The sequence below is a fragment of the Camelus dromedarius genome, chromosome 32 (assembly GCF_036321535.1).
Source record: "Camelus dromedarius isolate mCamDro1 chromosome 32, mCamDro1.pat, whole genome shotgun sequence".
NCBI lineage: Eukaryota > Metazoa > Chordata > Mammalia > Artiodactyla > Camelidae > Camelus > Camelus dromedarius.
This window is the reverse complement of record NC_087467.1, coordinates 1,241,634-1,385,812: the sequence shown is the minus strand read 5'-3', so window position 1 is coordinate 1,385,812 and position 144,179 is coordinate 1,241,634. Positions and strand designations below refer to the sequence as shown.

The 144,179-nt window shown below is 36.6% G+C and overlaps 1 non-coding gene and 1 pseudogene across 1 annotated transcript; both read left to right on the top strand.

Moving 5' to 3' along the window:
* Positions 1-65,883: 65,883 nt before the first annotated feature.
* Positions 65,884-131,232, top strand: LOC105085255 (MKI67 FHA domain-interacting nucleolar phosphoprotein-like; annotated as a pseudogene).
* Positions 85,011-85,083, top strand: TRNAV-AAC (transfer RNA valine (anticodon AAC)). The gene has a single exon. It is a non-coding gene; the product is annotated as a tRNA-Val (tRNA).
* Positions 131,233-144,179: the final 12,947 nt, after the last annotated feature.

Sequence of the window (144,179 nt, the reverse complement as noted above, 5' to 3'; positions counted from 1 at the left end):
AAAAGAAATGAGTTACCAAACCATGAAATGACACAGAACAACCTTAGATACTTATTACTAAGTGAAAGAATCCAATATGAAAAAGCGACATACTGCATGGCTCCAACCATATACCATTCTAGAAAAGGCAAAACTATAGAGACGAGCAATATGATGAGTTTTTGCAAGGGGCTAGAGGGGAGAGAAGAATGAGCAGAATATAGACAATTTTTAGGCCAGTGAAACTATTTTGTATGATACTGCAGTAGAAAATACATGTTATTGTACGTTGCTCAAAACCCATAGATTGTGCAACCTCAAGAGTAAACCTAATGGAAACCATGAACTTTGGGTAGGTTCACTGATTGTGACAAATGAACCTCACTGGTGGAGAATGTTGATAATGGAGGCGGCTGTGCCTGGTGTTGGGCCAAGGGATATATGGAAGCTCTCTGTATTATGGGCAATTTTACTGTGAAGCTAAAACTTGTTTAAAAAAAAAGCCATTAAAAACAACAACAATAACAAAAAAATCCTATCCAGAGATGAAGACCCAGATCAGTGTTACTTCCTTCCAGAGTTCATGCTCACATTCTCTGATCTACACCCTGAGTTTCCACTTCTGAACACGGTAGCAATTCTCGTCTGGAACACTAATTCAGACCTTAGAATATATTCTATACTGCATTGTTAAAAACTCTTTTATATTGTGTAGACCATATTTTCCCAGCTCAAGTGTACACTTTGTCTGTAAAATCTAGCCCAGGGCTGGACTTGCTATGATTAAGAAATTCTCATGAATTAATGTATTTTAATACTACCTTAATTACAGCCCTTTGAATTATACAGATTCTTAAGCTATTAAAAATAAATCTTTGTTCTTAGAATATCCGACTGCTTCAAAGGAAATAAGCCTGCTTAAGAAGCTGAGATCTGCATTCCTAAAGGGTTTTTGTTCATATTAAATCTTATCTGCCATTGTGTTGCCTGAAACTTAAATGTTCAGAATCTGGAGTTGCTTTGAATCTAAACAAAATACAACATATGAAAATGCAGCTTGAGAAAATACTGAAGCCATTTGGGAAATAAATTGACTAGAATTATGTCTATAAAATATGCATTAGTGACAAAATGCTTATGAGAAAACTAACAATATTTACTTTTTGTCAAGATAAAAATGGCTAAATAAAATGACCTGCAATACCGTTGTCTTATAAAAAGATCATCTAACTCATTCTACTTTTCCTAAGAATAAGTCTGCATGCAAAATTTACAAAGTCGAGTTAGCAGATCTCTAGATGGTCTATTCTTAGATCTAAATTAGGTTTTTTGAAGTTTAGGAACTAACACTGATAATTTCTGCTTATCTACCTCAACCATCATCAGGTTTTGAAGTTAAAAAAAAAACATTACTATAGCATGATGAGCTTTATTGAAATTCTATTATGTGTACATAGTCAGTGAACCTTAAAATCCAAAGCTCAGGCCATTTGGAGACATCAGATCTACACCAGGCTCTTTAAAAGCTGACTCTCTAATTGCAGGAGCTTAAAAATATAAAGTTAATTATATTAAGAAATGAAATGCATTAGAAATGAAACATCACCTTTGAAATATGTATGTTCCTGCTAGTATGAAATTTCTAAGTATCTGTAACAAAGATGGAAGAGGAGAAAGAAAGGGAGTCAAAGATAAAAAGATCCACTGACTTCCTTCCATCATGGGCTGGCATAACTCTCTTTCATCTTACCTCTCTCTAGTCTTTTATTTTTTCTCAGTCAAAACTCCTATTTATAAAAGTGCCTTCAGCTCATCAGATTAAAACAAGTGACACTGAAATAGAAATGAGCCATGGGATTAATCTCTTCACAAATATCTTTGCATCTAAACGATAAAATTTTAGAAACAGTACTTTATCAATTGAGAGATTGTGTGCTCTATTCAGGACAACAAGCTCTTTGTCTATGTCAGATTCTGAAAGAATCCAGTGGAAACAGCACAGCTTAGATGAGCCCTTGCACCTGTGTAACATTCCTATCACATTCCTGTGTATCTTGCGGTGTCAACGACTCATGAAAATGGGGAGAGAAAGGGACGCTGGCATCGTCAAAGCACTGAGTGCTTTGTAAGGTAGCTGGCAAAACAGAAATATTGTCCATCAAATGGCATCGATGCCACACACTATGTATTTCTTGGAGGCCAAATTCTAGCAGAAATCAATAGAAAACCAAAAGGATTTCAATTTCCAGTGATGACAAACTTATCTAAAAGACAAGCAGGATACAGTGGTCTTGAAAGAATCTCATTGCTTCCTGAAGGAGTAAGTTAAGAACAATATGGCTCTTAGCAGAACCCCATTTAAACTGAACTCATTTAAAAATACTGATAAAATAATAGTTTAATCAGTATATGGTCTGGGTTATGATAATTAATGAAATACATCTTGTATATTTCTGATACTGGTAAATAATAGACTTTGAAATCAACTCTAAAGAGGAAATAAAATGATCAACATAGTAGAGTCAAAATTAAGGCAATTTACAGTTTACATAAATTACATTGTGCTATGTGGAAGAAATGAAACTGAGACATGGTAAGACAGTCACACTTTTTGGAAAGTGGTAGTTTTCTGTACATAGATATACTTTTGAAAAGTTTGTAGAAACCAGTTTGTATGAAAAAAAGTTCAGGCACTAATCATAATTGCTTTATGAATAGAGAAGCAATTTTAGCAAGGGATTAAATGACTTCTGGCTTTGCCACTCCAGGTAGCTAGCATGATAACAAATGTAGGTGTTTATACAGTCTTTCCTTGGGTTATGAATATCCTAGTTTGAGAAGGGAAACCTCCAAGTAAAGAGAGGAAGGGAGAGAGAATTTTCTTCTTATCCTCAATGAGGAAATCTACAGATAGTTTTTTGAAGAATTAAGCTTTATGTTCACAGCAGCACTATTTACAATAGCCAAGACATGTAACAACCTAAATATCCATCAACAAATGACTGGATAAGAAGTTGTGATATATTTATACAATGGAATACTATTCAGCCATAAAAAAGACTAAAATAATGCCATTTGCAGCAGCATGGATGCATCTGGAGACTGTTGTTCTAAGTGACTAAAGTCAAAAAGAGGAAAAAAAATTCCATATGACATCACTTATATGTGGAATCTAAAGAAAAAAAAGACAAACTTATTTACAGGACAAAAACAGAATCACAGACATAAAAAAAAAGCAAACTTTGTTTACCAGGGGGGAAGGCTGTGGGAAAGGATAAATTGAGAGTTTGCAATTTTTAGATACTAATATATAGAAAATATTTAAACAAGAAGTTCATAGTGCATAGTACAGGGAACTATATTAAATATCTTGTAATAACTTATGGTGGAAAAGAACATGAAAATAAATATATGTATGTTCATGTATGACTGAAGCATTATGCTGTACACCAGAAATTGCCACAACATTGTAAATTGACTATACTTCAATAAAATATATATTTTTTTTAAAAAAAGAAAAGAAAAGATATGGTGAAAACTCCTTGATGTCCCTGAAATTACTATTCTGATCCTTAAATCCATTAATTTGCATTGTTTTTTATATTTTAAATAAATGGAATCTTATGACAGTATTCATATGTTTCTGACTTACTTTAGTCAATATCATATGTGTGAGCTCCCTCTATGGTTTTACATGTCTATTCATTATTATTATTATAATAAAATATGTCTTTGTATGAATGTACCACAATTTATTTCTCTATTCTGTAGTTAACGGACACTTAGATTGTTTCCAGTTGGGGTTAATGCTGAACTGAATGTTCTTTCTTTTATTGTTTAAAGCACTTATGCAATATTCAGTTGGGTTGATATTTAAGTGCATAATCGTAGGTCATAAGGCATGCATGTGTTCAACTCCAGTAGATTTTGCCAAACTGTTTTCCAGAGCAGTTATTTAAATTTATACCACTACCAGGAGTGTATGAGAGTTCTGATTGTTCCAGATCCTCACCAGCTTCTTTATTTTCTAACGTTCTGTTCTACATGTAATGATATTTTCCTTGTAGTTTTGCTTGCATTTTCATGGATACTAATGAGAATGATTCTCTTTCCAAATGTAGAGTGGTAATTCCATTTCCTCTCTCGTGAAGAAGTATTTAAGTCTGTTGCCCTGTCTTCCATTGGGTTGTCTAGTTCTTAAAACGTGCTGAAGATCTTTAACAGTCTGGATATGGACTATTTGTCAGAAGTGTGTTGCAAATATTTTCCACACTCAATGGTTTGCCTTCTCATTCCATTAATATCAATAGGAATTGTTCATATTGATGTGTTATAGTTTACCGATCTTTTATGGTTAGTACTTTCTATGAACTTTTAAAAGAAACTATCATTAAAGTTGTCTCCATTGTTTTCTTCCAGATGAAAGAAAATTCTTACCTTTCACATTTATATCTGCGATCCTACTGGATTTCCTGTAGTAGGGATCAAATTTTTTTATCCATATGAATGTCAGTTTGAGCCAGCTCCATTTGTGAAAGAGACCTTGTTTTCTTCAGTGTTCTCCAGCGTCACCTTGTGATAAAGCAAGTGCCCGTGTATATGTTAGTCCAGTTATGTGCTGTTATCTCTTATTATGTCTGTTACCTATCTTTGCATTGATAATGCAATGTCTCAGTTACAGTAGCTTTGTAATAAGACTTGATATCTGGTAGTAAAAGACCTTAAATTGACTTTTCTTATTTAGAATGGTCCTCTCCATTCTTGCTCTGCATTTCCGTAAACATTTCAAAGTTTATTTATCCATTTGCATGTATATAGACACATCTGTATTTAGCTGGATGGCAATGAATATATAGATAAACTTGAGGAAAATTGATAACTTTATATTATGAAGTATTTTAGTCAATAAACATTGTAAATATTTAATATTTTCCATAATAATTTAGGGCTTTTTCTAAGTAAACTTTGTTGTACATCATTCATTATTTCTTTATATTTTCCTACCAGTTTTAATATTTTATTTCTAATTTTTTAAATATATTGAACTTGTTATTCTTTGCTACACAATAAATCATTTTAAAATATTGTCTTAAAACAATAGTCACTTTACTAAAATTTATCAGAGTTCTGGGGGTTGCCTGGGCTCATCTAAGCAATTTTTGCTCAGTATCTTTCATATGGTAATGATCAAATGGCATCTGGGGATAGAGGCATCTCTAAGACTTCCTTAGTAACGTGTCTGGTACTTGATGCTGGCTGTTGACTAGGATCTCAGTTGTTGACTATTTTCCAGATAGTCTGTGTATGTCCTGTTCATATGGGCTGGGCTCACTCATGGAGCTTGAGCCCCAAGAGCAAGCACCCCAAAAGGATCAAGTAGAAGCTGCATCACTTCGTCCGTAGTTACAGGTTTGTCCAGATTCAAGGGGGAACATAAACTTCATCTCTCAATGGGCAGATTGTCAACATCACATGATAAAGAGTGGGCTGGATGGGCGATCTTGTTGCATCCATCTTGGAAAATACAGTCTGCCACAACTTCACTAAATTTACTCATTGATTGTTCTCAGTTTATCCTAAGTATATAGCTATGCCATCCATAAATAATGACAGTTTTATTATCTATTCAGCATTTATAATATCTTTTTACTTGATTTATTGCTATTATGTTCAGTACAATGTTGAACAGAATTGTCAATCTCAACTTGAAAGATAAATTAAATCGGGCCTCCTTGTTTCATTCCTGATTTCAGGCAGACAACTCTCAACATTTCTTCATCAAGTATGCATTCTGTAATTTTTTCCAGAAACACTTTTATAAAATTATGAAAGAATTTTTTTCTAGTCATTGTTTGCACAGAGTTTTTATCATGAAAGAATGTTGAATTCTACAAGTGCCTTTGCTTTTTCTATTGAGAGCATCACATGAGCCTTCTTCATTTTAAGAATTGCAGTGATTTTTTCACTTGTGAATTCTACCATGTATTCCTGGAATAAATCCAAGTCTTGATGTATTATCACTTATATATTATTGGATTATGCTTGCTGATATTTTATTTAGGATTTTTTGCATCTATGCTAATAAGTGAGATTGAACTCTTTTTTGTTATATTCTGGTCAACTGTTGTTTGCAAAGCTATAATGGTCTCAAAAAAAGTTGGAAACTCTACCTTTGAAATAACTTGTGTGAAATCAATGTTATTTCCTCTTAAAAGTTTTGGAATAACTTAACTGGTGAAGCATTCTGGGCCCTGGTATCTGTTGGGGGAAGGTTTCAATTAATGAATTCAACATATTTAAGAGTTATAGGAATGTATGGTTTTTCTATATATTCTTATAATTCATTGGATATATTTTATTTTTCTAGTATTTTTTCTACTTTGTAAAATTAGCAAATTTATTGGCATAAAATTGTTAAAAATAAATAGCCTCTAATGGTCTTTTTAATGTCTATAGAAACTGAAGTAATGTCCTTCTAAAATCCCTGATAAAGTTCATTTGTGCTTCTCTTTTTATTAAACACTCTTGACAAGTACTTATAAATTTTATTAGTCTTTCCAAAGCACCAACTTTTCACTTTGTAATTTTACTAAGAGTGAATTCCATTAATTCATTTTTAATTGTCAAACGTACCAGAAAATTCTGGAATAAACACAGGTCTTTCTATGTTATTATTTACTGCTTTTTATTTTAATTACATATTTATTCTTTCTAATTTGTTGGTGTTTTATTTGCTAGCCTGTTTTTAAAAGCTGAGAATGGATGCTTAGCTCATTGATTTTCATTCATTCTTCTTTTAATTTGTGCATTTAAGGTTATAACTGTGTCTCCAAGGAAAACTAGCATAGTTATTTCCTAAATTTCTATGTTATATTTTGTTATTATTAAGTTCAAAATATTTTCTAATTTTAATTGTGATTTCTTCTTTGACTCGTGTGGCTTTCAGGAGTATAGTTCTTAATTTCTGAGCATATGGTGAGTTGCAAGTTACCATTTTGTTATTGAATTTCTACTATTTTTAATGAATATACTTCGTATAATTTTAGTTCCTTGAAATTTGTAGAATGCTGATTTTTAACACGCCATATGGTCAGTTTTTCTAAATATACCATGTGTATTTGATAAGAATATGTACTTTGGGTGGCATTTCATGTATGTCCAGATTTGCAGTTACTTTATTTCAACAATTTAAGGAAAACATTTTATTTCTTCTGGTGCCCATTGTTTGTATTAGAAAATCAGATTTCCATCTAATTGTTATTATGCCGTATCTCCTACAGAACACCTCCTTACCCTTCATGCTTCAGTTTTTCTCTTCTGCAGTTTTCAACAAATTCAATCTGATCTATATGACGCTTTTCTCTTTCTCTCTCACCTTCTCTCCCTCTGCGTATGTTACTTGTATCTATAGTGATTTTTGAGATAATTTTTTTTTTAAAAATCAGATTTGCAAAATTCTTACTGATTATCTCTTCAAATATTACTTTTGTCTCATGCTCTCCTTTCCTTTTGGGATTTCACTTAAACCTATGTTAATATTTTTTCACCTTATCCTATATTTCATTTATACTTTTTTCTTCATTTTCTGTAATTTTATCTCCCTGTACATCGTTCTAGATATTTTCTTCTCAATTCTTTTTTTGTTTGTTTGTTTATTATTTCTCAGTTCCTTTATATCTAATCTGATTTAAACCCATCTTCCAAGTTCTTAATTTCAACTGTATTTTTTAAATGTTAGTAATTCTGCTTTTTAAATTTCATATTATTGAATAAAAATTTTAATCTATTTCCTTGAAAATGCTAAACACAGTTATTTAAAAACCTGTGATGGATATCTTTTTTGTATCCATTTAAAGTCTCTCCTCTCTTTTTTATTACCCTTGATTTTTCAGTCACTGTGACTTATCAGATTTAACTCTGGCAGAAGACTAAAAGGACTAACAATGCCATATTGACTTAATTCAGCCAGGAACTTTATCTGCCTTTATCTGTTTCTCTAGTTCTACTAGTTTGTTTCAGTAGGAGAGTTGTTCAAAATTACCTGATGGACTATCAGAAGGGGACTCACCCTCAAGTTTTAATGACACGTTCTTTCTCTGACCGGGAGACTCTTTGCTAAAGTAGTTGAAGCCCTGTATGTACATCTAGCTGTTCCACATTGATCATAAATTAATTTAAATGCCGATGCGTGTGACTACATTTTAAATATATTTTTCAAAAGATCTGTGAGCTACCTGGGCCAGGGCCTGGGCCTGAAAGCTTGCTATTGTTGGTAAGAGCCAGGGATATACACATCTTGTCTTATATTAGAACTTGGGGAGGCAGGAGCCACCTTAGTGCATGGTGGATGAGTGTGTGGAGGAATGCTTGGCCAGTCACATACAGGTGAGATCGCGGTGGTAGTAAATCCTTTCCAGTCTGTGTCAAGCACCCTTAGTAGGTTTCTGCTTTGAGCCTTATGTTTATTTTTCTCCAAATCCATATTTCAGAATGTTTTATCCATTGTATTCAACCCTTCTGATAGTCTTCAGAGTAAATTCCATTGCCCAATCCCATCTAAATGTAGCCCTTTTCCACCTCCCTCATGTCAACTTATTTCATCACTTCCTATGCCTTGAATTTAAAACACCAACTCTGAGGCAGATGGCGGAAATAACAAGGAAAGGGCTGGGCAGGAAGCTTGCATAGTCCAAATCTTGGATGTAGTATGTAAACAAATTGGGAATCACTGGGAAAGCTGCATTGTTTTCATTAATGATTCTCTTAATACAAGAAACAAAGCCATTTTCATAATAATCAGAAAAATCTGGGACGAGCAAGCTACGATTTGAAATGTAGTGTTCTATACACAGTAATTAATGATGTATATCATCTGTTTCCAAACAATCAGTAATATTGCAAAAATGAACTTGCAATTAAAATTACCATAAGGAGCATCAGGGGAGAGGCTGCAGAAAGCAATCATATCAGAAGCATTACCGGAGTGTTTTAAGTACATATCATTCAACTATTTAAATTAAGATTTACCCTTCTTTTCTTCTAAAATGTATTTTAATTAGAAAAGATCAAGGAATAAAAGCACTTTTCATATAATCAAAGGAAATATTTCTTATAAAGAAATCCATACAAATCAATATTAGGGAGCACAAACTTTCATTTCAAGAGAGAGGCAAAGCTTAAGATGAAAATGCTTTTGGAGAAAGAGATGTATAAGCAGCTGTATATAGTTAAATTTGCCTCAGTTACTTTTATTTAATAAAAGGAAAAAAACTGCTTACAAATATGCTTTTCTTTTTTTTTCTCTGCAGCCTTTTCTATGCACTAGAGCAAGCCTCTAACCTACTCTCTGATTTCTTGAATCATTTTTGTTATCAGCCTAGATTCTGGCTTCTCAGAAGCATAAATAATCAATATCATAAATATGGTTTTTGTTCATTTACAAAACATGTGCACTTAAAAATAATAGGTATTATTATGTCATTTATTGTTAAAATGTAAATAAATTTAAATACACTATTTGGGATACACATACACACATATACTCATATATACAAGTATATGTATCTATATAGATAAATACTATGCATGCATGTATCTTGTTCTGGTTGCACACAATGTTATGATTTTGCTATCTGTATTGATAAATGATTGATATATGTATATATAACTAATTCACTAATTTCAAGGGCTGTATTAATAATATTCCAATCAATTAATACACTGAAATTCATACTAACCTATTATAAAATGTTTCCTCCAGTTTTTTCACATTACCAGCAGCATTGCCATGAACATTTCTGTGCACATCTCTTCAAACACATGTGCAAAAACTCCTTCGCAGGATGAAGTGAAATTGAGCTGAGCGAAGGCGTTCAAATATTCAGTTTTATCGGGTATTGACAAATTGCTTTCCCAAATAACTGTATCAATTTTAACGTCTTCTAGAATATATAAAAATCATCTTTCTACATCTTAATTATTGTATTTTAAGTGTTTGCTAGTCTAGTGTGACACTGTACAGCATTCTTTTGTTTTGATTTCCATTCTGTTATCAATTAAGTGGAACACTTTTTCATGGACCTTTGTTGTCCCTCTTTATTGTCTTTTTTATATACTTTGCTTACATTTTTATTGTTACTTATTTTTGTATATTAATTAGTAGGAGTTTCTTATATATCCTGACTAATTTTTTGTTTCTTCTATGTCATACATGTATATACCATTCAGTCACTTTTTTTTAAGTTTATCTCTTATCTAAGTTTCCTTGGTATGTTGTTTTTTGTGATTTGTCTAAAAATGTCTTCCTTAGCAAGATAAACTGGTGTTGCTGGTCAAATCAATTACATTAATTTCATATTGGTTTCTTTATTACATCAAATTCTGAAAGAATTATATCTGAAAGTTATAACTCTAAGATTGAAGGTTTGTCCAATTATAATTTTGTTAGTTTGTGTTGCATACAAAATGATTTTGTTAAGAGCACGTGAGTATATTTCTAGATTGGTGCATTTTCTGATATTTTGATCCTTATCTTTTTTACTGCTTTATACATCAAATTCTATTACTTTACCTTTTTTATTTTAGTTATATTCTCCAATCCTTTTTCTCCCCTGTCATTTTGTTTGTTTATTTATTTATTTATTTAAAATACACATAATTATTTTATTTCATTTATTTTTGGGTGGAGTGGTAAATTAGGTTTATTTATTTATTTATTTATTTTTATAGGAGGTACTGGGGATTGAACCCAGGACCCCATGCATGCTAAGCACATGCTCTGCTGCTTGAGCTATACCCACCTCCCTGTCATTTTGTTTAAATTGTCCTTGTAAAAAGCATAAGAAGGATTTTTGTTTTAACTTGAAATGCAATATTAGAGACTTTTAAAGGCAATGCTAATCTAGTTGCATGTTTTGTAATTACTGATACATTGACTTGCTTAGTGTTTCCTATTTATGATTTCCTATTTTCTTTGTTTCTCTCTTAAAACATTTCTGTCTTTAACAATTCTTTGTTCCTTTTTTATCCCTCTTATTGCTCAGAAGTTAAAGTTTAGATTTCTATTATTTTACTCTCTATTTTCCCACATATTCATCTTTTTTTTCCCCTAAGTAAAGACAGTGATTAGGTGTTTTTGTTCTCTTGGCAAACAAGGCAATTTCATACTCCAATAGCCCTCCAATTTTTACCATTTCATCTTCCAACTAATTGTTATTTAGAATTCCACTCTACATTTCAAAAATTTGAAATAGTTGATATAATGATGTATACATACATTACCAAGTACATGATAATAAAATGCATATTTATAAGCTCTGCACCCAACTTAAGCATCAAAACGGTCTCGTAACATTGAAGCTCCCAATGGCCTCTCTGTAATTGCACCTCCCTATTGTCTTCTTCTGAATTTATAATACTTTGCTTTATTTAGACTCCTGCTACATGTTTATGTACTGATCATTATCACAGTGCACTCATACGCATTTTGTAAGTAAGAAAACATAAAGGCCCATAGTTCTTAAGAGTCCCTTTACATTCTTAAAATTATTGAAGACCCTCAAAGAGCTTCTTTTTATCTAATTAAATATGTTGATATTTACTATATTAAAAATTAAACTGCAATTTTGAAATTTACAAATAGTAGCTACTATATATACAATAGGTAAACAATAAGTTTATACTGTATAGCACAGAGAACTATATTCAATATCTTATAGTAACTTATAATGAAAAAAATCTAAAAATGAAAACAAAAAAAGCAAAAAAATTTAAAACAGAACTTTTAAATTTATTAATGGTACTTATGTCATTTAAATAAATAATAGTAAACCGATTACACATTAATATCAATAACATTTATTTTCAAACAGTCTATAATTTTCCCTAAGTTAGCAATAGGGTAACATTGTTTTATAATGTTTGCAAATCTCTTTAATATCTGATCTAAAAAAAGGCAGCTGGATTCCTTTATGGTTTCTTTATCCAATCTGCGGTGAACATATCTTGGTTAAACATATGCAAAAAATCCAAGTTCAGAAAAAGAAAGAGATTGTCATAGCTCTTCCAGATATTTGTACACATTCTTCTTTGACAATACAGAAAAATTCAGCAAGGAATATTTCCTTAAAAATTAGTTGCCATTTGGAATCTAAAGCCATGTCAATGAATTTCATACTCTCCTACCTTAAAATTTACTGGTTAACCTTGACTTTGAATGGGCATTTTATCAAAACATGCATAGCTTTCTAACATCATGCATTGGTCTTTTGGAAAATATTGATTTATCAAGTTATATAGCTTTTCCAAATGGTAACACATTTGATTATACAAAACATCAGATTCATTAATTTTACTATTAATTTCACTTAAAAATTATTCCAGAGTTGGGAAGTTGTTAAGACCATGGTAAAGGATGCAAGTTTTCCAAAACTTTAATTTTTGCTTGGAAGCTCAAATTTTATGATTGGCCGCAAATATTGTCAGTTTATCTATTTGACATGGAAGATTCCCTTCCTTAATTCTTAAGATCATGTTTGCCAGATATTCAAGTCTGAATAACTGTGGTTTATTTGTTAATCAGCCTTTCAAGCAAAAATAGTGTTCCATAAAAATATGAATACTGCAGCTCATAACTCCAACAACTGTATAAGTGCTTTAACTCAGCCATTGTACACTGGCAGCAGAGCTACGTTATGCAAATTTTCTATTTCATTACACAGACTGTTAGAAAGTTGTGAACTCAAGGGTCAATATTTAAGTAAAGCAATAGCCATTCTTTACACTGTAAACATGTGGCAGCAAAGGACTCAATGTACAAGTTTGATTTGGTACCACTGCTTTGATGCATGCTAAACCATGAGTCATTTTACCCAGTATTGTTTTTTTGCAACACTGGTACAAATGCCAGTGAAAAAGCCAAAATCTTAACTTTTTTTATTAATGTATAGTCAGTTTACAATGTTGTGTCAATTTCTGGTGTGCAGCACAATTTTTCAGTCCTACATGAATATACATATATTCATTCTCATACTCTTTTTCACTGTGAGGTACTACAAGGTATTGAATATATTTCCCTGTGCTCTACAGTATAAATTTGTTTATCTATTTTATATTTACCAGTCAGTATCTGCAAATCTCGAACTCCCAGTTTATCCCTTCCCACCCTCTCACCTCTGGCAACCACAAGTCTGTATTCTATGTCTGAGAATCTGTTCCTGTTTTATGTATAAGTACATTTGTCTTTTTTTATTTTAGATTCCACATATGACTGATGTCATATGGTATTTTTCTTTCTGTTTCTGGCTTACTTCACTTAGAGACATTCTCCAGAGACATCCATCTTGCTGCAAATGGCATTATGTTGTCATTTTTATGGCTGAGTAATATTCCATTGTAAAAATATGGAATAACTTCTTTATCCAGTCATCTGTGGGTGGACATTTAGGTTGTGTCCATGTCTTGGCTATTGTAAATAGTGCTGCTATGAACATTGGGGTGCAGATATTTTTCACTTAGCATTCCCTCTGCCTATATGCCCAGAAGTGGGATTGCTGGGTCATATGGTAAGTCTGTTTTTAGTCTTTTGAGGAATCTCCATACTGTTTTCCACAATGGCTGGACCAAACTGCATTCCCACCAAAAATGTAGGATGGTTCTCTTTTCTCCACACCCTCTCCAGCATTTAGAAAAAGCCAAAACTCATTAATAGAATGAAAATAGTTTTGACCTCATGGATCCACCAAAGAAGTCTTGGGAATGCCCAGACTTCTATGTTTCACACTTTGAGAATTACTGTTAAAGATAACCCTTCTTTACTTACTTTCTGATCCCATCTTTTGCTATCTTCTCCGAGATATAATTTCATAAATTTTTCCATTTCACCAGCATCTACAAATTTTCTTTCCTCGCCAGCCTTCTGAAACAGCCTACAAAGTTGAATCTCTATTATCCCATGTCTTGTTATTGACATACTATCAATACTGATTTTTAAAAAAAGAAAGAATTGCTCTATAGTATATTTATCCCTTTAGGGGAGCTGATTATAGAAATCTGAAACAGACAAGTGATAATATTGTGCTTAGATGTAGCCAATACAATCAAAAGCAACTCTTTCACTAAAAGATATTCACAGGTGTGCTCTCTGGCTTCTTTCCTACTGAAAGTTATGGTACAATGAAGTCATGCCATGTTAACCTGGCACATCCTAACCTGATAATTTTCATCTGGGGATTAGCTTAATTTCAATAGCTCCTTGGACGTACCACTCTCATGGCATGGATTACTAACCTGATTTCCCATTTGGACTATCTTGACTTCAAAGGTAGATTTTTTGAAAAACCTCACATACATCATTTTAATTTTAAAACTCATTAAGTGACTATACTGTCACATATGAGGTATTGTAATGATATCTTCCACCTATGAGGAGCAGAAATTTCTCCCAAATTATACAGCATTAAATTTTCTAGAATGAAAAGCACCTCATTAAAACTAAATTGTCCTAAATTGCTTAATCATACACTTAATTTAGACAAATTAAGACATATAATGCATACTCTATAAGTATTAATTGATTATTAACTATTTCTTGGATTTAGTTAATAATTAAGTTAATTAGTTTCTGGTTCTCTTTTTATTAATTTCATTAATTGTTTTGAAGTTATATATTTTTTTAATTATTAGGCTAACTTGCTCAATTTAATAATGTATAAGATTGGATATGTAGTGTAATGCTGTGGAAATACATTTACAAAATATTTTAAAAATTAAACCGTATTGTTAGATAGTGCAAATATTTGAATGACATAAAGAAAGTAATCTAGAGGTGTTACGGAATATCTTAAATATTTCTTGAATGCTGTTATTTGAATTAAAGTTAGTAATCATTTGGAAAAATACATTTTTCCTGATGTGTTCAACTATACAAATGTTGTAGGTCATGTTTTCTTAGCTAGTTTACAACCAACTAATCTGAATAATTAATAAGAGTAGAAAATTTGCCTTGAAATTCTGCCTTTATGAAGGAGAAGAGATGCTGCAGAGATAGGCTTTTGCTTTGAAAATCATAATATCCTAATTCCAGGGCATGTTCAAACACTTTCAGATTTTAAGCAGCATTTCCAGATGGAAATGAATGTCTCCAAACCTGAGCTCTTAGTTCCTTCGACCATGAGTTAGATTAAAGGTGATGATTGTAGGATTCATGAATAAGGTATCAATATGAACTGAGTCTTGAGGTCTTAAATGTTAGGGAATCTTTTATAAATAGGCAGTACAAGAAAAGTGTTTTAGGTACAGAATGAATGAGAAAATGTTGAGAAAACATAAAGACATCAGAGATACAGAGACATCCATGGGCACCACGGACAACAAACAAGGCTTTGCTGTCTACCCAGGGAATGCCAGCTCTCTTTGTCTCTCCCTCTGGCCTGAAACTCTCTCTCACCCACTGAACCAAATCTCATATTTTTGTGTGTGTGTATATGTATGTAGTCAGTTTACAATGTTGTGTCAATTTCTGCTGTACAGTATAGTGCTTCAGTCATCCATGAACATACATACATTCATTTTCATATTGTTTTTCATTAGAAGTTACTACAAGATATTGACAGTAGTTCTCTGTGCTATACAGTATGAACTTGTTGTTTATTTTATATATATTAGTTAGTATCTGCAAATCTCAAACTCCCAATTTATCCCTTCCCGCCTGCTTCCCTCTCCCAGTAACCATAAGTTGTTTTTTCTCTTTGTGAGTCTGTTTCTGTTTTGTAAATAAGTTCGTCTTTTTTTTTTTTTTAAGATTCCACATATAAGTGATATCATTTTGTATTTTTGTTTCTCTTTCTGGTTTACTTACAATGATGATCTCCAGGTGCATCCATGTTGCTGCAAATGGCATTATTTTGTTATTTTTTATGGCTGAGTAGTATTCTATTGTATAAATATACCACAACTTCTTTATCCAGTCATCTGCCAATAGACATTTAGATTGTTTCCATGTCTTGGCTATTGTAAGTAGTGCTGCTATGAACATTGAGGTCCATGTACTTCTCTGAATTAGAGTTCCTTCTGGATATATGCCCAGGAGTGGGTTTGCTGGATCACATGGTATTTTTAGTTTTCTGAGGAGTCTCCATACTGTTTTCCATAATGGTTGCACCAAACTATATTTCCACAAACAGTGTTAGAGGGTTCCCTTTTCTCCACACCCTCTCCAGCTTTTATTGTCTGTGGACTTTTGAATGATGGCCATTCTGGTGGTGTGAGGTAATACCTCATTGTAGTTTTGATTTGCATTTCTCTGATAATTAATGATATTGAACATTTTTTCATGTGCTTATTGGCCACTTGTATGTCTTCATTGGAGAATTGCTTGTTTAGGTCTTCTGCCCATTTTGGGGTTGGGTTGTTTGGTTTTTTCTTATTAAGTTGTATGAGCTGTTTATATATTTTAGAAATTAAGCCCTTGTCATTCTCATCTTTTGCAAATATTTTCTCATTCTGTATGTTGTCTTTTTGTTTTGCTTATGGTTTCCTTTGCTGCACTTTGCTTTTCTGTTTGCCAGGAGCTCTGCTTCTGTCCCTGCTGACCCCCTGGCACGAGAGGGGATGTCCCAGGGTGAGGGCACCTTTCATCCTTTGCCGCTGCCTTTCCACAGGACCGGTCTTCCACCTATTTTCTTTTTCTTTCTTTTTTTTTTCTCTTACTGCATTTTGTGAGGATCCTCCTGTATTTCAAAGTGAGAGGCACTCTGCCAGAGTTCAGTGGGTGTTCTGTGCGATTCCGTGGGTTTAATTCTCGGTGTATTTGTGGGAGAGTGCGAGCTGTGCATCTCTACTCCGCCACCTTGGCATGTCCAAGGTGTCTTTACCTTGATTAGAAAATTCAAGGAGTTTCCAAGGTGCTAGATTTTATTTCTTGATCTATGGGGTGGTTACACAGACATGATGTTTTTGGTAATTAATTAAACCATAAACTTATTATTGGCATATTTTTCTACATGTATGCAAGTATTTAACTAAATAAAAATGTTATGCCAACCTAAGACAGCCTAAAAGGGGGTTTCCAAGAGTTCTAATAAAGGTTCTTCTAAATAATTTCTTGAGTGTATGGCGGGGAACAACACTATCTGCTTTGGCTGTGTGATTGCTCAGCTACTACTTTCCCCTACCCTCTCTTCCTGCTCAAAAGGTGGAATTTATAAAATAATATAAAACTAGTACTTTTCTAGGAGAAGTCAGGCTTCATGGGAACACACTGATGTGGGCATCAGAAGGCCTAGTGAAGTTTGCTCTGTTTTGCACTTGAATGTTTGACTTTGGGTCCTTTCTACTCAAATTGTACTCTTTAAAGTGAGTTTGTTGGAGTAACTCTAGTTAAAATCCCTTCCAAATCCAGCTCTCAGGTTTGCTTTCTGCATTCTGACAGTAAGATACAAAGATTTCAGCACCTCCTGAACCTCAATTTGAAATCAACCAATCAGTGCTTGTATAATACCTCATGTGTGCTGAAGACTCTGATAAACTCAATGAGGAATTGAAGAGACTTAAAATCTAAAGACATTCACTTTGAAGGACATACAGCATAATTTAGAAAAATAAATATAGTCAGAAAAAAGAGCAATTACAGAATCAAGGTGGAGTGTATGATATATCCTGAATTAAATCATAAAAAGGAACTTTCTATCTGGAATTATTTTGGTTAAGGCATGGTTGAGAAACTTTGCTTTCTTTACCATGGTAGAGAAAAAGCTGGGCCTTGGGGAGTAGAGAAAATTGGTGAGACTGAAAAGGCAAATATATTGTCTTAGATGTCCAGCATGAGCAAAGACAGGAAATAAAATAGGAATATGCATGGGAAAAGTTTTCTCCAGGGCTCAGCAATGCTACCTTCTAGACATACATTAAGGATTAAGAATGTTTAGTGGACGTAAACTCATTGATTGGAACCTTCATTCTGCTAGAGACTGACTACTGGATTTTGTAATTTGGAAACAGGATAGCCTTAAAATAAGAGGTCCAATCTCTCAAAAATGATGCCAGCAGAGAAAGCCCAACCATTCCAGGACCCACTTCACAACTAGGGCACTGGCAGGCAGAGCAGTCCACACACAGAGCCAGCATCACCCCACCTTGTTCTCCTCCTTCCCTTCAATCAAGGAGACCTGGAACCAGCAATTTCTGCCCTTTCTTCACATGGAGGTAGTGCAGAGACACCCATGGCCTAGGAAAGCTCCTTCCAGCCCTGCAGATAACACTATCAGGCATTGAACATGTGCTCCAACAGTGCTAACGGAATGAAACAGACCAGAGTATCATTTCAAGGAGTGTAAAAACAAAACTGTTATCGAGTCTAAAGTCCACGAATGTAGCTCAGAACTCACATATTAGGCCCAAACATGGCAACCATCTGCTAAAAAGAAGAATTAATTAGGATCAAGGGTCTCCTATCATAATGACTAAAATGTCCAGGATATACAATAAAAAGTATTCATCATGCTGAAAACTGGAAAAATCATGAGCTGAATAAGAAAATAAAATCATTTGATTCCAATACTAATATAAATCAGATGCCAGAATCATCTGATATGGGTTTTAGGACAGTTATCATAAAATGTTTCTACAATCATTACAAATTCTGATGAAACATATTTTTTTATCTTAATAAAGAAATAGAAGTATAAAGAGAACCAAATAGAAATTATACAACTGAAAAACATAGCAATCAAAAAAAAACATAAACAAACAAACAATTCTCACTGGATGGCCTCAATGGTAGAGTGAAGGTAAGAGAACTGGTTAACTCAAAGACACATTCAAAAGAATTAACTCAGTCTGAACTACAAATAGAAAATAGACTGAAAGAAAAAATAAACCTTCCTGGGGATCTGTGGGATACTGGCAAATATCTAACATTCTAATTATCAGAGTCCTGATGGAGAAGAGAAATGGAGTGGAATTTAAAAAGTAACAAAATAAAGGCTGAAAACTTCCCAAATTTGGGGAATCACATAAACCTACAGTTTCAAGGAGCTAGTTAAGATCCAAATAGAATAAACTCAGGTCTACAGTAATTGCATCATAATTAAATTCTTAAAAATAAATAGAAACAACACATTTTTTAAATAACCATAGTGAAGTGATAAATCATCTGTAAGTGAAAAGTATTAATTGACAGAGAATTTAGCATATAAATCCATGAAAGTCAGCAGGAAGTGGCAGAAGCATTTTTAAGTACTGAGAGAAAAGAACTGTCAAATCCACATCCTGTATCTGGTGAAATTATCCTTCAGTGGTGGAGAAGAAATGAAGACACTCTCATATGAAGGGAAACTAAGAGAATGTGTTGCTAGCAGATCTACCTTTAAAGAATGGTTAAAAGAAACTCTAGGAACAGAAATAAAATGATAACAGAAGAATGCGATCTTTAGAAGCAAAGAAATTGAGAATGAGTTAAAATAGCAGTAAACGTAATAAATACATAAACATAATAAATACATATAATTATTTGTAGGCATTTTGATGATGGCCATTCTAACCAATGTGATGTTATGGTAATTTGCATTTCTCAGTTAGTGATGTTGAACATATTTTCATGTGACTGTTGGCCATCTGTATGTCTTCTTTGGAAGAATGCCTATTTAGGGTTTCTGTCTATTTTTTGATTGGGTTGTTTGTCTTCATCTTGATACTGAGTTGTACCAGGTCTCTGCATATTTTGGATGTTAACCCCTTGTCAGTCACATCATTTGTATATGTTTTCTCCCATTCTCTACGTGGTCTTTTTATTTTGTTACTGGTTTCCTTTGCTGTGCAAAAGCTTTTCAACTTGTTGATTTGATTAGATCCAGTTGTTTATTTTTGCTTTTATTTCCTTTGCCTTGGGAGACTGATCCAAGAAAATATTTGCTCCTATTTGTTAGATAATATTTTGCTTGTGTTCTCTTCTAGTAGTTTTATGTCATCATGTCTGACATTTAGGCTTTTGAACCAGTTTGAGTTTATTTTTGTATATAGTGTAAGGGCTTGTTCTAATTTCATTCTTTTTTCATGCAGCTGTCTGGCTTTTCCAACATCACTGGTTGGAGGGACTGTATTTTCTCCATTGTATATTCTTGCCTCCTATTTGAAAACATGGAGAAACTTATTATAGCATGCATACCTAAAGGGGAGACACTAAAATTGCCAAACCAATTTTAAAAAAGAATAAAAAATGAAATTCTTGACATTAAAACTTACTATATAGATGTAGCAAACAAATCAGTTTTGTACTGGCAAGAGAAGGATACAAGGTTCAATGGAACAGAATAGAGAACCGAGACATATATCCATGCAAATATAACCAATTAATTTTTAACAAAGGTACACAATCATTTTAATAGAGAGAGAATAACTTTTTCCAGTAAATGATGCTAGTACCTCCATCATTAAAAAAGAGAACACTTTACACAAAAATTAATTCAAAATGGATGAGTCACTTAAATGTAAAGCATAAAACATTATTTTTTTCTGGAAGAGAACATAGCAGAAAATCTTTACAACCTCGGAATAAGCAATGTTCTTCATTTTGATACCAAATTCATGATCCATAAGAGGAAAAATCTGTAAACTGAACCTCATCAAATTAAACAATGTTGCTCTATGAAAGATCCTATTAAAGGAAATAAAAGGCAAATTATAGACTGGGGGAAGATATTTGCAAATCGCATATATGACAAAGGGCTTGAATCTAGAAAATACAAGAACTCTCAAAACTCAATAGTAAAATAACAATCATCCATCTATAAAATAATCATAGGATGTACACAGATATTTCACTGAAGAGGTTATAGAGTTGGCCAATAAATGCATGAGAAGACTTTCAATATCATTAGTCATTGGAGAAATGCAAATTAAAACCATAATGAGAAACACACCTAACAGAATGTGTTAAATAAAAATTTGTGATAACATCTAATGTTGACAGGGATGAGAATGTGAATGAGTACAGGCTGTCTGGATAATAATTGGAGCATTTCCTTTCAAAACTAAAAATGGACTTCTCATAAGATCCAGCAATTTCACTCTTGGGCATCTTTTTCAATGAATTATAGACTCGAGCTCACATAGAAACTGGTATGTGAATGTTCACAGCAGCTTTATTTATAATAACTGAAAACTGGAAATTGCCTATATGTCTTTAAAAGGTGAACGGATAAGCAAACTTCAGTACCATCCAAACGGAATACTATTCAGGAATAAAAAGAAGCACATTACTGATGAATATAAAAAGTTAGATTTGCCTCGGGATATAATGTTGAACGAAGAAAGCCAATCTCAAAAGGATACATACTAGATGATTTCATGTATGTAACAATCAAAAAATAAAATAATTGTAAGGATGGAGAATGGACTACAGACTGGTGGTTGCTTGGGGTTAGGGACTGGGGTAAGAAGGGGATGGATGTGGCTATAAGGGGCAACATGAGGGAGTCTTAGGGCAATGGTACAGTTGAGTATCTTGACTGTGGTGTTGTATGCAATATGTAATAGAATTTGCCTATAATTATACACACACACATGAATACGTGTGTAACTGGTGAAGTTTAATAAGCTCTATGCGTTGAACCAAAATCAATTTTTTTGTTTTTTGATATTATTCCATGGTTGTGTAATTTATTAATACTGGAGACATTAAGAGAAGGGTGCATGGGGCTTTCTACACATTAGTTTGCAACCTCACGTGTCTTTATAATTATTTCATATTATGAAATATGACTGTTTAAAAAGAAGATGGATTATGTAACTTTCTAAACATGCAGCTGAATGAGTTTCCAATGTGTAAATACCAAGTCTTCCTCTTTCGGAGTATTTGTAATTCAATCTATAAATATCGTTCTTTTGGACTTACGGGATTGCCCTACCCTCTAAGATACTTATACCTATACGTATAACTGTGTGTGCCTGTGCACACACACACAGGTTGATTGGGTATAGCCAGGAGCCTGATTGAGAACTGAGGAAAATTCTCACAAATGTCAAAGTTTGGGCAGACCAGGATACCTAGGAAAGGATGTGGAGAGCTGAAATTTTAGATAGAATAATAGAATTTTTAAAAATTTTACTCAGTATTTATTTCTTCTGTGGCAGCTCTTCTAATGATTGGTTTGAAAAATCAAATGAACAACTTTGTACTCTTGGATTTCATTCCAAGGAACTAGTGTGATTTCCCCATAAAGCTTTTCTTTCCTCTTTTCCTTAAAAAGAAACAAGCTTATTTCTTTAAGCTTTCATAGACTTGTCAGTTTTACAGATGTAGCCAACTGAGGTGGGAAGCCCCGTGAAAGAGACCGGCAGTACCCCTAGGCAGGGGCACTACCCTCCTGCCAGCACCATCCTGTCCCCTGGCCCCAGGGCATTATTTCACTTTTTGCCTCTGAAAAGGCTTCTAGGAAAGTGGAACTTACCCCTAAGATTCTATTTGTTCCCTGAGCTCACTCCTGATTGGTCCATTTCTACAAAGCTCGTTCCTAATTAATCAACTTTTGTTACATCTTATTTGCATATGATGTTGCAAAATCTAGACTGGTAGCCTATAAAAGCCTGTGTAAACCTACAGACGGGGTCCAGAGCTTGAAGTGTTAACTCCTCTGGGCCTGCTGGTGTAATAAACCTGAGTTCTCCAACCCTGTGAGTGCTGCTTGGTCTCTCGCCCGGATCCAGGTTGCTGTCACAACTGAGCTGTAACACACTTTGCTGCAACACAATGATCCATGAAAACCACACAATTCAGTGTAACACCATTTAAATAAGGAAGGGAAGCAAGCAGTTACGATGTCAGTTCAAACTGAGAAGATATAACCTTTGCTACAATGAAACATGAAACTGGCAAATAAAAAGCCATTTAGTGGTGGGTGGACACTGTGTACTGTGCAATTTAGATTTTTGTAACACATTGTGTAGACCACTGGATATAATCTACTTATGGTGTTTTATCACTGTTGTTTTTATATAAGCATTAATTTTTATTTAAAAATTTTTTTTATTTTAAACATATGCCTGCACATGTGGGGATGTGTGTGTGTGTGTTTTTTCTTTTAGGTCTCAAATATTTTGATCAACACCTTTGAGATGCTCGCAGGGTCTATGCTTTCTTATGGGGCCTAATGGATAAAGTTACCCTTTATGCCCCTTCATCTATGTTCTAGCCCAGCGCCCAGTGATGCCCGGCCGTTAGCCTGAATCTGACCACACATAGCGTTTGTTAAAATGGATTGTTGTGCCTGCCCCCAGATTTTCTGATTTATTAGGACTATGTGTGGGGCCTGAGAATTTTTTTTTAACAAAGTTTCTGGGTGATATTGATTCTTCTAGTTTGGGAACCACACTTGAGAACTGTAGGTCTCATCTACAATGAGTTTGTTAGTACAGGGAAAATTTAACTTAGCTTTTCTGGAATGATCAGTTTTTTTAACATCTATCTCCAGATTACTCAGTTCTACTTAATGAATGAACTCATGCCAGAAAGCAATCGTTTCTACAGAACTCTGTTTTTCTGAATTCAGTTACTTTAAAATTGCAAGTTTATGTTTCACAGCTGAAAATTAGAAAAGTAATTTCAAGACTGATTTTGCAAAATGCGTGTATTGATGTTCTATATACTGTGGTCATTAGAAAGCTCCCTGGCTCTTCCCCCCAGGATTTAATTATGCTTCCTTTCCATGCAATTCTTACACTTTTGGTTTGTTAGTTTTCTAACTTGTGAAATAGTGGATTAGAATATAATAATAACCAAAGACTATTGCAACCATCTGGGTGAGGTATGAGGATGGCAATGCCTAACGTTTATTGAGTTCCTACTTGGTGCCAAGCACTGCCTATGCTAGATCATCTACTGACATCTCATCTGCCCCACCTGATAACCTATGAGAGAGGCATCATTATCCCCATTCTACAGAAGCATACACTGAGACACGTCTTTGGAGTGCATGACAGTCATTAGGGATCAACACTCTTGAAAGTAAGAAGGAAGCAGATTAGGAAGAGGGAAATGTTGAACCAGAATGCAAGCCTGACAGAGTTTTTGGCAAACCAGCAAGGGGATCTGGAGCAAGATTTGCTTTGTATTGTCCCACAATGGATTTCAATGGCTGGACATGTATGCCCACACCACACTGAAAATGGGTTTCCTCCAGGAAGGGTATGACCTCAAGTGTCACTGAGGTTGATCCTGAAGCATTTGATGGCCAAAAGCTGTTTACCAATTGTTATCTCCCACCTTTGTGCTAGGCAGGAAGTCCTTCTTTGAAGGAGAACTTGGGTGTCCATCTTGTGTCTGCCACTGATTATTTTCAAAGCCAAAATAATGGTCTCAGTAAAGATTCAAACTCAAGCATCATTTGTATGATATACGTTGTTTCTTTCTAAAATACATTTGCTAAATATATTTCTTAACCAAATCTTAGTGAGGAAGAAAAGTTAAGCAAAGATAAAACACCAGTTGCTTGCACATGTCAGGCTTCTGTAATCTTGCAATCTTGCTTGCTGTACCAGCCAGTAACAGCCATTGAGAAACTTACTGCACTTACCCCAGGAGGTCCCAAATACCCGGAAACCTAATGTATAAAAGACAATCAGACCCTGAGCCCAGGGCTCAGCCTTTGGAGGTGACTCTGTTGAGCCAGCACTGGTGTGGAATAAACCAGTTTTTTTTTTGATCCTCAGAGTGCCTGCCATCTGTCTCTTCCCACAGGCTGAATTCTCCCACTACGTTCAGAGTCCATAAAGGACGCCCAACTGTATTGTGTGATAATGCAATGATGACCTCAGGTGCCCCTGAAGGATGTAGTAGAGCTGGTCCCTACATGAAAGGTCTCCAGACCTCCCTGTAACGTTGTCACCTGTCAGCCTGTCAGTGTGCTGCATGAGTCTGGAATCTGTGAATGTTGAGCTGTTGCTTTCACTGGTTACCGTCATTCCTCATCCCTAACTCATCTAAGTCTCCTGACTCATCCTCCTGTTTTCATTCTTGCCCTACCCACATTCCTAGCCAGGAACTGAAAAATGTATTCATGGCACAAATCTGCTCAAATGTTTTTAATAATTTCTCTTCACATGCATGTCTGTATGGATGTATTTATGGATGTGTATGTAGTTTTATTCACAGCACTATTTTTGCAGTGTGCAGCCAGTCCACACCCACACTCAGATTGTTCACTATATGCCTCCTCCACTATGATTTCCGAATCTTACAGAGTTTTTACCTGTGATGTTTACTCCTAGACAACCAGATTCTAAAAGAGTAGCTCTCAACCATTGAACGGTTATTAAATATTTGGTAAATATGTAAATTGAATGAAAAGACAATGGTAGCCAAAAAAATAAAATAAAATAAAAATAAAAGTCAGAAAAATGATTTCTGTTCAAATTCCAGTAACAAAACCTAATAGTTTGGATAAATTACAAAAAAACTCTAAGATTTCTTTTGTTCATTTTCCGTCTTAATTGAAGTTAATACATATGATTTTTTGATCTTACAAAGGTGCAAAAGCTATATGCATTCAGTAGAAACCTTACTTTGAATTTTAACCTTTTTCTGGGCTAATTGTACACAGCACAATACTCTTCCATGGTGCGGGGCAGCCAGCAGTGACCTGCAGCTCCCAGTCAGTTATATGGGTAAACACAACCGTTCTGTGCCCATAAAAACTTCTGTTTTTCACTTTCAGTACAGCATTTAATAAATTGCAGGAGATATTCAATACTTTATTATCAAATAGGCTTTATTAGATGGTTTTGCCCAGCTCTTGGCTAATGTAAATGGTTTGAGCACATTTCAGGTACGCTCGGCTAGGCTATAATGTTTGATAGGTTATGTGTATTGAACACATTTTCAACTTAACCATATTTTCCACCTTTAATCGGTGGTTTATCCGGTCATAATACCAATATAAGTGGAGGAATATCTGTACATATTTACAGTTTGTGTTTGGCAAAGTGTTTCTTTAAGACAGACTCTGCTTATGAAATTATTCTGAGGATACGTGCTGTGTGTGCAAGCTGGTCTTCTCAACTCCCTCTGAACACTCCATTGTTTGTGCACACCCACAGCTCCATGATTCAGTTCCTACTCTGCAGGTCATACTTGCTGGCCCTTCCTAAAACAACTGTAACCATTCACCTAATCCTTCTTACTTGGGCAGGATGCTTCCACACCCAGCATCTTCCTTTCTAAAAAATAGTGCCCATGTAGATCTTCCCCAGTGTCCAATAAGGATGGCACTTATGCACGATGCCACATTTTTCAACATTTAGTTTTGTTGTTTAATATGTTTTCCTGCCTACTTTATATGCATAGCTCCTTTCTGAAGAGAAAGGAAGACTCTTAAGGACAAATACTAGATGACTCATTTCTTTACTATGGCCCAAAGCGACCATCACTCTGGAAAGATAAGTAGATGCTTCATGTAACTCTAAACAGAAGTTATTTTTCTTAAACAACAAGTTCATACTGTACAGCACAGGGAACTATATTCAATATATTGTAGTAACTTATAGTGAAAAAAGAATATGAAAACAAATATATGTATATTCATATATGACTGAAGCATTGTGCTGTACGCCAGGGACTGACACGATGCTGTAAACTTCAGTAAAATATATAGATGAAAAACAAAATAAAATAAAAGTTAAAAAAAAGTATTTGTCTTAACACAGCAGTCCCTGAGTCCCACAGACTTCAATATACCCTTCTCAGTAAAAGAATGGAGCTATTTTTATCAGCTATCTCACTGATGAATAAACAAAGAGTATTTCATGGTTCCAAGGCAACATTCAGGCTGTGGAAAGCAGAGTTTCAAGGTCTCAAGCTGAGTGAAGCTACAATTAGACCATCCGCACTGAAGGATTTATTATGGTGCCTCTTCAAGACAAAACAGTGTGTGGTCTCTGATTCACGTAAAACTCTTCTAATCCAGCCCCCAAATCTCTGGAACTCATCTCATTCATAGCACCATTTTTACTCTGCACAATTGGTTAGGTTTTCCCAAAAGCAAAACACAGAAATTATCTCCTTTCACATCCTAGTGTGACAGCAGGAGGCATGTTACACTGGGGCAAGGACCAAAGCTCGGAAACTTAATGCCTGGGAGTTTCAAGAAGGCTTTAGAGTGGTCTGGATGGACTCTGGACAAAATTCGTCCACTGATTGGAAAACAGTGCTATTCACGAGTTTTGAAATTCATTTCCTTATTCTAATTTTTCCTCACACTATTCTGCCCAATTTCAGGTCCTGGAGCTCCTCACTCCACATCCAAAGAGTTATCATTCTGATTTTTCCTGCCAATAAAATGCAATTTCTTATGTTCCATTCTCTAAGGAGTGTGTTAAGATCCTGAAGTTGATACAAAAAATCTAATATATAAAAAATAATAATGTTTGGTGGAGCCATTGTGGAAAATAGTATGGAGATTCCTCAAAAGGCTAAAAATAGACCTACCATATGACCCATCAATCCCACTCCTGGGCATATATCCAGAGGGAACTCTAATTCAAAAAGACACCTGCACCCCAATGTTCATAGCAGCACTATTTACAGTAGCCAAGACATGGAAACAACCTACATGTCCATTGACAGATGACTGGATAAAGAAGTTGTGGTATATTTATACAATGGAATACTATTCAGCCATAAAAATGACAACATAATGCCATTTGCATCAACATGGATGTCCGTGGAGAATGTCATTCTAAGTGAAGTAAGCCAGAAAGAGAAAGAAAAGTATCATATGATGTCGCTCATATGTGGAACAAAAAAAAAGACAACTGAACTTAAATATAAAGCAGAAACAGACTCACAGACATAGAATACAAACTTGCAGTTTCAGGGTGGAGGTGGGTGGGAAGGGACAGACTGGGAGTTCAAGATTTGTAGAAGCTGACAGTTATATACAGAATAGATAGACACGTTTATACTGTACAGCACAGGGAAATATAGTCAAGATCTTGTAGTAGCTCACAGTGAAAAAGAATATGAAAATGAATATATGTATATTCATGTATGACTGAAAAATTGTTCTGTACACCAGAAATTGATACCACATTGTAAATTGACTGTAACTCAGTGAAAAAAAAACATAATTAAAAATAGTAATAATAATGGTTTGCACAACAATAGTCTAACACAGTGAGATCTCAAATCAGAACATGGGATATTGTCTCTCAAGTCGAACTGGTTGTATGACCTTGAGCGAGGTGCTGAATATATTAAAGCTTCAGTGGATTTCTAGGTGAATAGGTAACATAAAGCAGCCTATTCATGGACTTGTGGTAAGGAATAAATATACTTATGTGTGTTAAGTACCTGGCACAAAGCCGTGCAAATACTAAATGTAACACCAGCATCATCAGTGTCAAAATGAATATTGTTCCCAGATAAAATACTTGACTTTAAACAGAACCTTTCAATATCAATATTTTAGGTCAAAGAGGTGAATAATGATAAAAAAAACATCCAGCACTAAAATTTGTTTATATTTCTTGGAAAAGAACTTGGGGTTCACCAAAATGCTTTAAGAATGCAGGCACCTACTCCACCAAACCCGATAAGGAACAAGTTTCATCAGCAACACTCTTTCCTCTCTGCCTCTTTAAAGGCAAACAGGAGGGTGAAAAGTTGTTTCAGCAAGAATTCTACTTCTCTGCCTCCCAGCCCTAAACAAAAGCCCCAGAATGATTTCATTCAGGCTCCTTGAGTTTATTACTCTAGGAATATTCACAGAATTACTTTAAGATATAGATGACTCAGATGTCAGCTTCTTGGGTTTTGTTTTAGATAAAGAAACAGTGACCTAACTTTTAAATACTGATATAACAGAAGGAGTAGATGTAATCTGGATTTTAGTCCTAATTTTGACACTAACAACAATAGCTTTAAGTCAATTTCTATCAATGTATTCACTTCTCAAGTATATTTATTTCACAAATATCTTCATTCTTCAAATACTTGCCTTTAAACTCCTCAGACAGTTACAGGATTAAAATAAAGTGTGAATTAAAAGGATTTGGAAAAGGAAAAACCACACTACAATTACTGGAATAATTATTTCCATCACCAACGCCACAGACAGAAGCCAGATTTGCATATCAACACTTCATTATTGGAGAGGTTGGTAATGAGAATTTTTAAAAAGATTGTAAATTGAGTTTTCATGTTTTTTGCACTTGCTCTGACTATCTTGTTTACTTGCTTTTATCTAAAAGGCAGTGTTTGTCAAATCTAAATTACTCAGTGTAATGTCTTTTTTTGGTATTTGTTTCAGTGACATTTGTAATGTTGGAATTCATGATCACTGCTAATGTGAAATTATCCAGGCAGAGACAGGGGTCCTGTTTGCATCCCTTTGTGAGAAGCAGAGGACCACCTTTGAGCCTAAGAAAGTGGACGCAGGGCCAGGATGGTGAGAGGAAAGCAAATGCCAGTCAGCTCAGAACCATGGAGAACGATCATTCTAGAGAGAATCTGATTAACTTTGCCTGAACAAGTTTCCCTAATGTTCTCAAATTCACACGCCTTCTCAGAGTCACTTATAACTCTCTTGATTGGCATCCAAATAAATGTTTATATTTTCTAGGAATTCTGAGAAGTACAACAAAGGGGGTCCTGTGATCACTGATGGTCACACCCATCTCAGATGCTCTCTTGTGCTACTTTCCAGAGGTCCTAGAAAAAGATAAAGTATCTCCATGTTTCAGAGGAGTATCTGAAGGGTTCACCACTAGAACTAAACCTCTCATCTTCCTTTCTATCAAATATCTGAGAATAGACTCATATTTAGCTGGTGAGGGGATCTGGAATTCCTAATCCATAATAATGCAACCATATCAAACGAAACATTGTTTTGGAGAAAGGAAACTAACAAAGCAAGGCAGCAGCACATGTGCAAAGGAGACAAACAGAACAACTCCTGCAATGTAGTCAGCTGCCCCTTAGGATGCTTTTATCTCAAGTATCTCAAGTGAAACACACAAAAATGCATTGCACTAAATCGTAAGAATATGTTTCTGTGTTAAGCGTAAATGTATATGAGATCATTTCACTTTAAGAAAACTTAAGTTGCATTAGATACAAAAATCAAAATATATAAAACACTTAAAATAGGAGACAACTGTTTGTTTTAGGGATGATTCTTAACTTAGCAAAAAGTTTTATTAGCAGGCTGCTTTGGGCAGTCTAAAATATATTCCATTAGCTGGAATAACAAATTATTAAAATCCAGTTCAAATATAAGGTCAATGCACACGAAGATACAGCATCTCAAGTTATAAGCTACTTGACTTAGAGGATTTGATTTAGAAAAATTTGATTTATATGCAACTTCTCAGTAATGCAACTTTGTACAAAGTGAGTAATGACAACGGGATTTCAAGATGATTTGCCTGGTCCCTGAATTAAGTTTTTGTCTTCTAGTCTCTCCAGGAGGATGAAGGACAACTGAAATATCATTACCTTGCAGAGACAGTGTGGAGACAAGGTCATCATAGTTTGCCCATCAGTCCCTGAGAGTGTCTTACCAGATGAGAGTAAATGACCAACATAAAATCTGGTAACGGACCACAGTTTAAACCAGGCATGCTTTCTGCATGATCAATGTTGTTTATTTGGAGAAATTGTGAGACTGAGGATTGCGGTAATACAGCAGGGGCAGCTTGAAGCAGATTGATGGCATATAGGAGTCATCTCCTACTCTACTTGAAAAACAGTGGTTTTTTTCTGATTCTGGAAAGTGGGAAGGGCCCTGCTTTGACTATTCATTGCTGCATGAAAAGTGGTTTAAACTATTCCATTCTATTTGTCCACGACTATGCAGGACATCAATCCAGACAAAGCTCAGCTGGGAGAGTGCTCTGTTCCCTGTGGCTTGGCTAGGATATCTCATGAGGCTGCAGTCAGGTGGCAGCTGCTGCTGGAACATCCTAAGTGGCTTTGCCCACGTGTGCGGTACCTTGGTGGGGACAGCTGTGAGTTCAGGTGTTTCTTCGTCCACTTGTTTCTCTTTGATTGTTATCTTGGTCTTCTTTAGATGGCAGGGGGACCCCAAGAGCAAGTGTTTCAAGCGGCAAAGACAGAATCTGCATAACTCTAGACAAATTAGGAGAATAAGTATTTGGGGTAAAATTTTTTTAGAAGTGTATTTTTTCAGAAGTAAATGCTTTTGCATATAGAAGATCAATATGAGTTCTAAGTATACCAGTATGAAATCTGAATGTTTTAAACTGCTCAGAGTGTTGCTTTTTAATCATAGAAGATTTTATTTAAGAGCTCTTGGGGGAGGGAGGGTACAGCTCAGTGGTAGAGTGTGTGCCTAACATGTACGAGGTCCTGGGTTCAATCCCCAGCAACACCATTAAAAATGAATAAATAAACTGAATTACCTCCCCCCTCAAAAAATAAACCCAAAATTAAAAATAGTAAAAAGAAAAAAAGAGAGAGAGAGAGAGATCCTGGGGGATATATGTTAAGTAGCAAATTTACTAACGAAGTCTTGGTGATTGTATATTGATCATATACTTCTAAGAGTTTCCTAATTGAGAACTTAATTTTAGAAACAGGAATCTAAACTTGTGTCTTCCAAATGTTAAAACCTAGAGGAACTAACTAAATGGTTTTCCCCTCAAAACTATGAAAGCAAACTAGAGTTTAACTTTGTCATTGGAGCAGAGGATAATCCCAGAGCCAGAGATCATGTTTGGGCATTCTTAGATTTGTCTCCATGAGGGCATTAACAGAGGGCTCTTGATTGCTGAGTCATGGCTCCATTTCTACCTTCTGTTGACTCCCCCATCCCCTCTTTGCAGAGAAGGACAGAATTACCCTCCACCATGTACTGAGGTCCCAAACTGGGATGCACCACTGTATCAGCTTTTCATGTTGCATCCCACCTGAACTACAATTTCCTGGCAATGGAAGCTTCAATATTTGGTACAAACTGTGATCTGCAACATTTCTTTTGCTCTGAAATAATCTGTTTTAATTCACTGTTATTCTGAGTCTGTTGTTAAAATCACAAAGACACATGCAATGGGAATATAAAATAGACTAGCTGTGAAGCAAGCCATGTTAAACAGTAAAATAATGCTTCACAAATTATGTATGCCTAGGAAGTCATACTGATATAGCAAAGAAAATAGACATTTTTACTTTTGAGAAACAGTGCTAACCACATTCAAAGACACTGTACCAATAACCCTCTCTCCAACGTTATACAGAAGTGACTGTTTCCTTTCATTCTTACCAACACCACTTATCTTCAACGTTTTCTACCTTTTATAGATTTTAGGGTAAGAATAATATCTTGTTTCTTTAATCTGTATTTACTTATGAGCAATAGTGAGCATTTCCGATGTTAATTGATTATTTACAAATTATCTTCTAGATATGGATTCAATTTTGTTGTAAGAAACAAAAGAGGTTTTGATTTTTGATTGATTGATTTATTTTAAAATTTGGACTGGAGAAATTTCTTTATATGTGACCATATGGAACAAAAACAACAACAACAACAACAAAAAACCAATAAATTTGACTACTTTAACAGTATCTACCCCATAGAGAAAAGACTAAAAATAAATTTTAAGCCCAGGGGAAGATAGACAAAGCACATAAAGGTAAAAGTCACATAGAACAGTCCTGGATGAATGAATGAGTGATTATCTAGCAGTGTTGGTTAACAGGCTCAAAGTCACACATGTGTCACACGAAGAATACATACACCAGACCTCACGTCTGACCTAAATTGTAATCTCCAGGTATGAAGTTCTAGTGTTATAATATTTTAAAGAGTCTGTTGGTTGATTTTGCTTTGCATCTGTACGTGTAACTAAAAAAAGTTGTATTTATGTTCAAAAGTCATCTTTAGAATCTAAAAGCACAGAATCTGGGAGGCACAGTGTGCAGCTCCCTCCTAGGTCTGTTACTCACTTACAGTGTGTCTTCTAACAAATCATCTAACCCTTCAGCACCTCAATTTCCTCTCTGTCAAAGAGGCATTAGGGCACACACTTAACCTGTCTTACAGAGCTGTAGAAAGGATCAAATGAGTGAACGGAAGGGAAAATGCTTTGATAAATTTGTAAAATATAATGCACATTAAGCTTATTATTATCTCTGGTGCAAATCCTGCAGAATAAAATTTGTCACTGGATGGACAGGCATGAACTTTTCTTTAAGCTATAATAAATATGTGTGGAATTATTTCTCAAATATGCTTAATCAGAAAATTACTGAGTTTTTCCCAAATAGGAGAATCTTGCCACCAATAAAACAGATATAATTAAGTTATTCTAATGAAAGCAAAGGACACTTCCTCTTAGCTGACCTTTATCCATGCCAATTCATTATAGCATATATATATGTGTGTGTTTTACTTAAAGACAAAATAGATAAACAAGTTTATACTGTATAGCACAGGGAAATATATTCAATATCTTGTAGTAGCTTACAGTGAAAAGAAAATGAAAATGAATATGTGTATGTTCATGTATGACTGAAGAATTGTGCTGTACACCAGAAATTGATGCAACATCGTAAGCTGACTATACCACAATTGGGGAAAAAAAAAAAAGATGCACTGAAGGATGGTAGAGCCCAGAGAATTGAGCAGAAGATCTACAGCTCTGTATCAACTTAATAATAAATGATACTGAAATTGCTTTTTAAGGAAAAATGCCATGTTCAACATGTTGCTTCCATCTTAATTCACCCATGAATTAAAGATGTTTTGTGTTCTGTGTATCCTGAATGTTAATATCTTCTTCATTTGTTCTGTGTATCCTGAATGTTAATATCTGCCATAAATGAAAGTTGTTGTTTAATTATTCAGGTATATTGCTAGATTATATTTGTTTTCTGTATGTAGCAAAATATGTATGAAATAGACCCAGTGTAACATGCTACAAACATAGGCATTTCTAATATCTCCCAAGCTATTATAAGTACAATGATGCAGCTTTGTCAGTTCCCTTTGACAGGTTTTCTTGTAATAAAATAGTGTAAAAAATCTCTTAATTCTCAAAATGAAGAAATAGTTTTGATTAATCTCATATCCCAGTTTCTTGATGATCAGAGTAAGGATTTTGAGCAGGTATTCAAAAACTTAGGGAGCAAACCAGCTCTCCATTGCATTCAGCTAGTGGTATTGCCTTGCAGGGACGCCCAAACACTGCAGCCAGACCACTGCTTCCTAGGACAACACACACATAACGTTGTCTATACGTTGTCAGCTAGTCTAAAGTGGAAGAGAATCTCTAGAAACACTTAACCCTGATTTTTAGCATGTTTCCTAGAGCCAGTTTCAAGGTAAAGGCAGTTTGTGCTGAAAAAACAGGTTGGAGCGAGTGCCTCCGCTTATGTATATAGGTAGGCCTGTCTCCCTAACACAGAAACTCTGTGTTCCCAACAAGGTAGGTGAAGGACAGCTTCCACACACATTCCGATCCAACCATAATCATATCTCTGCACCAAATTTATCCTCTAAGTGTTGCCAGTAGGTGTAGTTGGTGTCCACATTCTTGTCCCATCCTAGAGAGAATTAAGAGTTAAGACGCAGAGGTTAAGAAAGTAAAGTGGGGATTTATTTAGGGATGGATGGTACACTCTCAAAGGGAGAGCGGGCCAACTCAGGTGAGCAGCTGCCCTGAGTGTCTTTGGCAAGTTGGTTACACAAGTGTAAAAATGAATGGGTGGAATATTCACTGGGGAGAGAAGGGTCTGGGGTCATATTCCCTGATTTTCATCCCAACTCTACATTCCTGAAGTGAGGAGGGATTTTTGGTCTTATTTGGTTTGAATCAGAAATGTCATAATGAGAAAAAGAAAGAAAGAAAGAAGGAAATGTCTTGATTCAGAGCATGATGGGTACTTCTAATCTGGCTGGCTAATTTCATTGAAATGAGGGCATAATGAGCAAAAGGTTACATTCAGACACTGGAGATTCCTGCCTTTTCCCACCTTTCTTTGTTGGCCTCCAGGTTGCTCATCACCCCAAAATGTGTGACTACTTATCAGCCCAGAGGTTCCTGCTTTTCCTTCCCTGCCCAGGGACCCCTGGTGTTCACATGAAGCATGGTTTCCTGTATTTGGCTGGTGCCCTTCCTTTTAGCCCAGTTCCTGCCACTTTGTCTGCATCCGCCTTTCTCTGCTCATCTCTAGCTGTCTGCCTGCTCTAACCCTAGTAAAAATAGCTGGCAAGAGCACATATGAGGAAAACTCCAAAGAGAGGATACCTGGGCAGTAAAAGTCAAAATCTAGAAATACTAAACGGTGTGGCCAACTTCCTAGAGCTACCAATTAGGAAATCAAAGAGACGTCATGCCTCACTGCCTTTCCAAGAAAGGCAAAATTAAACAAAATGTGGCTCCAGTTTTTATACCTCTGAAGCCTGGAAAACAATGGAATTAAGAACAGAAAGAAGTTAACTAAGAAAGTAAATAAATTAAGGGCCATTGTGTCTCATATATATTTGCCCTAAAAGGAACGATCCATAGGTAACCGGAAATATGGTTTATGTAACAGAATAAAATCTGAAGGGAGCAGGTGTGAAAGCCACAATCAGGGGCAAGTCTTTTGGACTGACCAATGGGGACAGGAATTAGGGTGTAAAGTTGACTAGTCTGGATCAGTTTTGGGGGACAGGATTGTTTTGTCACTTTTTTTTTTTCTCTAGATCTGGAGATCTATACCACTGGGGGTATATTTATCTATTTTAAAGATTTCACAAAAATGGTTCTTGACAAACTGTCTTCTAGTTATGTTCCCAAAGATGCTCAGGACTTAATAGTTCTCAGATTTTGGCACTTAAAACTCTTTCTATTTTAATTCGTGTGCTTTGCTTTCATTCCGTCACTGGTTCTAAACTACCTAAAATAAGGACTGTTCAGTATAATATTCTCAAGCCCCAGTGATGGTGACTCATTCAGAGCCCAACAGAAAATTATGTTATCATTTGGTTGATTACTTACTATAAGCTAATTATTTTAAAATAATGTATCGATTCTCTGGATGCTATACACGTTAAGGAGAGTGAAGTTTGAAGGCTGGAGGATGGAGACAAAAGGAAAAGGAAATCGAATCTCTAAACTTAATGATTAAAGCTTTTAGTTATTTGCTCATCCCCGCACAAGTGAGGCCAGGCCTAGCTTACTGTGTATGTAGTCACATATTCCACTGAAATCTGGATCAATTAGGGAGCAATCTAATGTTCTTGACCATTAGTCATTTGTTTTATTCTAAGAAGGAATAAGAGAATGAATCTTATTTTCTTTGGATGCCTCAAATGTCTTTCCCAGAGAAGCCCATTTGCCTTTTCCCCCATCTGTTTGCCTTCAAATGACACAACTGTCTGTAGGACTGCAAATCCACTGAAGACATTGCTATCAGAGCTGGTTTACTGTTTATCCTGGAGGGTCACTCGTACTGGGAGCTACTTTCCTGCTGATAAAACCTACAGGAATGCATCTTAGAAGAAGGTAGCTTAACTGTGTTATGAAAGAATTTCATCTACTGCATTTTAGTCATTCCCAATGATAATGAAAGGATAATTCCAACAAAAATACAGTGAATTTTCTTTTTTTATTGAGTTATAGTCAGTTTACAATGTTGTGTCAATTTCTGGTGTGCAGCACAATGCTTCAGTCACACATGGATATACATATACTCATTTTCATATTCTTTTTCACCGTGAGCTACTACAAGATATTGAAGATATTTCCCTGTGCTATAAGTATGAACTTGCCTATCTATTTTACATATACCAGTCAGTATCTGCAAATCTCAAACTCCCAGTTTATCCCTTCCCACCTCCCTCCCCCCGGCAACCACAAGTCTGTATTCTATGTCTGTGAATCTGTTTCTGTTTTATATGTAAATTCATTTGTCTTTTTCTTAGATTCCACATATGAGTGATATATGATATTTATCAAAGAAATGCAAATCAAAACTATAGTGAGATATCACCTCACACCAGTCAGAATGGCCGTCATTCAAAAGCCCACAAATGACAAATGCTGGAGAGGCTGTGGAGAAAAGGGAACCCTCCTACACTGCTGGTGGGAATGCAGTTTGGTGCAGCCACTGTGGAAAACTGTATGGAGATTTCTCAAAAGACTAAAAATAGACTTACCATATGACCCAGGAATCCCACTCCTGGGCATATATACAGAGGGAACTCTAATTTGAAAACATACATCCACTCCAATGTTCACAGCAGCACTATTTACAACAGCCAAGACATGGAAACAACCTAAATGTCCATCAACAGATGACTGGATAAAGAAGTTGTGGTATAAAAATACAGTGAATTTTAGAAGTCCACATACCAAAATTGTATGTGCTAATTGATTTAGAGCACATGATAGGATCTTACTACAAATAAAGAAAAATGATATACGATATATAAAATACTCTTTGAAGTTCTCACTATCACACAGAGTAATTCTTATTTTTATTGGCTAAATAGAAAAAATAAACTACTATTTGGCTCCTCCCCAAGTAAAAATCAAATCATCTTGTTTTGTAATACTTAGAATAATTTGTCTTCAGAAAAATCCTAAAATTTTAGAGATATATTGAGAAGCTAGCATTCTCTTACCATACAAAGGAGGTAAATAATACTTACAGAATATAAGTACTTGTCATTCATAATTTCAGAATTATGATGACAAAGATTCTTTCCTTGACTAAATTCTACTCAGGCTCCCCTGAACCTTTCAGATTGGTCTCAGTTTTTGGACATCTGTGTTTGTCTCTTCACTGTCCAGTTTTATCAAGAATCTTGCTACACTGGTTAATTAGAACCCCCTGCCCCATTCTCCTATCTCATCATCCTTAGCATCCAAGGTTTCTCCAACTCCGGCACCCCCCCGGGTGATGTCTGCTCATCCTGGCCTGCCTTTGGTAAGAATCCTGTTAGGTAGGTATAGCCAGAATCCTCCTTTCCTCTATAGATTTACTCAGTTAGTTTCCATCCATCAATCCCCACCCTGCTCGTTGGCTAAGGATTCCTACTTGTCCATGCTATACTCAAAACTGAGCCTGGTTCTACACTGAGACCTCTTTTCCCCTATTACAATAATCCTGAATAAATGTGTTTTTATCACTATTTCCAGCTCTGGTTTTCCTTTAGCAACAACCAGACAGAGATTAGAGGGTTCCTGATGCTTGTAAAATTCTGGTATAATTTATATGCTTTACATGCTCCAATTTAGATACCGCTTCCTATGTGGCTGCTCTAATCTCAGTCTTTCTCTTTTCCAATATATCAATCATTTATTTCCCTGTCCAACTATCTTCTTTAACCACTACATTCATTATACTGCTTTTCTGCCTCCAAGGTTCAGTGGTTACCCATTTGCTTTTACATCAAATCTGTCTGATTTTAAGACCCTATATAATCTGATATAAACTGCATATCTAAATTTTTGTCCAGCTAATCCTGAATATGCACTCTATAGTAAGGTTTCTTTTTCTCATGGTTTGACCATATAAATTGTTTCCTCTCACCACTGTGTCCCACACTTGAATTTTTTATACCTAATGGAGAATTTTGTTATAATCAGCTGCAAACCTTTTACTCTGCAGATAAGAAAATCAGGGTCCAGAAAAATTGTGATGACCTCATTTTTTCACAGGGAATTAAAATACAGCCAAGAAGTAAAATTCAGTCTTCCAATCTTTTGCATTGTGTGGGAAGCTACCCTTCTCCTTCAGTGGACTGAATTATATATACTCTTTATAGTCAACTCCATTATTTCCCTTTTTACATTTTTTTGCAGATTTATGGAAATATAAATGACATATAGAATTGTATAATTTTAAGGTGTACAGCATAATTTGACATAATATATAATGAAATGATTATCACAAGTTTAATAAATATCCATCATCTCATATAGAAACAAAATTAAGAAATAGAAAATAAAATGTTTCTTGTGATGAGAACTCTTAGGATTTACTCTCAGCAACTTCCAAAAACAACATACACCATTATGAATTATATTTACCATGCTGTACATTACATCGCTAGTACTAACTTATTTTATAACTGGAAGTTTGTTCTTTTTGACCGCCTTCATCCAATTCCTTTTCCCCCAGTCCTCACTTCTTGTAAACACAAATCTGATCTGTTTTTCTATGAGTTTGTTTGTTCTGTTTTCAAAATTGACCAACAAAATATGTTAGTTCCTGTTACACAAACTAGTTATTCAACATTTCCATGCATTTCAAAATGATCATCATAGTAAGTCTAGTTAAGATATGCACCATACAAAGATATTACACAGTTACTGACTGTGTAATATTCTCCACACTATATAGTTCATATCTGTGACTCATTTATTTTGCAACTGGAAGTCTGCACCTCTTACTCTCCCTCACCTATTTGTTTCCTCTCCCTCATCTCCCTCCCTTCTGGTGACCACCTATTAATTCTCTGTGCCTAAAACTCTATCTCTGTTTTGTTATGCTTGCTCATTTATTTTGTTTTTTAGACTCCACATGTAAGTGAAGTCATACAGCATAAGTCTTTCAGATGTATTTCACTTAACATAATGCTCTCTACATCCATCCATGTTGTTGCAAATGAAATTTGCAAATGGCAAATTTCATTCTTTTTTATTGCTGAGTAATATTCCATTGTGAAAAATATATATATATATTTATGTATATATATATGTATGTATATGTATATATGTGATATATATATCACATCTTCTTCTTGACTCATGTAATGATGGTATGATGGGTACTTAGGTTGCTTCCGTATCTTGGTTATTATAAATAATACTAAAATGAACATAGAAGTGGATATATCTTTTCAAATTAGTGTCTGTGTTTTCTTTGGATAAATGCCAAGGAGTGGCGTTGCTGTATCACATGGTAGATCTATTTTTTTTAAACTTTTTGAGGAAACTGTTTTCCACAGTAGCTTCACCAATTTGCATTTCCACCCACAGGGCCCAAGGGTTCCTTTTTCTCCATATAATTGCCAGCACTTGTTATTTATTGTCTTTTTCATAATAGGAATTCTGAAAGTGTGAGGTGATCCCTCGTTGTGGTTCTGATTTGCATTTCCCTGATTATCAGCTTTGTTGAAATTTTCTTATGTGCCTGTTGGCCATCTGTGTGTCTTCTTTGAAAAAAATGTCTATTCAGATCTTCTGCTCATTTTAAAACCAGTTTGCTTTTGTTTGTTTGTTTTTGACGCTGTTGCTGAGTTGAATGAGTACTTTGTATATTTTGGATTTTAACCCCTAACTGGGCTTTTGTATGCAAACACCTTTTCTCATTCAGTGGGTGGTCTTTGGTCTTTTTTTTTATTATGGTAACAGTTTCCTTCACTGTGCAAAAGCTTTTCAGTTTGATATAATCCCATTTGTTTGTTTTTGCTTCTGTTTCTCTTTCCTGAGGAGGCATGTCCAAAAAAGTGTTGCTAAGACTGATGTCAAAGAACACACTGTATATGTTCCCTTCTAGAAGTTAATTATTTAGTTATTTAATGCATTTTGATTTTACTTTTGTGGATGGTGTGAGAGAGTGGTCCAGTTTGATTCTTTTGCGTGTGGCTGACCAGTTTTCCTAACATCACTTATTGAAGAGGCTTTTTTTCATTGTGTATTACTGCCTCCTTTGTAGTGGGTTGATTGCTCATATAAGTGTGGATTCAATTCTGGGCTCTCTATTGTGTTCCTTTGATCTATGTTTCTGTTTTTGTGCGATTATCATACTGTTTTGATTACTGTAGCTTTGTAGTATATTTTGAAATCAGGGTACATAATACTTCCATTTGTGTTCTTCTTTCTCAAGCTTGTTTGGCTATTCTGGGTCTTTTGTGTTTCCATGCAAATTTTAAAATTATTTTTTCAACTTCTGAAAACAGTGCCTTTGGTAGTTTTGATGGGGATTGCATTGGATCTGCAGATTGCCTTTGGTGGTATGGTCATTTTAACAATATTAATTCTTCCAGTCCATTAACATGGTATATGCTTCCATCTGTTTGTGTCATCTTCAATTTCTTTCATCAATGTCTTAGAGTTTTGCAAGTATATGTTTTTTACCTCCTTGGGTAAGTTTATTTCTAGGCATTTTGTTCTTTTGGTTGGGATTGTAAATTGTATTGAATTCTTATTTCTCTTTCTGATAGTTTGTTGTTAGTGTGTAGAAACGCAACAGATTTCTGTATAGTAATTTTGTATTCTATAACTTTGCTAAATTCATTGATGAGCTCTAGTTGTTTTTCAGTAGCATCTATTAGGATTTTCTATGTATAGTATTAGATCATCTGTAAACAGTGACAACTATATGTGTTCTATTCCTATTGCTATTTCTTTTCCTTGTCTGAATCTTGTGGCTAAGACATCCAATACTATGTTAAATTAAAGTGGTAAGAGTGGGCATCCTCATGTTGTTCCTAAACTTAGAGGAAATATTTCCAGCTTTTCACCATTGGGTACAAGGTGGGCTTATCATATATGATTTTTATTATGTGGAGGCATGCTCCCTGTATACCAACCTTGCTGAGAGTTTTTAGACATGAATGAGAGTTGACTTTTGTTAAAAGTTGTTTTTGCAGCTTGAGATGATTAAATAATATTTATTCTTCAATCTGTTAATGTGGTGTATTACATTGATTTATCTGTAGATAATGAAACATCCTTGCACCCCTGGGATAAATCCTACTTGATAAGATGGATGATCCTTTTAATGTATTGCTGAATTCAATTTTGTAATATTTTGTTGAGGATTTTTACATCTATGTTCATCAGAGACACTAGCCTGTAATTGTGTGTGTGTGTGTAATATGTTTTTCTGGTTTTGGTATCAGGGTGACTCTAGCCTTGTAGAATGAGTTCCAATGCTTTCCTCCTTTTGCAATTTTTTTTGTAATAGAGAAGAATTGGTATTGACTCTTCTCTAAATGTTTGGTAGAATTCACCTGTGAATCCTCATCTTTAGTCTGTATGGGTTTTTTAAGAGCTGAAGTGAGTCTTGTGTAAGGCACAAATATTGGTCTTATTTTTGTATCTGTTCAGCCACTCTGTGTCTTTTGATGGGAGCATTTAATCTATCTACAGTTAAAGTGATAATTATTAAGTATGCACTCATGCCGTTTTGTTAATTGTTTCGGGGTTGTTTTGTAGTTCTCTCTTGTGCCTTTCTTCTGCTGCTGCTGTCTTCCCTTGTAATCTGATGACTCTTTTTAGTGCTGTAGTTGCGTTATTTTCTCTTCTTTGTATGTGTATTTATTACAGACTACAGTTTGTCTTTATATGAGGTATATACATAGCCATCTATATATATATGATTATTTTAAATTGCCACTCTCAAGTTCAATCTCATTTAAAAACCCTTCATTTTTACTTCCTGCCCCCCATGTTTCCTGTTTTTGACATCATATTTCACATATTTCTGGTTTATGTATTCCTTAACTGCTTATTACAGAAATAAATATACTACTTTTATCTTTCAACTTTTCTGTTAGCTTTATACATAGATGATTTCCTCCCTTGGCTGTTTATTTGCCTTTACCAATCAGGTCTTGTTTTGTTTTGTTTTTGTAATTTTTATGTTTCTAGATTCACCTTTTTTTTTTTCCTTAGAGAAGTCCCTTTAACGTTTCTTATAAAGCAGGTTTTGATCTTTCCATCAAATCTGAATGAAAACCTTGCCAGGTAGAGATTCTTAGTTGTACAATTTTTCCTTTCAGCAATTTAAATTCATTGTGCTGCTCACTTCTGGCCTGCAGACTTTCTGTTCAAAAGTCAACCTTTTGAGAGTTCCTTTATAATCCACTTTTGGGTGGAGCCATATTTAAGGATGGTTGCAGGGCTGTGGGTCCTGGGTCTAGCACTGACCTGCTGGTGAGCAGGGCTGGTTGCTGACACAACTGCCTCTAGTTCTTGACACAGTGGGATGTGTGGCCCAGGGTGGCCCAGAGCTGATTTTTGCCCATTGGTAAGTGGGGCTGGATACCAAGGCAACTGGCTGGGCGGTCCAAAGTGTCTCAGAGGTGGTGTCAGTCTGTTGGCGTGTGGGGCTGGGTCCTTGAGGTTCTCAGGCTAGTGCTGGCCCACCAGCACATGGGCTGGGTCCTGATACAGCAGGCTGCCAGGCTACAGTGGTCCTGGAGCTGGGGTCCACCCCCTGGTAGGTGAGGCCACTTCCTGGAGCTAGTGCTGGCCCTCTGGCAGGCGAAGCCTTGTAGTAGGATCTTTAGATGCTGGGCTCAGGGGTCCTAAAGTTGGTGTTGGCCCTCTAGTAAGCAGAGCCAATGCCCAATGGGTCCTGGAGCTTGTACCCACTCACTGGTGGATGGTCCTGGTCCCGTGGTCTCTGGTTGCAGAGCCCTGGGATCCTGGAGTTGGTGGGGTGGCCCAATGGTGGGCAAGACTGGGGCCCAGTGAGCTCTGGAACTGATGCCAGCCCACTGGAGGGTGAAGCTGGCCCAGGGGGTAGTGCTTGCCCACTGACGGGCCAAGCTAGGTCCTCAGGTTTCTGGCTTCATGGCCTTGAATGTCCTGGGGCTCCTGGTGTGCAGGGTTGTGTGTTGGCTCAGGGTGTCTTCGGGAAGCCAGTCTGTTGGTAGGTAGGGCTGTGTGTTCACTTGGCTACTTACTCCACCTAAGGTGTCCATGTACTGCTGGCAGTACGCTGGTGGACCAGCCAATCTAGAGAGAGGATTCCAAAATAGTGCTTGCTGGAACCAGTGTCCTTGAGGTAAAAAGAGTTCCCCATAATGGCTGTCTCCAGCATCTATGTCTTAAGGATAAGGTCCAGTTTCCTCCTCCCTCTCTGGGAGACTCTCCAAGATCAGCAGATAGGTTTGATCTAGATTTCTTTCAAATTACTGCTTCTGCCTTGGATCCCAGAGCATGTGAATTTTGTGTGCACCCTTTAAGAGTAGAGTCTATTTCCCACAGCCCTCTGGCTCTCCAAAAAGTAAGCCCAAATGGCCTTAAAAGCCTAATGTTCAGGGGGCCTGTCTTCCTGGTCCAGGACCTCTGGGCTTTGGGGCTCAGTTTGGGGCTTGGGCCACTTGCTCCCAGAGGAAACTTGTGCAATCGTAATTATCCTCCAGTTTGTAGACTGCCCGCCTAGTGGATATGACTCTTGACTGCACCAATTTCCCCCTCTCCTATGCATCGTATTGTGGTTCCTTCTTTATATCTCTAGTTATAGAAGATCTTCTCTGCTAGTCTTACAGTATTTATCATTAATAGTTACTCTGTAAATAGTTGTAATTTTGGTGTGCCCATAGGAGGAGGCAAGTTCAGGGTCTTCTTACTCTGCCATCTTGGCTAGCCTCCCCATTCTTCCTTCTTTCATCAATCTATGCCTAACAGATTCAGCTAATAATTATCCTATTTTGTATATTTTCATCATTTACAGGTCTCAAAAGTTAGCAACTATATCTTTATCATATTGTTATTTGTATTAGATTCATGTAATCAAGTAGATTTTAAACATTTATGAGAGTCAGTATCAAGGCTTAAATTGTGCTTAATGTTTATATTTCCCTGTAGATTTTGGATGTATGGAAACTTCAATTAAATTGTTGCTGTTTTTGAATGAATAAATACCATTCAGATAAATAAATTGCTATATTTGTTCAATGCTGGATGTCTTGTTCTAGAACAGAGATTAAAAAAACAAAAGTTAACACTACAGAATTTCTGAATACATATAAGATACATTTTCCTTGATCAATTTTTAATCAAATTTATTAGAAATAAGTTTTAAAATTTTATACTTTTAGAGAGCATGTCTGCACAAGTAAAATCAGTAGAACTTCTATCTTCAAATCAATCTCTCTCTTTTTAAAATAAGTTTGCAAACTTATATACCAATATATTAATTTTTGAATACATAAAAATTATTATGTGCCCCCAATTATTTCAACTTCCACACTGCTTTACCAAATAATTTGGTTATACAAATGTAATTGTGCTTTATTTTACTTTTGACAAAGTGAGTTCCTCAGTAGCATAAAAACTTTCTAATACTAATTTGGTAAATTTAGAATAATTTTCATCCAGGTATTTAAAATGTAGTAGCTTAAAAATTAAATATTCAGCCATATTTAAAAATTGAATATTTGCTGTTCATGATGGTAGACAATTTCTCCATCCATTACTCCTCAAGGTACAATTGTAATCCCAGAATTAATTGTTTTAGATACATATAATACCATTGGAAAACAAAATGATGGGGGAAATACCTTAAAATTTCTAGGACATTAAAGATGAAATACAGCACAATACAACATAATAGATCATCAGAAGACTATCTAGTATTTTCAAACACTGAGTCACCAGCATATAGTAAAAGAGTGACTCATAGGGGCATTTATCAGAATAATTAAAGAAAGAAATATCTGGAACAAATGGAACTCCTTCCCCCACCTTAGTAGCTCTCAAATCCTCGCTGATCCTTTTAAGGATGGTGGAAGTTGGCTGAAGGATACCCTGGTGTGGGTGTTGAAGCCTCAGGGGAGAGAGCATGGCAGATGCTGAGATGACTCTGAACAGTTTCATAGGAGAGTGGAGTAGAGCTGGGGTGAGAAAGGCACCCACTCAGGTGGGAAAAGTACTAGTGGGATCCCTTACATCATGCCCAGAGCAAACACCTTTTTCTCTCTTGCCTTTTTGCAGAAGTCTGCTGCCTAAAAATCTCTCAGATTTTAGCATATACTAATGTCTGAGGCTAGTTAAGTGCCACGATGCCCAGGGCTGATCTGTCATAACACATAATAGACAGCGTCACTACGTTTGTCTGTGGTGCCCTGTGGATGCTAAGATCCAAGAAGGCAGTGGACTTGTGTGGTGTGTTCATTCTTACAGCCTTCACCCAAGTCTCTGATATTAAATATTAGACAATAGGAGATGCCGAGTACCTAATAAATGAATGATACTTTAAAAATCGCAGTACAAGGTGCGTTATCATTTAACAGGTGAAGTTGTTACAAAGCATATAAACTTCCATTTCCCAACTAGCTTTTGTCATAGCAAAAATAGAAGGTGCATTTCCAGTCACACTGAACAATACTGGGGAGTTTCCACTTAAGACTCTGAAACAACACAGAAAGTATAAGGTTTTTTTTTTAAATTCAAGGAACTCATTAATACAGACCATTTTCAGAAGTTTTAGAGTACTCAAGTAAAACAGCAGAGATATTACAAATTTTTCTAACCTCCCATACACTTCCTGACTCATCACTTTGTGATCTCCCTCTTTCATAAACTATTATACTTAGCACATCAATTTAACACTTAAGTACACATTCTTCTATTACACGTGACAGTTGTCACTCCAACTGCACATCAAAGACAGAGTACAGTGATACAGTGAACAGAGCATGATTTGAGAGCCCCATAAGTAACTGAATTTGCTGGGCAGGTTTCTTCATTAATCTGCACATCTATCTCCTCATCTGAAATACGGAAAATCAGTGCCTCTCTAATACCACCAACAGGAAGTTTAAATGACATAATGTGTGAAAAATGCCTTATATTATGTTTGGTTCTAAAGTGATTTGCCACAAAAACTACTAGCTATATTCCTCCAACCTTTTTTTTCCCGTCCTCGTGGAAACCAAAGTAACAAACCCTAATTTCAGTGTTTCATTAGCGAATAATTTGGTTGTTAATTTTGCGAGCAGAAGTCCTGGAAGTTATGTCTGCTTTAATATGCAGTGTGTAGGTGGAGAGTACTGATATCAGACTGATTCTACAATTATGTTTTACATTACTTGAACTTCAGAGGCGTATCAGAGAAACTGACAGAGAGGTTGGTACGAGCTTGACTGTCCTGGTGACATAGTGGCAAGCAGTCTGGCATGCATGGGTTCAGAGGTGAGTATGAGAGAAAAAGAAGATGCGTAGGAAAAGTGCTCTGGAGAACATCAAATCCCTCTGCAAAGCTGATTTAGTTACCAACTAACCGCAAAGCTTCCTGCTCTAAATATCACAGGGCTGGATTCAATTTGCTCAAATCTAGACTGAATAGAAAAAAGAGTTACTAAGACAAGGATGGACTATTTCAGGGAGTCACACAAATTTGCAAACAGCAGACATAAAAAAGCATTAGGAAAAATAAAATAAAATCTAACCCAATCTTATCAAATCAAGGAACCCTTGGAAATAGTCATTGTGACTACTTGAGGTAATAGGATAAATAAAACCCTTCAAGAGGCAAGGGATTGGTCACAGTTATTTGAGAGGTAAATGTCGGGTGATGCCCAGACCTCAAGAGATCTCTGTCTCTAACAGAGGACTCCAATGGCTGTAGATTACCTTATATTCAAAAAAGAAAGAAAGAAAGAAAGAAAACTCTTAGCATAAGGCATAGAGTAAATGAGTGGAGTGGTGTTTATATATGGGTCTCCAAGATATTCCAAGAGTTTGGTACTTAACACAGAAGTAAAGTGATTGATGCGAAAGAAAAAGGAAAAAGTAACAACTCCACTTGACACAGTAGACATTTTTGAAGTTTGGTACTGGAAAGCTACAAATGAGAAAAGAGATCATGCATTGAGTGTGACTGAGAGGATAAAATAATGGGGGTAGAACAATGAAAGAAAATAAAAAGAAGGGCCTTCAAGAACACTTGCAGAAAGCCTGGCGGTAGAAATACCAGTCCCAGAGATGTCTGCATAGAGACTGAGTACACTTGAAGCTGTATGTCATCAGATTTCTGTCCTAGGTGGAGAAGAACAAAACGACAGCATAATGAGTCTCTCTCCCCTAGTTTTCCGGATTCAGTAAAGATTAACACACTTGGTACCTATTTCCAAAGTTTACAAGTCCTTTCTCCCTGCTACCAACACCCCTATCCTTAAAAACACCATCCTTCAAGGGTGTTAGAAGAAGACCTAACAAGATAACCAAGTGTCAACTTTAAAGCACACTTTAGGAAATTATTTTGTTTCCACAAATAGGCAGCTGTCTCCTCCAATGTTAAAATTTAGTGTTATCAACTGAAGGGTGATCCAAATATGAAAAAAATTCTATTTATATTTAGGTAAAAATATAAAGAGAAATGTTAACTTACTCTGATAAAAGGTTATTAATAATGCATGGGATAGACAACTTCTGATTTGTCTGAAAGAGATTAAATGAAACAGCTGACTTAGAAATTTTATAATAGAGTTATTCAGGACATAAGAAAGCAGATGATTTGGAAGTATGAAAACTCTCACAGAATTAAACTGGCAAGAGGCCGGAGAGGGGTTATCGAGTGTGAGATGCCAGAGCCGGACTTCCGGGTTTTAATTTTGACTTTGTCACTTTGAAGTTCCCTGGGATTGCTTTATCATCTGTGCAATGGGGTTAAAACGTACCTACCTTATCAGGTTGTGAGGACCAAGTGAATTCATACAACTAAACCCTGTGAAGATCTCTCCTTGTAAAGCGTTTCCAAGACTTCCTGGGAGCCAGCAAGACCCATCCACACCTCATCTATCATTAATGTTGCTACCCTCCTAGGTGTGTTTCTTCTGCTTAACCCAAGAAAGATCTACTAGTTTTGTCTGTTGTAAACGATCAGAAATGGGATATGGGCTTCGCAATTTGGGACTTTTCCCTGTTAAACACCTATTTTAGGCTGACAGAGTTTCAAATGAATCTAAAGCCATGGATAGTTTCCTGCTAAAGGAGATTTTAATTATCCCCTAAAATGATTTACTAACGCTTAATCTGGTGTTATTACTAAAAGAAAATACCTATTTTTAATTTTAAATTTTGTTTTATTTCATATTGATTCCAAATGCTTGCCTTGATATATTTCTACCTCTCTCTCTCTCTTTTCCTTCCTCTCTCTCTCTCTCTCTATCTATACATAACTCTACCAAAATAACATTAGTATTTATTACCAAAAGTGGAACTGTAGTTCTGGTTACAAAGACAATTCTCTCTTCCAATACTTTGCTAGAAAGCAATATGGCTTTTGATAGTTCTTGATACATCATATAATGCATAAGGCAAAATGAAAATACTTCAGTTTTAAAAATGTTCCATAAGGATGGTAGGTTGAATGTAATGACTAGAGCCAGAAGGATTTGTTTTAGAGGATTTTATCCAAGTTCGTGGTGATTTGCATGAATCTGACTCTTCTATTGTTTATCTACCTGAAGGAAGGTCTTACAAGTATAAATCACATACATAAATCATAACACTCTGCGAAGCTAATCCCGGTGTTTTAATGCATTTGTGCAAATTAAATGCAGCTGAAACTGAGTAACAAGTAGCTCAGGAAAGATACATTTTAATGCCCCTATGAATTTGCTTATGCAGTTCCCTGTGACCTAAGGTCTCTTTTCATTGCTTAAAGTTCAGTTTAAATGTTGCAAGTCACATCCTCTCAAGTTTCTATTCAAAATAGAGGATATTCTCTTAGATTTTCAAAGTCCCACAGCATGTTAGTTATACACCCCTGTTGTACGCTTTCTCCTGCAGGGCGGGCTGCTGGTAAGGTGCCTTTGCACTGCATTTAGTAGGTCCTTCACCAACATTGGTTAAGAGAATGGTCACACTTTTATACAAAGTCCATTACACTTTATATGGCTCATTCATAAGCTTTGTTTCTTTAATACAACAGTATTGAAAAGTAACGATTAGGAAAATGAAACTCAGGAATATTATTCAGTACTTTGAGGTCACACAAAGCACGTGGAAGGATGAGGATTTGAATTTAGCTTCATCTGATGCTAATTCAGTTGCACTGGGAGATTTGCTGACTCAGAGCAGTAATGCCATTTATCTTCCTGCACAAAATCCCACTAGCCTATGACTTTGAATGCAACCCCCTGATAGAGAAAACCAGGGTCCCACGTATTCCTAGTTTATATCTTGGAAAATTGCATCCATCCCATCAGGCTTGACACTCAGACTTCTAACACGTGTATTTGGTTTCGTGACATTATTCAGCAGAAGGGGAGTTTTAAACAACATCTAAGGGAGAAAAGGAACAGGTTTATCTTGAACATGGGGAAGAGTATATCCAGACTGAGGATTTACAGAAGCACAAGAGAAATGAACAAGTGGTGTATATCATTTTAAGCAGATTTGCATGACCAGAGACAAGAGCTTCCGTCAGGGAAGAAAACAGACTGGCTGTACGCAGAGCCAGGATAGGAGACTGCCAAGATGGTATGATTTAAGGGACACTAAAAGCCACTTCATTGCTTAAAGAGACTTTCCTACTGACCTCCTTCCCCCTTAGTACTACTTACTTTTCCGAATAAAAGCATCAACAGTTTCTGTGTACAGATGAGAACATTTTCTAAGAGGGACAAAGCTTTCATTGTTTGCTGCTCATAGATACAATATGAAGTGGCTGATTAACAAATGGTAAGAAACTCCTTAAAACAGTGCAAGGAAAACCAGAATAAGGCATGTAGACAATTTTTTCCTAAAAACATTTTCCTTGAATTCATCATCCTTGTTACTGACCCACCCATTTACAATGTTGGTCATATCTATCACCAATAAATAATCAGAACTTGAATGACAGTCCTAGGACATCGCAGTCCCACATGCATGATATTACACAGGAAAATAGGATCTCTTTGGAAAAAAACCTAAACTCGGCCACCAGCTCATGATGTGATCTTGAGTAAGTAATAGTCCTCACCAGCTCAGTTTCTTCATTTTTAGAAAAGATAATGATAATCTTTATCCTTCCCAACAAACAGGATTTTTGTGAATAAATTTCTTATGCAGAAAAAGTGCCAAACAAGTATAATATATTAGTATTTGCTTTAAGATATCGCTAATACATAGCACATTTAAATAGAATTAAGGACTAACATTTACTTGATTACTATAGTCAGGTGTTATTCTGTGACTATATTATATGTTTTTTCAGTTAATTTTAAGGACAACCCTATGAAGGAAGGACTAAGAAACTAAAGAGAAGAAAAACTAAGAAACTGGGAGGTTAAGTAACTTGTCAGAGGTGACACAGCTAGTTAGTGGTAGAACTGGGAGTATTGTAATAGGTGCCTTTATTTTTCTTGATTCCACTGTATCAGTTTATAAAATAATAAGTTATTTTCTTAAGGGTACTCAAATCCTCAAGGTGTCATTTAGATGTCATTTTAGAGTTATTATCTGAATTTCTCAAGTTAACAAAATAGTGAATACATCAAATACGTGCATTGTTTTATCATTGGTCTCTTTTCAAAGTAGAAACGATCCCTTAGGACCTAGAAATAACAATTAATTACGTAACAGCTTTTCAGCATGGCTTAGCATGTGAACTGCTCTTCCCTGGTGCACAGCCTGGATTCTGCTGTGAGGTCTCAACGCCGCCTATAATTAGAAGAGACACATATGCCGCCACCCTTGGGACAGTGGAGGAGGGGTGAGCCCTCTGTCTGGCTGGGAGTCCAGTGAATTTCCTCCTAGTATATTTCATATTCGATGGGATTTCCCTGCCATATGCAGTCTTCTTCTTCTTAGCTAACTGTCATTCAAACTTCCTGGGGCTTTGGTCCTGAATTATGGTGTCATTCTTGATTTTTCTCTCTTTTCTTTTTCTGTAGCTCACATTAAATCTATTAGCAAATTTTGTCAGTCCTACCTTCAAGATATGCCCAGAATCCAATTACTTTTCTTTCATGACTGACACCATGTCAGTGTGAGTCCCCATCACTTCGGACTCACTTTATTGCAGTAGCCGCCCAGCTGCCTTCTTACTCCTGTATTTGTTCCTCCCAGGTCTATTATCAACCCAGCATTCAGGGTGAGTCTCTTAAATGAAAGCCAGGTCAGGTCCCTTCCTTGCTCAGAACTGGCTAATGGCTCCCCACGTCATTCAGTGGAAATGACAGTGTCTTCACAACGGGCCACAAGGTCTTATGCAGACTGCCCCTCACCTCTTACATCTCTGGTTATGTATCTCACTACTTCTTCTAACTCATTGTATTCCAGCCATACTAACCCCTTCTCTGTGCCTCAGATATGCTGGTCAAGCTCTTACCTCAAACCTGGAGCATTAGCTGGTTGTTCCGTCTGCAGATGTCCAAACAGCACACTCCTCCATCTTCTTCAGGGCTTTATTCAAAGGTTACCTTTCAGAAGGACCTTCTTATTAACCACCCCTTCCCAACACACACACATGCACATACAAGCACACACACAAACACTCTAGGCTTATTTTTCCCCATAATTCCTCTTTCAGCTAACAGACCACTGAGTTTGCTGGCAATGCATGGCACAGGGCGGGCAATCACTAAGTCTGAGGGAGGTGTGTTTGGCCACGTGGGCACTCGGAGAGCAGGTGCACAAGGCAGCCTCTCCTCAGCGTTAGTGAACTTGTTCTCATGATAGGTTAGGGAGGGCCAGACTTCTGGATTTTTGTGAGGAATCTCCTGATATGAAGACTGAGAAATGATTCAAAGTTTTTATTTTTGCTGTTGAACATTAGTTCTTCAAACAAACAAATCCTACGTGGAAAGGGGCAGGAATGCCCACAAGTCACCTCTTTGGGGCTCTGCTCTGAGCTTCTGAGAAAGCTAAGAATCCTTTCAGATCTAACATTAAAAGGACGCATTTACTGAAGCACATATATTTCCATGAAAATGGATAATCTGTAAGAGCCAATGTTTTCAGTCATCTCGGGAAAAAAATTACATCACTCTGCAAACTCTCTCCCCATTAAGCTTTCTAGGAGAGGTGAGAAGGGTAGTTACAATAATTAAAGGAATTTTGAGAATGATTGTTTTCAGTATTGCCTACTAATAAAACTCAAACATTAGTCTGTGGGTTTTGTTCTCTTTTGTTTATAAAAATAGTATTTCTCAACATTTTCCTTAATACTTATCGAATGAGATAGATTTTTATCTAACTTTGTTTTTTCTGAAATGTAATTTCTTTCCATCTGATAACTTTAACATTTATACTTTATTAGATATTTTATAGGTGCATTTATGTCACTGACCATTTAACATTAACTTAAACAATGCCATAAAAGAGATTCTGCAGAGGGTAATCACATTCTACAAACATACACGATCAATGAGTGAACGTTTTGGGATTTTTTTTTAACTTCTTTTCTTGCCCCGTGGGAGAGAAAATGTTCAGATTGTTTTCTGAAGAGGCAAAAAAGACTGGCAAAGATTCCTTCTATTAGAACATCACAGCTAATCATACCTCTGAGAATTTGGGCAACAACGCTGTGTGAACTGGGTGTATCTTTTTGACACTGGAAGCCTCCATGGGGTTTTGCTGTTGAATTTTTCCTCTCACGGAATAAACATAAGCTTATTTCAATCAGGCAGTTGGTAATGTTATATTTGATTTGGTTATTTGTGTAATTATTTTGTTTTCAGTGGGATCTTTCTTTAAGTCCTGTTTTTGTTTTTTGGTTTTTTTTACGCATACATTTTATTTTCTTCTCTGACTTGTACAATGATTCATTTTATCTTATTTGTTAGGGATTGTGTTTTCGAGATGAACACACTCACAGAGGAAATCTGACAGTAAGAACAAATCTGTTTATCAACCAATAAGAGGCAAAAAATATTAGTCAAAATATATTTTGCTGGATTTTAGGCTAGTTATATGATTTGAAATATTTGCATGGGAACACATAGAGAAGAGGATAAATGGGGTTGTTGTGGACAAAGGAGCACTGATTTGGAAATGTTTTTTATTTAATTTTTGGTTCTTTTTTAAAAAAATCATACAAAAATTTTAGTAATTATTAGAAGTAGGGACACTATGTCATCAAAGTTCCGGCACTGGCAGAAAGCAGCATTTCTACATAAGAGGTCTATTTCTACAGAGCATTTTTGAGGGGTCTTTTTAAAATTTATTCAATGAGTGATTATTAATCAGCAACTATTATGGTGGGCAATAGACTTAAAACACTAAGCAGATTTAGCGTGACACCTAGCCTTGTGCAATTTATAGTCTGTTTGTAAAATAAAAAGTACACAATTATAAAAAATAAAAATAAATAAATTTAAAGCTCATACAAAAGCAAATTTTAAATGCTATGAATTTTTTTGGATGCACATTTTATGTAATCGCACATCATCTTTAAAAAACAAAGAAAACTGAAGTTTTTCAAAGGTAAAATTAAATAAACTGACCATGATATGAGGACATTCTGAAAGAATATAGCAGTGTAGTCTAAAGGAAAACAAACTTGTAAGCCAATATAGCATCGTTATCAAACAATCAAGGTTAAAGCAGAGGTGAAGGGTTCGGAACGTCTAGCATGTATGAACATCGTCCGAAAGGCTCCTTCACACTCAGGTTGCTGGCCCCCAGGTCTGCATTTCTCATGAGTTCCTAGGTGATGCTCATGCTGCCGGTGCAGGACCCACGCTTTGGAAAATTACTGATGGAATTGATGTGTTTCTATACCCCATCTTTTTGGTAAGTCTATTACAACTCTATCAAACATGCAAAAAACCAAAATTAGTGTGTTCAAGAGTTAGTCTACTTTCTTTTAAAACTCAATGAATCTAACATTTCCTATCAGTTATTAAACTAATTTATAGGGTAGATTGTTTAAATGCGCCATTTAAATTGTTTGATAGTTTAAATACTCTACGTATATTTCAGAGAGATTCCATTGATTAAAGACTAGTTTTTTTTATTTGCTAATATATGAATATTATTACTTGTTATTAATAAAATTGTGGATTGTAAGGGATATTATTAGTTAAGGGGATGTTATTTTAGGGACCGAACATATTATTCTTGCTGTAAGGTAAAAAAGCTGTCCAACCAGTTTTGTCAGCTTTGCTCTCACTAAGGGAGTTGTGAAACAAATAGAAACTGAAATGATCAAGGATAATATATTGATCTAAAATCTCAAAAATATAATTCTTGCTACAAAAAGTTTAAGATAAAGTACTCTGTCAGTTCAAAACAGTTGCAAAAGAAAGAGAAATCAGTCAATCAGTTAGGATTCAAAGATGGTAGAGAAAAAAAAATACATATGTCGGGCAAAATTAGCCCTGAATATTCCTTAATAGTCCTAAATTTCCTGTCTTGGTTGTTAGACGCTCAAAAGAAGACGGCCTTTCTTACATATTTTTTTTTTTCACCGTGGTTATGGACTTTCTTTGTCTGGAAAGGGGTACTTTGGACCAAAAAGGTAATGAGTCAGAGACGAGAAAGGATCTCACTGTCTTCTCTCTCATATATCTCAATATGAAAAGTATGATTACAGAATTTCCAGCTAAACAGATCCGGGAAGTGGTTCTTGGAAAAGCTAGATTTGTATTAGACCTTGACTCAGGGAAATGGTTTAGACATGAGGATGTAGAGGAAACTAACCATATAGGGGCACACAAGCGTACTCTCAAAGGCAAATGGGTTGGAAATTGAGATGCATAGACAGTGAATGACTAAGTGAATCCAGTCGGAGAAAAGATTTAAATGAGAGAAAGCTGAATCCCTTTGTCTTTTGGAAACAAGGTTGACAGCTGGATTGATTAATCCATTTGTGGAGGCCAGGTCAAACTGTTTGTGAATGTTGTGATCAGTTGATTCTTTACAATTCAGTGAGTGACGCTTTCATTGCCCATGGCTGAGCACATTAAGAAAATGGAATTGAGTTTCTCCAGTGGTTTGTTTTTCATTTCCCGTATTGACTTTTGTTACTCCCTGTGCCGTTCCATGGCTGATTTTGCACAGCATATTAGAAGGAACAAGCCCCTTAGAAATCACTTGATAAAGATTGCACTTAACAGGAACTTTAAAAGGTGTAGATATAAACACTAAGGATTTTCTGTAAAGAGAATGAGTTCCAAAGGGTAGCTTTAAATGGTTGCTAATCAGAAAAGGGAGGAAATGCAGAAGTAGGGATGAACAGTCAAGAAGCAATTGCACATCCTTGGGACAGGTTTCCGGTTCCTCCTCAAGGAATACACATCATAACATCTTTGAGTTCTTCTGCAGGAATTAAGGCCCCCACCCAGGTGGAGAATGCTAAATTCAGACTGAGAACAAGAGTCCTGAAACACTGTCCTGTTAACTCACCACCAATCAATCATAAGAAAGTCATACACCTCATAGCCCTCACCCCAAATTTTGCCTATAAAAACTTCTCCCTGAAAACCATTGGGGGATTTGTGTTTTTAGAGTATGAGCCACATGTTCTCCTTGCTTGGCCCTGCAATAAACATTTCTTTGCTCCAAACTCCTACATTCTGTTTTGTTTGGCCTCACTCTGTGTTGGGTGTATGAACTTCCCTTCAGTAACAGACACAGAAAAGAGGGTGAGTACCATGTGGACATCGTATAGCTGGAAATGGATCAGGACAGAGAGATGCAAAAGAACTGAGAATTGATACAGGACACCGCTGTTCAATGTTCATAATAACAGGATATAAAATATACTTAAGAAAACAGAATAATATAATGTATGTATCTCTTATCCTAGAAGGGAGGTGCCATTCCCTTACCATTTTTTTTTGTTCTATACATAAATTCTTGAACTAATTAACTCCTCCAGCTATAACTTACATATTATATATGTGTATTTACATGTGTATGGATCTATATGAATTAGAGAATTATACCTATTTCTTTTAAAGTTAACAGAACTAATTACAGAATGCAGTTTTCAAGAGACTTATTCCTGGCTCTGTGTTATATATCATACATCTTACCATTATAAATGTGGCATATATAATATGCTTTTAACTGGAATGAATTCTATTTAATTTTATGACAAAGATAATAAGGCATTTGTGGTGTCTTTAAGAATAATGAGAGATGGAAAGTAAGGGTTAAGAATGATTTTCTTATGATGCAATAACCTGACATGCTCCTTCGTTTGTTCAAAGGCATTGGCAAGTCTGGTTAGAGGAGAGGGGGGAGTTTTGGCTGTTAAAAATTACACCCTGAGGGCCTGATCTTTGATATTTGATCTTCCTCACAGATGGTCCAAAGTTGACAGGAACAAGAGAGGGTTTGATTTTAGAGTAAATTACCAGTGTGGCAGGTGCTAAGGCCATAATAAACAGGCATCTGATTAATGAATTATCAGTCTAAGAATGAGGTGTATCAGAATAGGTTCTTGCCCCTCACAGGGAAGACTTCAAGAGCAAGTCACTGTAAAGTGAAAGCAAGTTTATTTAGAGAGAGACACACTTCAGAGAGTGGGGTCTCTCTTACTCAGGAGGGAAAATGGCTTGGAAGATGCACACTCCATAGACGGAGCGCGGGCCATCTCAGAAGGCGAGAGAGAGCAACCATGAGGTGTGGAGTGGTTGGGTTTCACGGGCTTGGTAATTTTGTATGCTAATGAGTAGGAGGGTTATTCCAGCTACTTTGGGGAAGGGGCAAGGATTTCCAGGAAATGTCCCCCTGCTCACTTTTGACCTTTTATGATTAGCCTGGGAACTGTCATGGTGCCCTTGGGTGTGCCATGAGGCTCAAGGTCTACTGGAAGTTGTATATCCTGCCGTCTTGGTTCTAACCAGTTTGTCCTGTCCTCAGCTGCTGTGTCATTCCTTCAATGGTTGTGCCCTGACCCCTTTCCTCCTACTTCAACGGGATGATGAGAATGTAAGTCAGGATACAAAATACAGGCTCAGGAAGTAGACATGTGTTCTAGCTAATGGACCTGGGCAGAATGTAAAGTAGGGACTGTTCCAGTTTGCCCAATGAGTTTTGGCTTATGCCTGACTTGGCTTGTCTTGATTACTTATTAATACATCCATTATATCCTGGAGAGATTTGTATAATAAATTGTATGACTGTCTTAATAAAAGAAAAATCAAGAGAAAAATACTTTGTTTGGGAGATTGTTCCGTCAGTTGGCGCAAACTTGAAATAAGCAATACATTCCGACAGGAGAACCCTTCACCTATGAGACCCTCCAGTTACCCACTTTCCTCTACGTTGCACCTCAAGACGCTGCTACACCCCAAAGCATAGGAAAGGAAATGAGAAAGAGAATCCTGCCCACCTTGGGAACCTGGAACTCTCAGAGCAACTCTGCTCTTGTTAAAGCGTCATTGGTTTTTCAGCTCACTTTGCAATGCTTCTGACTCCCCACAGCCCTGCTTCCCATCTGCGTTTCAGCCAGCTGCACAGCTGGGGACAAATTAAAACAGAGATTGCAGCAGCAATGCTCAAAACTTAGGGGCACTAGTTACATGCCCTGCAACATGGACTAGGGCTTCCAACCTGAACAGAACTATACCACGCATTGCCCTGCTTCAAAAGATGTGTGGGGTAGGGTGGGGAGGACTAGATGAAGTGGCACCATTTGTCCTGGAGGGTGGTAAGGAAATGCTGGATAAAAGACCTGTACGGGGACAGAATGACAGAAGCCTTCGGATTTAACAGCCTGTGAAGTTTCTCCCCAGTGGAGAGAACATTTGCAGAATCAGTTTGGTTGAATGGAAAAGGAAAAATCACACTGAATCTCCATCCTAATTGAGCTGCATTCCAATTTGTTCCCAAAAGGAGCTTTCTTAGGGTTTGAAGTACATACACACAGGAAGGGAAAATCAATACACGCATCACACTTAGACCTACCTGGTAGAGAAGCATTTCTTAGCAGTGCTGGGTTTTTTTTTTTAATTAAAACAATTCATGTGCAAAACATAAAAAATAAGTAAATCACATTTCAAAGCTGAGAGTAAAAATTCCAGTTACCTTTCCTAATCCTATTATTCTTCTGTACAGATTTTCAGCCGATTCCTCTGTATTATCCTCATCTCATCCTCTTTCATTTAACAAAAAAGTATCACAATTTTATCAAGTACAAAATTATAGGCACATATAATACATATATATTGCAGCCATAATGTATAAGGAATAATATTGAATACTACCCAACTTAAGAAATAAAATAGTAATCATACTATTGAAGTATCTTTCATATCTGTGAATGAAAAACACTGTGAACCAGATCAGTAAACAAAGAATGCTGAAGCCATCAAGTCATCAGCAGCTGCCGCCACCCCCCAGTGGGGACAAGCCTGCAGCCCGGCCTCTGCAGCCACTCAAGATGGTGCCCTCTGAGGGGACTCAGAATAAGAAAGGACAGGATACTAGCCCTAGATAGCTAGGTGTTTGTCAAAGGAATGAATTCAATGAGCCCAAATGTTTGCTTCCTCCCATACATAGAAAAGCGCTGAATTCTTGAACTTGAGATGCCCAGTTTCCTTTAGGTAACAAGTAATCTTTTATTGTTCCAGCCACCTGGTCTTTGTTGTAAAGCTCCTATATATCCTAGCTCCTCCCCTACCTCTTGGGCACAGTCCCTCAGAGCCATCTGAGAGGCTGTCTTCCCAGCTGGAGTCCTCCCCCCAAAGAAAACCTAACTCTCAACTTTCAGGCTGCGCATTTATTTCAGTCGACATATCTTTGTAAACAACTTTAAAGCACCCCAACCCCAGAGTCTCCTTTCCTGTAAAGCATGAAGTCCTTCCAAATTTAGTGGTGATTCCCAATGTTATCTTTAAAAATGTTGTAATTATTATCTTTATAAATAAAAGTGTAAAAGAAGCTGAACAGAATTTCCTTGCAAACAACATGGCTTATGTTCCTGAAATTTCTTACATCGCAAGAAAAAAGCTCTTGTAAAGCAAAGACAAAAATCAATAAAAGAAGTATTATACATTTTTAAAAGATGTAGTAAATAGTATTTCTAGACAGTACCAACTTCTAAAATAAATCAGATAGATAAATGATTAATATTCTAATCCATGATCCTTATTGTCGACTGAAATAAATTTGCAGCCTTAAAATTGAGAGTTATGTTTTATTCAGTGGACAATTCTGAGGACTTAGCCCAGAAATGCTCTGAGGGGCTGCTCTGAAGAGGTAGGGGAGGAGCCAGGATATATATGAGCTTTACAACAAAGACCAGGTGGTTGGAACATTAAAAGATTGCTTGTTATCTAAAGAAAATCAGGCATCTCAAGTTAAAGAATTTAGTGCTTTTCTATGCTTGGGCAGAAGCAAACATTTGGGCTCAGTGAATTCATTCCTTTGACAAGCACCTCACTATCTAGGGCCAGCGTCCTGTCCTTTCTTATTCTGAGTCCCCTCAGGGTGCAGCATTGTGAGAGGGTGCAGCATTGTGAGAGGCTGCAGAGGCTGGGCTGCAGGCTTGTCCTCACGGGGGTGGCGGCAGCAGCTGATGACTTGATGGCTTCAGCGTTCTTTGTTTACTGATCTGGTTCACAGTATTTTTCATTCACATTATGAAGCACGTTCTTTCTTACCCAAGATGCAGACTCCCTTACAAGGTCCATGTTATGTAGATTTGATCAGTTTTTAGTTTTTGAGTGATCTCTTACTAGCTTGAAGCTAAATATATTTTGAACTGTCATTCTCCATCTTAATTTTTGTTTTTGTTTTTGTTTTAATGAGGTATGTATGTAATTATGGAGGCTTTTAATCAATTTTCCCAGCACATTATTAGGTTCTTGATCTCCAGCTCATTCAGTGAATCAGTGTGCAACTGAACAGGACCCTATGGCGTCTTTCTGGCACTGATCCCTCCCCTATATTCTCTGCTTTAGCTCCTCTCTGAAATACGTAGATAATACTGTATGATGCATACTTCCTGAGTTGTTTTCAGATGGTAAAACCATCACCAAAAGGAATAGATTAACTAATTAATGATTATGAGCACATAGTATAGCCATGCGCTCATTCCTACTGGCACCTAAGGACTAATAATGTTAACCCCTGTGACACCAGTTTATTACTTCACCATCAGCCAGTCAAAGAATTGTGCATGAGCTGACCACATACCCTGGGACTCCCCTCCCTCACCTGGCCTTTAAAAAGGTTTTGCTGAAACCCTTCAGGGAGTTTTTGTTTTTTCAGCCCTTGCTGTCCTAGACCACTTGCTTGGCACCCTTAATAAATGCTGCACATCACAACCTAGTGTCAGTAGATTGGCTTTGCTGGGCATGGGTGAGCAGACCCAATTTTGATTTAGTAACATGTACTTTCTCATGTTCTACAAAAAAAAAAGGCTTTTCTAGAGTAAACTTGGCTCATAGAAGGTTGTGTTGCCAGAACTGCTCCAAGTCTTTGCTCAAAACCTGCCAACTCCCACCTTTAGTAGGAAGTAACATAAATCTTTAAATTAAGGTGATTAAAGTGTCTAGAGATGAGAAAGCAACTGAAACAAACAAAAAAAGACACCCGACGGATCCAGCTGGGACCAAGATGGCAACAAATCTGACTTCCAGCAGACCCTGAGTCTCATTATACACTGGTTTTACTACATTAGAATACTAAATTATACGTCTACCAGCAGCCATGACTGAACATTAAAGACCAAAAAAAGATGAAAAATAAGGTGGCAGCCCACTTCCTCAAAAAGCCCTGCCCTTTCCCTGGTAAATGAATGAATGTGCTTCCCCATCATCAGCTTCACTCCTCCTCCCTTTGTCTTCACTCTTTAAAATTAAGTCCCTCCCAACAGGTGGGTGAGAGGTTGCTCTGGGAACTTGGTTCCTGCTTCTCCATTCTTTGGCCATGAATAAAGCTTGTGGGGCATTAATCTAAGCTTTGATTTTGTTATCTGGTTGCTCAAACCTGAATTAAAAAGAAACAAAAAACAAAACAAAAAACCTTCCTGCTGAGGCAGAGAGCCTCAGCCAGGTTACAGGCTGAGCAGGACTCATACAATTTAATTTGGTAACAGATGGAGAAATCAGTGTTGTCACCATCTTTGGTTTAAAAAAAAATACTAGTGTAATATTCTGAAAATAAATATTTTTTTCCTAATGCTGATAGTAAGCTTTCAATTCTAGGGAACAAATGTAAAAATCATATAATCTCAATTCCACTGTTGGCACAATCATTGCTGAGGAATGATTTTAATTACCAGGAACACTGCCAATTGAGATATTGCTAAGGATTGTGCAAAAGCAATTGTCAATATAAAGGAATTACCCCCACTATTCCCTGCCCTGCTCTCAGAATCATGCAGAAATGTTTGGGAGCTTACCTTGATGAGACAGGGATGTCCAAAAGCAAAAGAGTACTAGTAAGTCTAAAACAATAGCTTAAATACAGGTGATATTCTGAATAAATATATTCATGGACTACATATGTAATACATCTGAACTGTTTTAGAAATGGATTTTCCATTAGTTTACTCCATATGGTGTAAATCTATACTATGGACAATTTAGGGAAACTCAACTTTGCCTCTGTCAAGCATTAAGTGGAGCCCACCCTTTCCTGTGTCTGTTATCTTCATTACTTTAAAGATGGTTGTTATTCTCCTCTTCAGTCTTGTTCTTTCAAAAATATAAAAGATTTACATGCACCATCTGTCTCCCCATCTACAACATATTATTTTTCCTTCTCTGTATAGCAGATTTAGGTCACAATAGATGAGACAGCACTAGGATGAATTTTGCTTAATAAGTGTGTTATTGGGCATATCAAGGCATTTGACATCAGGCAACCTGTTATACCCGGAGCTCTGGGGGGGTCAGGAGGGCAGGGTGTTGCATCTGTGTTAGGGATGAAGAGACTAAGGTTGGCCTCGTGAGGTCGCATCTTAACACATTTCTGAAGAAGTCAGATAAGCAGTAATCAAACTCTCAGAAAAACAGTTGAGTATGATAATTCAAGCAGTTTAAAAGTGGGGACCACAATATTATATGTTTCAAGTGTGCTGCATAGTGATTCACAATGTTTAAAAGTTATATTCCATTTGTAATCATTGTAAAAATAGAGACCAAGAATTATTGCTGCTGAAACCCAGACTGCATTCAGCAGGGTAGAGCTAGAGTATCCAAGACTTCAGATAAACATTTGACAGGTAGATAAGTGAGAAAACAAATGCAGAAAAAAATCAGGTTGATGTGAAGACAGGAGGCTTGCTGGCTACGATTGTTACCGAGTCAAATTCACTCTGCTCACTGCATGACAGGCCAATAGATCAGGAGATGAGGTGTTGGGGCAAGGAATAGTGACTTTATTCAGAAAGCTGGCAGACCAAGAGGGTGGCAGACTAATGTCTTGGAGAACCATCCTGCTCCAGTCAGAATACAGGCTCCTTTTATACAAAAAAACAAGGGGGGGGGTGTTGTTCATTGTTGCAAACTTCTTGCTGTAGGAATTCTTTGTTCTTTCAGCCGTCCATGCAGGTCAGGCCATGGTGCTCCTGCAAAACCTCCAACAAAACAAAGGCTACGCTCTATTCTGCAACTTGTTATCTTTATGTAAGTGCAGAAGTGTTAATATCCTTAAAGGTCAGAGCCTTGAGAAAAGGGTCACAGTGGTTAAAACCAGAGGAACAGATCCAATACAGGGTCAGATCAGTTCTCCTCTACTACATGATGACATTGACTTTGCACATAAAGAATAGTGGCTTGAAAATGAACTCACCTTTCTTTGGTGTTGAAGTTACCCCGAAACTTTTTCCAGGTGAGTTTTAAAGAGGGTATTATCAGGTTAAGGCTTGAACATAAGGGTCACAAAATCCTCCTCTCACTTTTTATGATTTCATGGTTTTCCCATGTGAAAGAATGAGTCAGTGAATGTGCTGAGGGTAAGATCTTTATTTCCTGGTTATATGCCTGAGTCTCTGTTCCAAATATTCTAATGTAATTAGTCTGGTTTACCCTAATTTTCGTGATATTGTTGGGGAGGAATACATTTTTCTCTCCCTTTCTAGGTTCTTCTGGCTGATCTAAAAATTCGATTGGCATGAGACAGATTAACAAGAGAAAATCAAACACAAGTTTATTAACATGTAAACAGGAGATAGAACCTGGAAAACTGAGTAACCCACCAAATGGCTGCAATTCTCACCCTAAATATCATCTTTAGCTAAAGATAAAAGAGAATGTTGGGAGCAGTGATTTGAGACTTCAAGGGGGAGGAAGGCAATTCACACGGAGATGGAAAAACAAATGCTTGGTAAACAAGTTCTAGGCCAGGCAGGGACACTGGGACACAGAGAGGACTCTGCTCTCTAGACAGCGCACCCAGACAATATTTTTTGTAGATATCTCTAGTTTTGGCTCAATTCTGGGAAAAAAGCCCTTTATCTAGATTCTTTAGGAAGCTGAGGGATCTGCTGTCTCTTAAAAATAATCAGTTTAAATTAATCTTCATGCCAAAGAGACACATTCTGGAATGGCAAATTTTGCTCCCCTACCATGTTTTAAAGTTTTAAATGTTTATTCAATTGAGATTTAGTTCTTATGCCATCAAACTCACCATTTTAAAGTGTATGAGTCAGTGTTTTTAATATGTTTACAGTGTTGTACAGGCATCACCACTAGGTCCATAACATTTTCATCACCACAAAAAGAAATCCCCACACCATTAGCCGGTATGCCTTTTCCCCCCACCCCCAGATTTGGCAACTACTGATTGACTTTCTGTCTCTCTGAATTTGCTTATTTTGGATAATTCATATAAAATTCACTTAGAGTTTTTAATGCAATTCTGGACATTTGGGAGAGATCTACCCACACCCCACATTCCCGCTGGAGTACAATAATGATTTAAAAAAAAAATAGGTCAAGTCCCCAATAATCCAGCTAACCCTGGCTCAGTGTCCCAGGAATAAGAGTAAATCACTAAATAAGTTATTTTTATTTTTCTGTGTGACCCCCCTTTGCTGTCATTCTGCTGATTTTTTTTTTAGCATTTTTTTAAATTGAGGTGTAGTTGATGTACAATATTGTATGTTTCAGTGTATGTTTCATAGTGATTCACAATGTTTAAAGATTACACTCCACTTGTAATCATTATAAAATATCAGCTATATTCCCTGTGTTACACAACATAACTTGTAGCTTATTATATTATACATAGTAATTTGTACTTCTTAATTCCTTACCCCATCTTACCCCCTTTCCTTCCCTCCCCGCATTGGTAACCACTGGTTTGTTCTCTTTATCTGTGAGTCTGTTTCTTTTTGTTATATCCACTAGTTATTTATATTTTTTAGGTTCCATATATAAGTGATTTCATACAATATTTGTCTTTCTCTGTCTGACTTATTTCACTTAGCCTAATACCCTCCAGGTTTACCTATGTTGTTGCAAATGGCAAAATGTCATTCCTTTTTTAATGGTGAATAGTATTCCATATCTTGACAATTATGAATGATGTTGCTATGAACATTAGGGTGCATATATCTTCTGAATTAGTGTTTTTATTTTATTTATTTTTTAAGATAAATACCCAGGAGTGGATTTGCTGGGTTATATGGTATTTCTATTTTTAGTTTTTTGAGAAACCTCCATACTGTTTTGCATGGTGCCTGCACCAACTTACATTTACAACAACCGTGTACAAGGGTTCCCTTTTCCTCACATTCTTGTCAACCTTTATTGTATTCCTTATGATAACAGACATTCTGACAGGTGTGACATGATATCTCATTGTTTTAATTTGCATTTCTTTGATCTGCTGAATTTTTGATCACTTAAGCATCCCAGTAGGGCGCTCATAACCACCACAGACTGGTTCAGCTTTTTGGCATAAGATGAAGATTAAAGATAAATGAAACATGTCCTGAAATTTGATTTCCTCTCTGCTCCGTTTCATTGGTTTGAAACATGGTGACCGCAGATTGATCTTACTAAGGCTAATGACCTGATGATTAACAAGAGAAATGAATCTGTGGTCAAACTGCCTGTTTTAATTATTCCAAAAACTGCACCATCAACACACGGCAGGCAGCAGCCTCTTGGATAAAGGTTTGCCTGCACCTGGTCTTGATAATTACTCTTTTGATAGTAATCTGCTGTCTTGATTATTACTCTTTTGATACTTAGCAGAGAAAAAAAAATAATCAAAAAGCTCACAAATACTCAGTCTCTCACTGCTTGGAAGAGGCAGGATAAGGCAGAGCTGAAAGGCTTGATTCTGATCTGTGTCACAACTTGCAGTGAAATCGTGATGTCACACAGCAAGCTGGATAGGAGTTTGGCCAAGAGTCAAGTAGAGAGTGCTGTAAACCAGAGAAGCCAGATTCTGGCTGAGGAATGTAAAAATCTAGAGGACAAAATGTTTACTGATGATTCAGGCAAAGAATATTTGGTGTCTGGGCTGTCCTATGGCCAGGGACTCGTAGGGAAACAATAAAATACCCAATCTGGCCTCATGCTGGTTAACTGGCATCAGTTAAAATGCAGAATAATAGTAAATGGTACATACATTAAATTTTTTGTATTTGTTTAAAACATGCTGATGTATATTCATCTTTAATTCTTTGATGGTGAGCCAACACACCCCTTTTTAAAAATAAAAGTCTGCCAAATGGAGTCATATTTTTGCATGAAACATCCATAATGCATCATTTGTATTTTGAAGTTTTGATTTTTTTAAAGTGGAGCAGCAATTTAAGATACATGTGAATTTTTGAGGGTTCAGAATTGTAGGTTTTTAATGCCAAATTTTTAAGCCATCTTGCCCACCCTTATTTCAATGCAACTTGAGAGGTGGAGTTGAGGCTCGCTATTAACATACCATTTTGAAACGCTCCATTTAAATGTTGACTCTCTTCTCACAATATTTTATCAGTTCATCACATACTTAAATTATATAATTAAAAAATTATATACAACTGGGATAAACTGGTTGAGGACATCACCGACTCTTGGTAAGCATGTTGGAGAGTGTGCAGGTTGGGTGAGAGTAATCTGGCTAGCAAGATTAACCATAAGATTTGGAAAGGGAGTAGGGTCCACTGCTTAACCAGATGGGTAAATTAAAGAGAAAGCTGGTTAAGAGTTCCTACTGTAATAGGGTAGCAAGAACAGAGTGAGGCATTCTGTCACAGGTTTTTCTGTCACATTTACATGACAACAAAAATGATTTATTAAGAGGAGTTTCTTATAAAGGCTTTAGGAGCAGCAATTTGGAAATTTTGTAGGTTCATAAACTTAGATTCACATTTTTATTTTTTATTTTTATTTTATTTTAAATTTTAATTTTTTTCAAATTTTTTATTTTTAAAAGTAACTTTGCAATAGCACTCCAGCAAGTCTCATTTACTGTTTTTAATAAGGCTGAGGGTTTAATCCATATTGTTAGAAAAAAATAGAAAATGATTGATCTAGGTATTTAGCCCTCCAGTGCCCACACATGCATTCAAAAATTGGAAATGCCCTCTTGCCTGGTTCCAGGTACTGGAATGTGTATAATATAATTTTGATTAGCATAGAAATATCAGCAAGTCAAGAGTGAATTAATATAATAATACAGCCCATATTTGTAGTACCTCAATAAAGGAGGAGTGTTTTTCATGAAAATTAGGGGAAAATACTTTTATAACAAAATAATCTTACAAAATACCAATGTCTAATTTGATTATGAAGATTCCTAAAATGTCAAACGTATGGACTAGACCATAACAACGTTGCCAGGTTTGTGACTGTGGAGCATTTTCCTAAGTCTTATTTCTATATCTGAAGTGACTCTGGGTTGTTTCCGTAAGTCCTTTGCCTGGAATTATGTAAAGGGCTCTTAATAATCTTCTTATCATTTATTCTGTCTTCTTATCATTTTTCTCCATATTATTCTAGGGTGAGAATTTTAAAATGCAGCCATAATTTTTTTTACTCTTCATCAACAACATCTTGTTACTCCTGGAATTAAATTCAGACTGATTTATCTAGCCATCTAGCTTGGTATAATCAGACTGACATCTTTAGTGCCATCTCATCACATGGCCCCCAACACGTTCTCGGAGAAGTACTGGACATCTCTTTGTTTGCATAGCTACCATTTTCTTCCCTAATAACTTCCCCATATGCAGTTCCTATGCCTGGAAAAGGTTTAAATTATTCCCCCATCTGCCTCATGAACTCAAACTCATGTGCCTTCAGTGACCTCAACCCTCAACATCAGGCCAGGTTCCTTTTGCACGGTCCCAATTGTCCTTTTGGTCTGGTTTAGTTTATAGTTTTCCATCTGTCTCCTGCATGAGGCCAGTCCCTGACGTAAGTAAGAGTCCATCTCTGCTTTGCTCAGCCACTTCCTTGTGTCCAGTTTCATGTGTAAACGTCATAGTTTCTTAATCAAAATTTGTTGACTTAATCAGTTATTTTACTGTTTATTTTATTTTTAATTTTTTTTATTGAGGTACAGTCAGCTTACAATGTTGTGTCAATTTCTGGTGTACAGCACAGTGCTTCAGTCCTACATGAATATACATATATTCATTTTCTTCTTCTTTTTCACCGTGAGCTACTACATGATATTGAAGATATTTCCCTGTGCCATACAGTATGAACTTGCTTATCTATTTTATATTTGCCAGTCAGGATCTGCAAATCTTGAACTCCCAGTTTATCCCTTCCCACCTCCCTCCCCCCGGCAACCACAAGCCTGTATTCTATGTGTGTGAGTCAGTCAGTTTCTGTTTTACATAGAAGTTCATTTGTCTTTTTGTTTTGTTTTGTTTTTTAGATCCCACATAAGAGCGATGTCTTATAGTATTTTTCTTTCTCTTTCTGGCTTACTTCACTTAGAATGACATTCTCTGGGGCCATCCATGTTGCCGTAAATGGCTAGAAGCCATCATATTACCAAGGGCCGAGTATGGCATGCTTAGCCATTTTAAATTTTCCCCTGAAAAAATAGGTAACCATGAAATAATTTTTAAGAAGTGACATGTTTGGAATTGCATTTTAAACACAAAATCCACTGGCAGAAATTAAGCAATAGGCATTAAGTGGCATCACCAGGTGAGGGGGTACCTGTTAGGGATCCGCCGTGGGAAAGCTGGGCAGGAAATAATGAAGGTTTGACGTAAGACAGTAGCAGAAGTGGGAATGGAGTGTCTTCCCTGTGGGGAATATATAATAAATATCATGAAAGATTCAGGAATTAAGAGTTAGGAAATATTATCATCTGTTTTCTAATTAGATTTCACATCATATAAATCACCACAGATATAATAGAAACAAAAAAGCCCAATTAATAATTTCCATACATAGTTCTCTATTCTCTACATAATCCTAATTAAATTTCTTAGAACATCCCTATTTTTGAAATAATTTAGGTTCACATTTTTTTCACATGTATCAGTGGAACTGTTTAACTTCTTAATTATGTAAAGAAAGTTAAGGTCGACAGTGTGAGATGGAAAAGGGACTTGATTGCTCTTTAATAGCCATTGTTGAACAGAAGGTAAATTGCAGGAACAAGAGACAAAATTTAAGATAAACTGATAAGAGGAATATCGTTGTCCAGGAGCCTCTTGTCTGGCAGCACTTGTAAAATTTTTGCAGAACCCAGGGTGCTCTGTCTGTCCCTGTGATACAGGATATTGCTACAGATGAATTAGCCCGGCGGGAAATGACAGACGGCACCACTCGGAGGATCAGAAAAAACTGGTTTATTCCGCACCGGTGCCTGCCCAGTGGAGTCACCACCAAAGGCCGAGCCCCCGCCCAGGTTTTGATGGTTTAGCATACATGTCAAGTTTCCAGATACTGTGTATTTAAAACGGGGCTGGGAGTGAGTTTTGCGCTTTCCCACTGCTCGGGGACGCAAGTGAGCAAGATCAACGGCGGGAGGTGCAAGCAAAACAAACATAAGGGGTTTGTCCTTCCTTGATGTCCGTTCTCAGTATGAACAGACTTGTGGTGACCCAAACAGCCTCACAGGAAGACGGGGAATGGAACACAGAGGAAGCTCAAAGGAAGCTCTAAGCTTGAAAAAGCAGCAGTTTCACCTGGAAGAAGCTGACTGAGGGGTATTCTGAAATAGGTTAAAGAATTAAAAAGTTAGTATTTCTTTTGGAATTTCTGATTATATTTTGTGGGTTAATTCTCAGACAAGATATACCCCTCCTGAGTTAATGAGCTACTTCAAAGTAAGAGCAACGCAAATACTTAAAAAATATTGATTTATTCAATTATTCAGATTTAGATGAATGACTAGCACATAGGTAACACTAACGTAGCTTTTCTTAGTTGAGTAATTTTTGGTAGAGTTATATTATTTGAAAAGATATTTGGCCTCCTGATTTCTAGATTCATATGTCTAAATTTATTTTATTTTATTTTATTTTATTTTATTTTATTTTATTGAGTTAGTCAGTTTCCAATGTTGTGTCAGTTTCCAGTGTAGAGCACACTTTTTCAGCCATACATGAACATACATATATTCATTGTCACATTCTTTTTCACTGTGAGCTACCACAAGATCTTGTATATATTTCCCTGGGCTATACAGTATAATCTTGTTTATCTCTTCTACATATACCTGTCAGTATCTACAAGTTTTGAACTCCCAGTCTGTCCCTTCCCACCCCCCTCCCCCTGGCAACCACAGGTTTGTATCCTGTGTCTATGAGTCTGTTTCTGTTTTGTATTTATGTTCATTTGTCTAGTGTTTTGATGGATCTCTTCCATCATAAATCCATAAGAAACTTAAACTGAACCAATCCTGTATGGAAATTTGTCAACTTTTCCAAATTGTTCCCATTCCTGTGTTCTCTCACCCAAGGGCACCACCACATCCACCCAGAAAAGTAACTCTCTTCCACACCTCATGCATTTAATCAGTCTCTAAATTCTGTAAAGTTCCATCCTGTGATATATATCAAGCCCATTCCTCCCTTCTCATTTTCAATATAGACATATCAATATCAATATAGATCTGTGTTCCCAAGTCACCGCTAACGGAGAAGGTGGGCAGCGACCAGGCGTGGATAACAGTTCTATCTTGCCTGCTAGTTTCAGGCACATTCAAGTCTCAGAAGTACTTTCACACAGATATTATTATTTGTGTATGATTCAATTAGACTCAGAGAGGTTCAAATAACTTTCCAAAGCCCCTCAGTTTTTAATGGGATGTTGGATTTGAATCCAGCGCTGCCTGGTGGGTGTTCCTCCTCCTCTTGCCCGTGGCCAGTGTGCCGCGGGCATGGGCTTTGAAGCGAGGGTGCTAGGGTTTACATGGTAACGCTTCTCCTTCTTAACTATGTGGACTAATTCATCAAACATTTTCTATGTTCTCTGTTAAGGCCTTTACAAACCTTTTTACAGGTAGGGTTGTCAGCAAGAGCCCTAAGCCATGGTAGGAATGTTATCATCACTTTATAAATAAGGAAACTGAAACACAGGGAGTTTGGGTTGCGTACCCAACGCCACAGAATAGAAGGCACAACTGGACTTCCGTCCTGGGCAGTCTGAGTCTACCTTCTGAATTATACACTAATTGTCATGTTCCTATGGGAAACTTCTATAACCCCTTTAAACAGGAATAACTTCTGCATGTATAAAATGGACATAGGATATTTTGAAGATTAAATAAGATGATCAGAAAACACTAAACACAATGCCTTGCCCATAGTAGTAACTAGATAATAATATTTGTTGTTACCTTAATTATTTGACTGTGTGATCTGGAGGGCTGAGGCAGGAATTATGTACTTTTATCTCATCAAAAATGTTTCTGTATATATAGTTACTTGCTTCATAAATATCTGTTGATTTCCTTATTTAATACTAGTTGTTTCGAAAGACGGTGAGGTGAAAAAAGATAAAGTGTTATCAAATATTGACAGATACATCAGTAAAGTGTTAAATTATTTTAGATGTAAACCATAGTCAATAATGGAGCTTTATTTTATGCTGCCATGTGGAAAGGAGGCTTGTGGGAGAAATTTCCTCCTTGACCTTATATCCATTGAATAGCAAAAACCTTCAGCATAATCAAACTCAAAATCCAAGGACTTTCTTTACTTATATTTCCCAATAGTACAGCAATCCAAATTACTTTGGAATGTGTCCCATTATTTTCTATTATTACTCCCTTTAGGACATTCATCTCTAAAGGTGCCCACAGCAGAGCACCTGGTATGCATTGGGTATTAAGAGCCCTCTGGTGATTTGCAATTCTGTACCAGGAGAGGAAAGATTGTGGAGTCAGTCCATTTTTGAAAATTAGTTTTCCTTTGTCTACACCTCCAAATTCTAGCCAGTGTCCCTCTAAATACATGCTTGTGGTTGCAAAAATGATAAGGCTAGAGTGTGCAGCTGATTCAGTCCTCAAATACCCCTCTGGAAAAAAAATGGAAGACCTGAAGGTAGGCAGGATATGGCGTTACCCAGCGGATGACACAGAATCCCAGGATGAGATCCACAGGTGTCCCTGTGAGGTAATTTACAAATGTACTGCAAATGCCGTTAGGAAGCCTGCTGTGGCTCAGAGAGACGACTAATATGTCATGCTTGGCAACTAAATTCAATGATGTCGAATAACATGTTAAAAAAAAAAAACAGATAATAAAGAAAAGTGGTCTATATGGAATCAAGAAAATTAATTGAGGAGTAATTACCTGCCAGGGTTAATTCAGTAGTGACTAAGGAGATATAAATGTTATCTGGAAGTGAGTAGTTGAATCATCAGAAAGACAGACTCAGAATAATCTGAGGAAAATTTTCCACAGCCCTCTCCAATTCCTTGTCCTCTGTTTCATATTCTGCTTCTTTATCTCTTTTCCTTTTTACCTGTCTGCTTTCATATTGTGTTTGCCTGGTTCCTTAATAATTGGTGCTGGTGGAGTTGGTGGTGGATGAGGAGGTGGAGGAGGAGGAGGAGGTGAGGAGGAGAAGAACTCGATGACGATATAGAAGAAGAAAGAGACAAAGACTAAGAGGAAGAGGAAGAGGAGGAGGGGAAGGAGGAAGAATAAAGGGAGTGATTTTCTTCTTATATGGGTTTTTAACAGCTCTGTATTAGAGAGTGAATTAGAGACAGTTTAGTTAGGTCTCTCAACATCAAGTGTATCTACGTCTATATCACAAGAGCTTCATGTTCTTTAATTTCTCTGGAAAAGAGTGAAAAGGGATTCAATAAAATAGATCCATCCTTACCTACAAGACTGGAAGAATGCATACTACATGTTTGTAGTTCCTTCAGTAATTCCTTAAAGACAGAGGCAAAAATGTTTCTTATTTGTGTTTGTCGAAAATGGTGTAATTTTAAAAATAGCGTAAAGTGAAAATCCACAGCTCTCACACTAAATAAATGCCATCCTCTAGTACCAGGAGCAGTACTACAGGACTGACTATGAGGTTTTTGCACATTTTTCTCACCTAAGCCAACAACATTTAGATTCAAAGGAACATAAATGTTCACAGACACACTACGGATCTACTAAACAAGGATATGAGTGCAGAGAAGTAAGATAAATGAGCCACGGGCAGGCAGATAGTCTAGTTGTTGGCAAAAGATCTTTAAGGTTATGGGTTTGAAATAGCAAGTTAACAATTAGGATCCAATAAATGTGATTTCTGTACTAGGTCCTCAGCTGTTCTCTGAATTTTATTGGTTTCTTTGGTGTGTGGGGGGTGACTAGAACACAGAGGTGAATGTTTACATAGAGACCAAGTCCGATGCTGTCTGCAAAGTGAGAATTAAACGACATGTAAATAACATGTTTGTATCTGCTCACATTGGACACTCAATAACCGGTTATTATTATTGCACATGAAAAAGCCTAAGCTGACTTTCTTGCACAATAATATATTTAGAGGAGCAGACAGTATTTACGCTTTAAAATTTACTGGTAAAGACAGAGCTCAGGGTACTAAAGGATGACTCAAGCTCTCTGTAAAGCTAAGCCATCACTGTAAAACCTATCAAAACTACAGCACACTAAAGCTGAAAACCAACAAAAGTAATATTCGTCCCAAGGCTGCAGACACTGTCATCAAATTTAATAAGCACTTATTGCAACAGATTATTGGAAAGTTTCCCAGAACTGTTTGCTCCCAGGGAAATATGTACTTACAGGAGCCGTGGTTTAAAGGTAACTCTATCACCCATCATATATTAGGTTGAGAAATGACCAATAGGGGACAGTGTAACTGGTGGCACTTATGAAAAAAATAAGGCGGCACTTGACAGCCATTTTATTACACTTGGAGCATATTGAAGATATAAATCATGAAGATATTAAAGAATCTGGATTTTTGAAACACTAGGCTTGGGAACCCAAACCCTGTAGAGACTCAAGATGGATTCTAGGCACTGAACACATCTGAACTACTCTGGGCATCTCAGCATTCATGGGTCCCCCAGGCCTCACCAGGAGGGATGACTGAGACAATAGGTTTTGAATGAACAAAGCCAGCCGTCACAATCTCTGAATTGCCTTCTGCAAACAAAGCAAGCTCCCTGTTTCTGATACTTCAAATACCCAAAACAAATTTGTATGTAATTATATTCATGGAGTTTTGCTTTTCCATGGTCTGAGTTCTGAAGAAAAAAAAAAAAATTCTTGTTCTTATTCTTAGGATGGAGTTTAGGTAAGTCAGTTGAACCATCCCAGGGTGTTATATAAATGTGGGCTACCAGTGGAGACTGGCTTTGGATTTAGTACTTTCTGTTACGTATTTATGAAGGCAGGGAGGATTGCTAACAGAATGAAATGCTTATTCATATTTGTTGTATCCAGAATTTTTGTCCTCCTCTTGTCCCCTAAAATATTGCTCTAATCAGCAGACCTATTTTGCTACCCTCTCCGATACCACAATCTTACTTACTGTTTGAGTTAAATCACCGAAGGCCCTTGGCTTTTCCAACATGATGCACTATATATAAAATGAGTTACTGCAAATAAGACAAGGCTAGTGTCGTAAACTTGTCAACCTCATCTCCAGGATTTTCTTTCCAGATAATACCACATACTTTCTTGATATTACCTCAGCCTGAAAACGGGCAAGACTCTGTTAAAGGTAGACATCGATGAATCTCAACACATGAAACTCATGTTTCAGCACATTTCAATAATGTAAAAGAATTGGGAGTATTAGGTATGGATCATTTTGAATCGGTTTTGGTGGGGATCCATCATATATGTGCATGAAACAGGCAATAGGTATTTAGTTAGCATGGAAAGAAGAAGACTTTCGGTTTGGGTTTAAGATTTGGTGAGTGCATCCTTTGGTTTTCCACGTGCCACCGAAGAACAGCAATTATGGAGCAGCAGGTGTTAGCACTTTCTCTAGCAATGGAGCTAGCCTCCAGAGGGTTGACACTTCCTTTCTTGTGTATCATCTAAAGCAGAGCCAGATGCAGCAAAAGTCTTTAGCCCAGAAATTAGAATGAGCTCAAGCCAAATATCCTTAGGAAGAATTTTGGTGTGTTCTTCCTGGCCAATACAAAACACGATATTGGATTTTCTGGATGTGTATGAGAAGAGACAGCACACAAAGAACAAACAAAGCTAATTGGGCTCTATCCAGAAGTTTTTGTTTTTAGCAGAGCATCTGGTTAGTGTATTATGCCTATTTTTTAAAGTGGTAATTAAAATTTAAAAAAAAAAATGTAGTGGATATTGGCCCAGGAGCCAAGTACTTTGCTGTCATCATAGATGGTTCAGAATGACAAGCACGGTTGTAGCTTTTTTGATGTGATGGCAATGTTAAGACATGCTTTTTCACATTTATATTTTAGATTCAAATAATTACTTGGATGTGCAGTGACACAAAAATTACTGAAATGCGAGGTTGAGCTGTGAATTATCAGAATCTGAAATAAAGATTCTTCATTACCTCAAAGAGAGGTCCGGCTTTGATGTCACTGGGGAGCTGGTTAGGAATGCAGACACGAAGGCTCCGCCCCCGACCTACTAAGTTACAATGTCATTTAATGAGGTCCCTGGGCGATTTGTCTGCACCCTGAAGTTTGAGGTGCACTGCTCCGTTACACTAAGGAGGTTTGATGTGTCTGTGTTTGTGTATGTGAGTCACATACACAGGAATCACGCTCATTAAAAATCCCAGTTTATAAAAGATGTTTTATTCTTTAATACATTTCAGCCTGTGACTAATATTGTTGCCTATCTCCTGCTCCTCTGAAACCACTTGTCCCCATGGTCAACATGGTTGCACATCCCTACTGGACTCACAATTAAGGGAAAGTCTCTACAGGGATTGTAGGCTTGAGGAGTGTGTAAGAATAAAGTTTCCTCTATATTTTTCCAATGAGAGATGTCATACAAATTTTCTTAAGATAATAATAGTAATTGCTAGGATTAACTGAGCTGATACAATATTCACGTCTCCCTTGCAAGGGTTTCATAGGCACCATCTCATTTATCCACATACATGACATGGGGTGATTGTTCCTTTAATTACTCAAGGACACACAGGTAATATATGGAAGACTCAGAATTCATACAACATAATCACTATTCTTGTCATTTTTGTTTGGGCTAAAGTCACCAGATTTTAGGAATTTGGCACTAGCTCAAGCTTGAGCCATATCAGGATTTAATGGGAACTGTCATGGACATGAAATACATTGGAAATTGGACAAAGACAGAATCGTTGGCTTAGAAGTAGGGTCACAAACAGAACTAGGAGAGTCCACTGTCTTACCTGAATCAATTCAATTTTTGCACTTACGTGAAGTTTCCTTTTTAATTGATGCACAACTGTTCCAACCTCTTTTGACTTCTGTAAAAACTTATTAGACTCAAATCACTTTGACTACTTATTAACTTGAATTGTTCTGTTGCCATGAGAAGTGGGTGATCTCTCTAGCTACACTGTCAGCCTTTGAGGGGATGGGGACCAGTCTCACACCTTTGTCTTTTATCCCAGAGAGTGAATGGCACTGTGCCCTATCGTTAGCTTTTGTGTTTATAGATTAGCTGACTAACATGCTCCGGGTGATCTTTGATTTTCAGGAATGACTTAGATTAGGTCCAGAGATTGAGACATTTATCCCAGTAGGAAGGAAGTTACAGATCACTATACCCCAGAAGCTAGCTGGGAACTGTCTCAGAGAAGTTCCAGGAAGTTTGCATCAGGAACAATTAGGCTTAAGGCACAATCCTCATTCCCTCTGCTAACAAAGTTTATCCAGTACATTGTGAATGAAAAATATTGCTTGCCACATCAGTAAACAAAAATACTGCCACCATCAAGTCATCAGCCACTATGGTTGAGCTGGAGGGAACTCAGGATGGGGAAAAGCAGGCCACCACAGCCACCGACAGTGGTGGCCCCTGAGGAGACTCAGGATGGGAAGGACAAGAGAATTCCCCTAGATGGCTAAGGTGTGTATCAAAGGAAGGATTTCAATGAGTTCAGACGTTGGCGTCTTCCCATACATAGAAAAGTGCTAAATTCCTTGAGATATCTGGGTTTCTTTAATTAACTTTAATTCACATCTTTTGATGTTCTGACTACCTGGTTTTTATTGCAAAAACTATACATCCTGGCCCCTCCCCTACCTCTTCAGAGCAGCCCCTTAGAGATGTCTGAGAGGCTGTTCCTGGGCTTAAAGTCCTCAGAATGTCCACTGAATGAAACAAAACTCTCAGTTTTTAGGTTGTGCATTTTTTTTGGTCAACAACATCATGCAGTTTTAAACAAATAGTTAACTTGAAAGGAAGGTTTGAGAGAGAATTTTCAGAGAGTAACAGAATCTTGGAGCTAGAGAATACTTTAGTGAGAACAGAATTTTCAACTGCCTGAATCTGAAATCAGGGTTCAAAGAGAGTATGTTACTTGTTCAAGGAAGCAAAGGAAGACTCAGATTGGAATCAAATCTCTTGATACCCAGTCCAGTATTATTCCTTCTTTCTGATGCTGTATCCACAGCGGAGCACATTTAATGTTTGACTGAGTGATAGAACTTTCTAATCAGAGGAGGCTGAAGTCCACTAGTCTCTTTTAATGAGGCACTTGATTCCAAGTCCCCAATTTAATTATAATGATGCCAGAACAATCCAGCAGATAAAACTGTGCTTGTAGTTCAGTTTTTAAGCGGCCAGCTGTAGGACTGGGAAATGTTCTGAGAGAAGTGGCAACACCTCAGTATTATTCCAGGGGATAGCTGGTGTAACTTCCATCAACAAAGTTAGATCCAGTAATGCGGTTTATGCCAAAACTAGTAACTCCATAGAAGCAAGGATCAGCAAACATTTGGGCTTTCAAAATATGGTCATATATTAATAGAATTAAATGCACCCAAAGTAATTCAGCAAAAGATAAGGAAAGGAACTAAAACAAAATGATCACAGAAAGTCATGTTGTATATGATAGAAAAAGATACTGATGGGTTTTAGATGGGCAGTCAAAATCAGTCCTCATTAAGCTCCATGGAACATATAAAACCGAGTGCCTCAGGACACTCAGATATGAGGAAATCATCATTATTCCCCACACAGGTCATAATGAGGATGGTAGAGAATTAATGCCCAAGATTTTTCAAATAATTATAATAGTAATTAAATAGGTTAGCATAGCATATCCTATGGCAAGTGCTTGCCACACACTCTCATTTATATTATTACAGCAATCTATGTGACCAGAACATTATAATCCTCACTTTTGTATCAAGAAAATCAGGTTCAGCTATACTGTAACTAGCACAGTGTCACAGAATTAACAAATTATTAAGACAAAGTTTGATCACAAGCCCTGTATTCTAAATCATTTTATGATAGTTTATCTCCTGGTTCCCTAAGACACTTTGGATTACGTTATTATTTTTATTTTTAATAATGACTTTTGCAGCTCTGTAAGAAATTCATGGGGCAGAATAATCCATGAAACAGACAACTGTTTCTCAGTCTTTGTAAACCTTTAAGCTTGTTGGGTTCTGTAAACTTGTTAACAGAAAAGCCAAGGCTCTCTTGTCCATGAGAGAAAAGATAATAAGGAAGGGAGATCAGATTATTTTGTCAGGGTCCTGGATGCTGAAGGAAGGGAGGGAGGCTCACATGACTTAAAATGTTTTATAGAAGTTGCTATTTGGAAATTTTGGATATGGGTAAATAAAAAAAGTACTTTACTGTGTAATGTATTGTGGAAACCCCTTTACTACCCCTTCAAGAAAGTTAACGACCCTGAATCACCAACACAATCTTGAGAAAAAATAGTAAAGCTGAAGGTATCACACTTCCCGACTTCAGACTATATTACAAAACTATAGTCATCAAAACTGCATGGCACGGGCACAAAAACAGACAGACACATAGATCAATGGAACAGAACAGAGAGCCTAGAAGTAAACCCACAAACCTCTGGGCAATTATCCTATGACAAAGGAGACAAGAATATACTGTGGAGAAAGACAAACTCTTCAACAAGTGGTGGTGAGAAAGCTGAACAGTTACACATGCAGAATAAAATTAGAATACTCTCTAATACCATAAACAAAAATAAACTCACAATGGATTAAAGTCCTAAATGTAAGACCTGAAACCATAAAACTTCTAGAAGAGAACACAGAACAGTACTTGATATAAATCCAATCAATATTTTTTGGATCTGTCTCCTAAGGCAAAAAAAGTAAATAAATAAATAAACAAATAGGCCATAATTAAACTTAAAGGCTTTTACACAGCAAAGGAAACCGTCAGCAAAATAAAAATACAGCCTACAGAATGGGAGAAAATATGTGTAAATGGCGTGACCGATAAGAGGTTACTATCCAAAATATAAACAGCTCATACAACTCAAGCTCCAAGAAACAAACAACCTGGTTTAAAAATGGACAGAAAACCTGAATATACATTTTTCCAAAGAAGACATACAGATGACCAGCAGGCACATGAGAAGATGTTCAACATCGCTGATCATTAGAGAAATGTAAGCCAAAACCACAATGAGGTATCACCTCACACCTGTCAGAATGGCCATCGTCAACAAGTCTACAAATAACAAATGTTGGTGAGGATAAGGAGAAAAGGGAAACTTTGTACACTGTTGGTGGGAATGTGAACTGGTGTCGCCACTATAGAAAGCAATGCAGAGGTTCCTCAAAACACTAAAAATAAAACTACTGTATGTCCAGAAATCCCACTCTTGGGTATATATCCCCCCCCAAAAAAACTAAACTGAAACCACAAATTTGAAAAGATACATGCACCCCATTATTCATAGTAGCATTATTTACTATAGCCAAAATATGGGAGCACCCTAAGTGTCCATCAACAGATGAATGGATAAAGATGTGAGATATATATATGTAGTGAATATATATATATGTAGTGAACCTATAGAGTATTATGCTTAGTGAAATGTCAGACAGGGAAAGACAAATATTGTATTTTATCATTTACATGTGGAATTCAAAAAATTAACTAGTGAATATAACAAAAAGGAAACAGAGTTACAAATATAGACAACAAACTAGTGGATACCAGTGGGGAGGAAAAAGGAGAAGGGGGCAGGATAGTGTTTTGGGATTAAGAGACACAAACTACCATGTATAAAATAGGAAGCAACAAGGATGTATTATGTAGCACAGCTAAATATAGCCATTATTTTTAATAGCACTAGATGGAATATATGCTATTAAAATATTGAATCAGTATGCTGTACATCTGATACAATATTATAAATCATCGATACATCAACAAATAAAGACAGTTGAGATGAATACATAAGACTGTGCTTCAACACCCAGAAGAGTAAATCCCTCAAGATGGCCAGCTACATCCCAGGTACAAATAAAAATGTCACGTCTTTCTTCTTTGTATGTTCTGTATCTCTTGATGTATCTTAGAGTCTACAGTCTTCAGCGGCTGAAAAGATTTTGCTGAGCCTTAATTTTTGCAGTTTGTAATACGAGAATAGTGAGTCCTAATATTCTATTCAAAATAAGTATGTTATTATAATGTGGAATATGCATTTTCAAATTATTATGATGATGAAGATTATAAATATTATTATTCACATACCCCCAGAGATTTTGATAAGCCACCCTTTGTTCCCATGAAAACCAATAAATTGATGAGTTCCACAACACCAAGATAATGAGTTTAAATATCCTCTCCCACAGCCTACTCGAACTAGAACAGCACTGCAAATGTGAATGCACTTTTGATAAATACTCATCTTATTTAACAGAATGGAATAGCTACATCCTGAAAGGTGGGTTAGTGATGCAGGATCCAGTGGGCGTATAAAAAGGAAAAAGCAATTCTGACAGCGGATGGAGGCTCGGAGTGGCATAGAAAGCACTCATTAGACAAAGGCTTCCTGAGTCTAATATGAAATAGACAATAAGACAGTGCGTGGCCGCCAAGATAAACAGACACTCCTGGGAAAGAATTAGAAGCGTGTGATTATTTTTTTTTTAAGGAAAACTCTGGGGAAATACTGAAGAGATGGCTCTGGGAACCACAGCAGGAGCAAGAAGCTTAAATCACAAAATAGGGTCAAGTTAAGCCATAAAGCTTAGACTATGGCTGGAATCACATCTTTCTTTTAAAATTTTTTTCAGTAAATATTAGTTGACCTGAGTAAAAAAAAAGAATTTTTTTAATTTTATAAATTTGAGCGTGGAATCATTATACTGTACCATTTATCAGGGGCAGAGGGTAGTTTAAAATGAGTAATCATAACGTGTATCTGGATCCTTTGTCCCAGCCAGCTGTCAGCCCAGGGTCTACGCCTTCAGCCTGATAAGGCTGTTAACCAATATTGATTGAGTTACTTAGCTCCATTGATAACCCACAGGGTGGAAAAGGTAGCCAAGCTCTGGCTTACATGCAGGGAACTAAAACACAGGATCTACCTAAAAACTTTCCACTTGTGTAACGAATGTTTTAGGGGCATTGATAATTCTAAGCTATTGACACATTTAGATAAATGTCTTTTACTTTACTTGTTTTTTGAAATTGATTTTAAACTTTGTTGGAGAAGTTTTAAGGTCCCTCATTTAGTAATACGTTCCAATCGGGAATCCAATCCAAAGCCTTTCCATTTCCATTTTGATTCATTTTTCTTTGTGTAGGTTATAGGTTTTTGGTGACATTAAGATGGAAACAACACAATTCTTAAATATCAGTTTAGAAAATTAACAAATAATGAGTACTAAAACACTTTTTATCAAAATCAAAAGTTAGAGAGTTCTTTTGTTTTATGAATAAGCAGCCGATCGGGTGCATTTTATTAAAAATGAAAAGTGAGCCAGGGGAATGATGATGAAAATGTCTATCATGGACCCACAAAAGCTGGGATTTGAGATTGGTGGAAATGACAAGGAGGGGTGAATTCTCAACCCGGTGCCACAGCCTCAGCACAGAATTCTATGTCTTCAAATGGAAAGCATCTTAAAACATCAACCATGTGTTTTACAGATGAAGAAACTTTTGTCCAGTGTGGCTAAAGGGTTAGGGACAGACAAACCAAGCAGTGACAGCTCTGGAAACAGACACGAGATTTCATCACTTCCTTAACACAATCAATAAGGTCTGTTAAGTTACAGAACTAGGTGAAATCCAATCTTAAATTTTGTTGGAGAAAAGTAGAAGGCGGCAGGGGTAATCCTGGCATCTTCCCAACTCCAGGAATCTCAGTTCACCACAAAGTCATATACCAGAATGTGTAATAAACTAACAAAAGCTTTTATTAAGCATTGGTTTCAAGTGAGAGTAATGCATGGCCTTTTCAGAAGAGAGTTAAGTGCATTTATTCTTGGTGAATAACGTGTTCTCCTGACTGCAGTAGTTCTAAGTAATGAACAGTTTGGACGTGACAGATCTCTTTTTGCATCCTATTACTAAACAAGGCACATTTTGCTTAGGATAACATGGGAATTAAGAAAGAAATGCAATTTCAGATAGAAAATGGTACTTGGATGCCAGGCAGGTTTCCATAAAACATTTAAAGAACACTAGAGCAAGATGGTTTCTGGAGGAATTTTTCTGGGTTTGTATGACTTGTTTTAACACACACACACACAAAATGTCTTTCACAATAAAGTTTTAAAAGAACAATGCTCCCAATAAAGACCCCTTTTTAAGAAAAATCACATCAAATTCTGATGCTCAGTGAAGTAACTGGCCACGTGTCACTCTAACTATAATTGAACCAGAATCTGTATATTCTATAATCATCACAATAAAAATTCCAATAGATTTATTTTATTAAAAGGTCCTAAGTTTTACTGAGTTTTATCATCAGAAGCTCTGTCCTGCCCCCACTTTGACCTTTTCTAAGCGTGTAAAATAAATCACAAGATGACAACTTATTTCATTTACAATAAACGTCTTCTGTTTTTGTGTTCATTTCTTTATGCTTCCCTAAAGTTAACACGAATCAGTACGACTTTCTGGGATGCAAAGAAAACATCTTCAACCATTTGTACAGTTACTTTAACAGTCATCAAAGGGGTTTATCTTCTTTATTCACTTGAATAAATAATCTTATTCCCACTCACCCATTCCACACTCTGGGTTAGAAAAAACAAAATCTATTAGAGAAATAGATTTCTATGCTATTACAGGTCGTGTGGAAAGTAACAAAAGATGGAAAAAGAGAGTAGAACCAAGCAATTTTTAACTTAACTACAATTAAGGAAGTTTTTATAGATAAGACAGCATGTGGGTGACATAATGTGCAATACACAGAACACATGAAGGCAGAAATGACAGATGAGCATCTTTGATTGTATACATAGATAACGGCTTAATTCGAAGCATGGAGTTGAAGTAGGGAAAGAAAAACATGGCTAAGGTATTTTTAGTGAGTAATATATATGTTTGGGCTATAAAATTATATTCACATCAATAGAGTGAGTGCTTTAATTGTAAGACAATGGATTTTAACTTACAGTAATATTTCTCAAATTTAAGACCTTGTGGATCTTCCAAAAAAATTCCAATGATCTCAAAAACATAGATTCTGGTCAAATTAAAAGTTGAATGAGGACAACCTATGTGAATACTTGAAGCATCTTCTTTGTAATAAAAATGGAAGCATTTGAACGAAAACCAAGTGGCAAGTCTGGATTACAAAATGGCCATCCAGAATGATCCAGAATATGTTTGCATTGACTTATAAATTGCTATTTAAATGAATTTATAAAATTAAAAAGGAAATCCATAGAGAGATTTTATACCCATATGGCAAGGATCTGTAAGACTTAATTTGAGTCACCGTCTTACGATCAATTTAAAGCCATTGAAAGGGAGCAGGACCCTGTGCCCCTCCCCCTGCCTGTTGTTTATAGAAAAGCTGAAGGCCCCCAGGCCTCCCTCAGTCACAGAAGAGGAGGCTCAAGCAGCTGATCAGTACAAGCCTGCAGGTTTGGAGGGATGGCAGCAACTCCGACCACCTATCTCAACAGTTAACTGAGATTATCCCTTCATTTCCTTTTGAAACTTTCAAGGCTGAACAGAACCCTTGGGAGATTTTTTTTCCTAGTGGAGGGGATGCTAGGTCCACTAGAGTGCAGGTGTTTTGATTAAAAACTTTCCTCTTTGTTACCAAGACTGTTGCCCACAGAATCATACCCCTGCCCCTCCCTCAAATAGGAATCAATTACTCTTATCTAAGTCTCAGGAGGCAGCTGCAGAGAAGAAATAAGAACTGGTTGGAACCCACCCAGTCTAAGACTGGTGGGGGATTTGATGTCCAGTGGACCTCGCACTTCATTACATGGCCATTGAAATGTATTAACGTGCTGAGTGATACACCCACCAGCTTATGTTGACAGTTGCCATGACAACCACCAGAAAAACCCATACAAGGACTGAAAAACTTGGACAAGGACTGACTGACTCCATCACACCCAGAAGGAGGACATGATGGCAAAAATCTTCTCATAAAAGTCCATGTGCCCAACCTAGGCCAGAGCTGTCCCTACCAGCCAGCCTGGCTGACAGCTCACCACTCGAGCACCTTTTTTCCACACCGGGGCTTTTTTGTCCTCCTCCATCCTTGGGCACTTTCCTTCCATTTCCCCTTCTGAGCATTAAAGTGGCTGTTTACTTCATCCCTCTGCTGCTGCTGTGCAAATTGTTTCATGGCCAGTGGCAAGAACCCACACTTGGATGGGCTTCCTAATTTAAGGGTCCCCCCATCTGCTAACATCATTAAAGTTTAAAAGTACAATCAAACTGGTACTTCAGAAGAAATATTCTAGAGAATTTCCTTTTAAGGAGGCACTGGAGAACTTTTGAAATAACTTGTTAATTAAATTATTCTATTAATTAACACTTAGCTGAGGCCCTGGATTCCACCTAGATGCTACGTGCTAAAGACAGAAAGATGAATACATGGTCCTGCCATAAAGAAGCTCATGGCTGGGGGGGAGGGTGTAGCTCAGTGGTAGAGCTCATGCTCAACATGCATGAGGTCCTGGGTTCAATCCCCAGCACCTCCTCTAAAAATAAATACATAAATAAACCTTACTACCTTCCCCCAAAATAAATAAATAAAAATAAATTGTACAAAAATAAAAAAGAAGAAGCTCATGGTCTAGTTGACAAAAAAGTCCTCGACATATAAAAATAATAAAATATGGAGATGCAATCGTGAAGAGATGGGCAGAGAAGTAGCATTTAACCCAGCTTGGAAGCCAAAGAAGACTGAATCATTAGGCTAAGTGGTAAACAGCAAATTGAAACTGTGTTTAAGTTTGGGGCAGCGGGGGTGTTGGTTGGTGGGGGGTGGGGGCAGGGGTGGGCCCCTTAAAGATGAGAGGACAGCATGAATAAACTTCCCTTTGGTGTTGCTAAAGTGAAAAGTTTGAAGCTGCAGATATTAGAGAATGAAACTGGGCAGGTGAACAGCAAGCAGCTAGATCCCTGTGGTTTTAGTAAATTGGTGTTCGGGTGCTGACTTTGTCTTTGAGCCCTGGAGAGCTCTTAGCAAATGGGATGCAAGAAATGACATAGCTGACTTGATATTTTAGCAGGATAACTCAAAGGAGAATTTAAATGGAAATTCAGAGGGGGCAGATGAAGACTATTATAATATTACCTGAAGTGATGGTGAGTCCCTGGGCTGGGATACTGGTGATGGAGACAGAAAACAGAAGGAAAAAATTACATATAAGAGGTGAAATCAGTAGGATACTAACTATGCATGGGAAGTGATTGAAAGGAGGAAATAAAAGGTGAACAAGTTTTTCAGTTTACAGGTATCTATCAATTGAGAAGGAGAATATAATGACAGGAAAAAACATTGAAGAAAAAATGAGTTTAGTTTTGACATATTGAGAGAGTACCATCTAAGGATTGCCCAATATTCTATTGGTAGATGAATATACAAACCTGCAACTTGGGCAAATACATTTTTAAGATTCAACAATTTAATAGTTGAACAAGTTGAAGATGTTTAAGACTGGTGCAATTATTGAACAATTAGAGGAGACTGAGCTCTTTCCAAAGTCCTTTAAATGAACTATCTCATTTAAGACGTACTACAAATATATGGAGCAGTTACTAGTAGCATTCCCATATTACAGATGAGTAAACCGAGGATTGGCGTCAAGAGAGGAACTGACCCAAGTTAACAAAGCTGGCTAGTTGGGGCTGGAGCTCAGACTGGAGCTCAGGAAACCTGACTCCGTGGAATCTAACCACAACCAGTCAACTGTACGGTTTCTCTGAGAAAATGTATCATGAGAAGAGCTGTGGGCAATAGCAAAACCCTGGAGAATGCTGGAATCTTGTATTTTATATTTATTATTGTACTAGAAAGTGAACCTACAAGTGAGGCAGAGATCAGAGAGATTCATAAAGAACCAGGCTGCATCGTGTCATGGTGGTCAGTGGACTGGAGAAGCAAGCAGCGGTCAATTATGTAACTTGCTTGAGAAGCCAGTGAAAAGTTCACATTTGATTTGGCAGTTAAGAGACAACACTTGTGAAAGTGGCTTCAGTAAAAATTTTGGAATATAAGGGATATTGGCAAGGTGGTAATTGACTGATGTGATAGTAATGACTGTTTTGGAAGTTCAGAAGAGAAGAGAGAGAGAGGTTCAGGGAGACTGTGTGTTTTGATTTGTGTTGGTTCCATTCTGCATGGTTCTGTAACGTCCCTATCTTCCCTAAATCCAGCTTGTTCTAAATAACCCTTAGTATTATTTCTGTTAACTTGGAAATACCACAATTTATCGCCACCCCTTTAATCTCAGCTGGGCTCAACCTGTCCCCACCATCTAAGCAACCCCCCTGCTTTTGCAGGGACAGAACAAGCCTCCCTACAGTCTATTCTTCATAGAGCAGCCAAACATAAATCATGTCGCATCTCTCTCACATTCTCTAATGTCTTCTTATTACGCTCAATACAAAATCTAAAACCCTTACCAAGGACGCCATGTCCTTCCTGATCTGGCCCATGCGACTTCTGCAACTTTACGTCTTAATGACGCTTCTCTCTGGAGTATTCTTTCCCCAAATATTTACACATAACTTTTTCTCTCATTTCCTTCTGGCCTCTGCACAGATGTTACCTTTCAGAGAGGACGTATGTGAATTCAAGACGATAGTAACTTTCCCATTACTTTCTACTCCTCTTTTCCTGCCTTTTTATTGTATGTGTGTGTGTGTGTGTGTGTGTGTGTGTGTGTGTGTGTACACACACACATATGTACAATTTATATTTTAGAAGAAAGAAATATATATAGTTGTTTCTTCTAAAATACAAGTTCCATAGGTCTCTACAGCTGGAACAAAGTCTTACCCAGAATACATCTCAAAAAATATACAAATGAATAGACAAAGAAAGGAAATAATGTTCATAGCAATGCTGCTCATTGCTTGCCCCCATTAGAAGTTTCCTTCAACTAGGAAATAATTTTCCATGGCTATATTTAAGAAGACATATCATCACACGGTCAAGCCGACAACATGAGGTAGCAGGACTTGATCATCCATACAGTCCCACTTCTTCACCAAGGTCTGAAACTTTAAGAATGCAAAGTAAAACTCTAAGCACCGTTTTGTTTTCTTCATGTAGAACAAAACCTGCTATGGTTCTCTGAGTTCTGTATTTAAATTGATGCAGAATGAAATTACAAGGGTGATGATTTTAGTTCAACTCAAACTAGTCCCTGAATGCCAAGGACAGTGTCAGATACCAACAATGAAGTGCCATTTTAGAAAGGGAAATCATGGGATGATCGAAAAATCATGTCTGTTCTCAGGTCACACAGGGTGTATTTTTAACCAGACTGAATGCAGCAGGGGGTAAGACAAGCAATCTTTATTTATCTTGTTATTGATATGAAAGCATGGTTTACCTGTTTACTGCAATATCCATTAAGTGTATCAGCTGTTATGTAGTGAATTTGTCCAACACAATGAATACATTCAGTTGAAAATCACCAGAGCAACCTTTTATGGAATAATAATGCTTGTGAGAAATACAGCAGCAATCCAGTCGGTTAAATGTCTGCCCATAGACTTGGATATTTGCTATAATGGTCCACACACTTCCTGCAATTCCAAGCCAGCTTTATATTTATCAGTTTATTTTCCATATACAAGCAGTTTAACCATCCCTTAAACCTCGGAAAGGAGCTGGTAACTAACCCTTTCTTGTTACACTTGTATAAATCATGACTCTGAAAAAAACTAACATAGAAATGAACAAGCATATTAGCTTTTCTTGTGGTTTATGTTACTTCAAAGAAAAATGTTTATTTTTCTCAACAATTTCCTGGATTCCTCCAACTGAATAATAAAACTCATGTAGACTTTATTCCATTGCATCTTTGAAGAATGAGAATTTCCAGAGACTTGTTTCAATGGTTCCATTTCTTTGAAATTTGGAAATCAATATTTTTAATACTCCTAAAGACCCACTTGTTCAAGCCTGCCCTGAAGTCAGTCTTAATTTTATTTGATAACTCTGAATTATTAGAGTTTAATGTTTTTATTTCAACTCTAACCTATAGCATTATCCTCAGAGAGGCCAAAATAAACCCAACCAGATCACAGGCTCTCAATTTAAGGGGTCTACAAATTTGAACAGAACTAAAAGAGAACATACTTCTTTTCAACTAACCTCTAGTTAAGAGGTGGCATTCGTTCCTTTGAGTATAGACAACCAACAGGAGAACTATGAACAGTGCTCGCGGCATTGTCACCAATAGAAATAACAGTTTTCTAATCATCTGTAGTTTGTGCCAATTCCTCGAGGTAGAGCTAATGATTATCATTCCTTTGAAATTACAGTATTTTTCCTTCTAGTTGATTTTATTTTATGTATTATTAAAGGAGCATTTACATTATTATATCACATCTTCAGTTTTGTGATAAATGTATTTCAATATAATTGGTTTCCTTTGAAACTTCATCTCCTTTATTTTACATCTTTAAGAGCATTATTCTGAGACTTGTTCATGGTTCCATGGACTTGGCCAGTTTGTCAAAGGTATCTGCCACCCAAATATGGCAGTGGAAGCCTGATCTTTTTTTTGTTCACATCCTTCGTCTTCATTTGAATCAGACAGCTGCCAAAAGAAGTTGTCAGTTTTCAAAATAGTCCTCAAAACCTCAAGGCGTTCTCATTGTGGGTATTTTATTCCTGAGCAGTTCACCAAGAAAATTCTAGATTTGGGGTCTTATCTTCCAAATCTTTTTCCAGATCAATCTGCTCCTTAAAATTGTTGGCAGAGTTAAAATTTCAGTTCATCATTTAAGGCTGAGAATTCTTTGGAGATTTTTATGATTGATACAGAATTGCATAAAGGAAATAAAACTTCACTTTTTGAGGTAAATGGAAAGAAGTCCTTCAAATCCTCAGGAAATCACAACCTAATGTTACAGTGAAAAACAAAACAATCATTTAGCATGCTAGTCATTGACTCCAGCCAGCTAGCTAAGATGAATTTCTGGTCTAGTTTTTGGTTAGAGGACTTTGGGAATTTTTCCCCTATGATGTTGTTTGTTTGTTTTTTTTTCTACAAAACTTTCCCGTCTCAAAATCTCTGCTTTTACATTCCATCTGCTTATACTGAATCTCATTTTCTCAGGCTTTTTGCAACCTCCTATATCTTCCAAGGTGGTAGCTAATTAATCTCTTAATAGAATTGATACTAGTATAAAAAAGAAAGATAGAAGAAACTCTTCACATCCACTTAATCTTTCATTCAACATTTATTTAGCATTTTCTAGGAGTTAGGTTCTATATGGAGAAACAGAAGGATAAAGCGTGGTGCCTCTCCCCAAGTCCATCTTATATACCCCAGTCCACTCCTCTCTGCATTGTTACCCACACATCCCCTTGGCATGTTTTAACAGATGCCAAAAGTACCTGAATTTTTTAAGTGAATTTAGAGTATTAAATTGCTATCTCTAGCTATAGAAGTGTGACTTACGTACTGGACTCTCCAAAGGGCCATGCTTCAGCTGTCTGAAGAGACAGCAAAGAGGTTGCATAAATGAGAGAATTGAATGTCCCCATCTTCCCAGTTAGATGAAAATCCAGCATCCCATTTCTTAGTGTCAGTCCTTGTGGACCCAAAGAAGATTGCTCCAACTTCTGTAGGTATTTTTAAGCAAAAATGAGATCACACCATACATACCATTTTTAACAACTTTTTCAGCTAATAAGTTCCATTTTCCATTTCAGTAAGTGTTTACTTTATCTAAAATTCAGACATATCAGATGTCCCCAATGATTCCTGAAATATCTTTTGTAGCTAATTTGTCCAAACTAGGATTCTATTCAAAACTATTCATTGTCCCCTATTGTTTTGTGACTTTAAGGCTTTTTAAGACATACTACTAAAATGTGTCTTTAAATCATTTATCATTCTTAGCTTTGTAGTTGTTGTCTAAAGCTAAATACATCGTATTTCGGTATCATGCTTACACGTTCCCTAAGTATATTTCATTTTAACATAAATAGTACTCACTCTTTTATTCCTACCATGGCCACCACTGCCAGTGAAAAATCCACTCCTTCATACCAATCTATATATGATTCAAGCAATAAAATAAAATATTAGTCTATACTCTCATGAAGGACTATGAACAGCTGGCATAATTTTTCTATATCCATGAATGAATTCTTTGACAAGAAATTGACTCCTTGGTAAATGTTAATGTTTAATTAGTTGGGAAATTGTAAGAGGCTTAGATATAGCCAATCCTGAGCAAACTCAATACACACATATCTTATATTATTGAAGACTGGCTTTTTATAGGAAATTAAATTGAATTCTGCCTTAAGGCACACAATTTAAAAATTCAGTTCCTGTATACTTCTGCTTGTTTCTCAGCTTAAACATACATGGATATTATTTTCAGTGTAATTTAATCGTGATTGAAATTGTAGTCACAACCATCACTCAAAATTGCTGCCATCTTGCCTCTTGCCAAAAAGTTTCACCCTGCCCGCCACCCCCCAAGTTTGTCTAAGGACTCTGTCAGTCTCATCAAATGAACAGACATGCCCTCACTTTTTAAAAACGGCACTGCACAAAAAAGAAAGGGGAGGAGCATGGGCTTTTTGAAGATGATTGAATTTTGTATAAATCTAAAACTCATTTCCTTTTTGGCTTTAGTGAATAAAAAAGATATTTGCAAAATCCTGCAAGAGCAAATATCACTTTTTATCATTATAATGTGAATCCAATTCAATAGGAACAAGCTGAGATGGATGACAATTAAATAGAGGTCTGGCTTTAGACTGTTATTAGCGCACCTAAAAAGGTTCCTTTTTCTGACAATATCTAACTTCTATTCAGTTTCCTCTACTTTATATTGTGTTACCTACAGCTTCACATTATTTGGAATCTGAGAGTATATTAATTCTTTCTTCTAAAGAGCTTAAAATAGAAGTGAAGCTTAGATATACAGGAAGGTGGCAGAAACAGGGCAGTCCTCAAAAAGTGTTGACTCTGATTTCTGCAGCTTAAGGTGCTTATAAGATGTCCCTCTTCTAGACCTGCATCTCTACAGCCTTCTCTCCTTGACTTTAATATTTTTTTCCATTAATAAGTATTTACTGGGCATCTACTCTATGTCAAACTTGGGATACAGCAGCAGTAAACAGAGTAGAAAAAGCAAAATCCCCGCCCTACATAGTTTATAGTCTAACTCGATATGTGTCGTGGGGGAAGGGATGAGGGTGAAAAGACGTAGACAATAAGAACAAAAATATAATATGAATCCTATTGGGGTATGGTAAGTGACAAGGAAACACCTAATGCTGAGAAAGGGGCGATTACCAGGAACAGCCTCATAGAGGAGGTAACATTGGAAGCCCCACAGGTGGTAAAAGAAAAAGCAGCCCTCTAGGTATCGGGAGGGATAGCGCTAGCCATGGTGCTGAAGCAGGCAAGACATACTCCTGTAACCAGAAAGAGCTGGGTATAATATTACATCCTCAGGGAAGTCCAGAATTTACAGGATACAGTCTCATTCCTTTCTGCTGCCACTCTGAGTAGTTTGCTGAGCGACTGGATCACGTGGGAGGCTCCACTGGATTTTACTTTTTCTTTCCTCCTGAGTGATAATAAAAATTATAGTTATTTGAGTTGTCAACACTTGTCAGATATTTTTAACTTCTTTACATATAGTGTTTGTTTTAATCCTCTCATCAATTCTTTGAGACAAACTAGGGCATCTTATTTACCACGGGCACTGAAATCTGTGCTCAGCTAGAGGACATCAGAGTCAGATAAAAACCTGGATCCAAAGCCCAGTGCCTGCCTCCATTCTGAGAACTACTGACTTCTCTGCCATACAAATACCCACACATCCTGAGATATGTGTGGGGATATATTCATATACAGGATGGATGATGTTTGTATAGGACAGTCAATTTTGAAAATAACATCAAAGATTTATTAGTTTTTTTTAAGAGGCTCAGTCCAAAATTTTCAGTCAAATCTGATATGACCTATAATTTCTGTTTTGTTTTTCTTTTTTCCCCACAAAATCTGTCAGAGCAAGTCCAGGAATGGGATGATAAGAAGTAAACAAGACCTGTAAGAAAGCTTTCTATAGGTAGCTATTTGAGAAGACAAAATTCTCCTTGTGCATAAGTAGATGTTTTTCTATAGAATCTTACACCAAAAGTAAGAAAGGGTTGTGTTGGAGGGAAAGAAATTTTCCTCTACCTTTCTAGATTCACCTGGTTGGTCTAAGAATTAAATTGACAAGAGACAGATTAACAGGAAAAGATAAAACAGAAGTTTAATAACATGTATACAGGGCAGAGACCTAGAAAAAATGAGTAACTCCAAAATGGGTGAAAACCTTACCTTAAATATCATCTTCAGTTAAAGTTAAAAAAAAAAATAGATGTTAGGGCACTGATTTGGGAATTCAAAAGGGAGGAAGACAAGTCACACGGAGATGGAAAAGCAAATGTTTGGCAAACAAAAGTTAGCTGGGCCAAGCAAAGACAATGGACACAGAAAGGAATTTTAATAGACATTACTAGATTTTTCCATCTGTCACACCTAGTTGACATTGAGTTATCTATGGTGATAGCCGTCTTCCTGGAACTGGTCCTCTATCTACATCATTTAGGCAATTAGAGGGGGAAGGTCAAAGTTTCTTCCTGAGACTTTTGGACCTTGATTATTTTCAGCTTAAAATAATCCACATACCAAAGAGACATTTTGGGGTGGAAAGTTTGCTCCTCAACAGTAGCTAATAATAGCTAGTTCAGACTCACAGTTGGGGCAGAATTTCTTTGCTCATGTCCCTAATCAGATGACCAACATATTTCTTTGAACCTTTCCTTCTGTGACATTTTGTTGTTGGGGTAGCTTCTATCCCAAGGAAAAACTGCATTACATTGAGTTTTTCTTGACCTTTGTAACTTGATATCCTATCTGTTTCATCTTCATTACATTTTTACTAAGACTATGGTATTGCCAGGAGGCTAAAATTCTAGTCCACTGTTGAACACTAACTAGCTTTACATTATAATGATTCATGTAACATCTTTCAAATTTAAATTGTAACATGAGCAACATAGCGAGTCCTCTTTTATGTGATAGCCGTTCGCTTATCTGACAGCTACTATGCTTACCATTCTGTCAAGATGTCTTATTATTTTTCCTTTTTATTAACTGAAGTATAGTTAATTCATAATATTGTGTTAGTTTCAGATGTACAGCAAAGTGGTCCAGTTATATACACATTTTCCCAGATTATTTTCCATTATAAGTTATTACAAGATACTGAATATAATTCCTTGTGCTATATAGTAAATGCTTGTTGTTTTATCTATTTTATGTATAATAGTATATATCTGTTAACCCCAAGCTCCTAATTTATCCCTCCTCCCATTTGGTAATCATAAATTGGTTTTCTATGTCTTGAGTCTATTTCTGTTTTATAAATAAGTTCATTTGTATCATTTTTTTAGATTCCACATAAGACTGATATCATAATGATATTCATCTTTCACTGACTTACTTCACTTAGTATGACAATATCTAGGTCCATCCATGTTGTTGCAAATGGCATTATTTTATTCTTTTTTATGGCTGAATATTTTTCCTTTTTGAGTTTTTATATATTTATATATATATATATATACGCACAAATATATATATATTCTTTATCCAGTCATCTGTTGATGGACATTTGCTTCCATGTCTTTGCTATTGAAAATAATGCTGCTATGAACATTGGGGTGCACATATACTTTCAAATTAGAGTTTTCTCTGGATATATGCCCAGGAGTAAAATTGCTGGATCATAGAATAACTCTATTTTTTTTTTATTTTTAAGGAACCTCCATACTGTTATCGATAGTGGCACAGGAGCATTACTACCAACAGTGTCGGAGCATTCCATTTTCTCCACATTCTTTCCAGGAATTATTTGTAGACTTTTTGATGATAGCCATTCTGACCAGTGTGAAGTGGCACCTAATTGTAGTTTTGATTTGTATGTCTCTAATAATTAGCAACATTGAGTATGTTTTTGTGTGACTGTTGGCCATCTGTATGTCATCTTTGGAGAAATGTCTATTTAGGTCTTCTGCCCATTTTTTGATTGGGTTGCTTTTTTTTTTAAGTTGTATGAGCTTCTTTGTATATTTTAGAAGTCATCCCTTGTCAGTCATGTCATTTGCAAATATTTTTTTTCCATTCTGTAGTTTGTCTTTCTGTTTTGTTTCTGGTTTCCTTTTTTGTGCAAGAGCTTTTAACTTTGATTAGGTCTTGTTTGTTTATTTTTGTTTTTATTTCCGTTACTCTAGGAGACTGATGCAAAAAGATACTGCTGTGATTCATGCTGAAGAACGTTCTGCCTATGTTTTCTTCTAGGAGTTATATTTGGACTATCTGGGCTTATATTTGGGTTTTTAATCCAGTTTGAGTTTACTTTGTATGTGGTATGAGAGAATGTTCTTATTTCATTCTTTTACATCTAGTTGTCCAGTTTTCCCAGAAACAAATGTTGAAGACTATCTTTTCTCCGTTGTATATTCTTGTCATAGATTAGTTAGCCATAACTGTGTGGGGTTATTTCTAGGTTGTCTACCCCTTTCTGTTTTTCTATATGTTTATTTTTGCACCAGTACCATACTATTTTGATTACTGTAGCTTTTTAGTATAGTCTGAAGTCAGGGCACATGATTCCTCCAGCTCCATTCTTCTTTCTGGAGGTTGTTTTTGCTATTTGGGGTCTTTTATGTTTCCATATAAATTTTTTTTAAATGTTCTAGTTCTGTGAAAAATGCCATTGCTAATTTGATAGGGATTGCATTGAAGCTGTAGACTGCCTTGGGTAGCATGGTCATTTCAACAATACTAATTCTTTTATCCAGAGAACAGTGCTGTCCTTAATTTCTTTCATCAGTGCCTTATCATTTTTGGAGTACAGGTTTTTTGCCTGTTTAAGTAGATTTATTCCTACATATTTTATTCTTTTTGATGGAGTGGTAAATGGACTTCTTGGCTGAATTTCTCTTTCTGATAGTTCATTATTAGTGTATAGAAATGCAACAGATTTCTCTATATTAATTGTATATCCTGGAACTTACCAAATTAATTGATGAGCTCTAGTAGTTTTCTGTTATCATCTTTAAGATTTTTTATGGATGGTATCATGTCATCTGCAAACAGTGACAATTACTTATTTTCCATTTTGGATTCCTTTTATCGCTTTTTCTTCTGTGCTCCTTGCTGTGGCTAAAACTTCCAAAACTATGCTGAATAAAAGTGGCAAGAGTGGGCATCCTTGTCTTGTTCCTGATCTTACAGAGACTGCTTTCAGCTTTTGACCATTGAGTATGATGTTAGCTGTTTTCATATATGAATGACTTTATTGAATATTCATAGCACTTCCTTATGCATTTTTGAGAATGGGAGCACATTTTTCTCATACCATGCATGGTTATTTCATAAATACCATTATTATTTTTAAAAAAGACATATAAAGTAATGTGAAATATCACCCAGCATGAAATCCAAGGGAAAAAATGATTTTCTTAAAGCTTATTAAACAATCAAGTGCTGTCTCTCCATTCTCCCGACTCATCAGTATAATAGTCCTTGTACTTTTAAACATCTTGCCAAATACTTTGAAATTAACAGCTAAAGCTAGCTAGCCCCTGGCAGCAATATTATTATTATTATTATTATTATTATTATTATTATTATTATTATTATTATTATTATTATTATTATTATTATTTTTATTATTTTATTATTTTTTATTTTTTATTTTTTTATTATTATTATTATTATTTATTATTCACTCTATAGAGTTACCTCTGCAGGTCCTTCCTTCTCATCATTTGGTATTAAAACACCATTTTTAACAACTCCCCCTATTCCCAGCATTCCCACCTTGTACTCTCTGTCCCCACCTGGTGAGCTGCTGAGGGAACAGCTGGCTTCATTTTCTACCTCCATCTTACCTGAGGAACCGGAGGAGAAAACAGAAGGAAAAAGTTGCCCAGTCAGGTGCTTGCTTAGATATTAAGCAACTCTGAACTGTGTCAGAAAAAGGGTTAGTATCAGGTGAAAACATAAGCATCCAGCTGGCTGCTGATTCCCTGCTACAGCAGGTCTCATAGCAACCACTTCCATCGCTTCCGATAAAGATCTGGCTTTTACATCCCCCTTTCTTCTGGTCCTTTACTCTTTCACATCTCCCACAATTTCTCTCATCCCTCTCTGTCTGTCTCTGTCTGTCTCTTTGTGTGTGTGTGTGTGTGTGTGTGTGTGTGTGTGTGTGTGTGTCTCACTCTGTTTTTCCCCTTCCCTCCTCTGTTTCTTTTTCCAAGTCCCTTCTTTCTCCTTCCCACCCTCTGCACAGCTGCAGTTGTTAGAGGCACACATACCTGGCTACCTTCCAGGCTGGGCTGCTGGAATGTAGTGAATCTGAGGCTTAGTGGAAGATGCTGTCTCACTGGCTGACTTCTGTAGCTACAGCATCAAAGACACTATTTTTTGTTTAACCAAAGTCAATTAATTAAGGAATATGTCTGTTATTGATCTGCTTCTTATACATCATCTTTTGCACAGTTCTCACTCTGAGATAAAGGATGCTACCAACTTAGAGGAAAAACACAAACAGTAAATCAGAACCCTTAAGGACAGGTCTTTGGTGCTGAAATTGTAGCTGGCAAGCAGGAATTGTTTCAGCTCACTCAACAGTTACAATTCTAGCATAAGGAGATGTTTGAATTAGGTCATTGTCTTGTTTGGACATGGATCAATCTTGTTGACACTAGGTTATTAGGAACATCTTAAAACATAAGGATCCTGACATGCATGAAGGAGATACTTGATAAATAATTCTGGTAACATTAAAAATCATAGAAGATTATTTTTCAAATGTCCAAACTTGTTCCTCTGATTTGAGTTGTTTTAAAGCCTTAAAGTCCTTGCATTTCTCTGGTAAGCTCCTAAACTATAGGGGTCTTAGACTGCTTTAAATAATCTCTGTATTGTGAAATTGGATTACAATGAGATTCAGTCAAATGTTTAGTATTCATTGGCTTGTCTTTTTAGCTAGATTTCAAACTCCTCTAAAAAGGAACTATATTTAATCAGTGCCTTATGACTCTATAGTGTATGACCATGTGTTGGGCACACAGTAGGTGCTCAATGTATTCTTGCTTTTAATCAGACAGGTGGCATAGAGTCAGAGCCAGGAGCATGAGCTCTGGAGTCTGACTGCTTGTGTTCAGATCTGGCCTCAGACACTTGCTAGCTCCATGATCTTGGGTAAATTACTGCATCTCTCTATGTCTATGTCTCTTTCATAAAATGTATTATTAAAACCCTTCTTTACTAACTCATTAAGTGAGTTTAATGTTTGAATAGTGCTTAAAACAATGTCTGGCAAATTGTAGCACTATGTAAGTGTATGACATTATGACCATTTAATTATTATTTTGAGATAATTATGGCCCCAGCTGACTGTTTTTAGTCACTCACCAGGACAGAAAATCATCTCTTCAAGTGTTTATTGGCCATCTGTATACATTCTTTACTAAAGTATCTGTTCAAGACTCTTTATTTTTGTATCAAGGTGTTTGTTTTCTTATTATTGAGTTTTGATGCTTCTTTTATATTCTGGATATAAGCCTTCTGTCAAATATATGTTCTACAAATATTTTCCCCCAATGTGTGGTTTATTTTACCAGTATCTTTTAAAGAGCAATAGTTTAAAATTATTATTATTATTATTATTATTATTATTATTATTATTATTATTATTATTATTATTATTAATGGAGGTACTGAGGATTGAACCTAGGACTTTGTGCATGTTAAGAATGTGTTCTATCACTGAGCTATACCCTCTCTGGAGCTTTAAATTTTGATGGTTGAGTTTATAATTTTTTTATGGATGACTCATCAGGTTTTAAATGAAATCTTATCCAATGATTCTTTTCTCAATTCTCCTTTCATTTTCTTTACTACTTCACTGAAATTTCACCCATTGTCACAGTTCTATTTATCAAATGTTTGTGGGTAATTAACTGCCAAGTTTGTAACTTTAAATACAATTTTCCTTCTGAAATTTAAAAGTGAATCTGTCTCATTAGACACTGTACTTTTATCTTAACCTTGGTACCTCAAAAACAAAGTCAACACTTCTCTATTTTTTTAGGGAGCATTATGACCCTCTAATTCCTACTTTAGTTAATTCTCTTCTTGTATTTAACTTCTATGACTGAAACAGCACCATAATTTATCCTCCCTGAGTACCTTTCCCCTTTGATACTGCTCAGTTCGTCCTGTACACTAATGTCAAGAATATCTACCTAAAATGTCAACCTGACTGACCCTACTGTTCACATAGCCATAAATCAAATGCCAATAACTTAGAATGGCACATAGGGATGCAAAGCATTTATTCCAGTCTCCCATCCTTACACTCAATACAATACAGTTAAGCAAAGTAGACTACTTGTCTCTCCCTCAACAAATCTCTTATTTCCATAGTTGAATATAATAAAGAATTGTAGCTATAGTGTAATTATCATGTAATCAATTTATTGAAACTTTATTCCCCAATGAAAAATGATATATAAACAACAGCACTAAGCGTCAAGATATTTCTGGTTTTTGTTTCTCGTTTTGGCGCAAAATTCTTCTGACCTTGAGCAAATCACTTGCCCCTTTAGCTATGGGTCCCATGATCTGTTTTCTGTGTCAGCCATTCCGATTTGGTGGTAAAGCCCAGGGATTGTCATGCCAGCTGTGTCTTTGGCACTTTTCTTTCTCTGGCACACTTATTCTCAAATTGCTTAAGAAGAAAGAGTACGTGGAAATGTCCTTTTACAATATGTAAGTGAATGACTTTCCGAGTATCAGTGGACACTGTGACGGGAAAATTTAACCAGTGAATTGGCTTTCATCTCAATGTTTACTGTATCTGCTCATATTCCTCAAATTGAAGTCAGTAAGTTTTCCTAAACATGACGTGTGGGGGGTGTTTTCCTAGCTACAAAGCCCTCTTGCCTACCTCTTCTTTGACATTGTGAGGCACTCCACTCCGGTCCTTTCTTCTGAGTTACTACGTGCCACAAAACCTCCCGACTGATGACGGTTCAATTTTGGATCATTCAGATGCTACTGATTTTCAACCTTTGTGAATTTGCATGCCTTATGCATTGACCAGTGCACCTTAGAGTCTGAGAGGTGTGTTCCATACAAGAGAGAGGGAAAGAGAGAGAGAAAGATATCTTCCAGGTGTGTAAATGATGATCGAAGTGGATCTTTAAGTAATCAGATTCATAACATGGCAGATTGCTGTGCTCTCAGGGAAATTATTAGAAGATTGAAGTTTGCATTTGCTTCCTCTCACCCGCTCTGGCACTTGCCATCCTTTTTTAATGTCACACGATTCCCTTTGAGTGCTCACCTCCATCAATGAAGACCCAGGTGTTCAATGTTTATTCAGAGCCACTCACCTCCCTAAGCATGATCCAAGTACAGGCCACCTCAGCTCCGTCAGCTGCTGCTCACCTTTCCAATCCTTCTTAGGGGACAAAAGAGGAAACTAATTTAACCATCAATTCCTTCCAAGGAAATGCAGTAATACTTATCTATCTATCTATCTATCTATCTATCTATCTATCTATCTATTTCTAAACTCCTTTGGAACTGCTAAGGCACCTGGTCATTGTAGATGACGTCCTGCTTCCCTGGAGAAGGAAACTTGACATGCTCAGAGTTCTTTTCTCCCTCCTTTAGTCTCTCACAGACAAAGTTCATGACACCCTTGTTTGCAAAGCCACTCTTCCCTTTAATAAAGCATTTATGATAGGTATTACCGTGATTTATTTACATTCCAGTCCACCTTACTAAAAAGTGATCACCTTACCATATTCATCTTTATCTCTCCAGGGTTTATCACAGTGCCTGTTATGTGCTAGATGACTAAGATTTTTTTGTTGTTGTTGTTAAATGAGGGAATTAATTGCATTAAGTGGGTGACTCTTGCCACTATTAATGAAATTAACGTGACAAACGGGATCATTTACTATTTATACCTTAATGACAAGATAACTCAGAGAAAGAAGAAATAGCAACTGAGTTAACAACCTCTGGGTAAATTAATATTTGGCATGCACATACGTAGCATGAAATTTAAGACCTTTGTAAACAAGAAGACAGCACAATGGCTCATGACAAAAAGATGAACTGTCAACATCAAAGCCAAAGGATTAACACAGAAGAGCTAATTTTGCAAACAGGAGGCAGAGTTCCATCTACTCAGTACAGACTTCTCTATCACATTGATCTCATAAGCATATTCAGTAAAACTCAGAGTAGGGGTTAATGCCTGTAATTGTAGATGCACTTTCTTCCTGCAGACTTATTAAGGTTAAAATATCTGAAAAGAGGGATCTTTCATGTCATTTAAATAACTTGCATTCATTTATTCACTCAACATGGATTTATTCACTAAATATAGATTAATTTGTTCATTCTCAAAACCATTCATTCAAATGTGTAGGGTTTTTAGAAAAGTAAAGGAAAATGTAATATAGTCCATGAGTTCAAAGTGATTATCATGCCCCTGTTTTGGGGAAAGACACCTGCATACCACTCTCTGGAATAAACTAGAATGTGGCAGGTAATTGAACAAATGAACGAGCAGAGTCTGATAAGAACATGAGGGAAGGAGAGACCAGTTCCAAATAGGAAAGGAAGGTGAGATGAAAGAAAGGGGGACTATGTGTCCTAGATTTAAAGAAGGACTTCAAATGGAAGAAATTACTAAAAACAAGGACATTCAAAGTTTAGTGAATAGGGTGTTAGGTGAATTGCAAAATAATAATACATGGTTGAGAGGGGCTTCAAGATGGCAGAATAGAAGGATGAGGGGCTCAACCTCTCCCATAAACACATAAAAAATACAGCTACACAGGCACAAATTCCCACATAATGCCTACTGAACTCTGGCAGAAGATCTTGTACAAGTGGAAGTACAAGAAGAATCATCATGAAACTGGGTAGGAGAAAAAAAAAAAACAAAGAAAATCAGAATGGAACCTACCCCTCAGGGAGAGAGCTGCAAAAGAGGAAAAGTACCTTCACCTCCAGAGAGAAGGTTATTTGGGACAGAAGGGGGGCTTTAGAGGCTCAGAGAAGATCACAAGACCTGCTCTGTGGCAGGCAGAATGGAGAGAAACCAACACTGAGGGTCTGTGTGGTCCCTGGCCTGAGACACAAGCTGACTGATGCTTGCCAGGAATGGGTGCCATAGCTTGGGATCAAGAGGGTAGAACTGGAGAAATGACTGGGGTTGATTGAAGAGAGGCAGTCTTGGGGGGTTGGAATGTGGTATAGGCTGAGGCAGGAAGTGTGTGCAAAAGAGCCCGGGTCTGCCATAGAAAGCTCCACTGTTGGCACACACAAATGGAGGTGTGCAATGCTGCCTACAGGCTGTTGCGTGGCCATAAAGTCTCCATTGTTGACACGTTCTTGTGAAAGGAGGAGAGAGATGTTATCATAGTGACCCCCTTCCCCATGAGCCCACAGGGCATTCCCTGGCTATAAAGTCCCCATTGGTAATGAGCTCTGTGAGCCCCCACTGCGGGAGACAGATACACCATTGGGAGTACTTCCCTGTGGACATCGCCTGCAAAGGAATACCCAGCAAATTCTCTCCTACCAGAAACACTCTAGTCCTGCCTTTGAAGCACAGCAGCTCAGAAACAGATTTGGGGGCTTCTGCTCCAACAACTGGGGAGCAGACTCAGTCCCTTGAGAGAGCCATAATAACCACACAGCAAAGAGGGAGCCTCACTCAACAGCCAGTGCAGGCTCTGGACAGCACACCACCAGTCACATCCCCAATCACAGGGATAACAGCGAGCACACATGAAGGAAAGACATGGTGGCCATGCATACTAAAAGCAGCCCTCACAACAAAAAGATGCACACAGTCTAGACAGGGACATTCCCACATGAAAACCACCTTTCAAGACCACAGCAGATAACTGTTACCCCTAAATCCATAGAGTTAGAAAAATATAAGTAAAATGAAGATGCTGAGGAGCAATTCCCAATTAAAAGAAAAAGAGCAATCCCCCATAGCAGGACCACGAGCTCACCCCTCCCTGTGACTACATCAAAACCACAATCGACTACTAAACAACCATCCAAAAAAAAAAAAAAAAAAAGACTGGAATCTAGTAAAAAGATCCTCTTCAACTGGAAACAAAAAGAGAGAATCTCAGTGGGATGGTAGGAGGGGTGTGCTCCCAATATGACTGGCACTCATAACCCCCAGGTGGGCTACCCACAAACTGAAGAATAATTAAATTGCAGAGGCCCTTCCACAGGAGTGAGAATTCTGAGCCTCACATCAGGCTTCCCAACCCGGGGTCCTGGCAATGGGAGGAGACTCCAGAACACCTGGTTTTGAAGGCCAGTGGGGCTAAACTCCAGGAGCCCCACAGGACTGGGGAAGCACACACAGAATTTCATGTGCACCAGGTCCAAGGGCAGAGGCAGTGACTTTATAGGAACCTGGGCCATACCTGCCTGCTGGTTTTGGAAGGTCTCCTGGGGAGGTAGAGGGCAGCTGTGGCTCACCCTGGGGACATAAAAGCTGGTGGCAGGCATTCAGGAAGTGCTCCTTTACATGAGCTTTCCTGGAAGCTGGCATCTTGCTTGAGTTATTAGCACCAAGACATAGCCCCACCCAACAGACAGTATCGTAAGTGCTGGGAAGACTCCAGCCAACCACCATAATGGATGGGAACACAGCCCCTGTGAACTATAACTATGAACAATTATATGGCAACAAATTGGACAGCATATAAGAAATGGACAAGTTTCCAGAAACATAGAGTCCATCAGAATGGAATCAAGAAGAAACAGGTAAGTTTAACACACCAATCACTAAAAGTGATATAGAATCAGTAAAAAAAAAAAAAAAACAACTTTCTGCAAATTAAAGTTCAAGACCAGATGGTTTCACTGGGGAATTCTATCAAACATACAAAAAAGAACTCATACCAATACTTCTCAAACTCTTCCAAAAGATTGATGGGGAGGAAAAAAAATGAAATTCATTCTGTAAAGCCACCATCACCCTGACACCAAAACCAGGGAAAAAACTAACAGAAAGGAAAATTACAGGCTGACATCTTTGATGACTACAGATGTAAAACTTCTCAACAAATACTAGCAAACAGAATCCAACTCGTTAAAAAATTATACACTACAATCAAGCTGCATTCATCTCAGGGACACAAGAATGGTTCAACATATTTAAATCAATCAGTGTGATACACTACATCAACAAAAGAAAGGACAAGAATCCCATGATCATCTCAATAGATGCAGGAAAAACATTTGATAAAATTCAATACTCATTCATGATAAAAAAAAAACCAAAAAAACTCTTACCAAAGTGGTTATAAGGGGAACATATTTCAATGTAAGAAAGGTTATTCATGACAAACCACAGCCAACATAATAACTCAATGGTAAAAATTTGAAAGCCTTCCCACTAATATCTGGAACAATACAAGAATGCCCAGTCTCACCAATTCTATTCAACATAATATTGGAAGTCCTAGCCATAGCAATCAGATAATAAAAAGGGATCCAGGCTAGAAGAAAGAGGTAAACTTGTAACTCTATGCTGATGACATGATACTATATGTAGAAAACCCTAGAGGCTCCACATAAAAACTATTAAAGCTGATAAAACAATTCAGAATGGTAGTCGGATACAAGCTTAACATACACAAGTCTGTTGCATTTCTTTACACTAACAATAAAATATCAGAAAAGGAAAGTAAAAACATGATCCTTTTAAAATCACATTAAAAAATACTTAGAAATAAACCTGACCAAGGAGGTGAAAGACTTACATGCAGAGAACTATGAAAAATTGGTAAAGGAAATTAAAGATGATTTAAAGAAGTGGAAAGATGCCCCATGCTCTTGGATTGGAAGAATTAATGTTGTTCAAGTGGCCATACTACCCAAAGCCATCTACAGATATAATGTGATCCTTATCAAATTACCCAGGGCATTTTTCACAGAGCTAGAACAAATAATCTTAAAACTTACATGGCATCACGGAAGACCCAGAATTACCAAAACAATACTGAAGAAAAAGAGTGACGCTAGAGAAATAACCCTCCCAGACTTCAGACAGTTCTACAGAGCTACAGTCATCAAAACAGCATGGTACTGGCACAAAAACATTCATATGGATCGATGGAACAAAACAGCCCAGAAATAAACCCACACACTACCGTCAATTAATCTTTCACAAAGGAGGCATAAATATACAATGGAGAAAAGGCAGTGTCTTCAGCAAGTGGTATTGGGAAAATTGTTTTTAAAAGCCACATGTAAATGTGGTTAAATGAAGTTAGAACACTCCCTCACACCATACACAAAAATAAATTCAAAACAGCTTAAAGACTTAAACATAAGACACGACACCATGAAACTTCTATAAGAGAACACAGACAAAACTTTCCTTTACATAAATCCTAGGGCACTTTACCCAGACAGTAGAAATAAAAGCAAAAATAAGCAAATGGGATGTAATTGAACTTATAAGCTTTTCCACAGCAAAGGAAATGACAGGCAAAGCAAAAGGCCATCCTATGAAACAAGAGAAAATATTCGCAAATGATGAGACAAACAAGGGCTTAATTTTCAGAATATACAAACAGCTCATACAACTTAATAACAAAAAACAAAATAACCCAGTCCAAAAATGGGCAGAAGATCTAAACAGACATTTCTCTAATGAAGGCGTACAAATGGTCGATTTGCATGTGAAAAAAGGTTCAATATTGCTAATTATAAAAAAAAATGCAAATCAAAACTACACTGAAGTATCACCTCACACCAGTTAGAATGGCCATCATTCAAAAATCCACAAATGATAAATGCTGGAGACGGTGTGGAGAAAAGGGAACCCTCCTACACTATTGGTGGAAATATGGTTTGGTGCAACCACTATGAAAAACAGTGTGGAGATTCCTTTAAAAAACTGAGAAAAGACTTACCCTATGATCCAGCAATCCCAATTCTGGGTATATATCTGGAGAAAACTACAATTCAAAAAGATACATGCACCCAATGTTCATAGTAGCACTATTTACAATAGTCAAGACATAGAAGCAACCTAGATGTCTATCAGCAGATGACTGGATAAAGAAGTTGTGGTATATTTATACAATGGAATACTACTCAGCCATAAAAAGATAAAATAATGCTATTTGCAGCAACATGGATGAAACTGGATATTGTTACACTAAGTGAAGTAAGCCAGAAAGACAAAGAAAAATGTTTTGTGATATCACTTATATGTGGAATTTTTTTTAAAAGGACGCAAATGAATTTATTTATGAAACAGAGACAGACTCACACACATAGGAAGAAAAAAAAAAACATGATTTCCAGGGGAGAAAGGATGTGGGGAGGGGTAAACTGGGAGTTTGGGCTTTGCAGATACTAACTACTATATATAAAATAGATGAACAAGGACATACTCTATAGCACAGGGATCTATATTCAACACCTTATAATGACCGGTTATGAAAAAGCATATGAAAAGTATATACATATAATTGATTCATTATGCTGTACATCAGAAATTAACATAACATTGTAAATTGACTGTATTTCTATTTTTTTTAAATCTAAGCTCAAATTTAAAAAGTTTTTTTTTTAATTTTTAAAACATGGTTGATGTATAAGAATATAGAAACACAGTCGAGATGCTGAATTATAGATAAATCACAGAGAGCTTTAAATTACTGCATACAGATTTTGCATTTTTTTTGTTATTTATTTATTTGTTTAACCTTTAGCAAAGCACAGGGTTCACTCTGACACGGAACAATGAATGATATAAGCATTTCATTAGCAGAAAATCAACATCTAACTCAAGTTACTTGTCTTCTATAAAGCTTTTATAGCTTTCTCAAATACCAGTGGATTGGAACTAAGATAAATTTCTATATATATAATATTTTTGTAGTCTAATTTGAAACTTAGCATTTCACAATTTCTAAATTGTAATCTACTTGGGAGAGGAATCCTTGTTCCATTTTTCTTTATATTTCTGGCCCAGCTCCTGACATCATAAAGGATTAATACAGAATATTAAGATTTTTAATCAATGTAATTCATATTAAAATCTGATATAGTTACTACTCAGTAAAATTGTTATATTTAATCCCCTAAATTGACTTCCACATTGTAAAATTAAAATATTAGGCTAAGCTCTTTAAACACATGGACAAGACAATAGACTGATTATTTAACTCATATAAAAACCAAATTTTGTTGTATAATGGTAAATTTTGGCAAACTATTGTACAAATTTTCTATTTGCATTTTATTGACCAGAGATTTCAATTGTTTTTTTACTTTCATATGTCTGTGGTACAACTATAATCAACATAATTTGTTTCTGATTCTATGTGAGGTCTTAGAATATCTCAGACATTTAATTGAGTTTAGTATCATTTTGATACAATCTACTTGTTGTAATTTTATCTTATAATAGATGCCATCGCTTAATAATCAATTTGAGCTGTTGAATATTCAGCATACATTATTATGTTCAAATTCTAGATAAATAAAAGGCTGCTGTGATTACACGTGCATAAAATGGTGCTGTTCTGACCAACAAGGTAATCAAACTTTTCAGTATTATAATTGGATAATTTTACCTTCTAGTACAAATGACAGCACACAGCCTTGCTATTAACATTAAAATAATTGTTTTTAGCACTTAAAATTTGAAATAGTATTACAGTTCTATAAAAAGTTGGTTGTGGGTGTCTGTCTCAATTTCCCCTGCAGTAAGAAATCAGAATTAGAGAAGTGTCTTATAAGCACTTAGTATAGCCTTCCAAATGGGGAAGAGATCTCACAATTACTATTAACCTATTCCTCAAATATTGAGTATTGGAAAGTTTACTACTTTATAAAATAGTTCAAGATGACCACCTAGGATAGTGAAAAAACACTCAGATTTTGGGTTGAGAGGCCTCATTATTTTTATGACTTCCCTAGCCAACTTGTTAACAGTGTGAAAATGGACAAATCTTTTTACCTCTCAGAGTTTTAATGTCTTATCTGCAAAACATGGAATCCTAATATTCTTGATTTTTGTAAGATTCAAGTGAGATGATATAAATTCAGTGCCTGTGAAACTCACTAATGATATAAAATTAAATATTAGAAAGTTCAGTCATGAAACACCACCCAAGAGAAGAGAAGTGGGTCTGAGACTCTTGGTCACCCCACTCCCACGTAAGATGAACATTGATTAGAGGTAGGGAAAGATGCGTGGGAGAGGCACACAGTTTGTTCATGCAAAGTCATGGAAGAAAGGGGATCTAATGCTTGGGGACCACTGATCTGTCTAGTGTGTGCACTGCACAGGAGGACAGTAGAAGAGAAATCAGGAAACATAGTTTGGAAGTAAATTGATGACCTTCTTTGCAATCCTGAGATGTTTGAATTTAGCCAGCAGGTAATATGAAGTTGTTGATGCTTTTTTAAGCAAAGATGTAGTATTAACAAGTGTGTGATTTATGAAACTTGCAAAGCTCCCTCTAGAAGTAGAAAGAAGTGAATTACAGAGAGGATAAACTAGAAGCCAATACAATAGCTAGGTGGTTCTTTCAGTCAGCAGAGAGTAAATAATAATTGGAAATAGATGAATTACATGTATGTCTGAGGAACTGGGAAAGGTGCATGTGACCCGTCTCATTACTAGAGAAAACTCAGCAGGTGTCAGTGTTCCAAGGGTACCCAAGCCAAAGATGGCTGAGGATTTTTTTTTTTTTTTTTGCTTGGATCACTGGTTGCACCAAGGATGTTCTATTATAACTCAAGCCATGGCTTGAGATATAGAATCAAGAAAGAGTGAGCAGAAGTGAATGAATAATACCTTCACTTTTGATTGCATTAAGTTTGAAATAATTCTGGAATATCTGGATAGGTATATAAAGACAGCAGTTTCAAACTGTGGGTAGAAGGTTACAGATAATGGATAATGGATTAAGAAAACTTTAGCTTATTAGAAGTGAAACACACACAGCAAGAGATGAGATTCTCTATGGAGTGCTTGCTAGAAAGAGAAGAGAATAAAGGATGCCTTCTTCATGAATGGACCCATCAACCAGGATAGTATTTGTTGAGTTCTCTGTGCAAAATACTTTGATAAGAATGTTTGTACACTTTCTTATTAAATTTGCACAATAATCCTAATAACATCTATATCCATAATAGTGACAGGATGAAGAAGAAATATACAGAGACTTAGGAAATCCACCAGGAGGACAGAATCCAAGAAAGGAGAGACTTCATGAAGCAAAAGCTGGTCAATCCTGTCAATTGAGTCATATTAGTCATGTAAAAATAAAAGTGACAATATGTCATTCCATTGCGGAAGTGAGAGTTTGTTGGTGAACAGTGTAAATATGGCAAAAATTTAGAATGTAAACAAATAATAACATATAAAGGAATGAGTAAGATCTGAGGAATTAAGCACAGATGTACACTTTTCATTTCAAAAATCTGACAATGACAGAAGAGTGTGATAAGATCACATATTGTCTTTGTTGAAAATATGACTTAAAACGTTTATAAAATTGATTGGAAATCACTTCCAGGATATAGCGGGCACCATATTAATATGTAGTGGTGAATGTTCTTCTAAGTGTATGTGTTTAAAAATAGATTGTCAAAATTCCTACAGCTATGGAACAGGAAATATCAAGACTTGATCTTAATTTTGACAATGATTATTTAATAATCATTCATCTTTTTTAAAAATATACATTATTTTCCTATTCTGGCTATTGTTTTTAACTATATTTTAATCACAGATCTGTGATAGATCTTGACTCTTGTGTGTTAACTTATACTGCTTGGCTTTTGCTATTTTGGTTTTTGCATTCAGTCTTGTCCTATTATTTTTTGTGGCTGTAAATAATTCACTTTGTTTATTTTGTTACCTTGATGATATTTACTGATCATGTCACAGAGAGCCTCCTTGGGAGACCTCTCTTTTGTAGGCTGTATAAATTTAGTCTCTTATGTTTGAACTCATATGTCTTATTCTCTAATCCTGGAATATATTTTGTTGACCTTCTGAATTTTTTTCTCGCCTCCTTTCTATAGCTTGCCAGAATTACAAAGAGAAATTATGGTGGAAAAGTAGTGGTTTGAAGTAATATCTAGCAAAGAGATGGCTTCTTCAAAATTCTAACCAAAATATTTATGAAGATGTGAGGGGGAAAAAAAACACACAGAAACAATTACATTGAAAGCAAATGCAAGGGATAATAAGGGTACTACAGAAAAAAAAAATCACTGACATTTCTAGACCTGGCTTGATGAAATCAATGCGTCTGCTGTCTTAAAATCAGTATGGAGAATTGTGAAACATATACATTCCCTGCTCCCTCCCCCAGCTTATAGATGAGAATTTGAACTAAATATGAAATCCTAAATTGATTATTCCACTTTCCTACTGCTGTTTTTTGAGATGGTCAGATGCCTGCTTATTCATCACCCTCAAAAAAAAAAATCTATACACAATTGCAACTCACAGAAAATGGCTGTGTGTCATGTACATGAAAGGGGCAAGGATAGTTAAGCACTGTACCCCGGGGAGTTAGTTTCAACCAAACTAGAGAAATGAATAGCCCTAGAAGGAAGACACGCTAGATATTGTGGATTACCTAAGTATTCTCGTTCAGAAACATACAAGTGAGGCCGACACAATCTGGTCAAATAGGTTCACACAGATCTGCACATTTGTGGATGAGCAACCAGCAAGGGAGTTTCTGAAAAATACTGTGGCACAAATTTTAAAATATATATATTATCACAATGACATGGGCAAAAATTAGATCTCTGGAACTCTTAAAATTCTGCAAGTCTTGCTTCAAAAGAATGTTCAGATTCTTAAGAATGTGCCAGAATATGGCCTCTAAAGTAGAAAGCTATAAAAAGAGAAGAGACTGTATGCAAAAATAGAATGCTATATAAAGAGATGACTATCAGATTATAGTACAGTTGTGGGAGGTACAATGTAACAATCATAAAGTAATGCATGTTACTTTAGTACCAGATACCAGAACGGGCACAGAGTTCTTGTTAAATATTAGCTTCTATACAGAATGACAACTCTCATGAAAATTAATAGAAAGTAATACTGAAAAATGCACAGAAGTTTCTATTTCAATAATGGAGTCTAAACCCAAACTGAAGATGGTAAAATCAGATTTGATATTATTAAAACTTAAATCAGTGTAGTAGGGAAAACTTAAGAGCTCTTCCCAGTATGCAGAGGAAAGGGAAGTGAATGACAATTATGAAAGGAATGATAGAGCTGGAAGACACTGGATTTTCACTCAATTTATCTTTCCTCTCACTATGCCTGCTAGAGCAGTGGAGGGTGGGTACACCAGGCATAGTGCTGGGTTTGATGCAGTGTATCATTTAAACTACAAGGTCAGAAGCCAGTTGCTGCAGGAACAAGTGTAGGGCAGGTAGAAATATTTTTTTCCCACTTAACTGCTATATGTGTTCCTCAGGGAAGAAATATAAGGAATAACATCTTGGGAAGAAATCAAAACAGAAGTCAGAAGTGGTTCATCTGATTACGGAGTCCAAAATCACACAAATCATGTGGAAACAAACCCCAGGGGGTGGAAAAAAAAAAACAAGAGCACAAATCAGACACGGTGGGGACCCAGCCAGGAGAAATTTCCTGAACTGACAAATTCATGTTTAATCAGATGCCTTCACATGTTATATGGGATGTAGCTCTTCCAGGGGCCAACCTTCTTGCCTAGAGAAGATCTGATTTCCAGAAAATATGCTATTTATATCAATCCAAATAATTAATTCATGTGCCAGTTTGGTTTTGAGCCTACATGAGAGGTTTTATTTTGCCACTGGGCATAGTTTATTAAGATTTTTTAATTTTATCTAGATAAAGATGGATGACCAGCAAGGAACTTAAAAAGTGAAACAGGAGTTAGTGGAGAAAGTGTTGCCAGGGCCTTGGCCCATTTACCTTATATGTCAGACCAGGAGCCTCTGTTTGTGATGGAGAGAACTTGAAGTCAAGCAGGACCCTGTAGGAACACCCTGGGGACAGACCTTCATGTCCCTCTTGTCTGTAGAAAAATGTTAGCTTACTAGGCCTCCCCTGAGTTCCAAGGAGCAAATTTAATCAGAGAAGTGAGAAAACATAGAAACAAAGGAAAGCTGTCAAGCAAGACAAAACAATAAGAGTTTAGCCACAAAACAAATTCCAGAATCTTTAGTTCCTTCTCAAGAGCTACAGATAATACCCTAGGCCATATCCTTGAGTAGTTTAGCAGATACTAAAACCTCCACCATGTGGAAAAGGTTTATTGACTGCTGACCACCAGCACATTGACCCCAGACCCCTCCCCTTTTATTTTTACCTAGAAATGATTTTATTGTTACACAGGGAATGCAAAAGATTTATTTTGCCCCCACGACACAGTCTTCTGTTTTGTGTAAGCTGTTCCCATCTCCTAGCACTGTCTCTGTCTTGGGGTACCAGTAGATCCAGAGGTTGATGACTGAGATTCCTGAAATATCACCCTGTTACCTCACTATCAACTAATCAGAGAATGGTGCATGAGCTGATCAGACACTCTGTAACTCTTACCCTCACTGTCTTTAAAAACCCTTCCCTTCCTGAAGGCCACTGGGAAGTTCAGGTCTTTGGAGCACTAGCTGACCTTTCTCCCTGTTTGGTACCCTGCAATAAATGCTGTGCTTTCCTTCACCACAACGTGATGTTAGTGGGTTGATTTGCTTTGTTTCATGTTGAACAAGTGGACCCAAGTTCAATTCAGTAACAAACTAAGAGCCATTAAAGCCACTTGGATCATGTTAATTCTGTGCCTACGGGGTAGAATTCTTGTTTATATTTGTCCCTACAGGAAGGTAATCTGAGTCCTGAACTCCAGAAAGACTTTGTCAGCTGTCTAAACCCAAGTTTCCGCCTTAGTGACATTCTTCTTCACAACCCAGATTTACATTAATGTAGCTTTGTCTTGATACCTCAGAGATTTGGAGCTCAGGGTGAGCTAATTCAGTGTTTTATCATTGTTATTATTGCAAGTGTTGATTTATATTGAGATGAAGTCTTTTTCTTGATATGTTTTACTTATCTTAGTTCTGTTTTTGGAAGTGAGATGGAAATAGTCTAGTCACATTTTGATGAGAAAGCTCTTTGAATCTTTTATCACATTAATTGTGTCCTTTTTTGCTCTTCTTTCCAGGCACATCGCAGGTTTCTGTAGCAGTTTTGTGATATGGATTAAAGACTTTTCAGTATCCTTCTTACCCTCATATAAAAGTCTTCTTCGTAATTCCTTCTGTTGCTGTATCTTAGAAAACCCATATAATGTGTGTCTGTCCACCCAGATAACAAACCTAAATGTGATCCTTCTCAAAGGAGACTGGAAGAAATGATAAAAGTCACCTGCAACTGTAGTATCCAACAAACATTCCATATTGTTCTATGTGGCCCCAAATCCCATCTGAAGTAATTTGGGGGTTTAATTGCTATTTTATGGACATATGGGCACAGCCTCCATTTTTTCCAAATGTTGACTTGTGTTTTGATGCAGAAATGCCTTGACCATTTCCTGGACAGCAGAAGCCATGAAATATTCACTAGCTGTGCAGTTTTCTTTGCATGCTGATGCACTTCGTTCATCTCATAAATACTCCTAAACAGACCAAGAATGTAAAGTATAGTGGATTTTGGTGGTTAATCTCCAATGGGAGGAAGCATTGGCAACTCTAAGGGGATAATGTGAGCTAAAATTTAGACAAATTAAAAAGTAAGATAAAGTTCTTACTGAGATCAGTAGATATTGATTCATTGTAACTCTTAAGTACACACGTTAAGCCTCTTAAACCATAAAAAATGCTGCTGAGGTATTATTGAGTTTTCAGAATACAGATCAGGATACAAAAGGGAAAGAATTACCATTGACCAAGTCTTGACTCTCTGAAGTCTCAGAAAGGAATGAAGTTGGCTAAGAATGGAGGCAGAGATATCATTAGATATCCATTAGATGCTTAAAATGGAGAGTAAGAGTCTTCCAACCTGAAGCCCAGTTGGGCTTTTCACAGACAGGAGCCCTTAGGAAACTTGGATTTTCATCAAGAAAATGAATCTGTTGAAAATAACGTATCTAAGTCATGCTTAGCTGTGAATAAGTTTAACAGAAGTTATCTTATGAATCACTTTGAAGATTCTACAATTAATTTTAAAAAAAAAAGTCTTGGAGCTGCAGGAGTGTTGAGAGTTTGTCTCTTCAGACAGCTGAAGCATGGCCCATTGGAGAGTCCAACATCTAAGTCACACTTCTACAGCTAGAAATAGCAATTTGCTACTCCAAGGTCACTTTAAAAATTCAGATACTTATGGCATCTGTTTAAAAATGCCAAAGGTATATATGGGTAACAATGCAGAGAGAAGAGTGGACTGAGGTGTGTAAGATGGACTTGAGAAGAGGCACCATGCTTTGTCCTTCTGTTTCTCTATAGACCCTCACTCCTAGAAAGTGCTCAACAAATGCTGAATGAAGGAATAAGTGGAGGTGAAAAGTTTCTTCTTCTATCTTTCTTTTTTCTACTAGTGTCAATTCTATTAAGAGATTAATTATCTACCACCTTGGAAGATACAGGAGGTTGCAAAAAGCCTGAGAAAATGAGATTCAGTATAAGCGGATGCAATGTAAAAGCAGAGATTTTGAGATGGGAAAGTCTTGTAGAAAAGAAAAAACAGCATAGGGGGAAGTTCCCCAACATCCTCAGATCAAAAACTAGACCACCAATTCATCTTAGCTAGTTGGCTGGTGTTGATGACTAGCTTGCTAAATGATTGTTTTGTCTTTCACTGTAACATTAGGATTGTAATATCCTGAGGATTTGAAAAGCTTCTTTCCATTTACTCAAAAAGTGATGTTGACAATTTTGACTGGTGTGTGGTGATACCTCATTGTAGTTTTGATTTGCATGTCTCCAATAATTAGCAAGGTTGAGCCATCTACATGTCTTCTTTGGAGAAATGTCTATTTAGGTCTTCTGCTCATGTCTTGATTGGGTTTTCTGTTTGTTTGTTTTGTCATTGAGTTGTGTGAACTGTTTGTATATTTTGGAAATTAAGCCTTTGTCAGTCACATAATTTGCAAATATTTTCTCCCATTCCATAAGTTGTCTTTTTGGTTTCACTTATGGTTTCCTTTGCTGTGCAAATGCTTATGCATTTGATAAGTCCCTTTTTTTAAAACTTTTGCTTTTATTTCTATTGCCTTGGGAGACTGACCTAAGAAAACATTGCTATGATTTATATCAAAAAATGTTTTGCATGGGTAATTTGATAGGAATCACATTAAATCAGACATTAAATTGAGTCAAATTAAACTGTACTTGAAACTTCAATAGACTGCTGTCTAGTTAATGTCCCAGCACCCTCCTAGAGTTATTTATTACACAACTTAAGAAAACTGGAATTATAGGAAAGAAAAAAAGGAGGGTCTGCAAAGATCATCTGCTGCCTCCAGTGCAATTAACCTCTGTTCAATAAAGCCTGGACTGTGAATATTCAGTATCCATATGTAAGCCGCACAGTAATATTCCCATTGCAGCACAAAAAGGTTTGTGAGCTGGCTTCTCTTTAAGAAAATGGATAGACCTTAATTAAAACTTGCAGGGTGGGAAGGGATAAACTGGGGGTTTGAATTTGTAGATACGAATATATATAAAATAGATAAACAAGTTTATACTATACAGCACAGGGAACTATATTCAATATCTTATAGTAGTTTATGGTGAAAAAGAATATGAAAATGAATATATATATATTCATGTATGACTGAAACATTGTGCTGTACACCAGAAACTGACACAACATTGTAAAATGACTATACCTCAATTAAAAAAAACTTGTTACTATGTTGGCAAATAATTATTTTCTCTAAAAAGTCCACTTTACAATGGACACCTTAATAGCATCCCAGTCTCTCAGTACCTTCAATTGTTTCCAGCCATTTGATTAAGATGCCATGGGGGATGAGGATAAGGGAAAGTGAAACTTAAAGCTAAAGGGTTTGGAGCTACTTCTAATTGAAGGCCAATCAGGAAAAAAAAATATATTGAGCATCTTGCAGTGAAGATCTAAGTCAGTGAGTGACCAGCAGAAGTTTAACCAGGTAAATGTTGTGTCTTCACAGAGAGTTGTAGGAGTCGCTGATCACATCAGGTAGAGATGCTCAGTCCACACCCACCCCCCTGACACTGAACAGGGCTGCCCCTCGAAGTTACAGTGTATTAAAATGTGTCTCAGCACTCAGCTTGCTCTTGTATGTCCGCAAAAGACAATTTCATTCGTTCCATCCTCTGTAGGTATGTGACTTATAGACTTCATTCTGATATTTGATTCTTTCATTTATTTTCTTCTCAGCATTCTTTATGCTCCAAAGCATGAGCATTTTCTATTCTTCTATTTTTAAAACAATTTTAGGAAAGTATGTAACTCTCTGGTAGCAGAAATTCTGACATATTTATTAGATCAGGAGATCTTTAGTTTTTTGTTTTTGTTTTTGTTTTTGTTTTTTAGGCAGTTGAAGACTTTCTTGTCACACTCCTTAAATTTGGAAATGAGCTTACATAGAGGAAGGTGTGATTAGGTCAGTTATAAGATATTTAAGAATCACCTAGCTCCCTCCTTGCATCTGCAGTGGTAAGAAAAACACTGAAGATTTCCACCTCAGTAGTGCATCAGACTGTTGCAGCTGAGGCAACAGATGGATTTCTGGGGCAAAATGTCAAGTAAGAGTCTCTGGATTGTGATTTTGAGATTAATAACACCCTCAGGGAGCTCCACTGGAGACGATTTGGAAGATATTAATTTTTTTTTTCAAATTAGAAAACTGGACCTCTTAGAGCAAGGAGTCTCCACCACAAGCTGTCTGTCTAAAAAAATTAGCCTGTCACTTCCAGCTAATGACATGCTGCTTTGGAGGAAGATTTAACACTAAAAAGTGTTTACATTTTTAGTTCAGGATAGTTGAATGTCACAGAATAACCCAAATCTACTTACTCAGTTCTTGTGTTTCAAAAAAGGAAAATTAAAGTCAATCCTTCTTGCAGACAGGCCTAATTGGAGTTTTCCTTCCTGTTAATTTTTCCTAAATAAAAACATTAGTTCTTAAAAAATACTAAAAATTATACCTGTGCACAGTTTACAGAGTCTAATAAGCCCAGAAAGAGTAGAATAAAAATTAAAACTTAAACAAAAGCTTACATTTTGAAGAGGAACATGGAAACCCACAACACTAGATGTGGCCTTATTTTTTCACGAAGCCGTATTTGAAGTAAACTGACATGCTGGAAAAAATCCACTTTGCACTTCACAACAGCATATGTCACAGGGGAATGATCGAATTTTAATTTAAATGCTTCATTACCATTTCTAAATAACAGGTTGATGTAATCTGAATTTTAATTTGGATGGAAAATGGGAAACCTTTAATGAAAAATAAGAAAAAAAAAATTACCGTGATGTACAAAAGCATGCCAAATTTTGATTACCAATCTGCAGATGAAAAATAATTCAGGTATTTTTTTCTGATTATGTTTTAAAACCATCTCTCTTAAAAACACTTCTCACATACTCTCAACGTGTACAACATGGCTTTTCTGTGTTACTGCTTCAGATGGCAACTCGTGCCTGGTCTCTTATCACTTATATAATGAGTTAGCATACTTTGCTTAGGACTATCTAGCTGGGATTGCATGGGAAATCTTGCGTAAATTGGTCTTACAACAGAAACATAATGTCTGTTCACCTTTATGAGGGATTTGAGAATACTAGGAAGAGAATCTTGTTACCTTCAAGTGTCCCTAAATATGAGTTTGCTATTGGAGCTTTCCAGAGGCCAAGGATGGTTGGAACATGGAAAGATGGCCCAGTTGACAAAAGGGGAGGAAGAGAGAAGACCCCTAGACCGATTGAATTGCTCTGTCTCAACATTACTATAGAGCAAATGCAGCTAATGAGAAAATATCAAATCAAACTTTTGCAGCTCTCTTAAGACTGTGGATTCTCTGATGATGCTTTTTTGCATTTTGATCATCCCTCTCCCATTCCTGGTTGTTCAGTGTCTAGAAAAAGAAATGCTATTAAAAAAAATGAATGCAAAGGTTAAAAAAAAAAAAAAACTGGATCCATTCACATGCCAGCTCTAGAGCAGAAGTGTTCTGCACGCTGAAGGGTAAGCCACAGGGAGATGACACAGGCAGGCCCTGGAAGCTTCTTTACAGTGTGCAAGTGCTTACACATCCCTGTTTCTTTTTTTTTCTTTTACCTTTTTTTATTGAAGTATAGTCAGTTTACAATGTTGTGTCGATTTCTGGTGCACAGCACGATGCTTCCGTCCTACATGAATACATGTATATTCACTTTTCTTTTTAATAACTGAAGATCTCCCCCATCTAAGTTTCTTAAGTGGTTTATAATTACGCCTTATTTGATATTTAACATAAAATACCATAAATCTGATCAATGTAAATGGAAACTGGAATCAGCTCATTTTTGATGAGTCAGAAGTTGATTGATTAGCAATAGAATAGTAACTGACTAACAAATGCAATGGATTTGTCCAGTGGGCAAAAAAACAAAACAAAACAAGACAAAACAAGAAGAACTGAGGAACTGAGTGGGAAAATAGGGGGAAAAATTAGCAGAGAGGATTTAAATAAATTGGGTAGGAGCCACCTTTACCCTTTACTTAATATGCACATTACCAGCCCTCCGATTTTAACGAGGAACCACAGCTAGATGAAGAAGTGGCTGAAGACAATCTGTGGGTAATATTAGAGGGGGGACTAGGTTGTAAGTATATGTAATATGTGTGAGCCCTGTTGCCAAGGAGTAAACACCCCCAGAGGGAGATGGCCATGCAAATAAACAACTCAAAGGAAAGTAAAAGTGACAAGACTGTGAGGAGACTATTGACAGGTCTTCCAAGAGAAAATCTCTTAGACTTTGGGGAAACAACAAAATGTTGGGGACATGTACACTGAGAGAAACTAAAGAAAATTTAGTCTAGACATAGAACTTGAAAAGAGTAGCAATACGAGGCACACTGGATCTTAACCAGATACTGCATCTCCTCTCCCATTTAATTCTCACTTAAGTGTACACGAGGTAAGCATTAATATTACCATTTATCAACAAGAAAACCAAAGCTCACAGTGGCTTAGTAACACACCCAGGATCACCATGACAGGGACTAGATTCAGATTTTGTCTATAGTCTTTCAATTATGCCTTGGGGCTCCTCATTCATTCTACATAAGCGTATTATAAAAAGCAAATAGAGATTGCACATTTTCTGATGTTTTCTGCTATGTGCTATGGCATTATAAGGATATATTCCTGCAGGGACCTTGCCCAGAACTTGGAGGAGAAACCATCACCCTTGTGTCTTCTCCTCACTGGGACATAATCCTTCCCTAGGGGTCTGGCACTTCTTATTGTAGGTGAGAGGGACTCCCATTTCTTCAAAGGAAAATTTATTTTTGAAATCTTAGACCTCTATACCAAAAACCTCAGGAACCATAAATCAGTGTAACTCTACAGTCATAAAACCACAAGAAAGTAGAACATTTTTGTTCTTTATTTTGAAGAAAGAGAAGAAAAGACCTGCAAAAACAAACCCAAAACAATTAACAAAATGGCAATAAGAACATACATACCAATAATTACCTTAAATGCATATGGATTAAACGCTCCAATCAAAAAATACAGACTGGCTGAATGGATACAAAAACAGGACCCTGTCTACAAGAGACCCATTTCAGAGCTAGAGACACATGCAGGCTGAAGGTGAGGGAGTGAAAAAAAAAAATATCCACTGCAAATGGAAACCAAAAGAAAGCTGGAGTAGAAAGGCTTTTATCAGAAGAAATAGATTTTAAAATAAAGATTGTTACAATAGACAAAGAAGGAGACTACAAAATGATCAAGGGACAATCCAAGACATAAAACTGTAAATATATATCTACCCAACTGACCAACATAGAAGCACCTCAGTATGTAAGGCCACTGTTAACAGACAGAAAAGGGGAATTGACAATAACACAATAATAGCGGGGGACATTAACACCCCTTTTACATCAATACACAGATCACCCATACAGAAAATCAATAAGCAAATACAGGCCCCAAATGACACATTAGACCAGATGGACTTAATTGACATCTATAGAGCATTCCACCTGAAAGCAGCAGAATGCACATTCTTCTCAAGGACACGCAGAACATGCTCCAGAATCAATCACATGTTGACCCACAAAGCAAATCTAAGTAAATTTAAGAAAACTGAAATAGTACCAAGTAACATTTCTGACCACAACACTATGAGGTTAGAAATCAACTACAAGAAAAAAGCTGCAAAAACTGAAAACATGTGGGGTCAAGAAGGTGAAGGAGTAGGACCATGAGCTCGCCTGTCCTGGAGACTAAAACGAAACCAGAACTGACTGCTAAACCACCATAAAAAAAAAAAAAAGAAAGAAAGAAAGAAAGAAAAGAATAGAACCTAGGAAAAAAATCTTCAACTGGAAACATAAAGAGGGAACCACAGCAGGATGGTAGGAGGGGCGTGCTCAAGATATAATCGGGCCCCATACTCCCCTGGTGGGTGAACCACAAGCTGAAGAATAATTAAGTTGCAGATGCCCTCCCACAGGAGTGAGAGTTCTAAGCCTTGCATCAGGCCCCCCAGCCCAGCTTTCCAGCACTGGGAGGAGACCCCAGGACATCTGGTTTTGAAGGCCAGTGGGGCTGAGCTCCAGGACCCCCATGGGACTGGGAGAAACAGACATTTCATTCTCTTGGGAAACATACACAGAATCTCACGTGCACCAGGTCCATGGGCAAAGGCAGTGATTTCATAGGAGCCTGGGCCGGGCCTGCCTGCTGGCTTTGAAGGGTCTCCTGGGGACACAGGGGGTTGCTCTGGCTCACACAGGGGACATAAAATCTGGTAGCAGACATTCCAAGAGTGTTTATCTACATGAGCTTTCCTGGAGGCTGACATCTTGCTTGGATCATTAGCACCAAGACCCAGCCCCACCCAACTCCTGCAGGGAAGCCTCAGGCCAAGCAACATACTGGGTGGGAACACAGCCACACCCATCAGAAGACTCCCTAAGCCACAAAGGCCTCTAGACAGGGCCCTACCCACCAGAGGTCCAGGACCAAGCTTCACCCAGCAGTGGGCAGGCACTGGCTCTTCCTGCCAGGAAACCTGCATAAGCCTCTAGTCCAGCCTCATCCACCAGGGAGCAGATACTAGAAATAAGAAAACTACAATTTCAAAGCCTGTGGAAGGAATCCACAAATGCAGGCCAGACTCTACATTAGGACCAGCTGGATCCTGGCCCTTGCATGACAAAAGAGGAGTGTACTGCTGGGACATACATCTCTCCCCACTCTCCATCTCTCCAAGGTTGAGAAATGTAACTAACTTACCTAAAAATACAAATAGAAGGGTAGACAATCTGAGGCATCAGAGGAATATCTCCCAGGCCAAGACACAAGATAAAATCCTAGAAAAAGAAATAAGTAATATGCAGATAGACAATTTATCTGAGAAAGAGTTTAAAGTAATGATGGCAAAGATGTTCAGAGAACTCAAGAGGAGTATAGATGCAGAGTGAAGCTTTTAGCAAAGAGTTAGAAACTATAAAGAATACCCAAATAGAGTTGAAAGATAAAGTCATTAGAATGAACAACACAGTAGAAGGAACCAAGAATAGACTAAATGAGGCAGAGGAACGGATCAATGAGCTAGAAGACAGATTAGTGGAAATCACTACTGCAGAACAGAAAAAATGAATGAAAAGAAAGGAGGATAGTTTTAGAGAACTCTGGGACAACATGAAGCACACTAATATTCACATTATAGGGGTCCCAGAAAGAGAAGAGAGAGAAAGAACTTGAGAAAGTTTTCAGAGAGATAATGACTAGAAAACTTCCCCAACTTGGGAAAGGAAACAGTCCCCCAAGTCCAGGAAGCTCAGAGAGTTCCACACAACCCAAAGAGGAACCCACCAAGGCACACAGTAATCAAACTGACAAAAATTAAGGAGAAGAAGAAAATATTAAAATTAGCAAGAGAAAAGCAACAAATAGCATACCAGGGAACTCACATAAGGATATCAGCTGCTTTTTCAGCAGAAACTCTACAGGCCAGAAGGGAGTGGCATGACATATTTAAAGTGATGAAAGGGAAAAACTTACAACCAAAAATACTCTATCCAACAAGGCTCTCATTCAGATTTGATGGAGAAATCAAAAGCTTCATGCATAAGCAAAAGCTAAAAGGATGACCAATAGGCACATGAAAAGATGCTTAACATCACTAATTATTAGAGAAACACAAATCAAAACTGCAATGAGATATCACCTTACACCAGACAGAATGGCCATCATTAAAAAATCCACAAACAATAAATGCTGGAGAGAGTGTGGAGAAAAAGAAACCCTCACGCACTGTTGGTGGGAATGTAAATTGGTGCAGCCACTATGGAGGGTAGTATGAAGACTCTTAAAACTAAAAATAGACTTACCATATGATCCAGCAGTCCCGCTCCTGGACATGTATCTGGAGAAATATATATTCAAAAAGACACATGCACCCCAATGTTCACAGCAGCGCTACTTGCAATAGCCAGGACGTGGAAGCAGCCCAAATGTCCAATGACAGATGAGTGGAGAAAGAAGGTGTGGTATGTATATACCATGGAATACTACTCAGTAATAAAAAATAATAATAAAATGATGCCATTTGCAATGAAATAGATGGACTTGGTGATCATCATTCTAAATAAAGTAAGCCAGAAAGAGAAAGAAAAATACCATATATCACTTACGTGTGTAGTCTTTAAAAAAAAAGGACACAAGTGGACTTTTCTACAAAACAGAAACAGATTCACAGATATAGAGAACAAACTCATGGGTTCCAGGGGGTTCAAGGGGTGGGAAGGAAAAAACCAGCAGTTCAAAAGTATAAATAAATAAATAAATAATAAAATGAATTTGAATTTAAGACATCAGCAACTTCAAGCAATCACGTATGTGTCTAGACTGCCATACCAGAAACTCCTGGTAGCCACAAAAAAGAAAAAGAAATCCAAACATAACAGTAAAGACAGTCACTAAATTACAACAGGAAAGATAATAACCAACTTACAGAAAAGAGAGTCACCAACATGAAAGAAACACATAGGATCATAAGAGGCTAAAACTTCTAATAAACAAAAATCCAGGACTAGAGGGCTTCACAGGGGAATCCTATGAAACGTTTAGAGAAAATTTAACGGCTATGCTCTGAAACTATTCCCAAAAATTGCAGAGGAAGAAACATTTCCAAACTTATTCAAAGAGACAACTATAAAAAATCATTACAATGTAAAATTATAGGCCAATATCACTTATGAATATAGGTGCAAAAATCCTCAGCAAAATACCAGCAAACCTGTTCCAATGATACATTACAAGATTTCCACAGGACCATCAGTAAGGACTTATCCCAGGGTTACAAGGATTTTCAATATCTGCAAATCAGTCAGTGAGATACGTTACATTAACAAACTGAATGATAAAAACCATATGGTCATCTCAATAGATGCAGACAAATCTTGTGATAAAATTCAACATCCGTTTATGATTAAAAAAAAACCCTTAGTGGGCACAGAGGGAACATATCTCAATATAATAAAGACCAGCTGACATCATACTCAATGATAAAAAGCTGAAGGCATGTCTTCTAAGGTCAGGAACAAGACAAGGATGCCCACCCTTGTTTGTGAGAGGAGACTGTTAATATTACGACTATTGCCATTGAAATACTAAAGGGCCTCATTTTATTTGAAAATACTGTCCATGACAATTTTCTATGATTTTTATAACTGTTTGAGATAAAGTCCTTGAAATCCTAGGATCATATGTATATAACACCTGCAAATAGTAAATTTGGGGTCAAAAAGATGAGTTGAAATTTAATAGAAATAATGTTAACTCTTCAGCTTATGGCCATACCACTGGGACCATGCCAGATCTTGTCTGATCTTGGAAACTAAGCAGGGTCGAGCCTGGTTAGTACTTGGATGGGAGACTCTTCTATCTAGATTTTCTTTTTTTAAGTATCTATCAAAAAGTATTTTTCGGCAGATCAAACTGAAAAGAAATCTGAAGCTTTTGGTTGACAAGTTACATGATATGACTAAGAAAATCAACAGTTTACATTAACAACAAATACTGGCCCAATCACACTTCCCTGTATTCTACACTCACCAGTGCACACCTGGAGTACAATGCTCAGCTCTGGATAAAATACGTAAAATAATTATTGTCACATTAAGGCAAATCCGCAGCAGAATGGCCAGGGCCATAAGCATCTTAGAAACCAAGTTGCATGATTAAGAATTACAGTAGTGATAATGTCAATAAAAAAGAAAGCTAAGACAAACAAAATAAAGAGGAGTTTTTCAAATATCTGAAGCATTAATATGTGGACAGAGCACTGTTTACGTTGCAAAAACTATTGCTGAAGCACTGTGCTGTACACCAGAAACTGACACAGCATTGTAAACTGACTATACCTCAACTTTTAAAAAAAAAATTAATTAAAAACAAAAAAACTATTGCCATGTATATTAAGAGAACATTCAGTCAAAGAGAGAGGTCGCCTGACAAATTGAGTTAAGCACAACGGGACCAGATGATCCAGGGGCCAGGATCCCCACGTGGTGTGCTGTTTAAACACATATTGAAGAAATTCCTGTTAAGAATCTTTACAAGGGATTCTAATTCTGCAAATAATGTGGACATTGAGGTTGTTTCTCCTCATCCTGAGCTATAAATGCAACAATAAGGGACTAAGAAAGTGGACTTCACTTCTAAAATAAAACTGTGAAACTTAAAGTTATCATTGAAATAGTCAATGCCTTGGAGACATAATTTTTTAATGTGTTCAAAAAATGTCGGTGGAAGTCTGCACACAATATAGAGCAGACTTTCAATATCACAGCAAAAATTATATTTTCTTCTTATCATGTGTTTGGCTTCACTATGAAGTAAATATATCACAACTTTTGGTTACAGAGGACAACCGAGACCACTGAGATAATTCTCAAGGAGTCTTTTAAACTGTATTGGTATGGGATTAATTGCCTTTTTTCACACACTGTGCTGAGCATGTGCCGTCCAGGCCAGGGAGATAAAGTGAACATTATTGTTTGAAATCACAAGCAACATTAATTCTCATACGGCTCCTGAAAGTGATGAGAGAAACCTACCATTTCCCACATTTGTTTTTCTTTTAGAAAAGTTTATTTAACTGCCACATGACTTCTATTTTCCTTCACAAAAGAGTGCCAGATACGATAAGGATCCAATAAGCCAAAAGCTGCTTTCAGACCCATCGTCTCTTTTGTGTTAATGAAGCTTCATAAAGGCAGATGGATCGCCCAGGCCAACTTCTTTCTGTGATCAGCCAAAGATAAATACTCTGTGCCTTATCAGCTGAAAGGGAGATTCTTCATTTTTATCAGAGGCTGTAGTTGCTTTGTTTGAAACAAAAATCAATGGTTCCATTTGGCATTTTTTTAATCTTTTTTTTTATTATTATTATTAAAGCAGAGAGAAGCAAGAATTCCCAATTATTTCCCTCCCACATAAATCCTGAGTTGAACAGCAAATGCTAATTCTTGGCGAACAAACTCAGTAAGATGGAAGTATGGATTATATATAAGCTATCACAGGAATTTTAATGAGAACATAAAACTAAATTCTCTCATTATAATCATTTCAAATAAGTCATAAGAAGTTTGTATCCCAAGTTTATACCCAATATAAAGCTCACATTGTACTACTTTCTGAGACCTCAGCCCAGTTCATCCTTCACAGACTTCCCAGACCATATGTCCCTCACCCCTCAGTTCATAGTAATACCTTATCTGTTTAATTTTTGTTTTTTATACAACCATTGAGAATCATGTATTGCAATGTCCTGGTAATTGGCTTTTGACATGGGCCACCCTGCTTCCTTGAAGGGACTGTAATGTTCTAAAAACTGAAAGCTATGTCAGCCCAGTGCACTGTTCTGCACTCAGGGGTGTTCTATAAATGAGAAAACAACATTAAAACAATGAAAATTTGCAAAAGTTTGTATATCGAGGTAATAGAAGACTTTGAGTCAGAACCCAGGTTGCCCTGTCTTGTGAGGCCAGATTCTTTCTCCTTTATTACCTGTATCCACTGCATCTCATTCCAAGATACTGGTCACTTTGGGGAAGGCCTGAAAAACTATTTAACCTATAAAATGCCTAAAATCTCTTTCTTCCTTATTATTTGCATTTTAAAGGCAGTAGGGAGAGAAATTCATCTTCCAGAAAAAAATTAATAATGAATCTCAGGTGTTACGGTTGTTTGGGAGATGATTTTCATCAAATGGGGCCTTTCTCAATATCATAAGTTGTGTAAAAATATCAGCAGCTTCCAATTCTGTTTCTGTAAAGGCAGTTATCCCCAGGGAGTGTGCTGGGATAATGTTACTGCTGCAGTCAAAGCAAACTGGGCTCCTCTACCCTCAGGGCATCCACGCTGGACCTAGAGTGCGTGCCACCTACGTCCTGTTCACCGTGATTTCTCCTAAAGCCGGCAGGACATGCTGGCTCTCTAACCCCTGCATGTCAGCATTGTCTAATGCAACACAGCAAAAGAGAGACTAGAAACATAAAGAGAAAAAAATAACCAAATTTTCCAATTGTCCATTTTTATTGATGAAATCCTTATCATTTATACTGACTAAATCTAAATTAATTACATGGAGATACTAGTAAATTTTAAAAGTTCAGACTAATTCCCTGTCCAATCACGTTTAGTGGTTTTGTAAGCAAAATTTGTGCTCGAGCTCTCTACTGAAAAATGTAAAAGAAACATGAAGGAACACAAAGGGAGCATGAGGAAACGTTCAGTCTCCAGGGAAATGATAAATGGGAAATCTCACAGTGGTAATTTACACGAGTCAGATGAAAAGGAAAGGTACCATATGCAGTAATAATTATAAATAAGTATAATAAAACAAGAGCGGTTCAAACGTAAGAGGTTGAACTAAAAATAATTAGTGAAAATTTATGAAATATCTCTTACAACACAAGGGTCTCAGCTGTCACTACTGTTAAATTTCAATCCAATTTCTTTACATTTCTTTCTTCAATGATTTTCTTACTATTGGCAGTAATGGCTATAATAACAATTACAGTTGTTTTATTGATACATGGCTTATCAGGAGCTTTCTATATATGACTGGCACCAATCTAAACACTTTACATGTATTAAAAGATTTAATTCTTCACAGCAACCCTATGGACTAAGCACATCATTAAGCCATTTCACGATCAGTAAATTAAGGTAAAGAGAGGTTAAGCCACTTGCCTATGGTCACACAGCTATTCAGACTCATGGTCCTCACCCATTATATGCTATTGCCTCTTTCATCTATCCAATATTTTCCCCTTTCTTTTAGATATATTTATGGAGTATGTAACTAAGCATTTATTTGTATTCATATCCAGATTATAAAATATTGAAGAAAAGTAAAAGTCCAGCTGGCAAAAAACTTAAAACTTAGAACTTGTAGTCAGATGTTAAACCATCACAATACAAATGGTTTTGTTTCATGAATGAGTAATTATAAAGTAGACCCAAGGCTTCTGCCAGGAACCACTGCTGCCAGACATTAGCTCTTGCCAGCTTGATTACCAGAAATTAGTCCGTTCAAATGTTTCCTGATTTTCTGTAGATTCACGAACAGGCTTCTGATGTCTGTATGTTTTTGCTGCTTACTACTGTGAGTATGACCCTCTTAAAATTACCTTATCCTGGACACAACTACCCTTCAGCTATCACTACTGGGCCACCAATACCATAACACACCCAAAGGGCCTAGAATTAACAAATCATCCTATTAATTTGACAACTTTTGGTAAAATCTTGCTAAGGATAGAAGATATAGTATAAAGGAGAATTTATTGCTAATTGAAATAGCAGTAGTATTTGGACTTTTCAAGGCTATGATGGAGTATTTCTACCCAATATTCTACATCGTGCAAACTCAGCTTAGACCTACTAGAAATGCCAGGATCCATCATGCTCTTTAACTCAGGTCCAACTGACATAACGTCTCAGAGAGAAGACAATATTTCTTCTTCACCCTTGTCCAAAGCCCATCTTCCAACCTCTAATGTCCTTTAATAGAATTAATTCCTTTTACTGATAATAAACATTTAAAAAACCCACTTCCATGACTTACTATATCAGTGTAGAATTTTCAATAGAACAATTTAAATTAGGTCAAAATATATTCAGCACATTATAAATTAGTGTTATATCACATCACTGATCCAATATAGCTACTTTTTCTGACTCTTCTCCCATGTGAAGTAAAGCTCATGACTTTTGGCAGGCTGGAGGGACTGGGCTGGATGAGCAGAGATGTCAACTCTTTTTCCTGCTCAAGCAGATAAGAACTCACATGTACTGGTCAGGCATGGACAAGAAAGAGATGAAAAACAAACAAACAAACAAAGGTCATTAATGATCCTCTAATAAAGACTGTTTACAAAGTTGAGCAGTAGTAAAGGAGGCCAACAAGGAATGGTAAAGCTAGTGACAGCAAGGGAGCCATTATAAATGGAGAATCTTTCATGGACCCAGTGAGACCCATAGGTAGGAGATACCCTACAGAGGATAGAAACTCGGCCACTGCTGCACAATTACCCATCAGCAAGGGAGAGAACTGGGGAAATACATACTCCAAACTCTTTTTTCGCCCTCCTTCTTATCTCTTGCTGGTACATTCCCTGGCTGAGCCCAACCAGAAGCAGAGTGCAAGGGACTCCGCTGATGACATCTTTAAAGATCAGCACTGAAAGAAGGCAGGAGAGGAGATGTGGAGCAGCCAACAGAGAACATTCACTAAAACACATAACTCAGTGTGACCAGTCAATAGTTTACAGTATAAAGGAAGCATGGACAAATGCATATGTAGCTTTATATACTGAAAACCATATTCAACACCACCGAGGTATGGCTCTGCTAAAAGGTTTTCTGAGAATAAAAAGCAATAATTTACCTTAAAGTTCATTTCTATTTTATATTTAAATTAAATTTGCTCAAGAGGACAAAGATGGTTATACATTTTAGTTACTGTGGTTATTATTATTGTGTGTACTCTTTTTTAACTTACCAGGTTTCCCAAAAGGATCTTAAATATAACAACACATTCTTGCAAAGGGAAAAAAATGAGAGCCACAACTAAGTGGATATGGTAATTCTAACGGAAAATGTCAGTTAAGAACACTTGTTGAAACTGGGCATGGGTTTGAGTTCAAAGCACCCTGGAAAATTCGAAATCTGGTAAGTTATTGATCTCATGCTAAAGTAAAACAAATTTTTTTTCATGAGAAACATACTTCGAATAAAATAAAGAATACACACTTGTCTGAAACAATGAGCAGTTAAAATATTTTTAAAAATAAAAGTTAATAAAATGTATTTTTATTCAATAGTCAAACAACAATGTGGTACTTTTGTAAAACTTCATGGAAGGATTAATGGAATAAAACTGATAATCCTGTACCACTATATATATAATATATATATTTTCATATATGATATGTTTATATAGTTATATATATATATATATATATATATACACACCATGCAAGGTAAGAGAACTATCACATTATTTATTACCCAACACATTACTTAGGAGAATAATCAAATTATCAGGTCATACCATATACTAAAAGATTTTTAGATAAATTTAAAAGTTAAAGTCAAAAAAATGCAGAGGAAAAGAATGCAAGTGAATATTTAACATGCTTATTCTTAATGGTTCACATTAACTCAGGACCTCTGTGAAACAGGACTGACTTTCACAAATTACTTTTTACCCTTTCAATTTGCCTCTGGCTTCTAGCATTAGGAACAAGCAATCTGTAAGAGTTATGACCACTAAGGGGACAGGCATAAAATATTTTAAGATGTCCAAAACAGTAAATTCCTTTTGTCTGAGCCAGTCAAGAAACCTAAATCATTTGTAGTTGAGTTTCCAGAAACATATGGACCATCAAATTGTCCCCAAAATGGAGTGACCAAATTTAGAGCTTGACGAAGTCAAGATCATTTGGATATAGGACTTATTGCTGTTGTTTTATTGGAAACATATTTTCTCTACTTTTTATTCCCCTGAAATTTTCTTGAACTCCTTAAAAGTTCACTTTGAAAATAATACATTATTTATTGATTTTTAAAAAAATACTGACTTCCGGGGCGGCCTGGCAGCTTGCAGCCTGGGGTTCTCCTCTGGCCTGGCCAAGCCACTCCTGTCCCTGAACCCGCAGGAGGACAACAAGTTCCAGAAGAAGGTGGCACAGGTTTGCAGGCACACAGCCAAGTGACAGGAGAAAGAAAAACCTACTCCTGGAGCAATCTATGTGGGCCACTTAACTCCGTGGCTTTACAAAACCCAGATCCGAGCCTATTTCTCCCAGTTCGGCTCTGTTATGAGATTCAGACTTTTCAGGAGTAAAAAGACTGGAAACAGACAGGCATATGCAGAATAGATAAACAAGATTATACTGTATGGCACAGGGAATTATATACAAGGTCTTGTGGTAGCTCACAGTGAAAAAAATATGACAATGAATATATGCATTTTTGCATATAACTGAAAAATTGTGCTCTACACTGGAATTTGACACGACATTGTAAAATGACTATAACTCAATAAAAAAAGTTAAAAAAATAAAAATAAATAAACTGAAGAAGAAAAAAAACTGGAAACAGCAAAAGCTGTGTGTCTTCTTGAAGTCTGAGTCTGAAGATGTTGTCAAAGTAGCTGTTGAAACAATGAACAACTAACTTTTTGGTGAAAGACTCTTCAAGGATCATGTTTTACCACCTGAAAAAGTACACGAAGAACTTTTCAGAGAGTGGCACATGCCATTTAAAAGGCCGTCTTACCCAGTGGTGAAACGGTATAATCAGAATAGGATACATCTTCAAAAGCTACAGAGGGAGGAGCGATGTAAACAAAAGCGAAAAATTACTCAGGAAGAAATTAACCAAAAAGGGAATTAATTATGATTTCCCATCATTAATTTTACATAAAAATGAGGAAAACGCTCCAAACTCAGATCTTCGAAATTCCAGAAAACACCAGGCTTTACGTGGGACGAAGGAAAAAGAAGCTTCAGTCACTCCCAACCCTCCTGAGAAGGCTGTGGATAGCCAGGGCCCCAGACCAGTTTGTACACCAACATTTCCAGAGAAACAAAAGTCTGGAGCAGATGCAATGACTGAAGATAAGGATGAGGAAATCACTTCAAGCAGCCCGTGTCTTGTGGTGCAGGAGAGGAGACACCAGCGGCTCAGACACCTACACGTTCAAAGAAACAAAGAGGAAGAAAAGCCAATCAGTGATTCTCAATGTAGTTCTCCTGAAATATGTGATTTTACTTGTATTGAACTAGATAAATGGAATGCAGCCAGTAACAAGATTTTTGGAGGAAAAAACTGTCGCTTCAAGTCAACAAGAAGGACAGTCTAATTTTGGCTAACCTACCTGCCCTTGCTGAAGTCCAGGTTGCCTGCCAGCTTAGCGCCAAGCCCACGCTGCTTTGTCCTGGTCTCCTCTAGTTTTCTTTGCATCTTTCCTAGCTGTCTGGCTACTCTGCCTTGATAGAAGGTCACTAGTTTAAGTATTAAACTGTAGCCTTTGTTACCATCAAATAAAGAACATGAAATTGACCATCTACGTTGGTTCTCTGTTAGGCGAAGGACATTTTACCCATCAGATGGCTGAAACTGGAAGTTAAATGATGTGGAGAGTGAGAAGGCAGTGCAGCTGTTAAGAGAGATCACTTACGTACATATGATCATTTTTACAGATGTTCAGTTTGTTTGGGGTGGGCTGGCATGGGATTAATTAATAACCACCATTTTGTGTCAGTTATCATCAATCTGGAATTGTATTTCAAGATTCAAGTGGTGATCCCCAATACATTTTTTCTATATTTAAAAAAAAAATACTGAGCTACTGTGTGGAAGTTTCTGGAAATAATAGCTAAAACACCTAAAAATTCCTTTCACAGAACATTTTAAAATCTAGGTAGAGTTTTTAATTTCTGAGACACTGTTCAAAGAATCACTGACATCTCCTTGGGTATCCAGAGTAATAGAGTGAACACAACTTCTAAATTAGACTTTCTTTCAATATTTAGGTCAGCTTTAGAAACAATCGCATGGCCTCTTAAACAGAAAACTCAGCCCTGCTGAATTATCACAATACACTTATAAGTCCCTCTTCTAAGACCAACCCCCTAAAACTGCTTTTTGTGACATTTCCTATCCCCACTAAAATAATCTCTGTTTATAAGTGTTTTGCATCTTTGATTTGACAACACCTCAACACTATGCCCACACTGTATGTTTTGTCTAGAGACACAGATCATTTTAATGAAGATACAGGAAATTCTATTTAATCTACAAATTTCTGGGCATACTTTCTCAATTCATCTAGTCTTATTTGTAATTGTTGATGAGAGAAATTATAAACTATTGTGTTTCAACTCTGTGTATATGTTGTCTCCATCCGCTTGCCTATTTCTCATGTTTCTAATCTCTATGGTCTTCCACATTCCAGTGTTTTATAGCTTTACTTTTAATAAACAGCTAAATCAGCATTAGACTTTTTAAAGTAGTATATCATTTTTGACTTTCCAAAAACATAAAATCTGTGTCTTACCAGAGAAGACAGTGAGATAAGATTGCAATGACTGTTCATCAGTGGAAAGAGGTAGTAGATTAGAGGTACTGAGAATGGAGATTCATTTTTTAGTAATATCCATCCTTGACAATTTCTTTCTGTTTTTTTCACTAAGGCCTCTTTCTTTTAAAATTTCTTAAATTGAAATTTTACCCATCATTTCAATGATGAATGTGACTATAGGAGTGTCACAATTATACTAAGCACTTTTCAAGTAATTTCATGATTATGTTCTGCTGGAGAGAATAGCTCTATGGCTGACAAAGAAGAGGTAGATAACACTAAGGACTTACCAAGGGCCCATGACGATGTTTAATGAGCTCTAAAGACCATAAGTATGAATGTTCTTATATACACAATCTCAAGAAGGAAGAAAATCAGTAAAGACATTTATATTTCAAGGAAAATGCAAAAATACCATAAAGTGATTGCTAGTATAAACAAACACTACTCAGTAGACATTAACCCCAATCAGTATATGGATTTCCCATGTTCATTTTAATGAGGAGATTAAGTTCAAGGGCAATCCTTGCCTGATTTCATGAAAAGGTTGTTTCATGAATTGGCTAATCCTATAGTTATAAAGTTTACCATGTGATTCCATTTGGTTGTAGGATTTATTACTTCCTTCTAACATTTAATCTTTTCTTTAATGTCTATAAATAAATAAAATTTATCAGCCTACTCTCTATGGGCTCCTGGGTGGAGGAAGTGGAGTATAAGGCATCCTTTTTTTTTTTTTAACATTTTTTATTGATTTATAATCATTTTACAATGTTGTGTCAAATTCCAGTGTTCAGCACAATTTTTCAGTCATTCATGGACATATACACACTCATTGTCACATTTTTTTCTCTGTGAGTTATCATAACATTTTGTGTATTATTTCCCTGTGCTATACAGTGTAATCTTGTTTACCTATTCTACAATTTTGAAATCCCAGGCTATCCCTTCCCACCCTCCACCCCCCGGTAATCACAAGTCTGTATTCTCTGTCTATGAGTCTATTTCTGTCCTGCATTTACGCTTTGTTTTTGTTTGTTTGTTTTTGTTTTTGTTTTTGTTTTTTAGATTCCACATATGAGCAATCTCATATGGTATTTTTCTTTCTCTTTCTGGCTTACTTCACTTAGAATGACATTCTCCAGGAGCATCCATGTTGCTGCAAATGGCAATACAAGGCAACCTTCAGCTCCCTGGTCAGAAGGTTCTTGTCAGCCAAGGCTAATTCTCCAGAAGTTACAGCTCACATGTTGGTTAGCACAAATTAGTGTAACTGTGTTAGGGGACAATTTTACTATATAAAAATTAAAGTTTACAATCCTTTTTATCCACATGGAGGAATGTACGTCATGGGTGGCTGCAGGGTGTCTCCCACTCCTCGTGGCCCCTCCAGCGGAGAAGCTTGACTCTGTATGGAGGTTCAAGTCTTCCCAAGACACACTAGCAGAAGCTTGGTTCCGTAAGAGATACAGGCTGAAAATCAATGAGCCCAGTGTCATTTCTGCCACCACGTATCCCCTGATCTGTGTCCCGGGCCCAGATTCAGTGTGGAAGGGTGCAAGTCCCCATCTCTCCCAGTAGATTTCATCCTGGGGCCTTCTTTGGAGACCAAGTAGCACAAGTGACCTACCAGCATTTGTGTGATCGGGTCCCTGGGCCACCCTGGCCTTCGCCTCCACCCTGCCCAGCCCAGCCCCACCACTGTGCTTTGATGAGCCAACAGTGTTGCTAAGGCACTGCACTTAGATTTGCCAGTGCCCCTGTGGGAGCAGACCTTCCCCAAACACCAGTGTTCATTTCAATCAGATGGCAGTTCAGATCTCTCCTAAAACAATACTCTCCCTTGTCACACTATATGTCTATGGCCTACTTCATTTCCTTTTCATCGTGCATTTCTTTACTCGACTTACTATGTATTTGTTCGTTGTCTTACCCTCACTGGAATATAACACCACAAGAACAAGGTGTTTGACTGTGTTTTGTTTGTTGCTGCATCCTCAGTGTAAAGGATGCTTGGCTTATATCATAGTTGCTCAAGGACCATTTGTCAAAAGTAAATACATTTAAAATTGTGCATAGTATTTTATCTAGAAAAAAAATTTTATTTTAAGTGTTTATCCTCAGGAAATAATAAAATAAGTACATGTATAAAAATTAATACTAATATTGGTACTGTTTACAATATCTCCTTCATTTATAACTGGAGTTCATTAGTAAATCCAATGATAAAATAATAAGTAATTTAACAAGTTATTTATGGACATTGAAAGCCATATCTACAAGATGTACCTAAGAATAGAAAAGGAGCATGTTGAATATTTCTATGTGCTCACATGCACACGCACACACACACAAACACACACACACACACACACACACAAAGGGAGAAATGCCTGGAAGTTTGTTTAGCAAAATAGTGATTAACTATATGTGATGGATTTTAGATGATTTTTATTTTCTCCAGGATTGTTTTCCTTGCTGATCTAAATTTACTTGTGACTATAAAATATATATGCCTTAAACTGGAAACAATAAATTCACTTTCTTTAACTTGTACTTTCCTTATGAAGCCTATTGCATTTTAAGTCTATCCCAAACCATTTAATAATTGATTGCTTTTTCATTGTCATTTATGCCTCTTTTGTTTGTTTATTTGTTTGTTTTGTTCTAAAATAAAGCCTGTATGAGGTTGTAACATAATAGACAATCTCAGGTAATCTGCTGAAAATTAGCCTTTTCTGGGATTAAATAATAAAAGTGTGAATATTTATTACAGCAGTAAATAAAACTGACCATGAAAATGTATTAATAATCACCTTTTTATTAAAGGAAGACGCATCCTTTACCTTAGCCTTTATGCAGTGCCAGAGAGAAAAGCATAATGATATGATGGTTTTATGGAAATTTTTGTAGAGAAATCAGGGATTGATAGAAACAAAGTTATAAAATGTGCAAAGGCTGTATGAAGAAAACATTCATTGACCCAAAGTCTATCCACTTTTCACTTTGTCTTTATGTTGGAACCCTGATTCCCACCTACTCCCCCCACCTCTGCTTTTTGACTCATGTGTTTCTCTCCATCATTACCTTGTACCCCTTTTATTCCCCTTACCTTTTTGCCTATAAATATCCTCTTCTGGCCTTTCAAAATTAAAATTTGGCCCATGGTGTCATCTCACTTCCATGAACCCTTAAATCACCACTCAACAACCACCCACACTTTGAAGACACTGGACCCTCAGAGACATGTTGTAAATAATAGTTGAATTCAGGACCTTCTCTGTATGTTCTTCCAGATTTCTGGATTGGCCAATACTGCTGGTCACATTTAAATTAGAACAGATTTACATTTTAGCTGTGAAAATGTGTTGTGTTTGAGACATAGGTGTTTTTATTACACTTCCTCCAAAAGATGAGTGACCTGTGCATCTTACTGCCACTCATGAAATAGTCACAGTATTAAAATGTCATACAATTTAAGTGAAATAATGTATGTGACACAGTGCCTAGTTCTAGGAAGTTCTCAAAACACGTTAGTTATATGTTTTAACTTTGCCCCCTCCCAGACCAAGTTCATTTTATAAAGTATAAATGGAACTCACTAAATTTTAATACAAATTTCTAAGATAAGTTTTGAAAAGCACTGGCTTTATTTTCACCAATTTTAACAACGAACAGACCAAAGATAATAGGATCCTGTAGCACAAACAGGTAAACATGAGAATTAGTTAACAACAGATGTGTATATAATGTCATTTATATAATAAATCCAAAGGACAATTGGAAGTGAACTTTGACAGCTTTTGTGTGATCGGGTCACCACAGTAAACTTTCTGAGCCTTACTCAGCAGTGACAAGTGATCGTCCCAAATCACTCTAAATATGAACTTGTAGTTGAAGAGCAGGATAAATGTTACTCCAAGCAACGGTGGTTAAATTGGCAAATTACTCTCCACCATAAATAGCATAACCTTGGAACGCTGTCGAGCCATACAATTTGCATCACTAAGACAAACGATACTGAAAAAGGACCCTGTATTAACCAGCAAAGGGGGCCATCAGTCTTCCTGGAAGATGAGTAGAGATTAATCCTGTTTGCTGGTTCACAGCAAATCATGTAGTCCTTAACTTCTCCTATAGCAAAAATACTACTCCACAAATGTTAGACACTCTCTTTAAACATAGATCAATATTCTTCCACTTCTTATGGTTACGTGAATTCTCATCCTTATTTCAACTGTAGTAACAATTTTGGATACATCATGTTCAAGCCCACTTTAATGACACTGCCGTGTTCTAGATTTCTAGCACTTCTAGGTGAATTGTATTTATAGCTTATTTATGTATCGTGTTGGCAAATTTATTTTTTCCTCTGATATGTTTGAATAGATTATATTAAAAGTGCTAAGAAGTTCAGTTCAATATGAGGCTAAACAATTAATTATGAACCACCATTTATCTCAAGTTTTATAACATCGTAAAACTATCAAGTTTCATTTTTCATGTTCTCAGGTTTTGAAAGTTGATATTATTATTACTCATAACCCACACTTTCTAGTTAAGTATTATATCACCATACTGGTAAATATAAATATTATTAATAAGGATTAAGACTGTACCTATATATACAAAGGGAACATATATTATGGACCTAATTATCATAAATAAACATACGAATTAGCTTGAGAAAATATTTTCAAAAGTGGTTTCATTTAACATTTCTCAAAACAGAGAAATCATGTCTTGTGCATTTTTTCCTAATGCACTTGCTTATAAACATACAAAGAATAAGGCTGCCTAATTTTTTTTTTTTAAGAAACAGGGAAAAGATGGTGGAGTAGAAGAAGCTGGCGCTCACCTCCTCTCACAGGCACACAGAGATCACAACTAACTGCGGGACAACTATCCATAAAAAAGACTGGCAACTACCAGAAAAGGGCTTCTTTAGCTAAAAACTTGAAGAAATCATGACAAGACCTGTCAGTAGGAGGGGCAAACTTGCAATATAAACAGGTCCATGCACCCCAGGTGGGCCACCCACAAACTGGAGAATAATTATAATGCGGACATTCTCCCACAGGAGGGAGAGTTTTAGTTCCATGTCAGGCTCCCCAGCCTAAGGGTCCAGACCTCAAAGAGGAACTGCCAGAGTGCTGGGTTTTGAAGGCCAGTGGGGCTTGATTACAGGAGCTCCATGGGACTGGGGGACACGTAAGGGTTGCACAGAAAATCTCACATTCACTGGGAACAAGGGTAAAACTGTCATAGGATCCTGGGCCAGACCTACCTGGTGATCTTGGGCACCTCCTGGGGGTTATGGGGTGGCCCCGGCACACCCTGAGGGCATGGATGTGGTGGCAGACATTCAGGGGTGTTCAGCTGGATGAACTCCCATTCCAGGAGGTTGACATCTTGCTTGGATGCGACTCCACCCAACAGACTTTGGGCTCAGTGCTGGGAAATTTCAGGCCAAACAACTAAGTAGGTGGAGATATATCCCCACCCATCAGCAGACAGACTGACCCCACAGCTGCCTCTAGACACAACCCCAGACATGGCCCAGCCCACCAGGGGGCCAAGACCCAGCTTCACACACTAGTGGTTAAGCAACAGCCCTTCCCACCAGAAAGTCTACACAAGCCTTTAAACCACCCACAACCACCAGTGGGCAGACATCAGAAGCTAGAAAACTTTGATCTCACAAACTGCAAAACAAGGCCACAAACACAGGTTAGAATTTACCCAGGGATCGGCTAGCCATAGGACCATGGGTGAGAAGAGGACAAGAAATGCTGGGGTGCATAGGATGTTTCCTACAGAGAGCCACATTTTCAAAGTCAAAACATAACTAACCTGTCTCACACATACAAATACAAATAGAAATTTAGACAAAATGAGGCAGAAAAGGAATACCTTCCATACAAAGGAAGAAGATAAAACCCCAGAAGAAGAACTACATGATGTGGAGACAGATAATCTAACTAAGAAAGTGTTCAGGGTTATGATCATAAAGATGATCACAGACCTTGGGTTTGGGGGGTGGGGATGGGGGGAAATGTACAAACAGAGTGAAAAGATATAAGTGGTTAGCAAAGAGATAGAAAAAATTAAAAGAACAATCAAACAGAGATGAAGAATACAATAACTGAAATGAAAAATGCTCTAGAGGGAACCAATACTAGACTAATGAAGCAGAAGAAAAAATCAGTGAACTGGAAGACAGAATAGTGGAAATCACTGTCACCAAAATCACTTTGAATATAGATGCAAAAATCCTTAACAAAATACTAGAAAATCTACTCCAACAGTTCATTAAAAAGAACATAACCATGGTCAAGTAGAATTTATCCCAGGAAGGCAAGGATTTTTCAATATCTGCAAATCAATCAGTGTGATACATCATATTAACAAACTGAAGAATAAAAAGTATATGATCATCTCAATAGATACAGAAAAACCTTTTTGTAAAATTCAGCATCCATTTATTATGAAAACTTTCCAGAAAGGGGGCATAGAGGGAATTAAAAGAAAAAAAGAAAAGAAAAAGAACACAAATTGGAAAAGAAGAGGTAAAATTATAACTGTGTGCAGATAACATAATACTATATACAGGAACTCCTAAAGAAGCTACCAGAAAACTACTAGAGCCTATCAGTAAATCCAGTAAAGCTGAAGAATATGAAACTAATCTACAGAAATCTGTTGCATTTCTATACAGTAACAACAAAATATCTGAAAAAATAAATTAAGAAAAAATCCCATTTACCATCACATAAAAAAGAATAAAATACCCAGAAATAAACCTACGTAAGGAGGCAAAAGACCTGTACTCCAAAAACAGTGAGACACTGATAAAAGAAATTGAAGATGACACAAACTAATGGAAAGATATATTATGTTCTTGGATTGAAAGAATCAATATTGTTAAAATGGCTACACCACACAAAGCAATATACAGATTCAATGCAATTCCTATCAAATTACCAATGACATTTTTCACAGAACTGGAACAGAATTTTTTTTAATTTGTGTGGAAACACAAAAGACCCCAAATAGCCAAAACAATCTTGAGAAAGAAGAATGGACCTGGGGGAATCATGCTCCCTGACATCAGACTATACTACAAAGCTGCAATAATTGAAACAGTATGGTACTGGCACAAAAAACATGCATAGATCAATGGAACAGAATAGAAAGCCCAGAAATAAACCTATGCAGTTATGGTCAATTAAAATTCCAGGATGAAGTGGCTTCACTGTGGAATTCTACCAATCATACAAAGAACTTATACTAATCCTTCTCAAATTCTTCCAAAAGATTGAAGAGGAGGAAATATTCCCAAACTCATTCTGTGAAGCCACCATCAACCTCATTCCCATACCAAACAAAGACACTAACAACAAAGAAAATTACAGGCCAATATCACTGATGAACGTAGATGCAAAAATCCTAGACAAAATATTAGCAACAGAATCCAACAGCACATAAAAAATATCATACACCATGATCAAGTTGGATTCATCTCAGGGACACAGGATGGTTCAACATTCACAAATCAATCAATGCGATACACCACATCAACAAAAGAAAGGAGAAAAATGATCATCTCAATAGATGCAGAAAAAGCATTTGATAAAATTCAACACCCATCTGTGTTAAAAACCCTTACCAAAGTGGGTAAGAAACATATCTCAACAAAATAAAAGCTATATATGACAAACTTACAACCAACATAATACTCAATGGTGATAAGCTGAAAGGCTTCCCACTAACATCTGGAACAAGACAAGGATGATCACTTTTATCAGTTCTACTCAACATAGTTTTGGAAGTACTAGTCAGAGCACTCAGGCAAGAAAAAGAAATAAAAGGGATCCTAACTGGAAGAGTTGAGGTAAAATTGTCACTATATATGGATGACATGATACTATATATAGAAAACATTAAAAGCTCCACAGAAAAACTTAGAGTTGATAAAAGAATTCAACAATTCAGCATACATGATTAACATACAATAATCAGTAGTGTTTATTTACACTAACAATGAAATGTCAGAAAAAGAATGGAAATAAACTATCCCTTTTCAAGTTGCATCCAAAAAAATAAAATACTTAGGAATAAATCTGACCAAAGAGGTGAAAGTCTTATATGTAGAGGATGACAAAATATTGATTAAGGAAATTAAAGAGGACTTAAAGAAATGGAAAGATACCCCATGCTCTTGAGTTGCAAGTATTAATATTGTTAAAATGGCCATAATACTCAAAGCAATCTACAGGTCTAATGAGATTCCTATTAAATGACCCAGGACATTTTTCACAGAACTAGAACAAATAACCCTAAAATTTATATGGAATCACAAAAGACCCAGAGTTGCCAAAGTAACATTGAAGAAAAAGTTCGAAGCTGGAGGAATAACCCTCCCATATGGCAGACAACACTACAGAGCTACAGTAATCAAAACAGCATGGTATTGGTACAAAAACAGACATATGGACCAATGGAACAGAATAGAGAGCCTAGAAATAAACCCACAGATTTATGGTCAATTAGTCTTCAACAAAGGAGGCAAGAATAACAATGGAGAAAGTCAATCTCTTCAGCAAGTGATGCTGGGAAAACTGGATAGCAGCATGTAAATCAATGAAGCTAGAACACTCTCTCTCACCATACATAAAAATTAACTCAAAATGGTTTAAAGACTTAAATTGAAGACAAGACACTACAAACCTCCTAGAAGAAACCATAGGTAAAACATTATCAGACATAAATCTCAGCAATGATCTCTTAGGGCAGTCTAACCAGACAATAGAAAGAAAAGCAAAAATAAACAAATGGTACTTACTTAAACTTGTAAGATTTTGCACAGCAAAGGAAACCATAAGCAAAACACAAAGACAACCTATGGAATGGGAGAAAATATTTGCAAATGATGTGGCTGACAAAGGCTTAGTTTCCAGAATATATAAATATATAAATAGCTCATACAACTTATTTAAAAAAAAATCCAAAAAGGGACAGAAGACCTAAACAAGCAATTCTCCGATGAAGACATACAAATGACCAATAAGCATGTGAAAAAATGCTCAATATTGTTAATTATCAGAGAAACGCAAATCAACGTTACAGTGAGGTATCACCTCACACCAGTCAGAATGGTTGTACTTTAAAAGTCCACAAACGATAAATGCTGGAGAGGCTATGGAGAAAAAGGAACCTCCAACACTGTTGGTGGGAATATAGTTTGATGCAACTATTTTGGAAAACAGTATGGAGATTCCTCAAAATAGTAAAAACAGACTTACCCTATGATCCAGCAAACCCATTCCTGGGCATATATCTGGAGGGAACTCTAATTCAAAAAGATATATGCACCCCAATGTTCATAGCAGCACAATTTACAATAGCCAAGACATAGAAATAACTTAAATGTCCCTTAACAGATGACTGTATAAAAAAGCTGTGGTATATTTATACAATGGAATACCACTCAGTGATAACAAAATAATAAAATAATACAGCAACATGGATGGACCTGGAGATCATCATTCTAAGTGAAGTAAGCCAGAAAGAGAAAGAAAAATACCATGTGATTTCACTTAACTGTAGAATCTAAAAAAAGATAAAAGAAGACACTAATCAACTCATCTACAAGACAAAAACTCACAGACATAGTAAACAATCTTATAGTTACCAGGTGGAAAGGGGGTTGAAAGGGATAAATTGGGAGTTTGAGATTTGTAAATATTAACTATTATAGATAAAAATAGATAAAAACAGATTTCTGTATAGCACAGGGAACTATATTTAATATCTTGCAGTAACCTACAATGAAAAAGAATATGAAAATGAATATATATACATATGTATGACTGAAACATTATGCTGAACACCAGAAATTGACACATACGTCAATAAAAAAGATATATGCACCTCAGTGTTCATTCATAGCAGCATTATTTATAACTCCCAAGATATGGAAACAACCTAAGTGTCCATCAGCAGATGAATGATAAAATTGTGGTATATCTATATATGATGGAATATTTCTCAACCATAAAAGAGAGAGGAATTTTGCCATTTGTTGCAACATTGATGGACTTGGAAGACATTATGGTAAATGACATAAGTCAGCCAGAGAAAGACAAATACTCCATGATGTCAGTTATATGTGGAATCTAAAAAAATGCAACAGACTAGCGAATACAACAAGAAAGAAGTAGACTCACAGATACAGAGAACAAGCGAGTGGTTACCAGTGGGGAGGGGATTGGAGCAATATAAGTGTAGGGGTGGGAGGTACAAACTACTGGGTGAAAGGTAGGCTTGTGGATGTATTGTAAAACATGGGGAATATATCCAATATTTTTTAATAACTGTAAATAAAAAGTAACCTTTAAAATTGTATTAAATTCTAAATTTTTTTTAACTAAATAAAATTTTCTTTTGTTAAAAAATAATTTTTAATTAAAAATAAACAAATATAGAAATGAAACAAGATTGAAAATTCAGATAGATGTTTACATTTTTTCTTATGGAATTTTGGAAGTATTCCCACTCTAAAAAATTGCTACTACAGAGCTGTAGCATTTATCTCATAAATGATTACATATACTATTTGGCATCTGTTATATTGTCTCTAATCAAATGAATGTTTCTCTTTAAGTTTTCTCATATCCTTACAAATGTAAGTACAATTTATTATGCAATTTTATAATCATGAACGACAATCACAATTCTTTAAAACTGGGGAAGGGGGACAACCTTGAGGTTTATCAGATTTCTTCATTTTATAGATGTTAGCAGTGACCTTCACAACACCATCTTCATTACAGGCAATTCTAAGAGGAAACTGGGTATCTAGCTTTTTGCCTTATGCTTTTTCCTGTCATTTATTTGGCAACACATGTGAATTTGGTGGTTAGCTCTACTTCAGCAGTCCACAACTTACATTCTGAAGAAAAGATATTCAATCCAAAAATAGACCACTTTGCTTCTTTTGGTACAATCTCAGTACCTGAAACACACGCACACACCATGCGATCTAATTGCCATAAATTATTTGTAAATTCACACTAGAAAAATGCACTCACTCGCACAATATACCTACTCCTTTTTTGTGAACTCACAAATCTTTATTTCTGTTGCCTTGTCATCACTTGTTCACTAAAGTATTCCGAGTGACAGGAGGACGTGTGATCTAGTTACAGTAGAAGGCAAAGGTATCAATGGTAAATTTCAAGGGAGAGAGAGAGTCACGGTCAATATGATTACCTCAGCATTTTTATTTTCCAATATTCCTGGTATATGGTAGGTACACAGATGTATTTGTTGACTTGGTTTCAATTTTATTTAAAAATGGAGTATCTGGCAAATGTTGACCAAGCATTCATGACGGCCTTATCACTCACGCACTGATTTAACGTGACAGAACTTTATTCAGACTCCTCTCTCCCCTACAAGACCCCGATCTTTGACTTGCCTCACCCAACCCGCTGTCAGCAAGCACTGAGTATAGAGCAGCCCCTCTTCATAGCTCATTTTGATAGTCAGCTGACCGTAGGTAAAAATATTCTCCATCAGACCACCTTGATCGATG